Here is a 144,179-nt window from a genome sequence, read left to right on the forward strand (position 1 = left end):
GGCTGCCATGTGGAAGTGGGGTCCACACACCCCCAAGAAGGCAGGTGGGTCAGTTGCCTGCTTCAGCTGCTTGCCACGTGTCACTCCCTCCTTGCTTTCATGTGTCATTTTCTTCCCCTCCTCATGGGTTCATAATCTCGTCCTATCTCAAGAACCTATGTAATCCAGGCTATGTAAGCTTGGTATGTACTTAAGTAGCTTAAGTATGTAAGACTTCTAAATTAATAGCTTACGTAGGTAAGTTGAGTCCTACGACTCATTACTTGGCGTCCAACTTCTTCTGACTTCTCTTGACCCTATTTCCAATCTTCCCTACTATGGGGTATCACGTAGCTTACATGATAACTTATAAGAAACTGAAGGGATATTCTAAGCTTGAGAGTGTGGGGTGTAACAAATATAACCACCCTACATTGGCATGGGGAGACTACTTGCTGGGTAGAACTCCATCAACTTTAATCATTTCTTTAACTTTGACTTTAACGGCTAATTGTGGATCTACTAGGCTAAATAGCCTACAAGGGCTCCTATGTTGGCTCATAGTTAATGCAACATCAGAATTTACTTAAGAAACCCTTAGGTAGACTCCCCATCTATATGCTACATTCAGTGCTAGGTCAATCCCATGGAATAAAATTTAAATATCATAATAATAAAAGTATTCATATACCGTTAGACATCAAATCATCATTAAGAGGAATCATTAAAACCTTGTATTTGATTCAAAGATGTGAGAATTGTACTTATCACATTGAATCAATTCTTTGTCTAAGAATCCTTTTTATCATCATTAAATCATTTCATAAGACTCTCTTAAACATAAACATTTGCTTTCATAAACTTTCAATCGGAGTCAAAGCTTTCATTTCAACTTCATTTCAACATAATGAAACTAGGTGGGTTCACTTTATTCAATCTTCAAATACATTTAAAACAATGCTAGCATGCATGAAAGTGATGGAAATGCATCAATTGAAATATCTTAAAACAACCCACTAAAATGCTTTAAAGCTACTTTCATGTCTTCATATAAGAACTCTGATAAACCATTCATTTCATGAAATTGAGAGTTTATATATATCAATATAGGTAAATAAGCTACAAATAGCCAATAATATTTGCATTTGGAATTATCTTGTAAAAGCCCATAAGATTTCATCATTTAAAATTGAAATATTAGGTTAAGAAAATGTTTGGGCTCCATGGGAGAATAACCCATGGATGATACCCACATACCTTGGAAAATTAATTTCTTAATGTAAAACATGAAAAGAAATTAAGGCTTGATCTTCTTAGAGTGAAACCCTAGAATCTTTCTTGAAAATGGAGGAGATTTGAGAACACTTTGGAGGTTAGGGCTTGAGTTCTTTGATTGTGAGCGAGAGTGAATGAGTGTAGGAAGACTTAGGGTCTTTTAGATAGGTGAATTTTACCTTCAAAATTACCTCATTTTGAGTTAAAATTAAAAAAAAAGATCAAAATATCCCTTTTTAAAAACTGACCAAACTTGCCTCACGGGGATCCTTCACGGTCTGTGGTAATCACCACGGCCTGTGGTGAGGTCCCATGGTGATTGCCTTTGGGAAAATATTTTATAGGTCTGTGGGGTAAGTCTCTGATATTTCTCAATGGAGACCTTAATAGTCCGTGAATGGCATCATGGACCGTGAAGTGTGGCTATAGTACAGGTCCTGCAGAAGGCCTAAAGAGTGCCTACCATGGAAGCACACCACGACCTGTGAAGAGCTTCACAACCCGTATTGGTAGTCCGAGCTCCTTGCCTTGGGAAGTTTCCTGAGCGTTTTGAGGAGGGGTCACCACGAAAGGTTTCAATGTCTGTGGTGCTCACCATAGTCTTCGGTACTCACCATGGTCTATGGTCCCTTCCTTATAGGTCTGAGCCTCTGAATATCCACCACAATTTCTCACCACAGTTAATGGGGATTACCACTGCACATGATCTCCTTCTATGGTTGACACCTTGTGCCTATCTTTTTGCAGTTTCACTCTTTGTTCCTCATTTTCAGACTTTCCAAATTTTTGGGGTCTTAAAGTGATCTCTATTGTGCCTTGTTACTGTTGTTAGTTCTCTATGGTTGTATTAGTAGCTCTCGAGGTTTTGGTTGTTATTTAGAGTTAGAGCAGTGGTGCCCATTGTTGGTTTCAGAGGTAGCCTAAGTTGGACGATGAAAAGTTGTTTAGAAGGTTCATCTATAGAATGGGGTCAAAGTAATTTATGAAATCTGTGATTTTGAATTTATTTAGGATGCGAGGTTTGCTTTTGGCCTATTCAGTGCTTTTGTTCAACTTCTTGAACTTCAGATCAAGCTCCACATTATTAACTATCAAGACCATGATTTTCTCTTCTAAATTAGAGATTTGAGCAGCTAGAATAATCTTTTCATCTTTAAAGATGTCTATAGTATTATTCATCATTTCCTTCTCATTTGTTAACTCTGTGTCTGAATCTTTCAATACAGCTGCTAAGCTTCTCAATTTTTTAGCAGAATATATGTGCAAATTCTGGCAGAGATCAACAAGAGTTACCTCTATTTCATCTTCTACTTCAGGTTCCTTATGATCTGACTGTGCCATGAATGTAAATAGTGAATCAAACATTTCTTCATCATCTTTTACTACTACCATGGAAGCATCTTCGGGATGAGTAGACTCATTAGAGTCGCTTGAGAAGTTTCCCCATACAGCAAGAGCCCTCTTGACAAAATAGTGAGCTTCATCCTTTATTCCCTTCTTAGCAAGAACCAGGTCCCTTCTTTTGTCTCCTCAAGTTTTGACATAGTATTTATACTCTAAATTATGCATTTGGAAATCTCTAATGAAGTGCCATGTCTTGCGACACTTGTGACACAAATTCGTGGCATTTGCAAGTCTACTAGAGTTGCTCTTCTTAGAAAACCCACTATGTTTTCTCACTATCTTATGAAATCTCTTTTGTCAAATAAGTCATATCTTCATCTTCAGGTGAAAGTTCACTTGGGGTCACCTTTAGAGAAAGTTATTTCTCCTTCTTAGTCTTCTTCTTCAGACCATTCTATGTTCGGTTCAGTTCATGGGTTTGAAGACTCTCAATCAAGTCATCCATTATGAGAACCTTCAGGTCCTTAGCTTTAGTTATGGCATCAATTTTGCTAGCCCATGACTTGGGAAGAATCCTTAAGATATTCCTAACTTGTTTGTTGGGACGTATAGGTTCACCTATGCTTTAAAGCTCGTTTATCATGGAAGAAAACTTAGTGTGCATGTCATAGATTGACTCCTTCTTTCATGGTGAAATTTTCATATTGAGTGGTCAGAATGTCCACCTTTGATTCCTTTACTTACTCAGTTCCTTCATGATTAGTCTTCAGACAATTCCAAATTTCTTTTGCAAACTCACAAGCAGAAATTCTATTTTTACTCTTCAGCTCCAATGCCACACACCAGTAATTTTTTAGCCTTGAAGTTCTTCTCAATTTTCTTTGTATCAGCCTCATTATATCGCCTACGAGTTTTAAGAACAATACTGGTGATCTCCCTTTATTTCTCTTTGATGGTGGGTACATAAGGACCATCAAGAATAATGTCCCAAAGTTCACTATCCTCAACCATGAGGAAATCATGCATATGAATCTTCCACCAACTGTATAATTGACCATTGAATCGAGTGGGCCTGGTTGAAGACTAACCTTCTTCTAAATTAAGTAGAGCGGTCATTCTTACAGGAACTTCTGTTGGTGTTAACAAGATAGATGATACCAATTATTAGAATGTACGCGTCCACTAAAGCTTCTGGGACCAGGTCCCTTACTAGAAAACACTGTAGAAAATGAAAAAACAGAATTGTAAAATCAAACACAAGATTTTACGTGTAAACTCCATGCTCAAAAAAGAAAAACCATGACCTATTCCACAGAATTTAACCTCTAATCTTTTGTAAATAACTGAGCCAAAGATTTAGATTACATGCTCTTGCAATCTAGGAATTGCACTCACAATCCTTTCCCTCTATATGTAACAAATATGTTAAACTCAGATCTGAAGGAATAACTCTATTGCTTGCAAAATCACTAGAATCCTAGCTGACTTAGACTTCAAGTACTCTCCATAACTAACTCTAGTTGTTTTGACACGATGAACAAATGAACAAACAATAAACTAATTTAAATTCCTTTATAGATTAGGAATAGATCTTACAAGATTAAGACCAAAAAATCATGACTCTAAAACAAAAATAAAATGATTGATAACTCTATCAAGTCCTTCATCTTCTTCAAGAGTAGATTTTAGATTCTTGAGAGCAGGAGCTTCAATGATTTTTCCTTTTAATAGATTCCAAAAATGCCAAGTGAGACTAGTTGTAAAGAATATATATTTACTTGATATACATTGTGTTGGATAATTTTTATTGGGTAGACAACTCTTCTTCTGCACAGATACTCGGTCGCGCACACAACAGACCTGAAGATTTGGCAAGATCTATTTTGTACTACTGTCTGCTATCATTATCAATCTTAGAGTCCTCAAAGGGATCAGGTCCCTTACCTGTTCCCTTAGTTTGTTAAATCATCAAAACTAATCATCATTTAGCATTATCAGTTTCCTTATTATTGATGATGACAAACCCCTTTACAATATTTTCCCTTTACCACCTACAAAACAGAACCAGAAGCAGTTCTCCCTATAACTAATGTTCCCCCTTTCACCCATTCAGTGAACAAAACTAGAAGCAAATTCCCTCTATCACCAATGTGTTCCCCCTCTCACCAATATTCACCACGACTTCAATCCCAAGACTTTAATCATTAGACACCAATTCTAAAACATTTATCAGCTTACAATATATTCCCCCTTTTTACATCATAAAAAAGAAAAGGTAGTAAACTAGGATCAAAGAATGCATATTCTTAGAAAAGTCTAGCCACTAAAGGCAACACAAATAAAAGTCAATTGGTAATGAATTAACAGGAGAAGCGGAGTCATTCATTCAACATACATGAAGGATAATATTCCATAAATTACAAAATAACTAAAAATACAAACCATTATGATCAGTTTAAGATAGTTAGGGAAATATTAGAAGGTGACACTAGGAGAATGGGGGTTTTGAGTAAGGGACTTGAGTATGAGAGACAGTTGATCAGCATGACTTTCATGATGTTGAAGTAATTTATATTTGAGACTTGTGACCTGTGCAGCAAGGCTAGCATTCTCTTGTTTAAGTGCTTGCAATTCAGAAGAACCTGGTTCCTCCTATTGTGCTGTAGCTAGTTGTGCCTTAAGCCTTGCAATCTCAGCATCTTTAGCACTTAACAGTGTTGTCATACCTTCAAGTTCATGCTTCAACTAGGTTTACAAAATCAATAATTCTGACATCCTACTTACTTACCCAGTTTTCCCTTCCACACACTCACACTCAACTAAAGTGGTCATAGAAAATGACTGTTTAATAGTCCTTCTTAAACATGCACTTAGAGGAACCTTAAAATATTTGAACGCTTTAGTGAGGAAATAACCATACCCTATTCCATGTTTGTCATCCTTAGTAGAGATTATCTTGTACATGTGTTCCAAGATGATGACTGGCAAGTTAATAGCATCAAACTTTGTCATGACCCAACCCCGTAGGCTGCGATTGGGGTCCGACCTGGACCCCCGTATATATATTTGTCAACTGTAGTCAAATTGAACTATGAGCAAAGCAATACTACTCAGAAAAACCCCAATGAGTTAAAAAAATTTCGTGTACGTGTGGCCTCTTTCATTCATATCGTATAATGAAAGAGAATGCAAGCCAACAAGGCTGCCATAACATAAAATGATTTACAACGTGCCATATAGGCACAGTCGAAATAAACTCATGAGCAACCCACACATACATGTCTATAGACCTCTAAGAATAGGAACGGCAACATATGGCGGGACAGGGCCCCCGTTGTACCCCTGTTAACCAAATATATACATCAGTGGTTTGGTACCAAAACTTGGCTCCGAATCAATGGAGTTTGTTATAAATTTGCTGAGTGGAATCTTGAGCTAGTGGACTCCCAAAATTTGTATTGTACCTGCGGGCATGAAACGCAGCCCCCCCAAAAAAGGGGGTCAGTACAATACATGTACTGAGTATATAAGCATAACATAACTGAGATAACAACTAAAACAGGGATGCAGAAAACCAAGTATAGCATTTAATAGGGTACTGTACCTACATCTCATACAATAAAGTCATGTATACCATTATCACGTACCGTATCCGTCTCGCTCGGGGACTTGGTGTTACAAACACATCATCTATCATGATAGGCATATGCATATTATTAGCACTGTGGGACGTACAACCTAATTCATGTATACAGCAAGCACATACCGAGGAACGATGGCCCAATCTATATGTTATATGATAATGCCAAGGTACGACAGCCCGATCCATATATTATATAATAATGCCGAGGTACGACGGCCCGATCCATATATTACATGATGATGCCGAGGTACGACGGCCCGATCCATATAATGCATAATAATGCCGAGGTACAATGGCCCGATCCGTATAATGCATAATCTGTTGTGGAATGTACGACCCGATCCTTACATATCAAAATGTGCCGAGGTACGTTCGGCTCGATACATATATATATTATAATGCATATACGTGCCCGTAAAACTCTGTGACATATCAAATATCCCTTAGATATCACTATTATTATAAATATGCCTAAGAGACCCCAGATTTAGGAACTTACACACCCAATCACTATTCAGCCTATAGAAGGCTCGAGGGTCGTAGTTTAACTACTTCAAGACCCTTAGCATTTAGGAGTAAACTCGAGTCACAAGTTATACTTGGGACTTACAACTGGAACTGCCTTTACACTCATATCATACCTCAATTCACTTATATTTTAAGACATTCCAAAGGGAAGAGGAGACAGGCTTTACACATACCACATTTTGTCATATAGAAGCCCTAAAAGGAAACAACTCAATTACTATAGGAGTTCTAATATCACGAAGTCAATGAAAATCATGGCTCATGCTTGGAATTTATGAATGGAATTACCCCAAGCTCAAATACATATCATTCATTACTAACGTCTAAGACATGCCAAAAAAAGAGAAGAATAGCTTTACATACCTCTGGTCGACTGCTTTTAGCTCGACTTGTCTCGTCATCCTCTGAACCTATTTAACACGAAAGTAAAATGAATATCAACCCCTTTTACTTTCCATCACCCTAGGTTACATCTTAGTATTAATGGAATCTATTTCCTTAGTCGTTTCTCCGACTAGTTCTGTTATTCGCTAAGGCGTCGATGAAAATTGGGCAGCACGTCCCCTATAATGTGCCCTATCTAAATTTCCAATTAGGTACCTAAGATCTACAGCCAACCAACAACAACAACCTGCAGCAATTCACACCAACAATATACAACATAAACTCCAAACGACTTATTCAAAAATACGGTAGCACAATAGGGCATGTAGCCTTTATTTTGTAACGCCTTTCATTATACGCAATGAGGGGTCGTGTGGATTTAACCAGAAGCACCCTAACCTATATTAGAACATATTTAGGCCCTGTAACAACACATCACACCCCTGCAGCAGCACCTCACACGAACAACACTATTCTTCGACGATAATTTAACTATAGCAATTCCAATTTAGTTTATTTCAAACGTCAAGCATTTCTACGACATTATTAAACTTCCAGCAGCATACAAGGGGTGTAATACACCATATAACAACACCATAAACTCTAAATTGAAATAAAAGGCCTTACCTTACGTTAAACTTGTCAAACTCGCCAAAACTATCCAAAACATGAAATCTGGACAGCCCACTGTCTTATATTGTCGCATAGTTTCGTAGGGGTAATTGAGGGAAACAGGATTTGTGGACTCAATGAAAGTTATAGACATATGTATCAAGGTCGCAAAAAAATTTGAATTACCCCTACAGCAATTTTTTACGAAAATATATGACCAAAATACTCACAGCTGTCCGTGTAGGGTTTCTAAAGAAAAGTCTGGGCAGCACCTCCCCTATACTTCATCACCATTGTTCGAGCAGAGAAAAGCAAAACTGGGTTGTAGAGTCTAAATTAAAGTGGTATCCCTATGAAATAGCTTTCCAAAACATCTTGAATCACTCAAAAATAAGCCTTACACAAGGAGTTATACTCGTATTACTAACTTGGTGTTTCTCCAAACCATGGCTGCCTTTGCTTTCTTCTCCACATTTTTCTCTCTATTTTTGTTCAAGTTTTTGGCTAAAAATGACTTAATAATCATCCATACATAGATATATATCTATTTGGAGAGATACACATGTCATCCCCTAAGGGTGACACGTGTCACACCCTTAGGCAGCCACCTCAATTATGCAACCAATCCATGGTTTCCACGTAGTAGGTGGGGGTCCACCCCATGGTGTGTCACCTGCTGCCATGTGTCACTTTCATGTGATGCCATGTGTACCTATCACGTGCTTCCATGTGTCAAGTAGGTGAGTCACCTACTTGCTTCAAGTAGTTGTGTTGTTTCCTTATTTCTCTTCTGTGGGTTCGTAATTTCGTCGTACTTTAAGAGCCTATGTATTCCTTGCTACTTAGTCTCAAAACGCACTCGAGTAGATTAAGTACGTAAGACCTCCAAGTTGGTAGTTTACACGAGTCAATCGAGTGCTACAACTCATTTCTCGGCCTTCAACTCCTTTCGAATTTTTATAACCTTATTTCCAATCTTCCTTATTATGAAGCATTTCGTTCTCCTTTCCTTGGAGTTATTTGATAGAATTATAAACTATCCGACTCACATAACGACTTTTGAGAAACTTAAGAGCCTTCCCAGAAACTTGAGAAGCTTAAGAAGCAGTCTAAGGTACCAAAGTATGGGGTGTAACAAACTTGCACAGGGCTTCCATGATAAACAGATCAGTAGCAGAGGCTATTGTCCTCTTTTCAGACCTAGAAAGCATCACCTTGTTCACAAACTCAAAATACAACTGAAATACTCCCTTTGAAAAATTCCTAGGAATGCCATTTGTATTCAGTTTTTGGAGCTTTCCACTCTCCTGAACAAACTTTTTGAAATAGCCCATTGCTATGACAGATCTGATCCCCTATGGTTTCACTTTCAGAATTTCACCAAGCACATATTCATTAAAACAAATATCTATACCTTCAACTTTGGTATAAAGACACCCATCATCTTTAAACTCAGCATTATAGTAAAAGTCTTGAACCTGTGATTCATGCAACACTGGGACATGGAATATAAATAGTTGTGTCCATTCTTGAATTTCCACTGCATCATATAAATCACACATTCTTGGCTTTTCCATGATGCTAGTGTCAAATTCCCTCCCATTTAAAACATTTTAAGTCTTCAGAATGTCGACTTTTTCCTCTTTGGACAGTTCCTTCTCAACCTTCATCTTTTTGTTGCTTGAACCTGGTCCCTTGTCAGGTTCAAGATCATATGCAGTAAATAACTCATCTGTGTCTAGTTCATCAATATTTGGGGAAGATTCTCTTCTTTCTGGGGATTGTTCAGGGGATGACACTCTATTCTGTTTGGTTTGCTTCTTTTCTTTCTTTTCTTCTTCTTCCTTTTGTTTTTCTCTTCTTGTTTACTGGTTTCTTCACAGAACCCTTTCTAGTCCTTGGTTTGTGACTCTTTTCCCTCTAGAATGAGCCTTCCTTGGTATTCTCTCAGCATTTTCTTCACCTTTCTCTGATTCAGTCTTACTATCATTTTCTCCTTTAGAGACCTCAATGATATCTTCTTCATTTGGTATGACGGTCTCATCAACTCTTGATAGCCTTTGTCTCCTACTCTTAATGGTCTTTGGTTTGCTCATTTCATAGCATCACTCATCAATTTCTTAGATGATCTTCTCGTAGAAGGATGGGATTTTGGCTTCGAGCCTGATATATCAACCACTTTGTCTTTCCCTTTGCTAGATACAAGAACCATTCTTCTTTTAATATCCCAAGACAGGGGCATATTATACTCATCATCTTCATCGTCAAGAGCACTCATGAATGGTAGAGCAATTTCTGAGGTTTTGTCCCTCTTAGAAGGAATTTCTTCAGAGGGAAGAATATTGGAATTACCTAGATCCTCTTCTGAGAATGAAGGTATAACTTTGTCCTTCATGGTTGCAAGGCTCTCCGTAGCCAAATTTTCAACCACCAACTCTTCACTCATTTCCAGAATGTTTGACTCAGTTCCTTTTCTTTTAGGATATCTCCTTTAAAGTATTATTCTGTAACATCATTTGAAGGCATGCTAGGTAGAGACAAGGATAACTCAGGTTTAAAGAGAGAGTTTGGACTGAATAAACTCATCTGGGAACAATTTATGAAGCTCGTTCAAGTCTAGAGTAGAAGAGACAATGGGAATTTCTTGTTCATTGACTTGAATAGAAGCATAATAAATAGGGTTTTTGGACACTTCACCCGCAAGAAGGGTTGAAGGAGGAGTAGAAGAAGATGGAATGTCAGAACTACTAGGAAATGCAGTAGGATCAATATCTTGAAGGGATTTGAGCATGTCCTGAGTATTCGAAATTAGGTTATACATTTTGGGATCTAGAGATAAAGAACAAGAGATAGAAATTTCAAAGGAGAGAGATGAATTATCTTAGAACAAGTTAGGGTTTTGATTTGAAAATTTAAGGAACTTGTGAAGGTTTATAAAAGGAAAGGGAGAAGTGTGTCAAGTCCCTTCAAAAAGGTCACGACGATTGAGTTTTAACTGATGGGACAATGGTCAGAAGAAAGATGACTGATAGGTGGCAAGAACAGTGATTCACATAAGCAATTAACAATGCAATATAAGGAATACTAACCTTGAGACAGGAACGGGTCCCTCTCCATAATTTTTAGGAATTAATTTTCCTGCTTCTCCAGTTTTTCTTTCATTCAGGCTTACTTCATGTAAGTGTATACCTGCATAAGTACAAGACTGACTTTTCAATATAATAAAGCAATGCAAAGATTGAAGATACCTGCATCCTAATCATAGTCAATAAGAGTTGTGAGCTTTAGATTGAATCAGTTCAGCTTTAGCAAAACAAAATTCTGCTTCTTAGTTCCTAAAGAAATGAGAGACGGATTTAGAAAATAAGCCATTCCTGATGTCGTCTTTTTTGTCAGTCTGGTACCCAACATACTTTGCATTCGCATCTAATCAATGAGCCACTCTTTGCCTGAGGCCTTGGATCAGTTCTTTCTTTAGATAGTCATTACAAAATGAGACACCTCCACCTTGAAGTGCCTTGAGTGAGAGAAAGTTTTTAATCTTTCGATTCATGTACTTTGTTCACACACTCAACATAGAACAAGTATTGATTTTAACTTCCCTCACTTCTCTGTACACATATTAGTTGTTAGATTTAGGAACCCATTCAATCTGAGTCCCCAATAATCAGATAACGGCACAATCAGAGAGTTTTTAGTCCAATAAGGCCAGATATCTTTTCTCATACTACTCTTGTGTCCAAAGTTAGGACCAGGTCCCTTGCTCTATTTTGCTTTTTGTTTAAAGTAGATTGAGAAATTTTCTTGAGATCTTTTCCAAGCTGAACAACCATTCTTCAGATAACCATTCCTTCTAGAATAAAGACACAAGAGATTGTCTGATATAGATACATACTTTCTATGAGGATTGTGGGTAGGAATGATGTTTAAGCTTCCTAGTCCTCTTCCACTATTGTGCTCCTGAATGGTCATATTTTCAAGTATTTTTGATGAAGCAGTCTAGTCAGAGACTTCTTTATATCTTCTTTTGCCTGGACAAGATCTTTTTTTAAGTTGAGCATTTCTTTCAAGAGCCATATCTAGCTTCACATCAGCTTCATTCAACTTATCTTCAAGTTACAACTGAAAATTACTAGCCTCACCTTCCCTTTTGAGCTCCTTTTGTTGAATTTATGAAGCTCATGTCTAAGTTTTGCATTATCATCCATTAAAACCATAATCTGCTCCTCCAGATCAGATAGTTTCAGTTTGGACTCATTCAACTTCTCTTAAAGCTCAGCCTCTACATTTTTAGCTTCATTGTTTCAATTTTTACTACTCTTGTTCAATTTCTTGAGTTCAAGATCAAGCTCTACATTATCAGCTACTAAGACCATTATTTATTCTTCCAGATAAAATATTTTCATCTCAGCCTCCTTTAGCTTCTTTTCAAGCTCAGCTTGTACACCTCTAGCTTTATTTTTGCAATTTTCACTGATTTTGTTCAACTTCTTAAGCTTAAGATCAAGCTCCACATTATTAGCTATCAAGACCATTATTTTCTTTTCCAGCTCTGAGATTTGAGCAGTTAGAGCAATCTTTTCATTTTGAAAGATGTTTATAGTAGTATTAATCATTTCCTTCTCAATTTTTAACCTAGTGACTGAATCGATTAACACAGCTGCTAAGATTCTCAATTTTTTAGCAGAGTATATATGCAAATTCTTTTGGAGATCAGCAAGAGTTACCTCTGTTTCATCTTCTATTTCATCTTCCTCGTCATCTGACCATGCATGAATGCAAATAGTGAATCAAACATTTCTTCATCATCTTTTACTACTACCATGGATGCATCTTCGGGATGAGTACACTCTTCAGAGTCGCTTGGGGATTTTCCCCATACAGCAAGAGCCTTTTTGACAGCATAGTCAGCTTCATCCTTTCTTCCCTTTTTATCAAGAATCGGTTCCCTTCTTTTGTCTTCTCTAGTTTTGACATAGTCTTTATACTGTATCTTATGCATTGGGCAATCTTTAATGAAGTTCCCTGGCTTGCCATATTTGTGACACAAATTTGTGGTATTTGCAAGTCTACTAGAGTTGCCCTTCTTAGAAAACCCGCCATGTTTTCTCACTATCGTATGAAATCTATTTGTCAAATAAGTCATATCTCCATCTTCAGGTGAAAGTTCACTTGGAGTCACCTTTAGAGCAAGTTATTTCTCCTTCTTAGTCTCTTTCTTCAGACCATCCTATTCTCGATTCAGTACATGGGTTTGAAGACTCCCAATCAAGGCATCCATTGTCAGAACCTTCAGGTCCTTAGCTTCAGTTATGGCATCAACTTTGATAGACCATGACTTGGCAAGAATCCTTAAGATATTCCTAACTTCTTTGTTGGGATGAATAGGTTCACCCAAGCTTCAAAGCTACTTTGTAATGGAAGAAAACCTGGTGTGCATGTCATTGATTAACTCTACTTCTTTCATGGTAAAATTTTCATATTGAGTGGTTAGAGTGTCCACCTTTGATTCCTTTACTTTCTCAGTTCCTTCATGATCAGTCTTCAGACAAACCAAATTTTTTTGCAGACTCACAAGCAGAAATTTTGTTGTACTCTTCAGCTCCAATGCCACACACCAGCAAATTTTTAGTCTTGTAGTTCTTCTCAATCTTCTTTCTATTAGCCTCATTGTATTGCCGATGAGTTTTAAGAACAATCCTGGTGATGTCCCCTTTTATCTCTTCAATGATGGGAACATAAGGACTATCAAGAACAATGCCCCAAAGTTCACTGTCCTCAGCCATAAGAAAATCATGCATACAAATCTTCCACCAACCGTAGAATTGACCATTGAATCGAGGGGGTCTTGTTGAAGACTAACCTTCTTCCAAATTAAGTGGAGCAGTCATTCTTACAGGAACTTCTCTTGGTGTTAACAAAATAGAGAAAACCCACTTTGATACCAATTGTTAGAATGTACGCATCCACTAAAGCTTCTGGGACTAGCTCCCTTATCAGAAAATAGTGTAAAAAATAAAACAACATAAATGTAAAATCAGACACAAGATTTTACATGGAAACTCCTTGCTCAAGGAAGAAAAATCATGACCTGTGCCATAGGAATTGAACTCACAATCCCGTCCCTCTCTATGTAACAACTCTGTTACACTTAAATCTGAAGCAATAACTCTATTGCTTGCTAAATCACTAAAGTCCTACCTAAATTAGACTTCAAGTGGTCTCCATAACTAACTATAGTTATTTTGACATGATGAACAAATGAACAAATAATGAACTGATCTAAATTCCTTTATAGATTACGAATAGATCTTACAAGTTTAAGACCAAGAAATCACGACTCTAAAATAAGAACATAATGACTGATAACTCTATCAGGTCCTTCATCTTCTTCATGAGCAGATTTCATATTCTTAAGAGCATGAGTTTCAATGGTTTTTCCTTTTCGCTGATTCCAAAAAAGCCAAGTGAGAATGGTTGTAAAGAATGTATTTATATATATATATATATATATATATATATATATATATATATATATATATATTGTGTTGGACAATTTCTATTGGGTAGACAACTGTCCTTCTGCACAGAAACTCAATCGCGCACACAACAGACCTGCAGATTTGGCAGGATCTTTTTTGTACTATTGTCTGCTGTCATCATCAATCTTTGAGTCTTCAAAGGGATCAGGTCTCCTACCTGTTCACTTAGTTTGTTAAATCATCAAAATCAATCATCATTTAGCATTATCAGTTTGGCAGGCTGCAAACCAGCACTCACACCTCTTTAACAAAACCAGAAGCTCACAAGTCTGGAGTATGATCAACAATGTGGTCTGTAGGAAGATCCACCTCTGCAAGATGTATCGAAGATTGATAGAGAAGTTGCTTTACTTGACACTTACTAGGCTTGATATTATCTATAGTGTTCAGAATCTAAGTCAGTTTATGCAAGCTCCCAAGAAATCTTATTTAGAGACAGCACATAGAGTGGTCAGATATGTGAAGAAAAAACCATGACTTGGGTTTTTAATGTATGCGGGAGACAAAGCTTCCTTGACAGCATTTTGTGATGCTAATTCGGCAAGTTGGCCAAACTTAAGGAGGTCAGTAACTGGCTATCATGGAAGTCCAAGAAGTAGAACACAGTAGCCATGAGTTTAGCAGAATTAGAATATAGAAGCATGGCCTTGACTATATCTGAATTAATTTGGTTGTTTGGATTGTTTAAATGCCTAGGAGTGGAAATTCCCATACTAGTTCAGCTATTTACAAATAGTAAATCAGCTATGTAGATAGCAAACAACCTTGTGTTCCGTGAAAGAACAAAATACATAGAGGTTGATTTTCATTTTTATATGGAAAAAGGTGCAACAAGGTTTGATTCATCCGAAATATGTTCCAACAACTTAACAAGAAGCACATTTGTTGACGAAAGGACTTGGAAGTTATCAGCATTATCATCTCTTGTTCAAGCTAGGAGTCCTAAATGTTTTTTCACCACCACCTAGCTTGAAGGGGATGTTGAGATGATCATAGAAGAAGGATAATGAGTTGTGTGCAGCAGGCATTCTGTTTTAACAGAATGACCAGTAGGTGTCTAGTTAGTAAATTAGTTGTCCTATAAATAGTAGCCAGCAGCTTAGATATCAAGCATTTTGTATTCATTCCATCTATCAATACAAAGAAGCAGTTTATTTACTCTCTGCATTAGCTTCGACAATAACCCTTAAAGAATCTCATCCCCATCCGTCAATGGTGGATTTTATCAAAGGCCAGAGATATCTGGAGGATGTTCCTGCACACAAACAATTTGTCATGGGGTTGATCGTACTGCTCAGGCAAAGAATTGTCATTCAAATGGTCAAGGATGTTGGCCCGTCAAATCTACAGGGTTTATTCTAGATTTACTCAAAAATATTGAGGTTAAATGCTTGGATGTTGATTCACTTTTCATGTCTCACATCCAAGTAAATCAAGCACAAAAATAGAGGTGTTGTGCGTAACGAGCACATGGAAGAATAAACTCATATATATATATATATATATATATATATATATATATATATATATATATATGTTTCACCCCTGCCATATTGAGTTGGTATCGTCTTAGAAGGAAGAGTCTGTCAAGAAGGAGCCTTTGGAGACTCACCTGGCTTCTAGAAAGACAAAAGCGTGAGCATTGAATACCGAAAGATAGAATATGTTGAGTTTTCATGTCATTATCTGTTATGAAACAATTTCTACAGTTGTTGGATGTCATTTCTCTTATTTTATATCTTAGAACACTGGAATTTTTTCTCAAAAATATAAAAAGAAATTCATGTCACTTTATGATATGTCTACGGAATCTTGAGAATAATCTGTTAATTAATACAAAAAAAAATGACGTAGATCCATCGGCCAAGAGATCAATTCCATCAAGTCGATAGTCACATGACTCTGCATCATTTGCTTATAAATGGTAAAAATATTTTTTGTGTAAAGAGGTAAAGTGATTCTCCTGACGGCAATATGTCTCCTAAACGTTGAATATGCATGTTGTATTTTGAATATAAACAGAACTCTTTGTTGGTAATTTTACCCTGTTTTGTTTGGTAAGTAGTTGATATGTTATTTTTGGCGAATTGATATGATATTTTCTATTTATGTTACTCTCTCCCTCTTCTTCCTATTTTGATTCCTTTTGAGTATGGACTTTCTTCAAGAAACCTGTTTTTTTTTCAAGTACTATAGAGTTTATGTCTTCTAAATCCTCTATCATGTATTTTTATAGATAGTATAGGCATGTTTTTGTTGCTTATAAGTTGTTTGCTGCTAAGGTTAATTGGATTAGGTTTCTTTCCATTTTTATTGTCTTAATTTTTTTAGAATTCTTGGAGGATAGATATATGACATGAGTTAAAATTGATGTTTGAGATGTTATTAATTAAAGTAGATTCTAATCATGATTTGGATGATAAGTATGTTATATATTAGCTTTCAAATTTTTTAGTAATCCCACAATTATAGTTACAAAATTATTTTATCCATAAATATATTTAAAAGAAATTTTCTCTTCCTACCTTTTCTTTTTTTCTTATGTTGTTCTCCATTTTCGTACACGGACTATTTTTCAACTTTTTTTGAATTAATCTTTTGATTTCATTTTTAGTAATCATTAGGCATTTTTTCTTTAAAATTAATTATAAGTAGGCATGAAGGCACTTCAATATTTTTAGTAACCAAGTTACTTTTAATTATGCTAATTCATTATTTTTTCCTTTTAATTATGCTAATAGATTGTTTTTATAATAATATTAATAATTTACTAGACTCAGAGATTCCTATTCACGAAATAAATAAAAATTCTCTCGTCGTGATTTTTGGTGTTGCCAATTCTTTGTTACAACAAATATTGTTTTGGACGAAGGAGAAAAGAGAGTTGAGAAATTTTTCAAAAGGAGCGATAATAATGTTTTTAAACTGACAAGGGCTTATCTAATAATTAGTTAAATCATGGTTATATTCTTAGTTTGGTTAATTAATTTTTTAACCTATGTCATGTGTCTTCCATTTAAATAAGAACTTGGAGAAAATGAAGAGGAGTTAACTCCAAATTAAATATATATTAATAATAATAAGTGAAGATGTTATTTTAGCATAAGCTTTACATAATAAGTTTACATATTTTCAAGAAAAAGAAATTGGTAAGTGATAAATTTCTCAGTTATCCACAAAAAAGGATTGAAGCTTGACAATTCAGTTGTATTTTGAGTTCTCTCCCCTTTTAACAATGTTGTGTATTGAATTAATAGAAATTTTTCTTAAAATAAATGAGTGATTTGTTTTTTTTCAGATTTTATGATTTTTGTAATATAGCTACGATAATTTTAGGACAGAAAAAATAGCTTTAGAATGGAGTTGTCAATTATATTTAAAGAAGAAGAGAGGAAAAGACAGATATTGTTTTCTTAGAGTGAATGGGCAAGGAAGAAAGAAAGAAGAAAAAAAGGAAAAAGAAAAAATTAAAACAAAAATTAATCAAAAAAAATTCGTTTGCATGTTTTCTCCCCTTCTTATTTTAATTTTTCAATTATAATAGACATTGTTGTTGATGCACTTTTTAAATTAAGATTTTAAGAAAAGAAAACATTAAAATATAGCTCTTAAAAGGTAGAGAAAAGGAGTAGGTAGATACTTACTAAAATTAAATAAATAAAGGAAAATATGTTTAAATTTTCTACCCATATCAACATAAAGAGATTTATTTTTCTTGAAGTTCATCTCTTTCTTTCTGGATTCTTTAAGAGAAAATACAAACTACAGTTTTATATCTATATAGATTATAATTATATAAAATTTAAGTAGTTTATAGATGATGAATAAAACCCCACAAATAATTATAGAAAAATAAATGACAATAATTAAATATCTTAAAATTTAAAATCTAATTTATTTAATTTGAAAACTAAAGATGGTTTTAATATTTTTTACGATAAAAAAATTATTTGATAAATTCAATAAGATTTTTATGATCACGCGAAGCGTGAACTACTTCACTAGTTTAATAGAAAATAGAAGGGGTTTTTTTTTTTGAATTTTGTAATTTTTGTAGTATTAAACTAATAAAGATGTTTGTAATGTATCAAAACGTCTTTGAATCTTATGGTTTTAAATAGTTATATAAGTGTCACGACCCAGATCTATCGTGAGTGACATCCACACTAATCCTCCGGTGGGAGAATCAATATTAACCCAACTACAACACGCGATTAACAGAAATAAATATTTAATAAGTGGAAATAATTTAAATATAGTTAAAAGCTGAGTTCTCATAAACTCAAGTAACGTTATCAAAAACATGCGAAAATTACCTCTCTAAAATCTGAAAGTTATAATACCAAAATTCTATCTAAAAGTCTAGAATAAGGGGATGCAACCCCGAAAGTAGTAAATATAAATAAGTATCTAGAAGTCTGAGTCTGAAATGAAAGAACTAAGAACTGAGAAAAATTTACGGCAGCCGAAAAGAATTGGCTCACACTTGAATTCGAATTAATACGAATCTCCTAACTGAAGCCTCTCAACAGCCGCCAGAATATGACATGTACTCAATAAAAAAGAGCAAGTAGAGTATCAATATATAACCACAATATACTGGTAAGATCAGACGGTCATTTCCAGTAAATGATATATGAAGAAAAAACCACAACTTAGTAAAGCAAACAATACACAATCACATCACAGTTGATACGACAACAGATTCTAGTCCTTACATTTGAATTATTATACAAATTAACATAATCAATCACAATGCAACAGTCAAACAATGGTTTTCTCATGAAATTATCCATACCCAAATTGTTAGTGTACTAGCATGGTACCCATTTCAATAGTCAGTGTATCGGCATAGTACCCATTTCAAATGTACCGGTGTGGTATCCGATCCAATTGTACTGGTGTGGTACCTATTCCAAATATATCGACGTGATACCCGATCAAACATGAAGTCACACTCCACAATCACAATCACAATGAATAGCACACACACTTGTACAATCAAGTAATACATTCGTTGCATGCAATTTGACCATAAAATATCATTTCAATTCATGTTTTTTCCTTTTCCCTATCATATATCATGGATGCAATACTAATGAAGTAATTAACAAGCACATATAAAACAAACCAAAAAACACAACACCACCTACCTTGAAACAAGGTTTGAAAACTCTAAAAAACTGGAGTTTTTCCTTTTTCCAATGCCTTGGCTCGTTCTTGGTCTAAAAAAAATAAAGAATGCAAATAATTAATGCATAATGACCTAAAATACCTAGTTTATATTAAAATCCTAAATCTTGGCCAATTTCATGATCATCTCACCCAACTACGATTTTTTCTACCATTAATTTCAGGTCAAAACCTTCCCGTAAAAGAATTTTCATAGATTCTAAGGTCTAAGAATTGAATTACAAGTTAGAGGAATGATTAACTTACATTTACCCAAGAATTTTGTGGAAAACTGAAAAGAAATAGCCTAAATCGACCCTAGCTCTCCAAAAATGAAGTTGTAGAAAATAATAAAGCTTTTAGGACTTTTTCCTGATATGTCCGCGACTGGCCCATTATGGCGTCTTCTAGCCCGCTATAGCGGCTCCTCCATAGCGTTATTTAGCTCGATATGGCGGCTTGCACGAAAGCAGAACCTTGGAATTCATGTCTGACCATTTCGCAACACAACCTCAAATCTTGACATTATAAAATAAGTGCCCTTCCACGCCAAGATGAATTTCGAAAGTTCTACACGCTCGAATTCGATTTTTTAAAGTCGTAGGGGCTCCTTAATGTCTCAGATACTAGCTCAAATAATCAAAACTCATAAATCATCCCCAATCCATTATTAGATTTCCCTAGATCTTACCTGACCCAAATTCCGTCTAAGTCTTCCCTAGTATCTAAATTTCTAAGTTACTAATCAAAAGTTTTCTAGCTCAAATTTCTTCTTCTTTGGCTTATCCATAAAGACAGGAACGGGTCCTTCGATAAGATATTGGGGTTAAAAAGTTACTCCCTCTAGACCATATTAAGTGAATTGTTGAGATTTGTTTGATAGTCTGAAATAAGTGTTTTGTTCATAGTTCAAGAGAGATGTTAGAATTTGTATTTCATGTTTACCCTTCATTTAATGAGGTTTTAACTAGTTTAATTTATATTTTCTAGGAGACTAGTTTGGAAATAACTAAAAGCATAATAGAGAGAAAGTAGTCTTTAATTTATATCCTTAAGTATAAGGGGTGTGCCATATCCCAATTGTTAAATATAGAAAATGACATTCTTAAGGCTCGATTGGCCATGTGAGATGAAATCATAATTTGAAATCATAATATGAAATCATATGAGATGAAGTTGTAGTTTTGTTTGAACATGCAATTTGAATTTTTAAATTGTATTTTTAGCTCATAAACATAAAAATCCTCATAAGTTGTGAAAACTATCAAAATTGTCTCAATTCTTTATTCAATCTTTACTACATAAGCAAGAGTCCATAACAAACATATAATATATTACCACAAAGCTATTCAAAAATAGTAATATAACATCTATTGATCAAACTTCAATTCAATAAAAAGGTAAAATTGAACATGAGTTGTAATGTACTATTTTTGTTGAAGTAATTATAAATTTGATTAGTGAGAGTAATGTTTATATCCGATATAAATAGTTTAAAGGTTGGTAAGAGTAAGAATATCACCTATAAATTTATTTACATATAAAATAAAGGGAAAAGGACTAAGAATACCCCTAACCTATTGGAAATGGCTCAAAAATATCTCTCTTCCATCTTTTGGTCCAACAATACCCTTAATTTATTGGAAATGACTCAAAAATACCCCCCCCCCCCTCCACCTTTTGGTCTAAAAATACCCACACCTTTGTTTTTTGTCAAAGATACCCCTCATTCCATCTTTGGTTCAAAACTACTCTCAAACCAAATTTAATTGAATTGAATTCTTTTACTAATTAGTTAATTTTTTTATTTGTTCTAAAAGATAATTTTTTACTTATTCAAATTCTTAATATTAGCTCATCCCTGTATATTTCAGTCTAACGTAAAATAAAATAAAAAATTTATTGTGTAAAAATGAAGAATAAAATTCTTCAAATTCTTACTCATATTATTAAAGTAACACAGTAAAATTTTATAAATAAACAAAAGCGAAAAAAAAAAAGACAAGATAAGACACTATTTTCTCATCTTCAAAAAGCAACATTTCATGAAAAAGGGGTTGTACACTTAAAAGACAAACCTTTGGAGCCTCGTGATCAATGTAAAACGATATCTTATTTTTTTTGTTTACCCAACTTTGAATGTAAACATCTTTCGTCCTAAATATCGAAAATTAAACTGTTATCTCTCTTTTCCTCTCTCAAATCAATTCAAATGTTAAACTCAAAACGATTTTGAAAACCACCTAGCTTACCAAATTGGGTTTGGAGAGGGGGCAATCAAATTGTAGGAGAAAAATAAATTGGCTTGGAGAGGGGACAATCAAATTGAAGGAGAAAAATACATTTTTAACAGGTAATAAGTGCTGAAAGATGTGGAGAAGTTTAAGAAAAATCAGTATTGAAGAAAAACTTACAATTTTAAAAGTTAAAATTTAAGAATTTTATTGCGTTGTCTTAGTAATAAGAATAAGAATTTTATTCTTCATGTTTACGCAATAAATTATATATTTTATTTTTTAGACTTAAATATTTTGAGGAGAGCAAATATTAAAAATTTGAATAGATAATTTTTTTTCTTTTAGAACAAATAAAAAAATTAACTAATTTATAAAAGAATTCAATTCAATTAAATTTGGTTTGAGAGTATCTTTAGACCAAAAAATGGAAGGAGGGACATTTTTGAACCAAAAACAAAGATGAAAGGGTATATTTAGACCGAAAGGTGGAAGGATAACATTTTTGAGCAATTTTCAATAGTTTAGACTGTTTAGTGGTATTCTTGGCCCTTTTCCCTAAAACAAATGGTTGGTAGAAATAAAATGATGAGTTTTTTTTTTATATATATAAAATATAATCTTGTGGATAAATTTTTATCTTTGAAAAATGTGAAATCATAATATGAAATTTCCAAATCAAGATTTTTTTTGAGATTTTGAGATTTCATCTCATGATTTGAAATTATGAGATAAAATTACATGTTCAAACATTGATTTTATCTCATAATTTTAAAAAGGAGATAAAATTACATGTCCAAGCTTAAATAGACAAAAAGGAAAGTAAACAAAAAACAAATTGAAATGGATGAAATGTTAATTTTACTTACTGATATCAGTACTATCATGGAAAAGTATATGCTTCAAAGATACAAATTGCTTGACTTTACTAAAATTCTAAGCTATATAAGTCATAGGCACGTCCGGCTATAGTCTAAGGACATGAGATAGTTCACACTAGCTCCTTGTGAACTTTTTATGAATTCTGTCTTTGACTTCAAGAATTGTATCAGTCCTGGCAACCAAATAGCATCACGTACGTGCTTCAGGGTTAGAGTATGCATCAAATTCTGCCCCATACATGAAATCTCAACCTGATAAAAAAGACACGATTATATTATTGCTTCACAAAAGTATATGCACTCGACATTAATCTAGACTTATATCTATAATTCATTTTGGTTTTAATTACCCAATCTTATTTTTTCCATCCTTCTCATATTTCATCATCATGATTTATGGATTTAGTAGCCTTTGTTGATCCTTAGTTAGAAATTTTCATGTAGCATTTTTTAAAAAACTTAAATTTGACCCAGGTGTGGATCAATTTTGATATATGTAGTACATACTGCACCTACTACTTTTCCGTGTTCTTATAAGAGCTAATGTTAGTTCAGTCAAGAAAAATCATGAGCAACTCTTCTTTTTTTTCTTAAAAAAAAAGTGTGGGTGGGTGGGGGATTACAAGGTAAGGAATTATCATTGATCCACATTTTTACTATATCAGAAAAGAAATATGTTTGATGTTTTGACACCGAAAACGAACAGCAATATTGAAAAGAGAAGATATGAAATATTTTATTTCTTTGTAATTAACGATGATATTTTACATGGGAATTGACTATTTTAAGTGTGTTTGGATGTGTCTATACGTATGTGAAAGCATATGATTAATTTTGGGATGAAAAGTGTTCTTCACAACCATCAACCCCCCCCCCCCTACCCACCAAAGTAAATTTTATCACTTAGGGTCATTTAATTTATATTTATACATTATTACACTAATTTTATGTGTGTGTGACAAAATTATCGGACATAGCGGTAGTGTGTGACATGCATTTAAAGTGCATATGTCCTAGGTGATGCCCCCTTTGTTTTTAAATCGCAAATCCACCTCTGCTTATAATTATTGAATTTTCTCTCACTAAAAGACAAAATGCCTTTTAGTTATTGTATATGCTTAATTATTAGATCTCCTCTTCTAATCACTTTTTTTTATAAATAAAACACTTTTAAGGGTCCTTTTTATTATTTAGGCCAAGCACAATAAATTATTTTAATATAAGGGATTTTTATACTATATATTTGTCCAGCAAAATAATAATCAATATATATATATATATATATATATATAAATAGATAGAAAAATAAGTATTATATATAGATAATTAGTGCATGCTTTTTATTTATATTTATTAGCTAGAGAACACAGTTATTTTTGGCTAAGCGGTCAAAACCCCCCCAAATTTTAATCATAGTGCTATAATTGTGATGGAATTATTTTCGATCACCTTATCTACAAATTATATTTAGGTCAGGCACATTAAAAGTTTAATTTATGATGGTGTACTATTGTGATTGAATTATTTGAAATCTTAGCGGGTGTTTGGTAGAGAATTTTTTTCTTATTTTTTCATATTTAATTGATTAAAATATTAGAAAAAACATTCTAAAAACAACATGTTCTATAAATGACATCCACGCCCAAAAAGAACTCATAACAATATGATTCCTAAGTAGACTAAAACGTAAAACTGTACTTCCTATTTCCTAATTTACTTCTTAATAGATAGTACGTGCACTTTTTTTCCTTAATTTTTGTTTTTATGTAATTTTCTTAAAATCTTTTTTAACATTTTTTTTCTTGCCTCACGGGCTTCCTCGGCCCAACCCTAAGTCTAGCGGGCCAAGAGAGACAGGGATATTGAGTCTCACTTAAAACAGGTTTTGAAATGATTGTCCAACCCTATATTCAGTTGTGAGATCAACAAAAGCTCATTTTCAATCTTTGTAATTACACATCATTATTCTTTATAAAAATTATCGTTAGCTCCACGAAAAGAGCTACTTTAATTTCTGCTTGTTAGACTCCCTTGCTCTTGTTCAGATGATAAACAACAACTAATACGAGACAACTTCAAGCTGAATTTGATCACCAAGGAAAGTTAAAACAATATAAGAGACAAGCTGATATATATCAAGGAGGCTAACAAGATTGCGGACTATCTAGCCAAACATGCAATAAACTGATAAAATGAAGCTCTAAATGACTCCTACCAGCAGCTTAATTCCTGAGGGGCTAAAGGTCCATTTCAACTATACAAGAGTCAAAAGCCTTCAATAAAGATCAAATATGACCAGTCAATTTTTCTTGGTCCCTACCTATATAGGCAGTTTTTCCCTTTTTCCGAGGATTGGAATGGCTTAATATATTGTTTAGCTTGACCATTTCACTTTTGGAAGGATAAAAGTTGTTATCCTTCTGTTGTAATTAGAGATAAGGCCAAGTCCACTTCTATTACTCTTCCTTCCTAATTTGTAACACCTAAGACAATTTGGGAAGTCTTGTAATAAAAAAATTCTAAGGTTGAACTAATTATTTGGGATACTTTTTTTTTTGGTAAAAATTATATTCCATCCATCTCAATTTATATGACTTACTTTATTTTTTTAAGTCAGTCTAAAAAAATGATATATTTTTATATTTAGTCATAATTTAATTTTAAAATATTTATTTTATCCTTAATAAAATAATTTATAATTACACAAATATTTATAATTTATTTTAGACCATAAATTTCAATTCTTTTTAATTAAATTTTGTTTCAAGTCAAACTAACTCATATAATGAGATGGAAAAATACTTATTTTTATTTTGAGACAGAGAATGGTTTTTCCTTTTTCCATTTCTAGTTATGTTGATCCTGTAGTTGATACAGTCACATCACAACTAATGCGCTCATTTTGATTATTTAATGCATGCATTTATTGCTGAAATTAGATCAGATGCTCGATTGTGGACCCCTCATCATAGATATTAGGTTAATGTTAAGAAAATAATTAGTCGATGCTAGAAATGGGGTTTTTTGAGTGAAATTTATTATTTCACTTTGAATGCTCTTCAAGTAGTTAGCTTTCAAACATCAAATTATCTATTTGAAATGAACTTGAAACAATGAACCAAATTTTTGACCAAACATTAATATTTTTTCAAAAAAAAAACTGTTGATGTCCAAACGGATTAATTAGAGTCAATAGTTTCACCTACTAAAGATATAACCCAATATATTTTTTTCTTTATCTCTATTAATAAAATCAACCATCGACAATGATGTGATCCAAAGGGTGCAGTACGTAAATAGGCCTTGTTAGAATAAAGGAAATATGAGCCATGTTTATCTGTGTTTTCTAAAGTAACCATGCATGAGATAAAAGAAGTATTCAGTTATGCTCTGCTAAGTGCTGGTTAAGGTTGTTAATTCTTGTACCACCACATATCTCTTTATGAGACAGTAGTTAAAGAGCATCATTAAATACGAAGTGAATAAATGAAGTAAAGGAAACAAAATGACTTAAAATTGCCATTTTGTAAATAGGATACATTTATGTGTTTTAATCTAGAACCAAATTATACTCTGTTTCTGTTAAACTTTTGAACTTACCAGTTAAAGAAGATGAAAAAACATTGCAACAAAAGGAGTGATACTTGTTCTAATAGATAAAGTCACACGGCCCTTCAAGATAGAGCTTTCTGTCATCGTTAGAATCCCGGGTCCAACTTTATTCTACCTCAATTGGTACTAGGTCGTCTATATTGGAAATCTAAAGTTACTGAGAGTTGGAAGAAATGTGTGCATGCATTGTGATTATTTGTTGGTATATTTTACCCAAAATGAAGAAACACAAATCTATGATACGAAGGAAAGTCAGAAATGACCCAACAGAGAATGATTATTACTGATCTATCTACTGCTAATCATTATTCATGTTCATCCATGCAATACTGACCTCAGCTTCGTTGGAGAGACCAAGCTTTGTAACCAGGTAGGTTTTAACCATGAAGACTGTCACCTTCTCGTTTCTTTCACATGAAAAGAAATTAAATGAAAAGTAAGTCACCCTTTCTTTCAACAACACCATCATTAATAAGGTGAAAAAACATTGACGTTTGACAACATCTTCGGTATACATGGACATGGATATGGATCCATCACCAATCTATATAATCACTTCTTTTCAGACAAATTAATTCTTAGTCAAACCAGCTTTTAGATATGTATTATTCGGATCCGTTTAATTTAATTAGGGCCTATTTACATTACAAGGATTGTAACGAAATGATTGTTATGTAGTGGATTATGCTGAGAAAAATAATTACATGAATTGAATATTTATATATATATATTATTGATGATGCCCTAAGTGACCTTACCATGGCTTGTAATCCCACATATTATGTCATACTATCTCAGGATATTATGACACACATAGTTTAGGGGATTAAACAGTACGAATAAATTAAGTGCAAGAAGATAATAAAACTCCTGCATAATTTATGTGTAACTAATAATTTTATTATAGTTCAAGGGTTTTTATGCTTTATCCACATTAATTAAAGATAAGCAGTAAAACCCACCATCGTACGTGTCTGCTTTCCAAAGAAAATAGTAGAAATTAAACTATCACATAAAGTTATTTTAGTACTCTAATACTTTATTGTTGATATATAACCTGTGTGTATATGTAAAGTAAATATAAGAATATGTATTTGCTGTGAGTTCGATTTTTTGTATGTGTTACGAAAAATTATGTAAAATGTGCGGTTGTTAATTAATTATTTATTTGTATACTAAGTGTGTGACAGTTTAATACTTGCTTATGAAGACAAAATTTTATTTTGATAATATCAATGTTATATTATAAAACCATATACCACAAGAATGGGTGTATATATATGTGTGTAATGCAAGTAGTATAATAGATGGAGAACTTACTTCACTCTTATAAAGGCTTTTGGAAGGTGAGGTAGAACTTCCCCTTTCCTGGAAATTGGCATTACCGAACAATATATAATTTGAAAATGTTAAAAGAAGTATTAAGTGGCGAGAGAGATGTAAGATGTAATGGAGTTAATGGAAAACGATGAAGTAAGGAAAAAAAATACTAATATATATAGGGCAAAAATATTGTGCTATGCTTTGATTTTATCATTGTGAAACATGAATATTCATGGCCATTTTTTTTATAATAGAAAATAAATGAAAGATAGGTTGATTGGTTACCGGTTAGCTGAAGGGCGTAAAGAGAACCATAGTCCTGGTGGGGAACGATGTGGAATTGAGGTATTACTGCACAAAACAACTGATGATGAAGACGCCAGCTGCTCCATTTTCATATCATCATCAGTACCCGCTCCTAACCCTAACCTGAGCTCTATTTCCTCTTCACGATGGCCACCTTGTTGCTCTTTTAATACATCAAAAATACATCTTCTTTTAATACCTGCCCCAAATGACTCCATACCTCAAGCTTCCCTTTCTTGCAAGTATTATTAAAACTTATAAAATGACAAGGAAGAAGAATAAACCATTACATTATTGACTTTTATATCTGCCTATCTAAACTTCAATGGAAAGAATAGGAGAAACTTATCTCCTGCACTTCATTCCTAACTCTATGTTAAAAAGGAAAGCTACTTTTCTCTCAATCTATCTTTTCCTTCTCGAAGAACCTATAACAAAAAGTACTACACCTCCCAATTATGTGACATATTTTTTAAAATTAATTATGAAAATTTTTTTATTATCTTTTCACATTTTAAATCTCGTGTTAGTTCTTTTCATGTCCATTAAGACAAAACAATAAATATAAGATATAGTTTACTAAATTATTTCTATAATTCATAAAGGTAAATTATATTTTTTTCTTAAATATTGTGCATACTTCTTTAATGTTAACGGTATAGTAAGAAATAACGATGAACTTTAAACTTGAAAACAATAATTAAAATGGAACAAAGGAGATATATTATTTATATAAAAAGAACGTCTCATTCTAATTTAACATTACTTTAATTTCAAAATTCAACAGGATATGTTTAATTTATTGTTAGTTAACAATTACAAAAATTCCAAAGTTTTGAATATTTTTTTGAAAAGACAAACTTAGTGTCCATTCAAATTAATACAAACAAATTAAAATAATGGGAAGGGAGTATATATTTTTTTCTACCTTTAAGGTTCTTGGGATTATTACAAAAGATACTGAATCTCGCAGAATGGATACCTCTGAATTGGACTGTATAATCTTTTTAGTCCATATTATATTAAATAAATTATTGAGATTTTTTTTATAGTTCAAAATTTAAAAAATTATTGGAATTTCCCCCCCCATATTTATCCTTCTTTATAATAAAATTTTTAACTATTTTATATTATTTAAAAAAATAATTTAGAGATAATCAAAAAAATAATAGTAAAAATAGACTTTTATTTTATGTCCGATATTATTTTGCTCTTTACCGAGGCATAATGGTCCTCCTGTCTATCTCTTTTTCTCAGATTGGGTTTCTTGTTGTCGTCGCATTTGAACAGGAAGAGAGGGTAGGGATTATGATGATGTTGTTTGATATTTAGTTCCAGCATCCACACGCAAACACACTGTGAAACCAACCTACTCTATCATCCACAATGATTTGGGTTCTACTTCACTAGTACGAATTATTCAGGCTTTGCATCGATGTACTCAAAAGTCAATATATAATGAACAACTCTTTTCAAACGAGGGAATGTGTCCTTTTCGTTGTTCTACTACGTTTTTTTCTCTTTTGACAATTGCATATTCAATTTTTAGATTACAACTTGTAATCATTTTTCTCTTTGTGTAATCATTTCTTAGCTAAAACTTAAAACTAATGAAATCAACGCCCAAGTCTAGTGAAGGTCAATTACTCCTTTAAATTCAAAATGATAATTTCAAAAGTGTCCTAATATTCAACATGGTTAAAAATGTAGGAAAATGAATTTTGGACAGAATGGGGACAGTTAAGTCATTTCGTTTGGGCGGTGAGGGCATTATGGACACTTTCTATTTATTTCGTTTCTGTTATACCCTTAACCTTAATAACTAAAATTAGCATTCACTTCAACACTTTCTTTCTCCGTATAATTATTACCGGTCTTCTCAATGCATAGGAAAGGAAAATCTAAAGCACACCTCTCCAATGGTGTAATTACTTGTTCTTATTATCTATATATCTCTCACTCTTTTCCTCTACTGTATATCATATAGGGCTTTCTACCTTATACCGTACAATCCGAATTTTCACCTCCTACCTTTAGATAAACCTCTCACCTCTAAAACTTGCACACTATTCAATTTTTTGTCATTTTTCTTTTCTATCACGCTCCAAATACCTCTTTCTATTGGTAGTTCACTACTAAAAAAAGAGAGTAAATTGAGACCTAAAAAAAGAGACCTAAAAAATAAGTCTCTAAAAAGAGATCTCATGAGGTCACTATTCCACTGAGTATTATTTTTAATATTTTTTTTAAAAGAAAAAGATCTCATGAGGTCGATTAAATACAAAAGATTCACCAAATAATAATAGAGACCTTATGAGTTTCGTATTAAATTTCGGAAAAAGTATAGCGACCTTATGAGGTTTCTAAAGATTATTAAAAAATTAATAATATATTATAAAACCGTCTTCACAAGTCTTTATTTTTAAAATATTCACTGACTACTTTAACTAAAAAAGAGACCTTACGAGGACATTATTATATAAAATATAAAATAAAATAGGTAATATTAGCAACCTAGTGAGGTCTCTTATTTTAGTCAAAACGGTCAAATGATATTTAAAGGGGTCTCTATTATTATATTTATCAAAACAAATATTATAATTATTTTTTAAATAAAAAAGAACATGTTTTTTTCCTCCACGTCCAATACTCAGTTCTATTTTTCAGAATCCCTAAATTTTGCTCGTTCACTCCCGACGAAGCATAGCTCCTCCATCCAGTCGGGACGAAGACGCAACTCCTCCACCAACCCAATTCCTTCTCCTGCAGCCCCTCAGTTTATCTTGTAAATTTTAGAATTTGTGCTATTTTGGGATATTATTTATCTGCTATTTTGATTTTTAAGATTTTAAGTTAGAAACAAATTAGTGGCGTTTGATTGTGAAATTTGGCATTGATTTGTTTCAATTTTTTATAAAATGACAACACATATCTTTGGACAAAACTTAATCTTGGAAGACACTGACTTGCCATCTTATAATAGATGATAATGATAATACATTTGTTTTTGCCTAAATTTTGTAAAGCATGGAATCATCGATCTTCTTTCCGAATTCCAATACCTGTACTTTTTTATTTGCCTAATTTTTATCTATCTCAAACTTGTTCGATGTAATCCTAAATGGTAGAAACATTTCAAATCCCGCTTCTTCTCTCAGATTAAATATCATTTTGGTACATTCTATGTATCTTTAGCATTCAATAGTTTTCACTATGTGTTGGAAAATCAAGCGCATTTGTCATGACCCAGGCTAGGTCCTAGATGTAACACGACGATTAGAATCTTAAAGGAGCCCAACCAAGCCTCTTAGCATAGATAACATTCATAAAGTAAGTCTCAAAAGATAGAATCTCGATAGAAAGAGAATCAAACACATTCTCCAAATAAACAGGAACTACATACTAATAACAATCTAGACATGCCTCTACTACTTTTAGATGGATCTTAGGACAAGTTCCTAGCTCACCAAACATAAAGAAAGATTATAGTCTGAAACAATATAGTAAGAGTATATCGGGCTCGCACTCAAATCACGAGGACTCACCAAAAGCAAAGTATAGATGGATCTTCGAGCTAGCCACATGCGAGGTGAGAGTCAAGTCCTACATTATGAGACAATGTAAGAAAAATTATGCGCTAGTACATGGAATGTACTAAGTATGTGAGAAATATACATGAACATAAATAAAGGGACATAATAAATATGAAAATGTGATGCATGACCAAATACCTTGAAAAACATGAAGTAAAACTTGAAAACACTCGATACCATTTAATAAAGTCAATGCATCATAAAACATCATAAAAAGAGCTTATAGGAATAACATAGTACTTTGTGGGATATTAACTTTAACCGACATTTAAGACCATGTGAGATATAATATGAAATCCAATGTAACTCCCATATGGAGAAGAGAGAGGTTATTTGCCAAGGTATATTCCGTATCATAAACATAGCACGAGCTATATATGGATCCACTAGCTAGGCCAATTAAGGCAACCTACGGGAGCAACGTAGTTTGGGACCAAGGATTTCTACTAGAGACTCTCTTACCAAGTCTCCACCACAAATACCTCTCGATGCTTAGTTATTTACAACAAAATACACAAATCATTAACATTAGAAAAGGAAAATAAGTACCAATCTACATTCATAAAATATAGCATAAGAATAGATCCTTGAAAATCATGATCATAACATATTCATATAGACACTTACCTTTCTAAGCATCTAAATTATGATTTCTTCGTATTATGAGAAAATCTTTCACAATTCATTCATTCCTACTTGAAACATACTTGAAAACATAGTGTATAACTTTACATAAATCCTTCACAAATCATTCGTAAATCCTTGATCATAAATTCATAGTTCATAGTTGGAAATCATATAATTATGCATGGGTCCATGTAAAATCAATGTAAAAATATGTAGTAACATAAAATCATGCATGATCAAGTGAAACCACATCAAATTAATCAATGTAGAAGGGACCCATGAAGAATTTATTGAAACCCTTATAATCGAGTAAATTCAAAAATAGGAGAATTGAGTTTCTTTGGGACCCAATGGATGAATGGAATCCATTGATGAATTCAAACCTTGAATTAATCCCTTCAATGGAAGCTTGAAGACTTGAGCCCTATTTCTTGTCTTGGAGAGAATTGAGAAAAAATTTGAGAGAGTGAAATTGTAATTAGGGAGAATGGGGGTTTTGGAGGGTTGGGAGTTAGTTATAGTTTAGGAGTATAGTACAAAACCGTCCAAGTATAGAATTAAAATAATGAGAAAAGACCCAAACACCTCTATCTTAAAAATTGACGGAGACACTTAACGGCCCACTTATACGGTCCATATAGATTTCTATGGACCGTGTAGAAAATGAAGGAATCAAGGTCGGGGAAATAGGGGACCTTGATGGATGGGTTTACGGGTCATATATCCCTTCATGATTTATGAAGAGGCCTGTGAACCTAGAGGGATAATGGGTTCTGAGGGTTGACTTCTACGGGAGTCTTTATGGACCTTCATAAACTCTATTAGTCCTAGACCCTGTCATGAAGGGGACCTTTACCCAGGATCTTCAAAGTTTATCCTTATGGGATGGTCTACGGTCCATGAATTTCTTCACGGGCTGTGGATCCGTCCGTATTACTTGACCCCAAAAATTTCCTTTTCACTGTCCTTTCCACGACAGGTTTCTATGGATCATATAACCTTATATGGTCCGTACAAGGCTCCATGAAGGATCGCACCAGCAAGTTTATGAGGATTTTTCTTTCGTCCAACTTTTCGACTTCTGGGTCTTACAATATCTCTTTCATCTAACTAGTCCTGAATGTTAATGAAAGTTCCCTTTCATGTGAAAATCATGTATTAGTAGATAAATTTCACCAATATCTTCATTTGGACAGAGATGCAATATTATTGTACATCTAGACGCTACATACTTTGTTAGCGAATTTCTGTAATGGTGAGATGAATTGTTTAGCAGTTCTGGGCATGTCCTCTATATTGTCTGTGATTATAATTATTAAGTAGAGAATATAGTTTCCAAATCTTCTAGTTACTGATATGATAGCAAGAGAACTTAAACAAAAAAACTAAACAATGTGGTTGAAGTGTCTAATTTTTGAACACATGTGCATATTGCACTGACATGCTTACTTTCATGGGACTATGAAATGTGAGATATACCCTTCTCTCTATAGGTCTTGACCTTTTATCTAGTGGTAAGAGTGAAACATGTGATGCATGGATTAGACGCAGATCACTAGTTCAAGATTTTTATTGAGAGAAGTTGGATATTTAACTCGAAAAGGGTAGAGGGGATGAGTCTAGCCCCATTTGTTTTGTTTTATGGTAGATATAATTCTAATCCAGAAAGTTCATTTGACAGTCATTATTTCATCTTTTCCAGGATTTTTTTTGGGTGGGTGGGGGTAGGGTGGGGTGCCCTTATCCTTCTAACTTGAAATTGCTTCAGTCAAGATATTTTAAAGTTGTGTTTTTAGCATCCCAAGATGAAAACAACACTATGGTAGGTGAAAATGAGTCTTTGCTATCTATCACAATGACATGTTGATAGAGACACATGAACATAGAGGATTCATATAGCCAGTCCTAACTAATTTGGAATTGAGGTATAGTTGATTGATTGTAGGCATTTTAGATTTCTTTACATTTTAGGCCTTTATACCAAGTGCTAAATTAGAGATACTTTGAGCAAACTAAACTGCTTCAAAATTTTCAATCGGAATGTGGTCCTTTAAGGTTAACATGTGTTTAGTGGCTTCATTGGAGCTTTGTTATACCATATTCTGAATATTTGAGAGAAGGAAGCAAAGAGAATGAACTTGTGGTGCCTCTTTTAAGTAATTTGCTTGGAAGGTTAAATGTGCTGAGGCTGAGTAAGAATACTAGTCTTTGTGCTAACCTTCACTATATGATTCTTGCATAAAGAAAATACATGGCATGCTATCTTAAATAATTTGTTTGGCCATCAAGTCCTGCTCTTGTGAATCAAAGCTTAACAAGTTACATTTTCATTCTTTTTGATTATTTTGGTAAAGTTTATATGCAATTAGAAGGTCCTGGTTGGTGTTCTATTTTGAAAAGGAAAGTTATATAAGATTTGATTAGAAATTCGCACTACTATTCAATGTTTACAATTCAATATTTTCTGCACTATATTTCCAAGATGTACAATGAGATTGTTCCTGTTGAAATAGGATTAAATCTTGATAATTTAGGATTTAAATTTTAGCATTTTGTGTCTGTAAGCTCATTACATAAGTTTCTATAGATAAAGGTTTGAATAAATAAGCAAAAAAATTCAAGAAAAAGAAACAAAAAGTGACTTTTCCCCTTTGATTAGGAAATAAGTGAATAATTAATTTGTATAACACTCATATTTAGAGTTATGACTCTCCATTGATGCAAAGTATGATGATTCTAGGATTGTATATGCTTAAGTAGAATATTACAATTTGATTTCTAGGATTGTAAATTATTACATTATTTAGTGTTTAACAAATTTATATTTTGTGATCTTTGTGTAGATGAATCGTAGTTAGATGTATAATATGACTAATTTTGGTTGAATGGGGGTTAAGGCCTAAATTTGTAGAAGGTGTCACTGGTTTTGTTGAGAATGCAAAGATGATAACGCTCAAATACACCTCTTATGATTCAAGGTGTAGGCGATTGTTAGTAAGTATAATCCCAATGTATAAGGTCAGGGTCGAATCCAACGATGTATGTTAGGAAAGAGAATTCAAATACAAAGTATGAATGTCATGATCCGATCTAGGGCCTAGTCGTAACACGTCGATTAAAATTTTGGAGGACCCCAACCAAGCCTCTTAGCATAACATTTAAGAGCATACATAAAGTAAATGAAATAAATAAGCAAGGATCAAAGCTATGGAAGCATAATCTCAATATAAAACATAAGCCTCAAAATGCGGAATAAGAGACAACATAGACTCCAATGAACATCTAACATTCCTCTACTAGTCTAGATGGGGGCGTAAGACAATCTCCTAGCTCACCCAATAAATAAGGTAAAAGAATTCATAAACTCATAAGAAATAAATGTCTCATCCTCGGAACATGAGGACTCACCAATAGTACAATAGTGCTAACTCTATCCACGAATGGGAGGAGGATGAACGTGCTCACTGGACCCCCTACATTATGATATAATAAAGGAAAAAAATATGCGTTAGTACATGAAATGCACTAAGTACGTGAGAAGATGCATGAATAATAGACATAGGACATAAGCAATATGAATCATGGATGCAAAATCAATATCATTAAAATATGAATAAAGTCATGAGAACATTAAAACATTTATCTCATTGTTCAATGCATCAAAATATCATAATCATCATAAGAACTTAGATATATTAGAGATAACTATAACCGACATTAAGACCATGTGAGCTATTACATGGAATCTGATGATCCCTACATCGAGAAGGGGGGAGGCTACTTACCAAGGTAGGCTCCGTCCAATTATTATCATTATGTTCTATTTGTTGATCCATTAGCTAAGCCATATTGGCAAAACTACGGTGGCAATGTAGTTTAAGTGACTAGAGGTTTCTACTAGATCTTAAAATCATAGTTACCATAATCATAAGTTTTTCATAATTATAATTCATAGAAATGCGTTCATAGGAATAGCTCATTATCATGTGATTGAAGTAATGTGGGTGTAGGCCTTTCGTCATTACAAATCATTTCCATAAAAATATCATTTGAGTCTTAAGTCACCTTCTTAATCAAGGATCTTAAGTCACTCTTTCATTAGAGTCTTGAGTCACCTTCACGGATCTCAAGTCATCCTTTTTCATAAACTTGCTTGAAACATCATTAAAACATTATTCATAACCTTTGATAAGGCATTCATACACGTTTTTGCATAAAGCATCTTAAAACTCATTCATAAGCTTGCATTGAAATAACTTGAAAATCATGATCATATCTCATAAATCATACTTGAAACTAGCATGGAGCATGGGTCGATAACATTCAACTTGAAATCATGTAGTATGATGTGAATTATGCATAATTAGGCTAATAACATTAAAATATATCATAACTGAGAAGACCTAATACAAATCATAAAATTAGGGCTTTTAATTGAAAAAATCATAAGAGAATTGAGAAGAAATCTTTGGGATTCCATGAGTGAAAGGTGCCCATGGATGAAGTCCCACATACCTTGACCTCTTTGAGCCCTAAATTGAAAAGAATGAAAACTTGATCTTAGACGAATACCTTGAATTACTTGAGAAAAAAGAAGACTATTGAGAAAAATATTGGGAGAGAAGGTTTTGGATTTTGGGAGTTATGTTGAGAATAAGAGGGTTAGAAGACTTAAGGGTAGTTAATAGGTAAGAATCTAGTCAAAAAAATCATCCACATTCATTAATAAAACTTAGGAAAAAGACCAAAATAACCCCAACTTAAAACTGAATCCAGAACTAAAATGGACCATCACCACGGACCGTGAAGGCCAATACAGGCCTTGATCCCTATCTTGGTGATGGAATTAACATTTTCTAAAAAGGGGTTTCGGAGGGCTGCCCACCATGAGACCTACCACGGCCTATTATGAGCACCACGGTCCGTAGTTATCTACCGTGGAGGTAGATTTGGGCTAGAAAACTTGGAGGGGGGGGGGGATATTACAGGGAGAGTTTCAGGAGTTCCTCCATAGAGACCGTCATGATCCGTGGAGGGCAACACGGCCCAGTGGAGAGTTACGTGAGAGGGGCTTGCATAGGTTTCCACTACGGAAGCCATAGCAGTCCATGGTCTGCACCACGACTCATTGTAACCCCTCGTGGTCCTCACCTCTGATACCCAATTGACAGGGCATGGACCAAGATGGCCCTTCACTGCCCTGGTCCTCTTCACGGCCCATAGTGGGTCCCGTGAAGACCACCTGGTGACAAAACTGCACTTTTTTCTAAAATCTCATGTATAAAACCTTGTTTTAGAACTTTCTAACTTCCAAGGTCTTCCAATATCTCCTCTGTGGGAATATTCACCCTTAATAGGACTCAAGCTAGTATGAATAGAATAGGAAAGAAGATAAAATAGCCCAACATGAATGCAAATCATCTCAAAAATGCATAAAACATGAAATCTTTAATCTCAAGCTGAAACATGACTTTAAAACTCATTTCATGGACATGAATGCATATGAAACCATGAGAAAAACTTAAAACATATGATTTGGGCTCATTGGATCATGAAGGAACTAAATACCTCAACTGGGCATGGAAGGAAATGATGAGGATATCGTGACATGATATCTACCTTGGCTTCCCATGTGGCACTCTCAACCTCTTGGTTCCTCCCTTACACTTTAACTGAAGCTATATACTTGTTTCTCAATGTTTTAACTTGCCGGTCCAATATGTTAGCTAGGACCTCCTCATATGAAAGACTCTTTAACTTTAATGTTGTCCAATGGCACAATGGAGATAGGATCACTAATAAACTTCCTCAACAAATACACATAGAACATCAGATGCACCGATCCAAAGTCGGAAGGTAAATCTAACTCATAAGCCACCTTATTAATCTGCCTCAAAATCTGATATGGGTCAACATATTGGGGACTTAGATTCCCTTTCTTACCAAAAAGCATCACACCCTTCATGGGTGAAATTTTCAAGTAAACCCAATCAGTAACTTCAAATTCAAGTTCTCTTCTTCTCACATTCGAATAGGAATTTTGTTGGCTTTGGACTGTGTTCAATCTTTCTCTAATAAACCTAACCTTCTCCATAGACTTAAATACCAACTCGGGTCCTAACAAAGTAACTTTACCTACCTCGAACCAACTGATAGGAGATCGCCCACCGTACAAAGCCTCAAATAAAGCCATCTCAATGCTAGAATGATAACTGTTATTGTAAGAGAACTCTATCAATGTCAAATAATCATCCCAATTTCCTTTAAAATCAATAATGCATGCTCTAAACATATCCTATAATGTTTGAGTGGTGTGCTCGGCCTGACCATCCATCTGTGGGTGAAGAACTGTACTAAGCTTCACTTGAATACCAAGACCATTTTGGAAGAATCTCTAAAACTGAGATTGTCACGACCCAACCCCATAGGCCACGACTGGGGACCGACTTGGACTCCCCGTATACATATATATCAGCTGTGGTCATATCAAATTATAAACATGCAATGTGTATAAATCAAGTGTAGTTAAACCGGACTACAACAACATAATGCATACATGAGAACCCCCATGGGTCATAACATTTCATATATCTGTAGCCTTTTTCATTTGTATCATAACATGAAAGGGTATGCAAGCCAACAAGGCTGCCATAACATAACAACACGTACAATATATCTTATAGATCTAGCTGAACCAAATTGACATATACAACCCATATATTCATGTCTGTAGATCTCTAAAAATATTAACGACAACATATGGCGGGACAAGGCCCTCGCCGTACCCCTGAATAGATAAAATAATTTTATACATCAGTGGACAGTATCAAAAACTAGGCTCTAATACAATAGAGCCTCTTCCAACTGAGCTATGCGGAATCCTAAGCTGATGGACTCCCAAAACCTATATCTGTACCTGCGGGCATAAAACACAGCCCTCCGAGAAAAGGGGGTCAGTACGACATATGTACTTAGTATGTAAAACATAACATAACACAACTGGAAGTACATCCGAAATAAAGAAGTAGGGGAACAAATTATCAAATTAGAAGCCTGTACCTGTACTCTATGAATTACAAAAGCATGCATGCTCATATCATACCATATAGCCGGCCCTTTAAGGGGTCCAATGAATCATATCTGTAAAACCATCATGGCCCCAGTTCCATCACCTCCTTATTATAACATATCATCATATATATACATATGTACCCGACCCTCTAGTGAGGGGCTCGGTAGACAATGCAGTGAATTGTGCATGATAACGTACCCGGCTTGGGACTCGGTGAAAGAAGGGTTACAGTATACATGAGTAGAGTAGTGCGTAACTATATGCAATTTAAATCATTATCAAAGACTCGACAAAATAAGAAAGTTAAGCTTTTGTTTGAGGACTCGAGTAAGGTGTAGTCATCTCGAGTGTCCTCTAAATGCCATTATGGGCTACCTCAAAAGTAATCTCGGAGAACCTAGACATGTATTAACATAGGGCCAAATCATTTATGGAATCAAAAACACTTAGTCTTGTATAGTCTTTAAGACTTGAAGCCTGTACATTTGGTACCTCTTTACCATATAGAAGTTTCCAGGGAAATAGTTCAACTACTATCAGAGTTCGACATTCAGAAGTAAATAGGAGATGTTAAGAATGGAGTTACTCCGGAGCTCACATCATATTTAACTTACAACTAAGACATGCCAGAAAAGAAAGAGAGTAAACTCTATATAGTCTGTACTTTCCTTTTGGTGGTCATTATATACATATCACGTACCCGGCCCATCCTGGGGCTCGGTGAACAACTATGGCATCATAGTCTCATTTTCATACCAAGTACATATCAAGAGAAAGGAAAGATAGTTTCCCATACACTACTCTTTAGCACGTATAAGCCTTAACAGGCAATGCACCATTTTTGTAGGGGTGTTAACACCTAACTGTAGTTAGGGATTATGAGGCGTACCTGGAGTTCTGGGAATGGAATTATCCCCACATTCCACGTACAATTCACTTAAGTCTAAGACTTGCCAAGAGGAAAGAAAGATAGCTGTACGTACTTATACCAAAACATGCCAAGAGAAAGCTTTACATACCTCGTACGAGTTACTATTTGTCAGGTTTGCCTCGTCGTCCTTTGAACTTATTCATAATAGAAGTAATACGAATATCAACCACTCTGGACTTTCCATCACCTTTAGTTGCACCTTAGTATTCATGGAATCTATTTCCTTGTTCATTTCCTCGACTAGTCCTTTAATTAGATAAGACGTTAACAAAAATTAGGCAGCACCTTCCCTATAACGTGCCCTATCCAAATTTCCAATCACACACTAATAACTAAAGACAACCAAAAACAACAACCTGCAACATATATACAAGCAATTCACACCAACATTACACAATACAAACCCCAAACAACTCACTCAAAACTATCAAAATGTGAATTCTGGACAGCTTACTGTCTTGCATTGTCGCTTCGTTTTGAAGGAGTAATTGAGGGAAAAAGGATTCATGTACTCCATGAATGTTATATAAATGTGTCTTAGGGTCACATACAATATTTAATCACTCCTACATAAATTCTGTACAAAATGATATGCCCAAAATACGAACAGCAGTCCGTGTAAAATTTCCAAAACCAAAATCTGGGCAGTACCTCCTCTATACTTCATCACCCTTTTTCGAGAGTATAAAAGCGAAAATGGATTTTAAAGGCTAAATGAAAGTTATATATCTATGAAATACCTTTCCAAAAAATATTGAATCATTCGAAACTAAGCTGTACACAAGAGGTTACACCAATATTACTAAAAACAGTCCTTTCCAAAAACGGGTTTGTTAACCAGTTCTTAACATTTTCTCCTTCAACTTTCTCTTATTTCTTTCCAAGTGTAAACTGAAACCATGGTTCCTTAGGCATCCTAAGACACATGTATACACCCCCACGTGGTTGAAAAATATTATAGATAATTAATTCACGGAGGAAAGTTGAAGAACTCACCTTAAATTTGGCCAAAGTCATAGCTAATCCTTTTCTTGCTTCACCTTTCTTCTCTCTTATCTTTGGTTTCCTTTTTACTGAAAATGAATGACTTCAGAGTCATTAACATACCTTTATATGCTGTTTTGGGAGGTGACATGTGTTATCCTCATAGGGGGACACGTGTCCACACCTTATTGGGCCAACGTAACCATGCAACTAGTTAGGGGCTGCCACGTGTCCTTGGTGGGGCCCACCCTCAAGTAGATGGGTCACTTACTTGACCCCAAGAAGGTGGGTCACCTGCTTGCTTGAGGTGCTGCCACGTGTCGCCTTCCTAGGATGCCACGTGTCATCTTCTCCTCTTCTCCGTGGGTTTGTAATCTCATCTTATTTTAAGAACCTGTGTAATCCATGCTATGTAAGCTTGGTATGTATTTAAGTAACTCAAGTATATAAGACTTCTAAATTAGTAGCTTACATAGGTAAATCGAGTCCTACGACTCATTTCTTGGCCTTCAATTCTTTTTGGATTTCTTATGACTCTATTTCCAACCTTCCCTCTGATGGGGTATCACACTCTTCTTTCCTTGGAGTCATTTGATGGTGTCGTAGATTATCCGGCTCACATGCTCACTTCTAAGAAACTTAAGAACTATTCCGAGCTCAAGAGTATGGGGTGTAACAGAGATGTAAACTGAGTACCTCGATCTAAGATGATAGACAGTGGAACAACATGAAGCTTAAACAATTCTCAGATATAAAATCTAGCGTAGTCCTCTGCTGTATATAGTCTTAATAGGAAGAAAATGAGTTGACTTAGTCATTTGATCAACAATCACCCAAATAGAATCATGTTGCTTATGGGTACAAGGCAAACCAGTAATGAAGTCCATATTCAAGGCTTTCCACTTCCAAGTAGGAATCTCAATGTATTGAGCCAAACTTCCTGGTTTTTGATGCTTAACCTTCACTTGTTGACAATTAGGACACTTAGCCACAAATTTCGAAATATCCTTTTTCATGCCATGCCACCAATACACTTTCCTCAATTTTTGATACATCTTTGTGGAACCAGAATGTATAGAATACCGCAAACTATGAGCTTCAGATAATATAAAATCTCTTAAGACATCAACATTTGGAATACATAACCGGCCTTGATATCTCAACACACCATCTCCCCCTTGGGAGAAAGCCTCAATGGATTTTTTGGCAACTGCTTTCTTCAATTCAGCTAGAGCGGGATCACTATCTTGTTTTGCCTTTACATCCACAACAAGAGATAATTCAAAACCATTTTACACAATAATACCACCATACTCGGAATCAACTAGTCGAACATCCAAACATGCTAATCTATACACATCCCGAAATAGCTCTTTCTTTTCATCCTCAATATGAGCAACATTGTTCATGGATAATATACTAAGAGGATCGGCAACCACATTTGCCTTACCTGGATGGTATAACACACTTTGATAATACTTCAACAATTCAAGCCATCTCCTTTGTCGAATGTTCAAGTTTTTTTGAGTGAACACATATTGCAAACTCTTGTGATCGGTAAAAAACATCCACATGGACACCATACAAGAAGTGTCTCCACAACTTCAAAAAAAATACCATCGCCGCCAACTCGAAGTCATGAGTTGGGTAATTCTTCTCATGTACCTAGAGTTGTCTTGAAGCATAAGCTATCACCTTACCATTTTGCATTAGTACACAACCAAGAACAACTTGTTAAGCATCACAATACATAACAAAACCATTGGAACCTTTTGGTAAAGTCAACACCGGAGCAGAGGTAAGTCTATCCTTCAACTCTTGGAAGCTTTTCTCAGATGCCTTGGACCATTGGAACTTTACCTTTTTTTGAGGGAAATGCAATGGAAGAGAAATCTTCCACAAACCTTCTATAATAACCAGCTAAGCCCAAGAAACTCTGAATATCTAAAGGATTCAACAGTCTAGGCCAATTCTTAACCGCCTCGGTCTTTTTTAGATCTACCATAATTCCTTCACTCGAAATGATGTGACCAAGGAACGCAATTGACCTCAGCCAAAATTTACATTTAATAAAATTTGCATATAACTAATGGTCCTTGAGAATTCGCAAAACAATCCTCAAATGATTGGCATGCTCTTTCTCACTCCGAGAATTGATCAAAATATCATCAATGAAGACAGTCACAAATATATCTAAATATTACTTGAACACCCTGTTCATCAAATCCATAAAAGCTGCAGGGGTATTCGTTAGTCCAAATAACATAACCAAAAGTTCAAAGTGACCATACCATGTTCTAAAGGTCGTCTTCGAAAAGTGACATTCCCTTACTTGGAGTTGATGATAACCCGATTAAAGTTCTTTCTTTAAAAAGTAACTTGGTTCTTGAAGTTGATCGAACAAGTCATCAATCCTTAGAATAGGATATTTAGTTTTAATTATGATATTTTTCAATTGTCGGTATTCAATACACATACGGAGAGAACCATATTTTTTTCTAACAAAGAGAACCAGAGAACCCCATGGAGAGATACTCGACCTAATGAAGCCCTTATCTAACCTTCAATGGATCCTTTAACTCTTTTAATTTTATCGGGGCCATACAATAAGGAGGAATAGAGATAGGTTGAGTATCGCGGAGAAGATCTATACTGAAGTCTATTTTCCTTTTAGAGAGGAATACTAGGGAGATCATCGGAGAAAACTTTTAGAAACTCATTAACAATTGGAACTAACTCGAGAGTAGGAGTTTCAGAGTTATTATCTCTAACCCAAATTAGATGATAGATGCAACCTTTAAAAATCATTTTCTGAGCTTTAAGGCATGAGATGAATTAACCCTGAAACACGGAATTACTACCTTTCCACTCTAGGATAGAGTCATTAGGAAACTGAAACTTAACTACACAAGTTCTACAGTATATAGAGGCATAACATGCATGAATCGAATCATACTATAAATATCAAAATTGGTCATATCAAGTTCTAAAAAAAAATGGAGGTGACTTTATGAAAACATGAAATTGGATAATTTTTATAAACACTTTTAGCCACAACTGAATCACCAACCGGTGTATAGACCGAAAAAGGCTCTAGCAAGATTTCAGGATTAACAATGAATCTCATAGAAAGATAAGGAGCAATGAATGATAAAGTAACACCCTGATCTGATAGTGCATAACATCAAATTCAAAGACTTTCTACATACCCGTGATAACATCGGAAGACTCCTTAACTTCTTGCCTAGCTTGAAGGGCATAGAACCTATTTTGGCTTAGGGTGCTACCTTGTGGTATTAGTCCACCTTGAGTAGTTTGACCTTAAGTACGCCCTTCTTTTTCCTTGTTACAACATTCAGAAATCTTGTGCGCCATCTTACCGCATCTAAATCATGCACCCGTTCCAACTAAAATTTTACCTCCATGATTTCTCCCACATTTGGTACACTTAGAAAAAGTAGATCCACTAACACCCCCTTGTTACTTAGGATTTGAAACCCTATATTTTTCAAACCTTTGACCCGAATCTTGTGAAGAATGTTGTCCTTGTCATAAATGATCATTACCACCATCGATTTTGTTTTCAGAAAACCCACCTTCAAACCGAGCCCTTTTGGACTCCCTTATACTCCTCTCCTTAAGCTTTTTTTCTTTAATTTGTTTGGCATAAGTCATGAGTCTAGAGATGTACATCTCCTTAATGAGCATAGAGGTTCAGCATTCCATCATAACTAAGTTTGACACTCCAAAAATAAACTTGCTCATTTGGGCATGAGAGTCAGCTACTAAGGATGGAGCATACTTGTACAACTTTATGAACTTAAGGGTATACTCCCTCACACTCATGTTTCCTTGATTAAGGTGTATAAATTCCAACACCTTCACCTCCCTTAACTCAAGTGGGAAGAAGTGATCAAGAAATACACTTTGAACTTTTCCAAACCTATGGGACCCTCTTCAACCCTTTCAGCTTTCCATTGGTTGTACCATACTTGAGTGACACCTTTAAGTTGGTAGGTCGCCAATTTTACCTTTTTCTCCGAAGAAACTCTCATAATATCAATGATCTTATACAACTCATCAACAAAGTCTTGATGATCCTCATTAAACTTGGATCTATAAAACTCGAGAGGGTTCATAATTGTGAAGTCTCTAACCCTTAAAGCCGAGGTAGTCATAATGTCAAGCCTCAAGAGGATACCCTAGACGTAGCTGGCACTCGAAGACCATTGATGGTCCTCAATTGAACCACTTAGTCCAATCACATATTTATTCAATCATAATCTCTCAATGGAAAACTACACTAATTAAGAATACTACTCATAAATAAGGCCAAATGCCAACCATCTATCCAATCAACAACTAGTAAGAATAAAATTAGTCAAAATGATATGAATCAACATCATCATCAATCTAGTCTATGAAGCCTCTATCCACAATCTAAGTGGTTCCAATAATAGGTTTATGGCCACCACAAATCAAATAAAAGAAATGTAACTCAGAGCTAGAAAGATAATTGCGGTATCCTCTGAAAAAAGGGAGGACTCACCAACTAGCTAAAAGTGAATAGATCCTCAATGATGCACCTGTTGATGATCTTTAGTACCTATCTCTATATCATGAAATGATGTAGGCCCTAATGGACGTCAGTACATAAAATGTACGAGTATGTAACATAGCAAAATGAAACATGCATCAGGGTAGAATTAAATCAACTCAGACTTTCAAATCGGAAGGGTGAACAACTCAACCACGATGTCATAAGTCTAAATAAGAATAAGATTTAGAAAAAGACCAATCATATACAATCCAATCCAATTTAAATTAGAGTACTATCAAGACCAATATGAGAGTTTTTCTTATCCGACAACCATCACTTATGAGCTAGTAGCAGTACAACAAGTCTATGTTGTTGCCACATCTGTCCATTACCTTTCTAGGGTAAGAACGAATCAACAATCATGGATCCATAACCAATCTCATCCTATTATGTTAGGACAATAATTTAGGAAACATTCGACTTTAATGGTTCAGTCCTATCCTACGTTTGACGATGGAGTTATTGGGTTCAAATTATTACTTACTCTTACCCAATTCAGTACTTGATACTTCTCCTAAGACTCAATACTCATAATAAAATCAATCCTAATCAAAACAATCAATAAGTCCATATAGACTCTTATCAGTTCATCAGTTCTATCCAATCAATCCTTTAGGACAATCAATCTTCCAATCATTCCCAAATCATTTATTTATGAGTAGTTGGGAAAATTATTTATGATAATATTTAGTTGAGACCATTCAATTGAGTTCAATAATAAATATGTAAAGACTATCAAGTTTTATCAATACTATCATCATGCTCGCATCCCAATCACAATCATACATTCACAAGTTCAAGACTCTAGACTAAATCATCAATCATATTCATCCAATATTAGTCAAAATATCATGAGGGTTTATGAAGTAAATGGTCAAAAAACATTTGTTCAAGGACATGTTTATAGAAAACATCAATTACGCAATATTATGTAAAAATATGTTAAGTTTAAGGAAAATTCTCAAGAAAACACAATCATGGGGACTCAATTCACTCACAAATCAACCTATCACAATAATAGGGAACATGGAAGAACAAGGTACATGCTTTAGTTTAGCCCTACACACCTGGAATGAAGACAAGACAATCAATCTTGCAAGATATTGCTTGAATCTTTTGAACCCTAGCCTCTTCTCCACTTCTTAGCCCTAGCTCTTAAGTTAATTTAGCGCAAAAGACTTAAAAATGCATTTAGGAACTCTTTTAAGGTAAAAAACAACCTATATCAGTCGTGAGTTAAGTATAGGAGGGATGGAGAAAAGATCGAAATATCCCTCCTTAAAATTAAAAATGGGGCAGAAAAATTGGCCTGTAGGGGACCAGATCCGCAACGCGGACTGGTTTCCTCATAGTGCATTTTTTTCAAAATTTTTCTGATAAAATTCTAATCCCATAGAAAATAACTAGGATAAAATTAAGTCCAAGTCTGCAGCAGGTCTGCGACGCAGACCATTCGCCCACTTCTCTGTTTTTATCTCTTCACTCCAAAAATTTATCTTTTGATCTGGTTGATCTAAAATTCAACCAAGAAAATTTGTCCTATCAATTTTTCATCCCGATTAATATTCGAGCCTCGGATTTACTGAAGAAGTTAAGAAAGATGTGTTGTTTTAGCGTTCTTTAGTCTAGGGTTATTTTGGTAATTATCGGGTGTAACATTATATCCCACTGGGAATCATTCGTCCTCGAATCAAGAGCCATTTGTAATGGACTCAAGGAATGAATAACAATCGAGACTCAATCAAATTGACCAATCAATCAAAATATACAATCTAGACAATCAACTATTCAAACTCAAAAATAGATAAATCAGTTCAAGTCAAGAGTAGGGATATTACCTTCAACATTCTCATCATTGGGTAGGAATAAGTGCGGGTATTTAGCTTTCATCTCATCGTCATCTTCTTATATGGCTTCCTCAACAAATTGATTTCTCAACAGGACTGTAACTGAGGCAATCTCTTTGGTTCTCAATTTGCGAACTTGACGATCAAGAATTTGAACCAGAGTTTCTTCGTAGGATAGACTATCTTTAACTCCAATACTATCAATAGGGACTACTAATAAAGGGTATCCCAAACACTTCTTCATTATCGAGATGTGAAATATCAGATGAATAGCAGCTAACTCAGAAGGTAACTCTAATTTATAAGCGACACTTTCAATCCTCCTCACAATCTGATAAGGACCAATGTATCGGAGACTAAGCTTTCCCTTTTTCCCAAACCTTACGACACCCTTCATGGGTGACACTTTCAGGTACACCTGATCATTTACCTCAAACTCTAAGTCTCTCATTCTCACATCAATATATGATTTTTGGAGGCTTTGGGCTATCTTCCTCCTCTCTCGAATAACCATTACCTTATCTATAGCTTGGTGAACAAAATCAGGCCCAATCAACTTACTTTCACTAACTTCAAACCATCCAATTGGTGATCTACACCTTCTTCCATACAAATCTTTATAGGTAGCCAGCTGAATACTTGCATGATAGCTATTATTATATTCAAACTCAATGAGAGGTAAGTGGTCATACCAATTACCTTTGAAGTAAAGTACACATGCCCTTAACATATCCTCTAATATCTGAATGGTGCGCTCTTCTTGGCTATCTATTTAGGGATGAAAGACTGTACTAAGATTCATCTTTGAACCTAGTCCTTTCTAAAAGGATCTCCAAAATTAGGAAGTGAATTAAGCTTCTGAGATGATAGACAAGGGAAACCCATGCAATTTGACAATCTCCAAAATATACAATCTTGCGTAGTCCTCTGCAGTGTTAGTAGTCTTAACTACCAATAAGTGGACTGATTTTGTCATCCTATCCATAATCACCTGAATTGAATCATGCTGCTTTTGGGACCTCGGAAAACCTATAATAAAGTCCATATTGATCATATCCCACTTCCACTCAAGAATATCTATATTCTGAGCCAACCGCATAGCCTTTGATGCTCAATTTTAACCTATTGACAATTTGAACATTTGGAAATAAATTCAGCAATATCTCTCTTCGTTCCACTCCACCAATAGACTTCTCTCAAGTCATGGTAAATCCTTGTAGAATCAGGATGAATAGAATATCTAGAATTATGAGCTTCAGCCATAATCCTTTCTCGGACATCATCAACATTCGGGACGCATAATCTATTCTAGTATCTTAACATATTATCTCCCCCTTTGGAGAAAATTATCACCTTCTGTTTATGAATAGCTTCCTTCAACTGAAGAAGGACAAGATCTTGGTCTTGCCTCTCTTTCACCTCTGCCACAATAGATGATGCAGACCCATTCTGAATATTAACCCTACCTTCATTATTCTCCTCAAGCTAAACTCCTAATCGATCCAATCTATGCAATTCTTTAGCCAATTCTTTCTTTCCCTCCTGTATATAGGCTGTGCTACCCATAGACAACCTGTTAAGAGCATCCACGACAACATTAGCTTTACCTGAATGGTAGAGAATGCTCATGTCATAATCCTTGAGCAACTCTAGCCATCTCCTCTGCCTTAGGTTGAGCTCTCTCTAATTGAAAACATATTGTAGGCTCTTGTGATCGGCGAACACATCAACATGTATTCCATACAGATAGTGGTGCCAAATTTTAAGAGAAAATACCACAACTTCCAGTTTAAGGTCATGAGTTGGGTAATTACTCTCATTTTTATTAAGATGTCTAGAAGCATAAGCTATCACTTTTCCCCTTTACATCAACACACAACCCAAACAAACTCTAGATACATCACAATATATTACAAAACCCTCTATTCCATTAGGTAAGGTCAAAACAGGAGCAGTGGTCAGTTTGGTCTTCAACTTCTAAAACTCTCCTCACAAGCATCAGACCATTAGAACTTTGCCTTCTTTTGAGTTAGCTTAGTCAATGGTGATGATATGGATGAAAATCCCTCTACAAACCTTCGATAATAGCCAGCCAAACCCAGAATGCTTTTTATATCAGTTAGGGATATGGGTATGGTCCCATTCTTCACTGCCTCCATTTTTTGGGTATCAACTTGAATACCATCTTCAGATACAACGTGGCCTAGGAAAGCCACTGATGCAAGATAAAATTCACATTTAGAGATTTTTTCATACAACTTCTTGTCTTTCAGAGTTTGGAGGACAACTCTAAGGTGATAGACATGCTCTTCCTCATTCTTGGAGTAGACCAAAATATCATTAATAAAGACAATCACAAATATCTTAAGATATGGCTTGAGAACCCAATTCATGAGATCCATAAAGGCTACAGGTGTATTAGTCAACCCAAAGGACATGAACAAGAAGTCAAAATGGCCATAACAGGTCCGAAAGGCTATTTTTGGAATATCACATTCTCTCACTCTCAGCTAATGGTAACCGATCTAAGGTCTATCTTTGACAAAGAGGAGGGACCCTGAAGTTGGTCAAACAAATCATCTATTCTGGGAAGAGGATACTTGTTCTTTACTATAACCTTATTCAGTTGCCTATAGTCAATGCACATTCTAAGGGATCCATCTTTCTTTCGCACGAATAGGACAAGAGCGCCCCAAGGTGAGACACTCGGCCTAATAAAGCCCTTATCTAAAAAATCTTTTAGTTGCTCTTTCAATTCTTTCAACTTAGCAAGAGCCATTCTATAAGGCCGAATAGAGATAGGCTACATATCAGGAAGGACATCAATCCCAAAGTCAATCTCCCTATCAGGAGGGACTCCGGGCAATGTGATAAATACTTTAGGAAACTCATTTAAAATTGGGACTGACTCAAAATTAAGGGACTTAACACTATCATCTTTGACTCTAACAATGTTATAAATACACCCTTTCGAGATTAACTTTCTGGCCCTACGGTAGGAAATAAATTTATCCTTAGGCACAACATGACTATCCTTCCACTCTAAGACAGGCTCATTTGGAAATTTGAAATTAACAATCCGAGTCCTACAATCAATTGAGGCATAACAACAATAAAGCCAATCCACGTAAGAAATCATATTAAAATCAACAATGTATAACTCAGCTAAGTCAGCCATGGTATCCCTGTGATAGATTGACACAGTACAATCTCTATATACCCTCTCAACTAAGATAGACTCACCAAAAGGAGTAGATATACTGAAAGGTTCAAGAAGATACTTAGGAATTCTATCAAACCTACTAGCAACATAAGGAGATATAAAGGATAAGGTGGAACTCAAATCCATCAAAACATAATCATCAAGAGTAAAGACTCGAATCATACCTATCACAATGTCTTGGGAATTCTCCTGATCCTGGCGACTACCCATGATATATAGATGGCTTGTAACTCCGCCCATACCTGAAGTAGTGCCCCTGTGATTACCTTTTGCTGGGGGTGCTGTAGTTGAGGATTCGGCTCTGTTTCCCTAAGTCGGACACTCTCTTTGAAAGTGACCCACTTGGCTATATTTATAATAATCATTCTTTCCCTTTCTACACTCTCCCAAGTAGAGCTTACCGAACTTGTTACAAAGTAGCTTTCCCTTTGAACCTTGAGCCACACTAGCCTGGGAATTAGAACCCTGGGCTCGAGAATTCTGGCGATTCTGTACCTGCTGATCATACCTATTACACAGTGCTGGTACACTTACCACTGTTGGGGCATAGTTGGAAGATCTCTTATGAAAGAAGGACCTATTGCCCTTACTCTGCCTCTGTTCATTCTCATGCCCAATTAACTTTTCCTTCTTGCTCAAGTGCTCTTCTTTTCTGTCCTCTTATCATCCTCTACTTGCTGAGAATACACCATCAACCTGGAAATATCTATGTCAAAAATCAGCAGTGATGCTTTGCACTCCTTCTTCACATATTTACCCAAGCTGGAGACAAACTTCCTCATCTTTGATCTCATATCGAGGATCATCTATGGAGCATATCGGGAAGTTAGATGAATTTCAGACTATACTCCTTCATTATCAAAGCCTCTTGTTTCAAATTCATGAACTCTTCCACTTTTGCTTCCCTCAATTCTCTGGGAAAGAAGTGATCAAGGAAGGCTCCCTCGAACTCATCACAAATGAAAGGCTTAACATCCTCACCTCTACTTTCTTCCCACTAGTTGTACCAGACATTAAAAACATCTTTGAGCTTATAGGAAACCAACTCAAATCCCCCAACCTCAGTAGCATACATAGCTTTCAGTATCTTTCACATCTCATCAATGAAATTTTAGGGTTCCTCCTCAACCTAGGAACTCATAAAGATAGGTGGGTTCATCCTCAAGAAGTCTCTAATTCTTACCAAAGCTGATAGCTCTTAAGAGCTAGAGTTGGGAGCCGGTGAACTCTAATTACCCTTCTGGCCAGCTATTAATTAGGTGAGCATAGTGATGACACCTCTAAACTCAACTTCTAAAGTAGGAGCTGGCTATGTAGTAGGATCTTGTGGTGACTCAGTAGACCTTGTAAGATGGCTCCTAGTCTTCACTCCAGATGGTGGGGTATCTCAGATTGAGGAACCTTATTATTGGCAGTGTTCCTCTAACTAGCGGTTTGTTTAGGGGGCATTATCTGCAAACATGTAGCGCATGAATTAGGAAGGAATTTTTAGAGTTAAACTCTTTAGCTCAAACTCAGATATGAAAGAAGTGAAATAATTCCTAATGTCCTATAGCCTCCTAATTATAAGTGTGGTGTACAACAACACACCCATAAGCAAGACTCTACTAGACACAGCTTCATAGACTCCCTAGGACTTTTGAACTCTATGCTCTGATACTAAGATGGTCTCACTTCCGCTCCTATCTTGGCCTTACCAGAAGGGTTCGATGGTTTTTTTTATAGATTGTGATTCTTCAAGGGTTGTCCTTGGTTGTGTTTTAATGCAATATAGCAAGTGATAGCCTATGCTTCTAGGGAACTTAAGGCTTATGAATAGAATTATCCAACCCACGGCTTTGAGCTAGCGGCGGTGGTGTTTTCTTTAAAGATTTGGAGACACTATATTTATGGTATCCATGTAGATGTATTCACCAACCATAAGAGTTTACAATATGTGTTTAAGCAAATGGACTTGAACCTTCAGCAAAGGAGATGACTTGAATTATTGAAGGACCATGACATGAGTGTGTTGTACCATCCGAGCAAACATAATATGGTTGCCTATGAACTAAGTAGATTGTCCATGAGTAGTGTTGCACATGTTGAAAAAGATAAGAAAGAATTTATCAAAGATGTTCATAAATTAGCACGCTTATGTGTGCGTTTGGTTTATTCTAGTGATGGAGGTGTTCTTGTGCATAATGGTTCAGAATCGTCTCTTGTGGTGGATTTTAAGGCCAAATAAGACCATGATCCAATGTTAGTTGAGTTAAAGAAGTTGCTTGTTGAAAAAGCTATTGAGGCTTTCTCCCAAGGGGAGATAGTGTTCTTCATTATTAAGGCTATTTGTGTGTACCTAATATGGATGGGTTAAGAGAGTTGACACTGAATGAGTCCCATAGTTCCCATTAATAGATCTATTTGGGTTCCACCAAGATGTATCATGATTTTAGGGAAGTGAATTAGTGGAATGGCATGAAGAAGGACATAGCAAAATTAGTGGCTAAGTGTCCTAATTGCCAACAAGTTAAAGTTGAACATCAAAGACCGGGAGGTTTAGCCCAAAATATTGAAATTCCTACTTGGAAGTGGGAAGATGTGAATGGACTTTGTAACGGGGCTTCCTCATACTAATAAGAAACATAATTTCATTTGGGTTTTTGTATATAGGATGACTAAGTTGGCTCATTTTTTACTGGTTAAGACTTCTTATGGTGCCGAAGACTATGCTAAGTTATATGTTCAGAATTGGTAAGACTTCATAGTGTTCCCTTGTCCATCATATTGGATCGAGGTACACAATTCACTTCACACTTTTGGAAGTCATTTGAAGAGGGTCTTGGTACAAATGTTAAGTAAGTATCGCATTCCATCCTCAAACCAATGGTCAAGATGAAAGAATGATTCAAACTTTAGAGGATATTTTGAGTGTGTATTATTGATTTTAAAAGAAGTTGGTATTAGTATTTGTCAGTGATGTAAGTGTTGAAGAGAATTTAACTTATGAGGAGGTTTCAATGGAAATCTTAGACCAGAAAGTTAAGAAGCTAAGAAACAAAGAAGTTGCATCCATCAAAGTATTGTGGAGGAATCAACAAGTAGAAAGTGCTACTTGGGAAGCGGAGGCGGATATGATGCAACGATACCCGTACCTCTATCTCTATACTCAAGCCTAATGTAGTAAGTTGTTTTTATTCAAGTTAATATAACTCTTACGTATTCAGTTCCACCTATGTTATTCATAGGCATGCATGTTCATGAAAGTTGATTTTTAAAATCCATGTTTTATGTTGAGTTGAAATTTTCATGTTCTATGCATTTAAGGTATAATTATTATCATGTTGGGTTGCTAGTCCTCTTTTCATGTCTCTCTTACTCTAGTTGGATCTCATTTAATGACGAATGTTCACAAGGGGGAGATATTGTAAGACACCTGATGTTGGAAAGTTGGAACTCAGAGGGAAGTCTTTAAATTTTTTAATTGATTTCAGTTTTACGAGTTACTCTATGACTCGTAGCTTTTCCTATGACCCATAGGTACCAGTCTTAGAGTACACCCTGGAAGTTGATCATGACCAAACACAAAGGAAGGTCCTACGACTTAACATTATGACTTATAGCCCATTCAATGAGTTTTAACAAGGACTCATAAACAAACTTTAGAAGCTCCCAATTCTCAAGAAAATAGGACTTACAGGACGTATTAAGTCTATGAATCATAGACAAGTTGATGAGTCATAATAATGACTCGTTTGCAAACTTCAAAGACCTATTTTCAGGTCTTTTCCAAGATCTCTAGGATGAGTTAGTTTGATGACTCGTATGCGTGATGATGAGTAGTAAACTTGACACATAAGGAAACTCTTGAGCCTTGATTTTCAGGTCTTCTCAGGGACCTGCACTATGACCCAAGTCTACGAATCATAGACTTGAGGACGAGTCGTAGAAGTTGATTAAGAATTTCATATTTGAAGTTTTAATGAGGGGTATATATGTAATTTCCCAAGTTCAGTTCAATGATTCTAGACACAATTATGGCTTAGTTGTCACAACCTAATTTTTCAAGTCATGATGACACCTACTATAACCCACCAGTAGGTAAGACGACTCAAAAACCCAGAACGTCAAGTAATGGGTTTGAGGGAAAAAAACTAAACAAAAGTGGAAAATTATAAAAATAAGCAGAATGAATAAGCGAAAACAAATCAAAACAGGATATAAAAAACTAAAGATCCCTCTCAGAACCTGAAAGTCACAAGTATAGAGCTTCTACAAAAGAAAAGATGAGTACAAGTCTCAAAAGTGAACCAAAAATATAAACAAGAAATGGTTAGTAGAAAAAGTCAAAAGATGGTCTATCCAAATATAAAGGAGATAGAAATGATCCAAAACGTTAAGTGCTCACCCTAGTCGCCAAAGCTGACTGTAACAGGGTTGATCTATCCATGGCAGTAGCTGGTGTTCGGTCCTGCATCAAAGTAGATGAAAAGTGTAGTATAAGTACTAAGACAATAGGTACCCAGTAGGCATCATAGGCCGACTGAATAGAAAAGGTAAAAATAATATAAAAAAAGGAATAAGCCTAAATAGGAATCATCATAAGCATCTAAAGTGAAAAGTATACCCAATTGGGTTTCTATAAGCCCAGCCAAGACACTCATTCTCAAGTTAAATAAAAACCTAGACGAACCCCCATAAGCCCATCGAGTACACAAAATAGCTACAACTATAAAGGCTGGGAACCAAGAATCTGCGATGTTAGGAATTGAAGAACTGTATCATTTCCAAATCCAGAATCTCCAAGAGTCAACAAACTAGGGGTTTCTTAGGGGTCGACATCGGGACTGGGACCTAGATGCTTGCCCGAATGTCCAACGTGGCCAAGGTCGGGACTGAGTACGTAGATGCTTACCATAATATATCAGTACGGTCAAGGCCGGGACTTGGTACCTAAATGCTTGTCTAACATATCGATATGATCGAGGCTGGGGTTGGGTACCCAGATGTTCGTCATACTAGTAAGCCGGTAGAGGCTGGGGATGGGTACTCGACTGATCCCTAATAATTTAGAATGGAGGTCAGGACTATATACTCGGATGCTCACAGATAATTCAGAAGGAGGACTGGACTAGGTACCCGAATGCTCGAAGATAATTTTATCCCATGGTGCCAAATATTCTTCTTTCCAACTAGACAACAACAGTACCAAAAATCTCCTCCCCATGTGTCAACTGATATGATGCCAAAAATTGAATAGGAGCTGAAGTCAAATGATCATGAATTCTAGTATTGTCGATGCATCTCAAAATTTTATGACTATATCGAGTTATGGATGAGGGTGTTCTTAAGAGCAAGGCTATCACCTAACTAAGGCTAAACTACCAGGCACTAGCCCACTACACCATTCTACAAGTATCTAAGTCCGCCGGAGTGACATCGGGGCATCTAAAGCAAGTTCTAACAGCCTATACTAATGTCAACATGCTCCACAATGCCAAATATAAGAAATCATCTTCACTTAAAGTACTAACATTCATCAGAGAGATCACATGCCTTCAATTACCTAAAATGCTCGATAAAAGCCTAAAACATGATTTCTAATATCTAAGATATACAGATAAGCTACCCAACCCAAATCCCATCAATCTCAATATGATTTCACACATTCTGGCTCAATCTAAATAAAGGAAAGTAGTAGCCTACCAGTAGGCTGAACACGCGAGCTCAAAATCACAATGCTGGAGCTTTTCCCTTCTGAATGACCTCAACACATTGCCATGCTATCAAAACCAAAATCACAACTTCGTTAAAGGTCATTTAGACACTAATTTCATAATTTTTGAAGACAGACCAATTTCGGGGTCTAACATAGAAAATGTGGACTAGCATCCAGAATTCCAGATTTGACCCCAAAAATAGCTTCTAAACGCCTCCCTATGCTCATAAATAAATATTATAACATAATTCAGGGTGAAAAACTATGTGGGATGAGCATGCAACAATAATTCACAAATTTTGATTAAAAGGTCAAAAATAACAGCTTCTTTATCATCAAATTCTGGAACAAAAAGACTTTTCCAATCCAAACAAATTACACTACGATGATCCTTGTGAAAAACCCTATAGTCTAGCCTCATAAATCACTCAAAACGGACTAAAATTGATCAAGTTACAACCTTTACAACTTTCAAAAATTACAACTCCGAAAATCACAATAGCAGCTACTAAAATTGAATTCTTACCTCACACGAAGCTTCTCATCGTGTTTTTGAGCTCACCACTAGGTTTCTCACAAAATTTCCTTGAAGTTAGCCCTTTGAATAGCTACATTTTCCCTCAAGATGATGGAGCTATCGATGCTTAAAGTTGGAGTGATAAGTTGAATTTCATCTTTGAACTTCATTAAAAGATCAGGCCAAAGGCCTTCTTGAATGCGTCTACAGTGCTCCGCAATTGTGGAGGTCAAGGAAATTAACCTTCGTGAACGTCGTGCTAGGCCCTTTATCATGGAGAAAAAAGGCTCAAGCCTCCACGAATACGATCAGAGCTCTGCGATCACAGAGACCAAAATCATTGGCCTCCGCGAATGTGACTTGGGGCCTGCGATAGCGGAGAGTAAATGACTGTGCACTAGATACCAGCAATAGCTGAGTTTCTCTCCAAGTTCAAATACTCTAATGGGGTACTCAGAATTCATTTGGAATCCCATGTGCGCAAACAAGATATCCCAACCTATAAAATTCCATATTTCGGACCCAAAGGCGTAGTTGAAATTTCCATACGAGGTCTTCATGACTAAAAGTGGGTCCCACACCTAAAGAAGATTTTGAGCCAAATTCTACAACGGGCCTCAGAATTAGACTGGAAGCCTCGAGAAGTGAATGATGGGTCGTTCTAGACCAAATTCAATATTCTGGAACTAGCTGCGCCGTCAAACTTTTAATCCGAGCGCATGTTCCAAGAATGTTGACAAAGTCAACTATAGGCCAAATTCTCCCAAGGATTTCTCTCCAAGCTTTAAGTTAGGGTTTTATATTTCACCAAGGTTTCTTCTTTAATTTTGAGTAATTTCAATTAAGGTGTGTGTGGAATTATCCATGGGCCCCTTTTACCGATGGAGTCCCAATGATCTTCAAAGTTTTTCTTAAATTTTTAATTGATTATGAATCCTAGTTTTGATGAATTGCATTGGGCTATTTAATTTCATTTTTAATTGTTAGAAATGATTATTCTAAGCATGTATCTTTGCGTGATCTTAAGTTTAATATGAATGCCTGGGCATAAATCTATTTCAAGTATGATTATGAAGTTCAAAGATGATTTTCATTAATTGACTATGAGCTCGATGATGTTTAAAGGAAACCTTTTATGAATTAAATTTTAGACTTATGTTTTAATGATGAAAGTTATAACTATGATCAATTATGATCAAAGTAAGTTATTACGATGTGATAGGTACAATTCTCACATAATTATATTTAAAGATGCTGATAAGGACAATTCTCACTGAAGTTATGAATTCCTATGAATCATTATGTTAATGAGCTATTCCTAATATATTTTATAAAGATGGATTGATACGTAGTTACTATCTTCCCCTATTATATTATGATCATGTTTTTACGAGTTTCCGTTGGGATATTGACTAAGCACTAAAAAACTTTCTAGGTGAGGTTTGGTCTGGAAAGTAGTTATTTACCCAAGAGAATCCTAGTAGCAATCTTAAGTCCCATACTACGTTGTCCATGTTGGATTGCCATCATGGCCTAGCTTGTGGATCTACATATAAAATAGTTGAGTTGAATACTATGAAGGAGTATATCCTGGCATGGTAGCCTCCCCCTTCTCGATGAGGGTTACATCGGATTCCATGTTATAGTTCGCATGATCTTAAGATGTCGGTTAAAGGTCTTATCCCGCACAAGTCTAATGTAAAGCTATGAGTTATATTATGAAGTTATATGCTGCATCGACCATAAGTTTTCATGTGTTTTAAAATTCTTTTAAAGCCTTATTCATATTTATTATGATGGTCATGAATCTCATGTCATGTTGTTCATGTCCTTGTTTACTTGCTCATGCATATCTCAAATACTTAGTACCTTCTATGTAGTAACATATATTTCTCCTACATTGTCTCATATTGTAAAGATGGATGACACTCACTATCATCCTAGTCATGGCTAGAGTTGCCTAGATATCAAAGAGTTAACTGTCCTTATTTTTTCCACCAAACTACATGCAAGTGTACGTGGCCTTACAAGTAAGATAGTGTCTCTTTTTAAAATCGGATTGTCAAACCCAAAGGACTTTAATCAGGCGTGAGAAATATTTTCAGTTGACTAAATTGTTCGCGTGTGTTATAAAAAGGTTGATTTCAATTATAATGCCTACTAAATTATTAAAACTACTATTAGGAAACAATTCAGAAATCTAGTGAGTTATGATCAAATAAGTATATAATTCCAGGGTTGTAGCACTTGCAGATTTCAGGTCTAACATATTTCACTTTGACATTGAATGGGTCTTTCAATTACTGATTTATAGGATTGATTTTATAATTATGATCTCTCGACCTCTAATTGCTTAACTATATTGACAACCTAACTACATCACTGAGCAGGGATAGGTATGAACCAACACAGATGCTTTAATCCTATCTTCCTGTCTAACAACCAAGCATGGTGTATAGGTTTGTGTCACGGACATCCTATACACGAATTATCCTAGGCAATTCTAGAATAAACACACTCATTATATCTTAGTGTTCTATCTCCTTTTCCATATCTTGAGTTTCGAGTAGACAACTAATGTATTTTGATATTGATCAGGCATTAAAATAGTATAAATGAAAATATAAGAGCAATTATATGAAATACTCCATTTTCAATCAAAGTGAATTGTTTTAACACCTTCATCTTGTGGAAACAACTCTAGAACAAGGGATTTTAGCCACTCATAATGTTTAACACAATCCAAAACATAATTAATGGAATTAAAATTCACTTACAAATGAAAGAGAAGAAGAAACAAAACCCTAGGAGAGTTCTCCTTTCGTCTTCCTTTGTCAAAACGTGAAATAAAAACTGAATGTTTAAAAATAAAATACAAGTAGACTATTTATAGTCTCGAAAAATGTGAAGTTTCAACCCCTATAGTGAAGTCCACGATGCGGAGATATTTCTGCATAGTATAATTTTTTATTTTCTTTCTCGGCAGATTTTCTTCTAGCCTAAACTAGGTCCGCATCGTGAACCTGGTGCATATTCATCTGTTTAGCCAAATAAATTCTAAGTGTTGGAATTATATAGCTTAAGCAAACTGCACGACGTGGACACACTCCAGCATAGTGTCTTTCTTTCACATTTGTTCCCAACTTCACCTTCGAGCTCCACTTTCAATCCAATCTTCTTTTCGATGTCCATTCTTCTTCATTAAGCCTTGAAAGTTTCTAATCATATTGGTTAGATATATTCACACACAAGTATTATAAAAATGAATTAAACTATAAGAATTTTCTCTTAAACACTACTACGAACATGGGTTATTTTTGCTATTTGATGCATAAATGCACCCAAGATCACCACCCCACACTTATAGTTTTGTTCATCCTCGAACAAACTCTCAATCCTACAAGAACAAAAACACACATCATGCACCTAAAGCAGACCTACCAAATGATGTTGATTTCATAAATAGTTTACTTTCATAGCACGGTGACTTTATTCAAACAACTGACTGGCCAAAAACAACCTAACCTCTAGAGTTGACTCTAACATGCATCAAACTCATATGAATTGCTAAATCAAAACTCATTCAATATGACCATTCTTTTACTAAATAAGTGCCCTCACAAAGAAATAATTTCCCATATACTCTCACAGTTACATCCAGTGCTAATAACAATGTGTATTAAGCAAAATCAAAATTCGCTTACTCTCTCAATCGAAGTCACAAATTACTTGAGATAAACCATAGGCTTGCTCTTAGTGTAATATGCAGCTCAATTAAGGTAGCGAAGATTTAAAAGTCACTTAGGACTTTTTTGGGTTGTAATATAGGCTAGGGACGGGTCGGTATTAATCTTGACATGTTTGGTGACTAGGTTCCCAAGCGCTTTTAATGCACTACATTTATTCATCCCATCCAAGTTCTTCATAACCTCATTCTCACCACTTTATTCTTCCTCAAGCTTACCTCTCTTCTTTTCAACTCAATTGTATGTGTTAGGGAATGTCTTCTTATTCTTATTATATTTTTGTTTTTTCTCAACCTCATTGTAGTTGGCTTTATTTTCACTTTCAAAATGCTTTTGTTCCATAACACAAGATTTCATTTTTTCTTGTACCAATGAATTTACTCTTAGTAACACAAGGTTGTGACCTCCCCCCCGTCCCATTTCTTTTCTTATTCTTTCCTAAAGCTCTTAGGCTTTTGGGTCAAAATTATGGTCTAAGACAAACATGTAAATAAGATTCAAACGAGGATACCAAAGAATAAAGTCAAAGGCTCAAAAGGGCTAACTATGGTTGGATCATGGTGGTTTTTTACAATTAGTAATTTTGAACTAAGGCTACCAAAGAAATTCCTAAATTCTTTTTCTAATTGTAAACTTTCTTTGTTTTCTCTACACAAACACACTAGAAAAGTTCTAGCAATCAAGAGTAACAAAGATTGCACAAAATCAACCTCTCACACGCATGGAACATGCTTAATTTAAGAATGACAACTTTCCTGATATTTCGGCCCAATGAATCACATGAATTTCAAATTAAGCTTATATATTGAAAGTCTAATAACAGAGTTGTAGGTGCCTTGACTCAGTCAATGCTTTCTTTGATTACATGCTTTTAAACTCATTTGCTATATATTTATGCAATCTCGTGGTCTATCAAAAGAATTCACATACACATTACCATAATGACAAAAAGAACATATCATATATAAATAACAATTTTTTTTGTATAGTTCAAAGGGACTATCCACGACCAAAGAATTGAAAATAAATACCGTGAAACCCAAAACAAAACAACTCAACCAAGATAACAATAACGAAAATAGTTTCACAAAATAATACATATATACAAAAGTAAACACTCAATCTCCTACCCCACACTTAAACAAGTGACACTGCCCTCAGTGCCACAAGACATAAACATCCAAAACAAGTGAGGTAGGAGTCTACCCTGTCAACTCATCCATCTCACCTTGCACAACTGGATCATCAATGGCCAATGGTGGAAACTCGGCAACCTTAAAATACAACTAAACATCTGAACCTGCCCTCTTTCTGTCCTCATTAATGGGGATATCATCCTCAGTAGGCTCATAAACATCAGGACCTAATCCCAACATATCTTGAGAATGCTCGTTGTGTGGGTATTGATTTTCCACCTCATGTAGTTCTTCTTTAATCGAAGGGCGGGACCCTGTGCAGTGGCGGAGCATTTTTAGGCCAAACATGTGGGCTGTGATCATATCATCTCACTTGGCTTGCCCCAAGGATGTAAGGACGGGTCTATATGTGGTGTCTGGCCCCTTTATCTTTGTCACATCATAAGCCTCAGAAGTAAGGTAGCCATATAATTATGCGGGTCCTCTGGGACCTCGGCCTTGTGGCATATCTCAGTGATTAGGCCTCCAAAGGTGTAGCCTCAGCCACAATGGACTATGCACTTATGGATTTACAACTTGATCACAATAATTACATTAATCTCTATGCCCTTCATAAATGCATATACCAACCACACCCTCTCCCTTGTCACATCGATGTATTATAGGGCTGGCATAAGGCTATGCATCACAATTTTCATAAATGCTTATGGAAATGCTTGATGGTAGATTTGGTGCCCATGATGGACCCACTTAACTATTGATCAGGGCCACATAAGGTATGAAGAATATCTTGATAGGGTGGTTGAATGTTTACCTCTATCAAGGTGGAACTAGTAAACTATAGAGTTCCCAATATCTCATTGATGACCATAGAAGATATGGGAACATCAACTCCCCACAATGTGATAAAATGAGTGCGAGTATTTGGCTGTTAGTTTTAGTAGAATTCCCTCACTACGTGCAAGTTTCACGGCTTTGGGTTAGTGAATAAAGAGCTCATATTTAGCTCCATTAGCCTGTGCATGATCTGTAGGTACTCTCTGGTCAAGTTATCATCCTCTATTGGCATATCAGTAATATAGCAAGACTCTATGTGCTTTTTGTACCAATTCTTTCCTGCCTAGTTCACCGCCTTCAAACAAAATCTACGAGATTGTCCCTGTGGTATGAAAGGGGCAGGTGGTATGGAGGGCACACCTTTGTTCCTCTTTCTGCGACTAGAAGCTGGTTCTTTACCTTGCCTTTGACCGGATGATATAATTTCCTTCACGTGATCTACAAAATAGAGTATATAAGCACCTACAAGTGTATTCAAAGCCTTCATGCCAATAACATGAACCACCAACCCCACACTTAAAATTTATAAGAGCATGCAAGTTATATGAAGGTATTCAGACTTCACTTTATTCGAACAATATGTGTATACATGTTTTAACACCAATCCATACTTCAATCAATCAATAGGGTAAAACTGATACAATACGAACTTATAGAAGTATCCCAGTATTCTAGTATGCCTCACAAAAATACACATCATTAAACAACAATACATTATCATAAGTTAATTCCCCATACTTCAAGTATACGTTTAACCCATGAAATTTACAATAGAAGCTCACCCTTCACTTAAACTCATAAATTAAACCAAATTTATCATAACATAGCATGAATGCTTACTCGACTTCACCACACATTATTAGTCACAATAAAATTCATCCACTCCCCACAATATCAAAACTAGGGTTGTAGTTCAAGAAATTTATCCCATGAACAATCACCCACAATAATCAAGTTCTTAGCAAACTTTAAATATCCATAAAAATTAAAATCTAAGAACAAAGCAAGAATCAATAATAAGAGGGTAAAACTTAAGGATCATACTCATACCCATATATGAAATTCATCTACCCATACTATAGAAATAGTGCAAGGACACATACCTTGTCATGGAGTTGAAGAAACTCAAAAACATTTGTTTGAATTGCACTAGGGCATCGCAGATTTTGCTTGAGAAGAGAAAACATTGAGAGTTGAATGGGTGTAGTGCGGTGAAGGGATGAAAATATAAAGTTAAAGGTGAATTTTGAGGGTTAAAAGGGGACTGGGTCGGGTTAAAATAAATAAAAATGGGTAAAGCTTGTCTTATTTTACTAATAAAGTTGGAAAATGAAAGGAAAAGTATACAAAAAAGTGCAACAGGTGCAATTCGAGGGGACATACGAGGTAAGTCCATTTTCATACTGCTAATGTGGGTGCCCTATGTGGCTGTGATATGATACGATACAAATATATATATGTGTGCCCTGTGAGGCATTGTTGGTACTTTCTACGTGCAGGTCTTGAGATAGTAAGAAATACAGAGGAAACTCTACCCAAATTTTCTTAGACATAAAAAGAGAATAAAATACAGGGCTGTAGTATGTCTTGAAAGGTTGTGCTCGCAACAATGATGAGATTTGACTAAACGAGTATGGCTAACCTCGAGAAATAAGTTAATTGCTAAGTTAATGGCAATAGAAACTAGGAGGTCAATACTGGTATAGTAGAACGAAGTTGGAAAGGACCTATAAGCCAAAGAAAATGACTTAGAGAAGACTGATAGATCAGGATAAAATGATATAGTAAGGCATTACCTGAATTGATACATAGGGATAAACTATGACGAGTTATAGTTGAAAGAAGTAACAGTGTGATTACAACAAGAGTACAAGGGAAAAAGGATTATGATGGAAGTGAAGTGTTAATAAGACAACTTGTAAAACATTAAGGATAAGCCTAACTAAGAAGGGTAAGTATCCCATAGTAAGAATCGTGAAGAAGGTCAAGTAGTGTTATACTATGGGACTGAATGCGAACAAGGTACCATGTGAATATAAGAAGAACTGTTATGAGAAAAAGTAAATCTTAGTAAGGAATTAACTAGAAGGTATGATGTGGTCCATGCGAATAGAATGTAAAGATAGGTGTGAAACGGAAAAGCAAGCTACAGAACAAATAAAGAAGATTTATCAAGTTCTGTAAGGAAAATTTCGAATAAAGGTTGTGTGATGATGAAAAGGATAACCAGTGCAAGGAAATAAAGAGTAATATGGAATTCCTTGCGCCCAACCAAAAATGGATATGAGCTAGAGGAATAATAGAGAAGTTCCAATATAGGCGTTCAAGATAGATGTGATTAATTAAGTATGAGTACCAAACAAAAAGGGAAATAGATAGTTACGAATTGAAAGTATAAGTACTCCCGAGTGGAGAATTTTAACCAATTATGAGCACGAGCTAATTACTGATTGGGATGAATGGAATGTGGCTTTGAATGCACTACTACATTATGGATATTACTCGAGTATCAACCATTAGATGAGATTTTATATGATACATTATGAATATTAAAGCACCCTATGGTTGTGCTAGGGTTTCCTATAAAGGCAACCTAACATATGGATGATTTAATAGAAAATATAGGTATGGTGCGGCACGTTAAATATATTGGAGTAGAATCATTCGCGTATGAATAGTTGAAACTAAATGGAGGATGACATGGGTACACCCTAAAAGAGGGGAAGTGGATGAGAGAAGTACAAGCATAAGAGAAAATCAACTGACGCTATTATATATAAATGAGAACTCTTAAACTTCAAATGAGACCCCATAAGGGATGGACGCGATCATACCCGCATTAATGCACTAGATTCCATCAAAAATCTGAAGTTAAGCGTGCTTGGGTGAGAGTAGCACTGGCATGGGTGACCCCCTGGAATGTGAAAGAGGAAATGAAACACAAGTATCCGTACCTATTTCCTACATCTACAGGTAATCCTAACCTTTGGAACTCTGATATTGATTGCTCGATAAAAGTATATGTTATGGAAATGGGATAGAGGACCTTTCCATATAATCGGTATAAGGTCCGGAGGAAGGTTTTGGTTTACATTCGAGGATGAATGTTCTAAAGGGGGGAAAGATGTTACACCCCGTACTTTGGTACCTTGGAACGTTTCGTAAGCTTCTTAAGCCTGAGAAGGCTCTTAAGTTTCTTAGAAGTCATCATGTGAGTCAGATAATCTATAATGCTATCAAATAATCCTAAGGAAAGGAGAAGGAGATACTCCATAAGAGAGAAGATTGGAAATAGGGTTACAAGAATCCGAAAGAAGTTGGAGGCTAAGTAGTGAGTCGTAGGACTCGACGTACTTGTGAAAGCTATTACTTGGGACATTTTGCATACTAAGCTACTTGAATACACGTCGAGCTTAAATAGCAAGGAATGCATAGGCTCTTGAAGTAAGACGAGATTACGAACCTATGAGGAAGGGAAAAAGATGACACATGGCAGCCAATGGAGGAGCGACACATGACAGCACCTCAAGCAAGTAGGTGACCCACCTACTTAGGGTCAAGTAGGTGACCCACCTACTTAGGGTCAAGTATGTGACCCACCTACTTGGAAGGTGGGGCCCATAAGGACACATGACAACCTAGGGGTAAGGCATGGATCCGTGGCCCAATAGGGGCTGGACACGTGTCACCCTATGGGGATGACACGTGTCACCCTATGGGGATGACACGTGTCACCCTATGGGGATGACACGTGTCACCCTATGGGGATGACACGTGTCACCCTATGGGGATGACACGTGTCACCCTATGGGGATGACACGTGTCACCCTATGGGGATGACACGTGTCACCCTCCTAGGACCACATATATACATGTATATCATGTCTTAAGTTCAGTTCCTGCACTTAAACTTCAGCAAACAAGAAGAAAAGCAAACCCTAGAATAAGAGAGAAAAACGTGACGGCTTGGAGGAAAGAAATAGGTAAGTCCGAATTTCTCTCTATAAATTAATTAGCTAAGGTAGTATTCTATCAAGTGGAGATGGTTAATAATGTAACTTATCTATTTGGGGCAGAAAAAATGAGTAACAACCATCCACAACATTTCAGCCGCGTCAAGGAGGTTCCGAAGTTAATCTTCAGCAAGTTTGGGAAGCCACATGATAAGCTATGGCTTGATTCTCTTCTCCCACGTTTTTTCAAGGATTTGGACATGTTATGAGGGTGTGAATAATGCGAAGTTATGGTTTGGATAAGCACCAAACGGACAGCAAACAGTCCACACAGTTTCAGCACGACTAGAGAAGTTCCGAGGCAAGTTTTGGCGAGTTTTGGCTAATTTCGGGTAAGGTAAGACTTCTCCTTTAAATTTGGAATTTATGGGATTGTTATGTAGGGTATTATATACCTTGTATACTTATTTAAGTATAAAAAAGGTCGTGGAAATGCTCGACAATATAAACAATCGAAAGTGAAGTCGTCGTAGTTAAATTGTAGTCGAAATGGGGTGTTGTGCGTGTGGGGTGATGCTGCAGGTTTGTGGTGATTTGTTGCAGGGACTAAATTTATTTTAAAAGGGGTGTGGGTGCTGATGGTTTCAGCCACACGACCCCTCATTTCGTATAATTAAAGATTTTGTGAAATAAAGACTAGAAACCCTATTTTGGTATTATAATTTTCAGCAAGTCGGGTGGAGTTTATATTGTGTAATGTTGCCATATTTTACTTGTATATGAGCTGTAGGTTGTTGTTTTTGGTTGGATTTAGTAATTAGGTATGTAATTTGTAATTCGGATAGGGCATATTATAAGGGAGATGCTGCACGATTTCCGTTAACTTTCTAGCTAACTAAAGAACTAGTCGAGGAAGCGAGCGCGGAAAGGAGTTCTATGAATACTCACGTATAACTTAAGATGCTGAAAATTCTAGGGTTGTTGACATTCATATTGCTTTCGTGTTAAATAGGTTCAGAGGACGACGAGGCGAACGCGGTAAATATTAATCCATAAAAGGTATGTAAAGCTATTCCTTCTTTTGGCATGTTTTGGTATAAGTATGTAAAGCCTATCTGTTCTTTCTTTTGGGCATGTCTTAGATCTACGTGAAAAGTGATATGTGTATGAATCTTGGGGTAACTCTATTCATAAGCTCTGAATATGATTCATGATTCATAATTCGTGTTCCTTGTTGAATGTTAAGACTCTTAAAGTAGTTAAGCTTCCATTCCTCAAGTCTTCTATATGCTGAGAAGTAGTGTATGTAAAGTTATTCTTCCTCTCTTTTGGCATAACTTAGATGTAAGTATTGTGTATATGAAGTTTGAATTTATTCCACTCTTAAAACTCTGAGGGTGAGTTAAGACTCTTGTACACTTCCTATTGATTAGAACTCCTGTAACAAGTTGAGTCATTACTTTTCAAGTCTTCTATGTGATAGGAAGTGGTGCATGTAAAGCTTGTCTTTTCCTACTTCTAGAAAGACTAGACTAAAGGTTCTATAGGACATGGATTTGGATATAGCCCCATTTATAGATTCTGGATGTAACTCATGACTTGTACCCATTTTTGAATGACAAGGGCCTTGAAGTAGTTGAACTACGACCCTTGAGCTTCCTATAGGTTGAATAGTGTTGGGATGTGTAAGCTCCTATACCTAGGGGCTCTTGAACATGCTTTATGATGATATCTAAAGGATGTTTGATATGTTACAGAGTTTTGCGTGCACGTATATGCATTATGATATATATATGGATCGGACCGGACGTACCTCGGCACATTTTGCTATGTAAGGATCGGGTCATACATTCCACGATAGATTATGCATTATACGGATCGGGCCGTCGTACCTCAACATTATTATGCATTATACAGATCGGGTCGTCGTACCTCAGCATTATCATGTAATATATGGATCGGGCCATCGTACCTTGGCATTATCATGTGACATATAGATCGGGCCATCGTTCCTCGGCAGGTGCTTGTTGTATATATGAATCGGGTTGTACATCCCACAGTGCTAATAATATGCATATGCCTATCATGATAGATGATGTATTTATAACACCGAGTCCCCAAGCGGGCCGGATATGGTACGTGATAAGGGTATACATGACTTTATTTTATGAGATGCAGGTATAATACCCTATTAAATGCTATACTTGGTTTCTTGCATCCTTGTTTCAATTGTTATCTCAGTTATATATGCTTATATACTCATTACATGTATCGTACTGACCCCCCTTTCTTTGGAGGGATGCTTTTCATGCCCGTAGGTACAGATGTTCATTTCGAAGATCCGCCAGCTTAGGATTTACGCTTAGCTATATTGGAAGTGATCCACTATTTCGGAGCCTAGCTTTTGGGTACTGGTCCTGCGATGTATATATTTGTTTATGCAGGGGTACGACGGGGGCCCTGTCCCGCCATATGTTGTCATTCCTATTCTTAGAGGTCTGTAGACACATGTGTGTGGGTTTTTTAGGAGTTTATTTCGGTTATGCCTATGAGATATGTTGTAAAAGCTATTATGTTGTGGCAGCCTTGTCGGCTGGCTTTCCTTTTCATGACATGATATAAGTGAAAAAGGCTACACGTGTATGAATATTTTATCACCCATTGGGTTCATGTGTTTGGTTCCTATATCTAGGAGGCTATATGAACATGAAAAAGTTTTAACCTATTAAGGTTTTTGTGAGTAGTATCACGTTATACATAGTCCAATTTGACTATAGTGGACAGATAGGTACACGGGGGTCCAGGTCGGACCCCAGTCGCGGCCCACGAGGTTGGGTCGTGACAAAACACACTTCTTATATTCTAGTATTCTATCTCTATTCTGTCTCTCGAGTTCCAGGTAGACAACTAATGTATTTTAATGTTGATCTGGCAATAAAATAATATAAATGAGAAGATAAGAGCAATTACATGAAAGACACCATTTTCAACCAAAGTGAATTATATCAACACCTTCATCTTGTGGCTACAACCCTAGAACAACAGATTTTAGCCACTCATAATGTTTAACACAATCCAAAACATAATTAATGGCATAAAAATTCACTTACAAATGAAAGAGAAGAAGAAACAAAACTCTAAAGAGTGTTTTTCTTTTGTCTTGCTTCATCACAATGTTAAATAAAAACTGAATATTTTAAAATAAAATACAAGAAGACTATTTATAGCCTCGAACAATGCAAATTTTCAACACTTATAGTGAAGTCCGTGACACGGAGGTGTTTCTGTATAGTGTAATTTTTCATTTTTTTCCTCGGCAGATTCTCTTCTATTCTAAACCAGGTTCGCGATGCAGACCTGGCGCGTATATCTCTATTTAGCCAAATAAATTCCAAGTGTTGGAATTATATAGCTTAATCAAACTACACGATGCGGACACACTCCAGCATAATATCTTTCCTTCACATTGTTGCCAACTTCACCTTTGAGCTCCACTTTCAATCTAATCATCTTTTGGATGTGCATTCTTCCTCATTAAGCCCTAAAAGTGTCTAATCATGTTGGTTAGCTATATTCACACACAAGTATTCTAAAAATGAATTAAACTATAAGAATTTTCTCTCAAACTCTACTATGAACATGGGTTATTTTGTCTATTGTATGCATAAATGCACCAAAGATCACTTATCTTATTGAGGGAAAGGACTTTCCTTTCATATTGTTACTATTTTGAATTCTTCATATGCTTCGGATGAGTTAGGAGCTTGTCCTAAGCCCTCTTTAAAGACTAGACTAGAGGCATGTTCAGACAATATTATGATATCGTCTATTCGGACATTGGTTGATTGGTTCTATCCCTTAGTCCCATTCCCTTGAGGTTTATTTCCATCTATCTTTATCATGTTTCTTTACCTTACGGATGTGATGTATGCAAAGCTGGATTGGTTGGGGTCCCTCGCATCTCGATCGCCATGTCACGGCTTGGATGTTACACCCCACACTCTTGAGCTCAGAATGTCCCTTATATTTCTTAGAAGTTATCATGTGATACGCATAAGCTACGACACTATCAAACAACTCTAAGAAAGGGAGAATATGATACCCCATAGTAAGGGAAGGTTGGAAATAGGGTCAAGAGAAGTCGGAAGGGGTTGGATGCCAAGTATTGAGTCGTAGGACTCAACTTATATACGTAAGCTACTAACTTAGAAGTTTTACATACTTAAGCCACTTGAGTACATACCAAGCTTACGTAGCACGAATTACATAGGTTCTTAAAATAAAACAAGATTATGAACTCACAAGGAGGAGGAGAGAATGACACATGGCAGCAAGGAAGGAGTGACATATGGCAGCAGCTGAAGCAAGCAGCTGACTCACCTGCCTGCTTAGGGGGGGGTTGGACCCCACTGCCACGTGGTAGCCCCTAATAGGCTGTATAGGTACAGTGGCCCAATAAGGGCTGGACACATGTCACCTCCAAGACAGCCCATATATACATGTTATATGACTCTTAAGGTTATTTCTTATCCAAAAAACTTCAGCAACAACAAGGAAAAGAAACCCTAAACCTAGAGAGAAAGGGATGACGACCAAGAGAGAAAAAGGTAAGGTTTCCGATTTTATTCGATGAATTAATTATTTAAGGTATCCTACAGTGATATAGTGGTGGTTCATAACATAAAATTCCATTTTGGGGCGGCAAAGAAGAGCTATAAACAACCCGCTCAATTTCAGCACGTTTAGAGAAGTTTTGAGGCGTATTTTGGCAAGTTTTGGCCAATTTCGGGTAAGGTAAGGTTTCTCCTTTCAATTTAGACTTTATAGGGTGGTTATGGGGGGTATTATATGCCTTGTATATGGATGGAAGTATAAAAATTTCATAGAGATGCTTGACTTTCAAAACAAACTAAATTGGAGTCGCTATAGTTAAATTGTAGTCGAAGCAAGGTGTTGTGCTTGTGGTGTGCAGCTGCAGGTGGTGTGGTAGTGTGTTGAAGGGCTGGAACATGGTATAAATAGGGCGTGGGTGCTGCTGGTTGCAGCCACACTATCACGACCCAATTCCGTAGGCCGTGATTGGTGCCCGAGTTGGACACCCATACCTACCCTTATCCCCACTTAGCGTGTTAGTAGAATAAACAAAAGTAGAAATCGAAAAGGGGTTTCTAGAGAGCACATGAGTATAGATGTAGCACACGAGGGCCGTTAAGGCCATCAAGGAACACAAAGCCCAAAACATATATACACAACCCACATCTCAAGTCTACAGACCTCTATAGAATTCTAGCCTAGTCATTTAACAGGATAGGCCCCGTCGTGCCCCTGAATAAACAAATATATATATCAAATAACCAGTATCAAAAGTTAGGCTCTGGAACAGTGGAGTACTTCCAACATCGCTGAGTGGAAACCCTAAGCTGGCGGATCTCCAAAATTAACATCTGTACCTGCGGGCATGAAATGCAGCCCCATGGAGAAATGGGGGTCAGTACGACATATGTACTGAGTATGTAAAGCATGGACTATAACAAGTAAAGCCATCACCAGAACAGAAGGTGCAAAAGTGAGCAAAATATCCAGAATATCAAAATACTTTTCATAACCATAGATAATGTATGCAGAAAAACATATACCATATCCAGCCCCATTATGGGACTCGGTGAACAAATACAAAACGTGGTCGCCGCCCCTTCACTGGCGCCACAGAACATCATAACTCCAGAGTAGGGAATATCTCCATAATAGATCATATCATATCAGATGGTCATATGAGATCATATCATATCATAGGTGTACATGGCATATCATAACTCCACAAATCAAACCCATGTATAGGTCGTACCTGCCCCCTCATGTCAGGGAACGACGAACAATGCAGAGAAGTACGCATGATAACAAAACCTGACCCGGGCTCGATGAAGGAAGCATTGAGGCATCCACGAGTGGAGTAGTGAGAAACTAAATACATTTTAAATCATGTTTGAGACTCGATGGAGTTAACAAAATATGCTATTATTCAAAAATCAAGACAAGAGTCGTATCAAGTACCTTTTAAAAGTTACTATGGGTTATATCAAAATAGAACTTCTGGAATCTTATACTCGAATCAAACCGTAATAAAATATCTTTTGAAAATCAAAAAGTTGGCCATCCTAGCGGCTCTATGAATAATAACTTCCTTGAAATCATATAAAAGTCATATACTTGCTTCATAAAAATAATGCCAAAAAGGAAGATTAGCTTAATACACTTATGCCGAATACATGTCAAAAGAAAGTCTAAGCCTTACATACTTATGCCAAAAACATGCCAAAAGAAGGAAACATTAGCTTTACATACCTCTTACGGATTACTCTTAACACGTTCGCCTCGTCGTCTCTTGATCCTATTTAACATGAAAGTAATTCTAAGGTTAGCGACCTTTGACTTCCCAGCTTGTAATTCTACCACCCCTTACCTATAGGAACCAATCCCTTATCCATTTCCTTAGACTAGTTCATTACTAGTTCCTTAGTTAGTTAAGGAGTTTACGGAAATTGGGCAGCACCTCCCCTATAACATGCCCTATCCGAATTCTAATTTAACCTCCAAATCTTATCAGCCAACCAACAACAACAATCAGAAGTATATATACAAGTAAACCACTTCAACATTACACAACACAAACTCGAAACAACTCGCTTAAAACTACAATACCAAAATAGGGTTTTTAGTCTTTATTTCGCAAAACCTTTAATTATATGAAATGAGGGGTCATGTGGATGAAACCATCAGCCCCCATACCTCTTTTAGAATACTTTTAGGGCCTGAAAAACACAACCACACACCTGTAGCAGCACACCACAAGCACAAAACCTTGCCTCGACTACAATTTAACTATAGTGACTCCAATTTAGTTTGTTTCGAACGTCAAGCATATTTATGGGATTTTCATATTTACATACACTTACACAACATATATAACACTTCATAACAACACAATAAACCCCAAATTGAAAGGAAAACCCTTACCTTACCCGAAATTGGCCAAAGCTTGCCAAAACTCGCCTCGAAAGTTCCTTAATTGCGGCTGAAATGTTGTGGCTGTTTGCTATCCATTTTGTGCTGATAAAAACCATAAAATTAAATTATTAACTCCTTCATATCATTTCCAAACCCTTACCAAAACGTGGTGGAATATAACCAAGCCATACCTTAACAAACGACTTTCCAAACTTGCTGAAAATTAACTTCGGAAACTCCTTAACATGCTGAAATTGCGGACTGTTTGTGTCCCTTCTTTGCTGACCCAAATAGTAATTGTATGCTATTAAAACCCATCAATAGCCATGGGATACCTTAAAAAATTAATTCACAGAACGAAATCAGAGGGCTTACCTTAAATTGGAGCAATCCATGGCTGCCTCTCTCTTGTTCTCACGTTTTTGCTCTCCATTTTTGGCTAAGTTCAAAGCTGAAAATGACTCCTTAGTCTTCCATACATATATATATGCATCATTAGGAGGTGAAATGTGATATCCCCTTAGGGGTGACACGTGGTATCCCCCCTAGGGCGCCACCTCAATCATGCCTCCAATCATTGGCTGCCACATGGAAGCATGGGATCACCCAAGCTACTACATCACCTACTTGACCCTAAGTAGGTGCATCACCTGCTTGTCTAAGGAGGTGCATCACCTACTTACTTCGAGTAGGCAGATTGTTTTCTTATTTCTCTTTCGTGAGCTCATAATCTCATCTTACTTCAAGAGCCTATGTATTCCTTGCTACTTAAGCTCAACATATACTCAAGTAGCTTAGTATGTAAAATGTCCCAATTAATAGCTTTCACAAGTAAGTCGAGTCCTACGACTCACTACTTAACCTCCAACTTCTTTCGGATTCTTATAACCCTATTTCCAATCTTCTCTCTTATGGAGTATCTCATTCTCCTTTCCTTAGGATTATTTGATAGCGTTATAGATTACCCAACTCACATGATGACTTCTAAGAAACTTAAGAGACTTCCCATAAACTTAAGAAGCTTAAGAAGCATTCCAAGGTACCAAAGTACGGGGTGTAACAAACACAACCCCCCATTTCGTATAGTTAAAGGTTTTACGAAATAAAGATTAAAGACCTTATTTTGGTATCATAATTTTAAGCAAGTTATTTGGAGCTTGTATTGTGTAATGTTGCCATGTTTTATGTGTATATAAGCTGTAGGTTATTGTTATTGGTTGGCTATAGTGATTAAGGTTATAATTAGAAATTTGGATAGGGCATGTTATAGGGGAGGTGTTTCCCGATTTCTGGTAATGCCTTAACTAATTAAAGAACTAGTCGAGGAAATGAGCGAGGAAATGAGTTCTCTGAATACTCGTGTGCAACTTAAGATGCTGAAAAGTCAAGGGTTTTTGATAGTCATATTGCTTCCATTTTGAATAGGTTCAAAGTATGACGAGACGAACGTGACAAAGAGTAACCCATAAGAGGTATGTAAAGCTATCTTTCTCTTCTTTTGGCATGTCTTCAAGTTAAGTAGTGAATGATATGAGCTTGAGGGTAAATCTACTTATAAATGCCAAGCGTAATTCACGACCCTTATTTACTTCTTAATGAAACCACTCTTACAGTAATTGAACTAGGGCTTTTCAAGCCTTTCATACGTTGGGAAGTGAGGAGTACATAAAGTTATCTTTCTTTCCTTTTAGCATGTCTTAGTCTTAAGTGGATTGTGTATGTAATGTGGGAATAATTCCATTCATAGAACCCCGAGTATGGTTCGTCAATCTTATTCACTTCTTGATAGTAGAACTCCTGCAATAGTTGAGTTATGTCTTTGTAAGTCATCGACATGATGAATAGTAGTACATGTGAAGCCTATCCCTTCCTTTTCTTGAAATGGATGAATGTAAGTGAAGCGACGTGTGATATGAGCTAGAGATAGTTCCATTTATAAGTTTCGTGTGTGACTCATGACTTGTACTCGCTTTTGAATGATAAAGGCCTTGAAGTAGTTAAACTATGACCCTCGAGCCTTCTGCATACTTAATGATGATTGGATGTGTAATCTCCTATACCTAGAGGCTCTTTGACATATCTTATAATAATATTCGGGAGATGTTTGATATATTACCAGGGTTTACGTACACTTATATCCATTATTATATTATATAGGGATCGGGCCATATGTTCTTCGGCACTAACGTGTTATATGTATAGGGATTGGGCCATACGTTCCTTGGCACTAACGTATTATATGTGTAGGGATCGAGCCATACGTTCCTCGACACTAACGTATTATATATATGGATCGGGCTAAATGCTCCTCGGTACTAACCTGATATATATATGGATCGGGTTGTACGTTCTACAGCGCTAATAGTATGCATATGCTTATGATGATAAAATGATGCATTTGTTACACCGAGTCCCCTAGCGGACTGGATATGGTATATGATAATGGTATACATGACCTTATTTTGTTAGGTGCAGGTATAATACTTTGTTAAATTTTATACTTATCCCCTGCACCCCTGTGGTAATTGTAATTTCCTTATGATGTTTTGTACTTTACATACTCAGTACATATGTGGTACTGACCCCTCTTTCTTCGAGGGGCTGCATTCATGCCCGCAGATACAGACACAAGTTTTGAGAGTCCGTCAGCTTAGGATTCTGCTCAGCCATTTTGGAAGAAGCTCCATTATACCAGAGCTGAGTTTTTGGTACTTAGTATTGGATGCCTATATTTGCTTATTCAGGAGTACGACATGGGCCCTGTCCTGCCATATGATATGGTTGCTATTCATAGAGGTCTGTAGACATATGTATGTGGGTCGTTTGTAAGTTGTTCCAGTTTTGCCTACACGGCGTGTTGTAACATTATTACCCTATGGCAGCTTTGTCGGCTTGCACCCTCTTTTATATTTTGAGTAATGTAACTCCTCAAGAGACAAATGAAAGAGGCTACGTGTAGGTGAAAATATATGACCCATTGGGGTCCCCATGTATGAGTCTTATATTTGTTGTTACAATTGATAGTTATGTACACGGGGGTCCTAGTTGGATCCCAGTCGTAGCCTATGGGGATGGGTCGTGACATTGGACCTAGTTTAGGTCGTTATAATATTGACATTCCTATATGTAAGTAGGAAGCCTTGAATATGGAATTCATTATAGGTTTGCCATATACTCATAGGCAACATGATTCTATTTGGGTGGTTGTTGACCAAATGACTTTGTTGGTTCATTATCTTCCTATTAAGACCTTATATTTAGCCAAGGATTACGCTAAGTTGTATATGCGAGAGTTGGTTAAGATTTATGGGGTCCCATGTCTATCATTTTGAATCGAAGTACTCATTTTATTTGTTAATGTTGGAGATCTTTCCCAAAGGGTCATGGTACTCAAGTGAAGCTTAGTACATCTTTTCACCCTAGATGGATGGATAGGCCAAGCGCACTATTCATACTTTAGAGGATATGTTGAGAGCCAGTGTTATGGATTTTAAAGGTAATTGAGATGATCATTTGCCATTGATAGATTTTTTCTATAATAGAAGTTATCATTCGAGCATTCAGATGTCTCTATTTGAGGCCTTATATGATAGGAGGTGTATGTCTCCTATCGGCTAGTTCGAGGTGGGTGAAGTTTCCTTAATAGGACCAGAGTTGGTGAATGAAGTTGTGAAGAAGGTGAGGTTGATTAGACAAAGATGAATACAACCCAACGATGACAAAAGTCCTATTCAGATGTGAGGAGGAGAGACCTTGAGCTTGAGGCTGATGATTGGGTTTACTTGAAAATTTCACCCATGAAAGGTGTGATGCTTTTTAGTAAGAAAGGGAAGCTAAATCCCCGCTATGTGGCCCATATTATATATTGAGGTGGATTGGCAAGGTGGATTGTGATTTAGATTTGCCTTCGAATTTGGCATTGGTGTATTTGGTGTTTCAAGTATTTTTATTGAGGAAGCTTATTGGTGATCCTAACTTTATCATCCCATTAGATAGCATTGGTGTGAAAGAGAGTCTATCATATGAGGAAGTTCTAGTTGAAATCCTAGACCAGCCAGTTAGGAAGTTGATAAACAAAGAAGTAGCTTCAATTAAAGTTTTATAGAGGAACCAAGAGGTTGAGGGTGGTACATGGGAAGCAGAAGCCCATATGATGCGATATCCTCATCTCTTTCCTTTTGTGCCTAGTTGAGATATTAAGTTCTTTCATGATCCATCCAACCCAAATCATGTGTTTCAGTCATTCTCATATTTTCATATGCATTCATGTTCATGAAAAGAGTTTAAAGTCATATTTTAGCTTGAGATTGAACGTTCCATGTTTTAGGCACTTTAGATATGTTTTGCATTCATATTGGGATGTTACGTTCCTTTTATATTCCTTTCATGCTAATTTTAGTCCCATTTGAGGATGAATGTTTCCAAGGAGAGATATTGTAAGACCTCGTAAGTTAGAAAGTCAGAAATAGAGGATTAAAAAAAGTTTCTTGGAAAATCTAAGCTTTTTGGCAACATGTGGCCTTCATAGAGCCCTTCACAGCCTGTGCAAGGGACCAAGAGCTATGAAGCTCCCATGTGGTCCATCCTGGTGCAACCATGGAACTTGAGAAAGGACCACGTGAGGAACCACGCGTTATGGTAGGCACTACAAGTCGTGGTGGGAACCCCACTCAGACCCTAGTCACTCTCCACTCCACGACCATAACCAGAGGATGTGGAGCACTTCATAGGACATTATTTAGATCATGGAGGGTGAGCCCCTCAGACCTAATTCCAATTCAATCACCACGACCACCACCACGGGCCGTGGTAAGCTTCATGGACCATGGTGGGTCCCTTATCCAAGCATAGTTCCTATTTTAGTTGGGGGTATTTTGGTCATTCTATATGTTTTCATTAATGAATGTGGATGGTTTTTGAAATTTATCCTAACATATTAACAACACTAAGCTCTCCCAGCCCTCTCATTCTCACCCTAACTCTCTATTCAAAAATCTTCTCTCAAAAAGTGTGCTCTTCAAGTCTCCTTTTTCCTCAAGTTAATTCTAGGGATTTATTCAAGGTCAAACTTCAATTATCTGCAAGTTAGGGCTTCAAAAGGTCAAGGTATATGGGAATTCATCTTTGGGCCCTTCCACTCATTGAATTCCATTGATTTCTTCTCAAATCTCTTATGATTTCTTCTTCTAAAAGTCCTAATTCATGATTTGCATTGGGTATTATTAATTATGATATATTTCAATACTATTAGCCTAATTATGCATAATTCAAATGACATTGCATAATTTCAAGATGAATTTCAAAGACCTATTCTATATGTTAGTTTCAAGCATGATTTATGAATTATGATCATAATTTTTAAGTTATTTCAATGAAAGGTATATGAATTATATTTCAAAGATGCTTTTAAGAAAGAATATATGAATGATATTTCAATTATGCTAAAAGAAAAGAAGTTATGGTGAAATAAGGACAATGCATGCACAATCATGTTAAAGAAATTAAAGGTTCTGGTGGAATTTCCATACGCATTCACAATGAAGTTAATAGATAAGCTATTCTTATGTTATGTTTATAAATATGGATTGACATTTATTATTATCTTTACTAATAGTTTTAATGATTATGATTTCATGAAAGTTTCATTGGGATAATGACTGAGTCCCGAGAGGACTTTAAGGTGGGGTTAGGTCTGGTAACCACTATAGCTACCTAAGGGAATTCTAGTAGTAACCTTTAGTCTCTAACTACAATGCCCACTAAGGTTTAAAGATGCCAATATAGACAAGCTATTGGATCCACATATAGGCCAGTGAAAGAGAGTATCATGACGGAGTATACCCTGGCAAGGTAGCCTCCCCCTTCTCGATGTGGGGATCATCAGATTTCATATAATAGCTTACATGGTCTTAGGTGTCGGTTAAGGTCCTATCCTACATAAGTTAAATAAAAGTTATTAAGTTCTTATGATGATGATGTTTTGATGGATTGACTAATGAGTTAAATTTTTTCATGGTTTTATTCATGTTTCAAGATATTGGTCTTGCATCCCATGTTTCATATTGATTGCATCCTTTGTTTATTTTTCATGCATACTTCTCATATATTTAGTTCATTCCATGTACTAAAACATACTTTTGCCTACATTATATCATAACCTAGGGTTCGGCGATTACACTCATCCTCCTATTCGTGGCTAGATCTTATTACACTTGTACTTGTGGTGAGTCCTCATATTTTGAGTATGTGAAACTTTACCTTCTTATGAGTTTATAAATTTCTTTCATTTCTTATATTGGGTGAGCTAGGATCTTGTCTTATGCCCCATCTAGTTAGTAGAGGCATATTGGATGTTTAGAATCTATGTTTTCTTTGATTCCGTATTTTGAGAATTATGCTCTACTTTGAGACTATGCTTCTGTGTCTATGATTTAGCTTATTTTGCCTGCTTACCGTATGTATGCTCATGAATGATATGCTAAGAGGCTTGGTTGGGGTCCTCCGGGATTCTAATCGCCGTGTCGGGCCTATGGCCTAGCTTGGGTCATGACAGTAATGAAGAAAAGTGAGAGACTTAATGAAAATTAAGTAAGAGTGTGAAAATAGCGAGGAAGAAAAGAAGAGAATTTAAAAAGGTAAGAATTTAAATGGGCGAAATTCCCTTTTCCTGTTCAAGGTTGGGCCCTTTTTGTGACGGGGACTAATGTCGCTGGCCATTCATTGAGTCCCCAACTTAGGATAATCCTCATCAAATGTGATAGGCAGGCCTGACATGGTGTGAACTCAGTTGGCGAGCCCTTTAGAGCTCACCAAGACAAGAATGCTAGTCACCCATAGGGTCCGATCTCACCAAAAACTTTAGTAAATTCTGAGCAATCTGAACTCACAAAATGCGAGTTGAGACGAGATCTCCTAACAGGGTTAGCGATTCGCCAAATATGAAAACCACTTGCCAAATACCTCTACAGTTTCTGAAAAATTTGAGCACCTAGAACACGATCTGAGATGAGCTCCCTGAATGTGATGAGCGACTCTCCAAGTGTGACACAACTAGCAAAGATAACCTACGTCTTTTGATCTTTTTGAGTTCCACAAAAGGCAAGCCAAGATGGGCTCACCAAGCCTATTAGGCATATTGATGTTTGGGCAACCTTCTCGCCAATCATAAATTTTCAGTAAACTTAACTTTGACCTACACATTCAACACATGTTATTGAAATATAACTAAAAAACTTGGATTGCCTCCCAAGAAGTGCCGCAGTTTACATCATGGCATGACATGAACATGTAATCAAGAATCATACAAATACACCATATCGTTCATCCTATCACAGGGGCCATCCCCGAAATATAACTTCAACATTCGCCCGTTGACTTTAAATTTTTAGCCATCACTGTGGTCAACTTCAACAACCCCATTTTCCAACACATGAACCATCTTGAAAGGGCCTGACCATTTTGATTTGAGATAACCAGAAAGAGTTTCAATCTAGAATTATAAGGCAACACTTGATCACCTACTCTAAATTCATGTTGTAAGATTTTGGCATAATGCCACTTCTTCATTTACTCCTTCTCAAGGGATGAGCTCTCATAAGATGGAAGTCAAAACTCTTCCAAAGTATGAAGTTGGTAACCTAGATCTTTTGACTGAACCTCTCAATTCAAGTTGATAGCCTTCAAGGCTCACAAAGCTTTATGCTCAAGATCAACCGGTACATGACAAGATTTACCAAACACTAATTGATATGGGGACATACCAATTGGGGTCTTGAATGTGGTTCTATACATCCATAGAGTGTTATCTAAATTTCGAGATCAATCAGTTCGATTTGTATTAATAGTCTTGGCCAAAATCCCTTTGGTTTCCCTATTCAAAACCTCAATTGCCCATTTGTTTACGGGTGATAGGGTGCAACAACTTTCTGCTTTACTCCATATTAACCAAGCAGCGATGCAAATATGTTGTTGAAAAAGTATGAACCACCATCACTAATAATTGCACGTGGAGTGCCAAACCTTGTGAATATATACCATTTTAAGAATCGGACCACACTTCGCCTTTCATTGTTAGGTAAGTTCACAACCTCTACCAACTTAGAAACGTAATCCACCGCAACAAATATGTATTATTTCCCATAAGAATTCATAAAGGGCCCCATGAAATCAAATTCTCATATATCAAATAGCTCGACATCTTGAATATGAGTGAGAGGAAATTAATGACGTCTCAACACGGCTCCTTGATTTTAACATTGCACATATTTCTTAATAAGAGAATTAGCAGCTTGATACAACCTTGGCCAAAAATAGCCACTTTGGATACCATAGCAGCTGTAGGCACTCTAATATTGTGCCCACTAACTGGTGACATATGTCAAGTGTCAAGAATATCATCTACCTCAACTTCCAAGAAACATCTCCTAATTATATGATCAAAAAATTCTCAGAATATATAACATTCCTCCCAAAAATACTTTTTAGCATAAAAAGCAACCTTTTCCGTTGATAGAATTTCAGCCCCTCGAGAAGAATCCCACATGCCACATAATTAGCACAATTAGCATACCATGGTGAAGTATAATACGGCCAAACTTACACTTCAATTAAGAACTCAACTAGTTTGGGGTCGAACCCATAGGGAATGCGGAGGAAATAAGTCTACTAACACTTAAACTCAGTTGTAGTCAATATTTCCAAATAATAAACATTGATAAAGTAAATAGGGGAATTTATTATTTCAAAAAGTAAAAGTTTAGAGAAATAGAATAAAAACTTAAGATTGTTAACAATATGAGATTGTAACTAGGATTGTGTTCCCCATGACATAACTGAGTAGTCGTTAGGGAATGGTGATATTGTATTAGTGTGTCGCATGCAAAATCTAGCAAGTTATGTCTATTTAAATGCCTCCCAGTCTTATTAAATGTATTTCACTCATCTCTTCCTGTTCAGAGTATATTACCAACTAACCCTTGCTTTGAATCTTAGAAAACTACCTCCTCTCGAGCTCAAGTTTTTAAATGAAGGTTATGCTTTGAATCTCTGTCATAGTTATCTTTTCCCAATAACTGTCACTCTTCCTAGCAAGTAATGAATACAAGCGAGGTTTAATGTGTGCACTCATTAAAAAGAACACAAGATAAAGATAACAACATTGCAAAGCTAAAAACTTACCGACAATCACCTATATATTTGCCTAGTTCATCACTGTGTCATGGTTCCCATGACCCTAGTTATGGGGTTTAGCTACTTATAATTGCAAGGAATAAATCAAGAAATATTGTTGAATTCATAAAATAACACTTATGTTTATATAAAATTAAACCTCAAATCACAAGATAAAAACTGATTCAAGAATGAACAACGACTTAGATTGCACGTTTGATTCTTGAAAAGTAATCAAAGTATGCTCTCACAATGTTCAGAATATGTCAAAACTAAGAATAAAACATGTAACCCTCAAAATAAAACAAATTGGCGTATTTATAGAGGTATAAAACCTACTCCTAAACCAACTAAGAAAACATAAGTTGGCAGAGTTCACACCACTGCATCACGGTCCGTAATAGCCTTCATGCCACGTCATCCTGCTCTGTGGTATTTAACTTAGCTCCACAACTATATGGGCCTTTTCTTCTTCATGGGCAAGTACCACACTTTGTGGTCTGGACTACGCCTCGTATTGGGGTTCGAAGTACTTCCCTTAGCCAATTCGAGTGTTCAATCAACAACCTTTCACGAGCCATGATCACATCCCATAGTGGACTTCATGGCCTGTGAAAGGTCTCGTGGATTTCCACTTGGCTAAAATTGCAGCACTTGAAACTTTACTTGTATCAATATCACGCCAGCTAGCATGACTTGTACAAGGCACCACGGTTTGCGGTAGCACTCGTAGTCCCTGGTTTTTCTATAGTGTCACGACCCGACCTAGGGCCTAGTCAGAACACGGTGATTGAAATCCCGAAGGGCACTCCAACCAAGCCTCTTGTTCATATCATAAGCATAAATAAGGAAAAGTAAAAGCAGAAACATCAAAAGATAGTCTAAACCATGGATAGTAAATGAAGAAGTCACATGAAAACATAGACTCAAATCATTTGTCCAACTAGATGCCTCTACTCATGACTATGGGCAAGGGTTAAGATATGTCCCTAGATCACCCTCAAAATGAAGCATAACAAAAATCTTTGGAAACAATAACCAACTCGATAACTAGTCCAGGATAAATGAGGACACACCACGACTTTGCTGTATAGAAAAGCTTAACTAGCCACGTGGATGGATATGATCCTCAATTTGAACCCCTACATTATGAGGCAATGTAGGCGACAATATGCATTAGTATGTTTGAATGAACTAAGTATGAGGGCGTGACATGCAACGTAAATAATGGAATGCAATGGTCAAGTAAAGTACATGATAATATGAGATATGTAAAACATGAGAAAATAATAACGACCAAAGCATTTGAAAAACATAATTTAGATCATGAAATACATAAAAGATCATACATATGTGGGATAGAAACCATAAAAGACAATAAGACTATTCGAGTTATAACATGGAATCTCGATGTTACCCCTACACCGGAAAAAGGGGAATCTATTTGCCAAGGTAGACTCTACCCAACTAGGTGAGTCATAATGTACGCTATATCTGGATACCCTACCTAGGGAAAAAAGGAAATCCTATAGTGGTAGGTAGTTATGGGACAAAAGACTTTATATAAAGACCCCATATTTCGAGCCCCCACCTCTAGTCCACTTTTGATGCTAAGTCAAATCCCATAAAATACATACATAGCATAGAAATCGTAATGAACATATATCATAGTCATGATCGTAGGTTTGAAAGCATAGAGCAACTCATTTTCATAACATAAGTGCATTGCGAGTATTGTCCTTCCACATTTCAAATCATACATACAAAATCATAGTTCACACTTGAAAATTAGGGTAAAATATGGATGCATGATCAATTAATTTGAAAATCATGAAATTGACTTGAAAACATGCATGATTATATACTTTCTATCAGTCCATATATAATTTATAAAGATAATACCATTGGAAGTATAATTGAAAATAACCATAATTCATAACATGAATCCTAAGATCAATATAGGAAAATTCATGTAAAAAATCTTCAATTAAATACAATAACTATCAATTTATATTCAAATAGACTCATAATCATAATTTGAATCATAATTCATGAAATTGGAATAGGGATTATAAAACCCATAAAATTCCATACTTGAATTTAATAGAAAGCTTGAGAAATTGATTTGGCTTCATGGATGAAAGAATCCATGAATCAATACCCACATACCTTGAATGAGAAAACCAAAGAATTTGGGAGAATTTGAGAGTTTTGATGGAGAGATTGAGTGAATTTCTTGGAATTCTTCAATGGAGTCCTTGAGAGCTCTTGTAGAGAGAGAATTATTTGAGTAGGTGAATTGTAGAAGAATGAATGGAATTAAGGGTTTAGGGTAGTTTATATAGTAGAATTAGACCCTAAAAATTCCATATTCATTAACTAATAATTAGGATAGTGTCTAAAGTGCCCTTACTTAAAAAAAATTGAATTCGGACGAAAAACATCTCCCAGGTCCGCGATGCGGAGCTGCTCTTGGATAGGCTAATTTTTTAGCGAATGAGATTTTGGCCAGATTTTGACTAGTGGAAAAATTACACTGAACGGGAACAAGTGGGTGACACGGAGCTTCCATGCACCTCACTATTTTGTGCAATGTTTGACCAAATTCATCTTTCCATACACGAGTCCTAAAAATCAACTGAGATCATTTTTCCATAGATTTTGACCCCCTGATCGATATTCTGGACCCAAATTTTTCAAAAAGAATAAGAATAATGTGTTACGCGAGCGACCTATTCCCAAGGCATTCTTAAGGCACTTATGAGCATTTTGAGGAATGTTATAAGCATAAATGACTGAACTCCTCAAAAATCATCCTAACTCGTGAGCGACTTAGTTTTTCTACAACATGAACAAAACACACATCATACCTACAAAAATATGCTTGCAACACACTAATTCACTATTTTGAGCATCAAAAGTATCGTAAATATGTGACACATGAACACCGTTAACTTAGAACTATTTTTTATCCTCAAGCAATGACACAAAATAAAACATCATGATGAGCAAACACAAACGACTATAAGAAGACGTATATAAATCCAACATATCAACTATGACCCTTTTATTCAATCGACTCAACTATGCAATGTTGTGACTGACCAACTAACAAAACAAGGTTTGATTTACAACATGAAACTACTCATAGTCAACCAATAAAATACAAACAATAATGTACCAATCAAGATAGCAATTGAACACTGTGATCATAGTGACCTCGCCATAAAGAAGTCTCTCACGCAGTATATATAGATAGAACAAAGACTGAAACAAACTCACTCACACTCACAAATGAAATTAAATCAAAATAATATGACACATAAATACAAATGCCTATAAGAAGGCGTGCCCTTATTTTCTACATTGCACTTTTGAATAGCTCTTTTTGGATCACATTGGGATTTTTTTTCTTGTAATATAAGTTCAGGATTGGGCTCAAGTAGGATACATTTAGGATTCAATTGACTATTTTTCCCCTCCTTGATGATACTTTGACTTAGATGCTTCTTTTTCAAACCCCCAAACTAGTTCATCCTCTTATTCCTTTCTCTATTCATGTCTGTGTGTGGTTTCAACATTTGTTCTTCTCTTTTTCTTTCTAAGTGTGTTTCTTATTGCAATTTTGAATTTCATGATATATTACACTTGTTCTTTTTTTTTGTATGTACCCCAATGCTATTCTTTTTCTTCTTATCACACAACTCTTTTCATACCCCAATTTTTTCTTTTTCTCTTTATAGTAACCACCCTCAACTTAGGCATTTAGCCTGAGTTGAGGAGCATATTCTCCAAGTAGGGATCAGGGCCAAAGTAAAGGTCTACAACCAAACAAGGAAGGTGATTTGACTTATTTCAAAGAAGGTCATTTCAGGCTCAAAAACTTTTGGTTCAAAGGGTATATACTTTATTTGGTTTATTATTTTTAGGCTACGAGGCTTATTTTCAAAGTCCTATGATCCTGTCCTAATCGAGCTATCCAATTATTTCAGTGAAAATAACCAAGCTAGTTCTAATTTACAGATGCATTGTTCGAACTTGGTAATTAAGCTCACACACACATAGCACACATGTTATACTATTCAGCACCAATCAATTTAGTTATGTTCTAGCTAGCATTTGATCAACATGTCAATATGTACAATGTCCTATAAATACCCTAGCAAGTCAATTTTCACAGTACCGACACAATCACATAGCATTTCATAATTGTTTTAGTTGGGAGTCATTCTTCTTTAGTTCATTCAAAGCATTCATTCACAGGCTACTATATTCTTCTATAGACTCTTGTATTCACACAAAACCCAAATATTCTAGTTCTGCTAAATATTATGCTTGAGATAAAAGAAATGTGAAAATAGAAACTCTAAGCATCAGGATGCCCCACACCATTAGAAACACTGTGCGTTGTCCTTAATTGTACGTTAAAAGACTCAAAAGTAAATACAAGGGAGGCGATCATACTTGTTTAGTCCTAGGCATCAGTCGGTGGTGGTGTAGTGGTACTAGTGGCAGACGGTGCACTAAATGATGTGGTCTCACCTAAATGGTCATCGCTAGAGATGTCAAAATAGGTTGGCCTAACCCAACCCAACCCAACTCTAAAGGGCTAGCGAGTTAAATGGATTAGGATGGGCTAACCCTTTTAACTAAAGAACCTATAAAATAGTATCCCAACCCATCTTTAAGTGGGCTACAGGTTGGGATGGGTTAGCCCCTCAATCAATAGATATACAACATTGGCCTATTAGAAAGACTATCAAACATTGATCAATACAACACCAATACGACAAAATTCAAATATCCATGAGTTCCACACACTTTAGTGGAATACATATAAAATAATGGAACATGTAAGATATAACAGTCAATAATTATAAGATTCATCATAACAACATACATTACATGATCATTTTTTTCATAAACTAGACAACAAAGGAGAAAAAAGAAATTAGGCATAAACACAAAAATAAAAGAGGCAAAGATTCATAGTTATAATAACTTTAATTGCCTAGTTTCTCAAGATTCGGCAAAATAAAACACAACTAAAAATATATATAATAAATATTTTTAAAATTCATGACCACGAGCTAGCCTCTAAGGCTTGCAAGTTAAGCCAATGTGGCTGGATGGACAAATAAGGTTGGGCTAAAAAGCCTCGTTCCTAATTAGGCATAATGTTTTTAGCCCAACCCCACTTAATTCAAGGGTTGGGTTGGGCTGGCGTCACTGTCCAAGCCTATTTTGACAGCTCTAGTCCTCACCCGTAGTAGTAGTAAGTGTGCTGGGAGGCATCTCACTCATAGTCATAACTAGAGTTGGGATATCAGCAGTCTGAGAAAGTGTGACTCCACTAGCCGACACTTAAACCTTAGCAGCCTCAAGCTACTACCTCTGTAGCTCCTCCTTCTCCTGATCTTCCCTTTGGTAAGCACACACCATTCTTTTTTCTCTTTTCTTCATAGCTCTCCTTTCTTTTTCGGTGTCATTGGGGGAGATGTCTCTCTGTCCCTGCTTCTTGACCATGCCATTCCATACCCCATCTAACTAATTGGGCACGGGAGATGAAGACAACAACTTTATCAAAGTATCTATAGCACCAGCATAAACAATAGTAGATGATTTTTCTTCTAATTTATCTACGGCCTCTCGCAAGTAAGTCAACTCTGCCCATATGGATGTAGTCTTGTCATCACCTAACCAATCACTCTGATCAGTATTCTGGGCCTCAAGTCCATCTATGTGACCTTGCAATAGTGAAATCATTTATCGCCTTCTACTATATCTGTGTCTGGACCACCCTAGGAAGCTGCTCTATCAAGGGATCTACAGATGCCCGTGTCTACATATAATCGTGCACCAAATTCTTAAGGAGTGCGTAAGGGACACTGATCATCATACCTGAAGTTATGGACATGAAAGGGGTAGGCCTGGTATTGCCCTTGGGTTATTTTGCGGCCTCCTCTATCGAAGGGACTAAAGTCTCTCCCTCCAAAGATAGAGTAGGAGGGGTGGACATATAGTCATAGGGACTGACATAATAGGTTGACCTGCCTGGGCCTTTTACTGAGGGTCATGTAAATCCTTTATCAATGTTGCATTTATGGACTTCATTGCTGTGTTGTTCTTGTCAAAATATTTGCACACCGAGGCACTCATAGATTCACATAAATCCTGGATTAGACATGGGAATGGAATCCCAGTGCGCTCATTAAATGCTCTGTTATGAATCTTGGCTGTAATTAAATGACCACAGTGTATCCCAAAGCAAGCCATAATATATGCTACTAGTGATTCTTGTCATGGGTGGAGCATGTTGTCATTTCCTATTGGTCACTGAAGATGGCCCACCAAAACATTTTTGGGAATGTGAAGGATGCCTTAGTAATCAACTGCTTTGGATTAGTGACCCAAGGCACATTTATACCCTCAATAGCAATCAACCCGGCTATCTACCAAATAATCTATTGTCACTCATCTGGGTTGCCCATCTACTCCTAATTAATAACTAGATGGTGCTGGTGATCATAGAGACCTGTTTAAACTTCCATGTGGAAGGATGGACCATATAATAACCTATATATTATGGTCTCTAAGATATTAAATACCTTTCCCCGAACCATAACTTCATTCAATAGTGGTGACCTTAATGTCATGGGTCTTTTATTCTTTTTTGAGGACTCATCGAGAGTCGTTTGTATCATCATAGTGGCATAGGCAGAATCGAAATCTCGAGTGATATTATCGCTATAGTAGCCGAGGTCCTTTGTCATCCACTCAAAATGGTGCTTGTAAGATAATTCTTAAAGCTTAGGTAGAACTGACAGGTTATCAGTGATCACTCAAACTTCTAGTGCAATGGGTTATTTATTCAAGCCCTTAAAATATTTTGTCAGACTATTGGCGAAGATTTTGTACTGACCCAGAACAAGATAGTTATTTCTCAGAAAGGAAATAACTATGCGGTGTGCGGTTGAATCACTTTCTCTTTCATGAGAAAATTGCTCAATATCATCCCATCTGTCTCTATCACTACCAGCTTCACCTACCGCACCCTAGGACTACTCATTTTCTTAACTGTCCTTCTTATCAAATTGTGCCTCGTCTCTGGTTGCTTCATTATCTGTAACGGACCTAACGTCCCTAGTCCCAAAGTGTAATGACCTCGAGGGTCATTTTTTAAAATTTATGTAAAATTATCATTTTACCCCTATTTTTTAGTGCCCGAGTGTTATTTGATTAATTTGCACTGTCGGTTCATACTTATACAGTTCTGAATGAGTTTTGAGGGTCAAAAATATATTTTGAAGGGTGGTGGTGTAAGTTGACCATGGTTAACACGCGTGAATAGTAACACGCGTGAATAGTAACATGCGTGAATAGTAACTTTTTGGGCAAAAAGTGCCCTTTTCTTCCCATTTTAATATTTTGTTCACCATTTGTTTGAGTTCTTGAACTCTTTGAGACAATTTGAAAAGAGATTTTCAAGGAAAAGTGTTGGGTATGTGATTTTTGACCTAAAAACTTCCTTTTTCATTAAGTATTTGATGATTTTAACTCTTAAATTTTAGTTTTAAACCCCAAAAAATCTTTGTTTCTTCCCTAATTCAAATTTAAGGAAAATGGTAATTTCTAACTCGTTTTGAGCTCTATTTTTATGGATTTTTCAACCATGAGTTCCTTATTAAAAGTAGAATATGATTTTTTAATAAATTTCCAGATATGACCTTTTTTAGAAATAATTAATTTTTGGACCATTTTACCCCCGGTTCTAAAATCTATAAATATGGGTGTTATTGGACTCCTTGTAATGTGTATGTTTTATTGTTGATAGTGGGTTGTCAGTCCGGACATTGAATTTGAGAGTTGCTTGTTCGGTGGAGGTGTTCGAGTGCGGTTTCAACAATTGAGGTAGGTTTGGCTATCCTTCTTTGAAATTGAGATGGGGTAATTAGTCATTTATATGTTATAGACTTTGAGATGAGGTCGTAGTATGAGTTGAGAATATTATATATATTGTGATGCCCGTGTGGGGGCTTATTTATCAATATATTGCCATGTGGGGGTTTATTTATATTACATAGCCTGTGTGGAGGCCTATTTGTTATCTTATTGGCTTTGAGAGCATGTGATTTGCCTAAGAGAGAGGCTTGAGTATATTGATGCTCGCCTGAGAGGTTGAATTGGGGGGTTTGAGAATGATTGAGTATTGAAATATTATTGAGAAAGGGATAAATATTCCTATTTCTATTTATTGAGGGTGAATATCATGTGTAGGTTAAGTTTTGAGAACTTTGAACCTTCTACCACATGTGAGTTGAATATTACTTCTATGTCATCTGTGTTTTGATGCATTCATCCTCATTTATCATAGAAGTTGAGAAATATGGAAATTCTTTTTGAGAAAGAAAATGAAATACCTTTAAACCTTTGTATCTTGAGTCCTTGTGCGAGGCAGTATTATGGTAGGGTAGTGGATGCATTGTGATCCCTTGACCACGAGGAGGTGGCAAGGATAATGAGATATTATAATTGAGGTATATAGTCTGCGATACCCCCATGTGTCCTGGTTGGTAGCACAGCTGAGCAGGTGTATATGATAGGCTGTGCGACATTCGTGATTCCACCGTACCACTACATCAGTGCATTATCATATTGCATTGCATTGATATCTATTCTGCTTAAATTATCTAATTACTTGTGATTATGAGCGGTTATTACGGGTTTACTTTACTCGCGCCAATATATATATGTAAACTGGCGGCACTGGGACTTTTCTGTATGTAGATAGGTTTGATTAATTCTTTATACTCAATCAGCTGAAACCTACTGAGTACATGTGAATTGTACTCATCCCTACTTCTATATCCCTTTTTGATGTAGATACTAGTCGAGGTACCTCACGTGGCAGTTGATAGTTTAGCAGATTGTGTATTCTCAGATTAGTGGTGAGGTCTCAGAATTCGGATCGTCACTAGTCTATCTTTATTTTTCAATCTTTTATAGCTTTCAGAGACTTATGTTGTATTTTTAGATTCGAATCTTGTATTAAATGCTCGTTATACTTATGACACTAGGTTTTAGGATAATTGTTTTTATTGTTTTTCTTTTTATTTAAATTGTGGCATCACTTTCTCCTTTGGGAGTCTTGTATGAGTTTTATTTTTAGGGTTACACATCACATTGGGTTTTGAGATGTGTGCCATCATAACCTTGATTTTTGGGTCTTGACAAATTGGTATCAGAGCACTAGATTCACCGGTCTCATAAGTTAAAGAGCAGGGTGTATAGTAGAGTCTTATGGATCGGTATGTAGATGTCCGTACTTATCTTTGAGAGGCTATAAGATACTTAATAGGAAGACTTCCTTCATTTTATTCCCTTCATGCGATTTATTCATATCAAATGTTGTATACCTCTAATCTATTCCTTCTGTGTAGATGGTGAGGACTAGTGCCACAATTATTGAGGGTAAGGCTACACCTGCTGCCCGAGCCCTAGTACGCGGGTGAGGTAGAGGACGTAGTGGAGTTAGGGGATAAAGTCGAGCGAGGAGAGCAGCACCTACTCATGGATGAGCTAGAGAGCCATCACCTGAGCCCATGTATGAGTATGAGGATGACTTAGAGCAGAAGACTGAGGAACAGAGGCCATCCCATCCTCCTGTGGTTCCCGATAGTACTCCGATGTTTCAGGAGCTACTGGTTCGATTATTGGCTAGAATGGATGGTGCTCCTACCTCTGGTATTCTTCCAGGTAGCGTAGGTTCTCCTATCATAGTTGGTACTACACCGCCATTTCAGGGGTCTAGTATAGGATTTCATACTCCTGGTTCTTCTTTAGTGCCTTCTATTACACCTCCGAGATTTGCAGCTTTGCCAATTTTTGCTAGTGCATCCATGTTGATAGCTGAGCAGAAGAGCTTCGAGAGGTTTGTTTGATTGGCGCCTCCAAGGTTTGATGGTACAGCCGGAGAGAAAGCCTATGACTTTTTGACTGAGTGCCCAGATAGGTTGTTCAACCTAGGCATTTTAGAGGCACATGGGGTAGCTTACACTTCATATCAATTTGCAGGAGTAGCCAAGGAGTGGTGGAGATCGGTTCTTACTCGTAGACCTATTGGTTCTCCTATGATGAGTTGGGAATAGTTTACTAAGATGTTCCTCGAGAGATTTGTGCCTTATAGCCTCCGTGATCAGCATAAGGATGAGTTTGACAAACTGGATCAAATCTCCCTATCTATATCTAAATACGAGACTCGCTTTCATGAGTTATCTCATTATGCTATATCGAGTATTCCCACTGAGTTCGAGCGGATTCGCAAGCTGGTGAAGGGATTCGCCGGTTATCTCTAGGAGGCTATAATCACTCTTGTACTGTTTGGGGGTATATTTTAGAGTATTATTGATCATGCCAGGATGATAGAGAGCATCTGACATGCTAGACAAGGCGGGGCCAAGAGATTCCATCAGCAGGGTTAGTTCAGTTGTCATTTCTCCAAGGACAGAGAATATTTGGGTTTAGGAACCCATGGTTTTCAGGGCAGACCAGTCCAAGCAACTATTCAGGGTTCTTCGGGCTCCAGAGGCCATTTTGACACTTCTTGTTATCCCCCATGGGGTTCAGGTCCTCGAGATTGTTATGTGTGTGATGAGTTTGGGCATAAGGCTCAAGATTGCCCCAAACGTGCTCCTTTTATTGGGCAGCTCGGGGCACCAGTTGTTCATTACAGATGCTCCAGCTATTTGGGGTTCTTTGCAGAATACTAGAGGTGGCACCCATAGTGCTAAGGGTAGAGCATGAAATGGTACTCATGGTGGTTCGTAGGCTAAGGGTGACCGTCAGTTATTCTATGCTATACTGGGTAGATATGAGGCAGAAGCCTCTAATGCAATTATTATAGGTATTGTTCCAGTTTGCCATCATTCTACTTCAGTATTATTTGACCCAGGCTCTACCTATTCTTATGTGTCAACTTATTTTGATATGGGTATTGATTATATGAGTGAGTCCCTTGATGTACCTATTACTATTTCTACCTCGGTAGGTGAATCTTTAGTGGTGGATCAGGTATACAAGGGATGTTTGGTGATATTTTCGGGTAGAGAGACCCGTGCAAACTTAATTTTATTAGAAATGCTTGATTTTGATGTGATACTGGGTATGGACTGGTTATCTCCTTATCATGCTATATTAGATTATTATGCAAAGAACATGACCTTAGCTTATCCTAGGTTACCTAGCTTGGTATGGAAGGGTAATCAGAGTTCATATCCTTAGGGAGTGATATCTTATATTTGTGCTCATTGCTTGATGAATAAGGGTTATTTTTCTTATTTGGCTCATGTACATGATCTCATTATAGAGTCATCGCCTATAGAGACTACGAGGGTGGTGAGAGAGTTTATGGATGTATTTCCTACAGACTTGCTGGGAGTTCCTCCTGACTGTGATATCGATTTTGTGATTGATTTGGAGCCTTACACTAAACCCATCTCTATTTCTCCTTATCGGATGGCTCTAGAAGAATTGAAGGAGTTGAAAGAACAATTGGAAGATTTATTGAAGAAGGGGTTTGTTAGACCTAGTATATCACCATGGGGTGCACCGATTTTATTTGTAAAGAAGAAAGATGGTATTATGAGTATGTGTATTGACTATCGACAGTTGAACAAAGTCACTATCAAGAACAAGTATCCTCTCCCCCGCATTGATAATTTATTTAACCAGCTTCAAGGTGCATCGGTGTTCTCAAAGATTGATTTGAGATCGGGTTACCATCAGTTGAGAGTTCGGGAATCTGACATCCCAAAGACTGCATTCAGGACTCGTTATGGGCATTATGAGTTTGTGGTTATGTCTTTCGGGTTGACTAATGCCCCAGCTGCTTTTATGGAGTTGATAAACCGGGTATTTTAACTTTATTTGGACTCATTTGTGATCGTGTTTATTGATGACATCTTGGTTTATTCCAAGAATGAGGTGGATCATGTTAGGAACCTGAGGACAGTCCTTTAGAGAATGAGAGAGGAGAAATTGTATGCAAAATTCTCCAAATGTGAGTTTTGGCTAGATTCTGTGACATTCTTGGGTCATATAATGACCAAGGATGGTATTATGGTTGATCCAGCCAAAGTTGCAGTGGTTCGTGATTGGGTTAGGCCTACTTCAGTTACCGAGATTCGGAGTTTTATTAGGTTGGCAGGCTATTATCATTGGTTTATTCAAGGATTCTCTTTTATTGCAGCCCCATTGACTAGGCTAACTCAAAAGACCGTGGCATTTCAGTGGACTGATGAGTGTGAGGAAAACTTTCAAAAGCTCAAGGAACTATTGACTTCAGCACCTATTCTAGCCTTACCCAAGAAGGGAATGGCCTATATTGTGTTTGGTGATGCTTTGGGAGTCGGCTTGGGTGGTGTATTGATGCAAAAAGGTAGAGTTATAGCGTACGCTTCTCGATAGTTGAAGCTACATGAGAAGAACTATCCTACCCATAACTTAGAATTAGCAGCGTTGGTGTTTGTTCTGAAGTTGTAGAGGCATCATCTCTATGGAGTGCATTGTGAGGTCTATACTGGCCACCTTAGCCTTAAGTATATCTTTTCTCAGCCAAATCTGAACATGCGGTAGCGTAGGTGGTTAGAGTTATTGAAAGACTATGATATCACCATACTTTATCATCCAGGCAAAGCTAATGTGGTAGCGGATGCCCTGAGTTGCAAAGCATCTAGCATGGGTAGTTTGGCCTTCCTTAAGGCTATTGAGAGGGCTTTGGTGTTGGAGGTTCAGTCATTGACTAGACAGTTGGTCCAACGTGATATTTTTACACATCAGGGTATTTTGGCCTTTGTGGAGGCTAGGTCTACTTTGATAGACCAGATTCATACACACTAGTTTGAAAATGATAAGTTGAGGGACATTCGAGACAAAGTGTTGAGTGGTGAAGCAAAATCAGCCTATCTTGATCCAAAAGGAGTTTTGAGGATTAATGGTCTCATTTGTGTGCCCAAGGTGAGTGAATGGGTATGTATGATATTGAAGGAGGCTCATTGTTCCAAATATTCGATTCACCCGGGAGTGGCAAAGATATTTCATAACTTGAAACAACACTATTGGTGGTGTGGCAAGAAGAGAGACATTATTGATTTTGTGGCTAAGTGTCTAAATTGCGAATAAGTGAAGTATGAGCATCAGAAACCGGGTGGTCCTATGTAAAGGATGCCCATTTCCGAGTAGAAATAGGAGCGTATCACTATAGACTTTGTGTCTGGATTACCCATGGCATTGGGTAAGTATGACTCTATTTGGGTGATTGTGGATCGATTGACAAAATCAGCCCATTTCTATTTGGTAAAGACTAGCTACAATGCGGATCAGTTAGCTAGGATCTAACTTCGTGAGATTGTTAGGTTGTATGGGGTGCCTATCTCTATTGATTCGGATCGGGGTTCAGTGTTCACCTCTCACTTTTGGGAGGCATTACAGCATGGTTTGGGTATGTGGCTAGAGACGAGTTCAGTATTTCATCCCCAAACCGATGGTCAGTTCGAGCGGACTATTCAGGTCTTGGAGGATATGCTTAGGGTCTGTGTGATTGATTTTGGTGCCTAATGGGACCAACACTTGCCCTTAGCAGAGTTTGCCTATAATAACAATTATCACTCCAGCATTCAGATGGCACTATTTGAGGCATTGTATGGTCGTAGGTGTCGATCACCCATTGGATGGTTTCATTATGTTGTAGTTGATGCATTGGATACTAACTTACTTAGGGATGTTGTGGAGCAGGTACATTTGATTCAGGGTTGATTATTGACAGCTCAGAGTTATTAGAAGATTTATGCTGACAAGAGGGTTCGTCCCTTAGAGTTCATGGTGGGTGATTGTGTGTGGCTTAAAATATCACCCATGAAGGGTGTGATGAGGTTCGGAAAGAAAGGCAAGCTTAGCCCAAGGTTTGTTGGCCCGTTTGAAATCCTGAGGAGAGTAGGTGGAGTGGCATATGAGTTGGCCTTACCCCATAAATTGTCAGCTGTCTATCCGGTGTTTCATGTTTCCATGCTTTGCAAGTACATACCGGATGAGTCTCATGTGATTTCTTATAATGCGGTAGAGTTGAGTCTGAATTTGACTTATTAGGAGGAGCTGAAAGTTATTCTAGATAGGTGACTTCATAGACTCAGGACCAAGGAGGTTGCTTCGGTCAAGGTGCAGTGGCAGCATCGGCCTGCTGAGGAGGTGACTTGGGAGTTAGAGTCTGATATGCAGGCTCGGTACCCTCAACTTTTTGAGATCCCAGGTACCTTCTTTTATCTTATGTTGGAGGACGAACATCCTTTTTAGTGGTGGATGTTGTAATGACCTTGAGGGTCATTTTTAAAAATTTATGTGAAATTATCATTTTACCCCTATTTTTTAGTGCCCCCGAGTGTTATTTGATTAATTTGCACTATCAGTTCATACTTATACAGTTCCGAATGAGTTTTGAGGGTCAAAAACATGTCTTGAACTCTTTGAGATGATTTGAGAAGAGATTTCCAAGGCAAAGTGTTGGGTAAGTGATTTTTGACCTAAAAACTTTCTTTTTCATTAAGTATTTGATGATTTTAACTCTTAAATTTTAATTTTAAACCCCAAAAAATCTTTGTTTCTTCCGTAATTCGAATTTAAGGAAAATGGTGATTTCTAACTTGTTTTGAGCTCTATTTTATGGGGTTTTCAACCATGAATTCCTTATTACAAGTAGAATGTGATTGTCCAAAAAAATTCCAGATTTGACCTTTTTTGGAAATAATTACTTTTTGAACCATTTTACCCTCGGTTCCGAAACCTATCAATATGGGTGTCATTTGTTACGACCCAACCCCATAGGCCACGACTGGGGTCCAACCTGGACCCCCCTTATGCGTATCTATCAGCTACACCTAAGTTGAACCGTGTGTGATGTGACACTATACCCAAAAACCTCAATAGTTAAAAACTTTTTCATGTACATGTAGCCTCTTTCATTCGTATCATATCATGAAAGGGCACGTGAGCCGACGAGGCTGCCACAATATAAAAACATTTACAACCTGCCATACAGGCATAGTCGAAACAAAATTATAAACAACCCAGATATACATATGTCTACAGACCTCTAAGAATAGTAACAACAACATATGGTGGAACAAGGCCCCCACCATACCCCTAGACAATTAAATACATACATATTACATGGCTAGTAGAAAAAATTAGGCTCTGAAACAATGGAGCGCTCCCAATATCGTTGAGTTGAAACCCTAAGCTGGCGGATCTCCGAACTGAACATCTGTACCTTCGGGCATGAAACGCAGCCCCTCCCCCAAAGAAATGGGGGTCAGTACGATATATACACTGAGTATATAAAGCATAACAACACATAACTGAGATGACAACTGAAGTAGCGATGCAGGAAACAAATATAACAGTTAACGAATTTCTCTACCTGCATCTTATGATATGAGGGCATGTATACCTTCCTTACATACCATACCTGGCCCGCTATGGGACTTGGTGCTACAAGTGTGTCACTATATTTCCACATGAATGCCTATAGACTGTATCTGACCCTTCAGTGAGGGACTCAGTGAAGACGTCATTTAATTGTGTATCATGCTCGACCCTCCATAGGATGCGGTAAATAATCATTTCATCATATATCATGCTCGACCCTTCATGGGATGCGGTGAATCATCATTTTATCGTTTATCATGCCCGGCCCTTCATGGGACGCGGTGAATTTATCATGCCCGACCCTTTATGAGATGGGCTGACTTTATCATGCCCGGACCTTCATGGGATACGGTGAATTTATCATGCCTGGCCCTTCATGGGATGCAGTGAGTTTATCATGCCCGACCCTTCATGGGAAGCAGTGAGTTTATCCTATCCGGCCCTTTATGGGACATATTGAATTTATCCTGCCCGGCCCTTCATGAGATGTGGTGAGTGATGTATTAACAGCCTGCACGAGTTGCAATTAGTTCATCATCTGAGACTCGGTGTAACAATCGTCATGGACTATCATTTGAGTATCAAAATGATTATCATCTCAAGTATCCTCTACATGCCATTAGGGCCATATTGACGGAGTCTCAAGAGTCCTAGACTTTTATTAAGGTAATACCGAATGACTTATGCAATCAGAGACACTTGTCATTATAGAGTTGTTAGGCATGGGAGCTCATACATTCAATTAGTATTCATTATATAGCGACTCGAGGGTAGCAGTTCAACTACTTCAAGATATTTGATATTAAGAAATAAATAGGAGTTATAGTTCATGCTTCTCATGCATCCGATTACTATTTCATGTACAGAAGGCTCGGGGGTGATAGCTCAACTACGTTAAACACCTTAGCCTTTAGAAATGAACACAAGTCAAGAGGCTCTACATATATTACCTTTTATCCTATAGAAGCCTTAAAAAGGCAATAGCTCAACTATTACAGGAGTTCTACCATCACGAAGTGGATAAGAATTATGAACTGTACTCGGAGCTTTACTAATGGAATTATTCCCATGTTTCATATACCAATCATTCATAACATATTTCTAAGACATGCCCAAAGGAAAAGAGAGACAGGCTGTACATACTTATGCCAAGAACATGCCAAGAGAAAGCTTCACATACCTCTTACGGCTCTTTATCTCATTCCTCTCATCCTCCTCTGAACCTAAGTAGTATAAAAGAAATATGAATATTAATAACCCATGGCTTTCCATCATCTCAGGTTACATATGAGTAGTTATAGAACTCAACTCTTCGCTTGCCTCTTCAATTAGTTCTTTAATTAGTTAAGGCGTTAATAAAAATTGGGCAACACCTCCCCTATAATATGCCCTATCCGAATTTCCAATCACACCCCTAATAACTACATCCAACCAAAACTAATAAATTTCAACATATATACAAGCAATTCACACCAACATTACACAATACAAACCCCAAAAAGCTCACTCCAAACTATCAAAACGTGAATTTTGGATAGCTTACTGTCTTGTATTGTTGCTTCATTTCGAAGGGGTAATTAAGCAAAACAGGCTTTATGTCCTCCATGAAAGTTATATACATGTGTCTTAGGGTCTCATATAATTTCAAATCACCCTTACATCAATTCGGTACAAAATGATATGCCCAAAATACCAACAGTAGTCCATGTAAGATGTTTAATTCCAAAATCTGGGCAGTACCTCCTCTATACTTCATCACCTTTTTTTGAGTAGATAAAAGCAAAACTGGATTTTAAAGTCTAAATGAAAGTTATATACCTATGAAGTACATTTCCATAACATATTTAATCATTCAAAACGAAGCTGTATACAAGAAGTTATACTAATATTACTAACAACAGTCCCTTCCAAAAACGAGTTTGTTAACTAGTTCTTAACATTTTCTCTCTTTGTTCTTTCAACTTTCTCTCAAGTTCCAAGCTGAAGAATTAATTCCATAGAAATCGTAAGATATATATATATATACATATCCACGTGGTTTAGGAACACCGTAGATAATTAATTCATAGAAGAAAATTGGAAAACTTACCTTGAATCCTTCAAAATGTCGATGCCTTTCTCTTCTTCCTTTTTCACGATTTTCTCTCTATATTCTTGGCTGATTTTTGGCTAAGAAATGTTGTACTTAGTCATTAACATATATATCCACCTTTTTAGAAGGTTCCACATGTTAGCCCCTCAGGGGTGACATGTGGCAGCCCCTAGGATGCCACCTAGCCTCATGCGGCATCTCATATGCCACCACATGGCTGTGGGGTCCACCCGCCAAGTAGGTAGGTGAGTCACCTACTTGCTTGGCATCTGCCTGCTTATCACCTGCTTGCTTTGCTTTCGTAAGTTCTAAAACTAGTTTTATTTTTGCTTCCTCTCATAGGTTCATCATCTCGTCTTATTTTAAGAGCCTATGTAATCCGTGCTACGTAAGCTTGGTATGTCCTTAAGTAACTCAAGTGTGTAAGACTGCTAAATTAGTTGTTTACGTAGATAAGTTGAGTCCCACGACCCATCACTTGACCTCCAACTCCTTCCGGATTCTCATAAGTCTATTTCCAACCTTCTCTACTATGAGGTGTCACATTCTCCCTTCCTTGGACTCGTTTGATAGTGTGGTAGATTATCCGAATCACTTGATAACTTTGAAGAACTTAATGGATATTCCGAGCTCAACAGTGTGGGGTGTAACATCTTTCCCTCCTTTAGAACATTCGTCCTCGAATGTTAATTAATCTTATAAGCTCTTACCAAGATTTTGGGAATTCTCTATACCAGTTGTCATCCATAGGTTTCTTACTAATAATTCTCTGCACCATTTCAGGTATCATGCCTTCTATCCATTCATTCCTGGCTTTTAGATCTTGTTAACTTGTGCCAGTATAGGATCTCACTTGAAGCCACTTGCCCCTTTAGGGTGTACCCATGTCACTATCTATTTGTGTTCCACCTTACACCCTTATTTCAAATGTTCAAATACATATTATTCTTTTCCAACACATTTGGTATACTGCACCATATCTTTATATTCCAGTCATATGGACTACGTCATTCCTTTTCGTTACTTTTTTATAAGCTTTCCTTATTCTCGTAACGATTTTTGTTATGTTCAAATGGTACCTTATGTGCATTCAGTCCCATTGTATAACACCGCTTGACCTTCTTCACGATTCTTACTATGGACTACTTACCCTTCTTAGTTAGTCTTATCCTTAATGTCTCATAAGCTATCTTATTACTACTTTATATCCGTCATAATGTTTTTCTCCCTTGCACTCTTATCATAATCATACTGTTACTTCTTTCCACTATAAATCGTCATAGTTTATCCCTATGTATCAATTCAGGCGATAACTTAATATATCATCTTATCCATATCTATTAGTCTTCTCTAAATTATCTTCGTTGGATCAGAAGTCTTTTCCAACTTCGTTTTTCCATACCAATATCGACCTCCAACTATCTATTAACACCAATTTAGCAATTAACTCATTTCTCGAGGTCATCTGTACTCATAGTTTAATCAAACCTCATCATTGTTATGGGCACGACTTTCCAAGACATACTATAGCCCTATATCTCATTCTCTTCTTATTTCTGAGAAAATTTGGGCAGAATTTCCTTTGTATTTCTTATTATCTCAATACCTGCACACAAAAAATGCTAACAATGCCTCATAGGGATAATATATACATTCACATCATATCATATCGTACCCACACAGGGATCCTAATATTAATGCACATATATTCCAAAAATAAATTAATAATATACCTGTGACCACATTTGGTGATGCCTCCTGATCCCGTCTGCTGGTTAAGGCATAACCACGATTCAAAGGACCGCTAGAACTAGAAGTTCTACCACGGCCTCTACAATGGCTGCTGGTGTCTGAATACTCTATCCCGCATGGTGCATAGCTACGAATAAAGATAAACCAAGAACTAGCCTAGTAGGCTGAACTGTATTTCCTAGGCTGCCCTTGTATGGACAATCCCTCATAACATGGACCTAACGACCGCAAGTAAAACAAGCATTTGTCCCAAAATTACATTTCCCAGAATGAGCCTTATCACAACGAGGACAATGAGGCAAGGGTGGCCTCGACTGATGTGAACCCCTGTTCATCTTTGAGTTTGAATCCCTGCAGCTCTGACCAGCTCTTAAATATCGTGTGCTATCAAACCTCCTACCTATGACCTGTGAGGGTGCACTCTAGGCTGGCTGGGAAGGGTATCCGCCATACTGTTGAGGCTCCCCGCCTCGAAAGTCACTATAATAACTAGCTGATTTATTCCTCTTATGTTGGCCTCTGTTAAAATCTCTCTCGGGCTGATATCCCCTGTGCCGATCCTCCACTCCTTGTGCATACACTTATACCCGAGCAATATCCATGCCTGGCTAAGAAGCCATGGCCATACAACTATCAAACAACTGACGATCTAGCCCCATCACATACCGATGCACCCTATCAGCCATATCGGCCATAATAGTAGGCGCATGTCTCGCTAATGAGTCAAACTAGAGGATATAGTCTTTAACACTCCTACCATTCTGCCTCAGCTGCAAGAATTTATCAACTCTGGCTCATTTAATTTCCGAAGGTAGAAAATGGCCAAGGAAGGCTTCCATAAACTCACCCAGACTTTTGGAGGAGCACCCTCGCCCCTTAATAATTCCCAGGACTCATACCAGTTAATGGCTACGTCATGCAGCCGATATGAAGCCAACTCAACAAATTCAGCCTCAAAAGCCCTGAGTACTCTCAATGTGCGCTGCATCTATCGAATAAACTCCTGCGGGTCGTTTGTAGGCCTCGACCCATAAAACTCTGGAGGGTTACAAGTCAAGAATTCTCGAACCCTCAAACTAGTATGTCTATCAACATCATTCGCTCCTAACCCACGCCTTGATCCTGCCCTACCATTATTCTGGTCAGCAACTGCATGACATCTCTCATAGCCTTATCTTTCAAACCAGGCAGTGGGGCTGGAGGCTCAGGTACTAGAGCTTCAAGACGTGCAGTTGCTGCTGTTCTAGGCTCCTCCAAAGGTGGCGGCGTAGTATAGCTCGATGATTGCTGCATAATCCCTGACATAGACAGGGTATGAGCCCTAGTAACTCTCGGGGTCTGACTAGTTTCCCCTGCTACTGACTTGACCTTTGAGGCAGTTGTCTCTTTTCTTAGAGGCATCACTATAACATGAGGATATGTTAGTGAGAGACCATCCTAATAACATATCTCTATCGCATGATGTGAGATACAGAAGAACGACAATATCCTAAATGTCCTGTATCCTTCTGTTTATAGATGTGGTGTACAACACATCGATAAATAATCCTCTACTAGACACAGTCTGTAGATACTCTGAGGAGGAACCGCTCTGATACCACTTCTGTCACGACCCAACCCCGTAAGCCGCAACTGGGAATCCAACCTGGACCCCCATTATGCGTATCTATCAGCTATACCTAAGTTCAACTGTGTGTGATGTGACACTATACCCAAAAACCTCAATAGTTGAAAACTTTTTCATGTACATATAGCCTCTTTTATTCGTATCATATCATGAAAGGGCACGCGAGCCGATGAGGCTGCCATAACATAAAAACATTTACAGCCTGCCGTATAGGCACATTTGAAATAAAGTTATAAACAACCCACATATACATATGTATACATACCTCTAAGAATAGTAACAACAATATATAGTGGGACAAGGCCCCCATCATACCCCTATACAATTAAATACATACATATTACATAGCTAGTATCAAACGTTAGTCTCCAGAATAGTGGAGCGCTCCCAATATCGTTGAGTTGAAACCCTAAGCTGGAGGATCTCCAAACTGAACATCTATACCTGTGGGCATGAAACGCAGCCCTCCCGAAGAAAAAGGGGTCAATATGATATATGCACTGAGTATATAAAGCATAACAACATATAACTGAGCTGACAACTGAAGTAGGGATGCAAGAAACAAATATAACAGTTAACGAATTTCGCTACCTGCATCTTATGACATGAGGGCATGTATACCTTTCTTACATACCATACCTGGACCGCTATGGGACTTGATGCTATAAGTGTGTTATTATATTTCCACATGCATACCTACAGACTGTATCCGGCCCTTTAGTGAGGGACTCAATGAAGACATCATTTAATTGTGTATCATGCTCGGCCCTTCATGGGACGTGGTTGTTACCCCCCACACTTTTGAACCTTGAAACATGTCCCTAATCTTCTTGAAAGTAACCATGAGACCCGTAGTATCCACACACATTAAACAACTCGAAGGAAAGAAGAATGTGATACCCCATAGTAGAGAAGGTTGGAAATAGAGTCATAAGAATCCGGAAGGAATTGGGGGGCAAGTAATGAGTCGTAGGACTCGATTTACCTACGTAAGCTACTAACTTAGAGGTCTTAAATACTTAATCTATTGGATTACATATGAATCTTGTATAGCATGGGTTATATAGGCTCTTAAAATAACACGAGATTACGAACCTACGAGAGGGAGCAAAAACTAGATTCTGAACTTACGAAAGTGAAGCAAGCAGGTGACAAGCAAGCACCTCAAGCAAGCAGGTGACAATAAAGCACCTCAAGCAAGTAGGTGACTCACCTACCTGCTTGGGGGGGTGGACCCCGCTGCCACATGGCAGCATATGATTGGCCGCATGGGCTACCACATGTCACCCTAGGGGGGTTGCCACGTGGCACCCTAGGGGGATGCCATGTGGCACCTTCTAAATGGGTATACATGTATATATTATGATGATTATTAAATCATTCCTCATCCAAAATTTCAGCAACATAAGAGAGGAAAAATGTGAGGAGAAGAAGGGAGCAGCCATGAGCTTACTTGGAGAAAATTAAGGTAAGTTTCCAAGTTTTTCTTCATAAATTAATTATCTAAAATGTTACTCGATCACGTGGAGGTAAATATATGTATATTATGATGAATAATAAGTCATTTAATCATCTGTACACTTAGAAAAGTTGGGCAGAAATGTGAGAGAAAGAAGAGAGGAGGGCTACGGCCTACGGGCTGCCAAGGTACGCCTCCGAGCTTTGCTCCGTATATTAATTATCTAAGGTATCATAAGATGAATTTAGGGTATTAATAACATAAATTTACTGGTTGGGGAAGCAAGGAAGTGAAGCAAACAGCCCCACCAATTTTCAGCACATCAAGAGATGTTCCGAGTTGCAATTTGGCAATTTTGGCCAATTTCGGATAACGTAAGGCTTCTCCTTTAAATTTGGAATTTATGGTATTTTTATGGAGTGTATTATACACCTTTTGTGTGGCTGTAAACGTGAAAATAGTATAGAACTGCTTGGCGTTGAAGACAATCCAAATTGTAGTCGTTATAGTCGAATTGTCGTCGATGTAAGGCGTTGCTCTTGTGAGTTGCTGCTGCAGGGGTGTGATGTGTTGTTGAAGGGCCTAAATATGTTCTAATTTGGGTTAGGGTGCTTCTTTGGGAATCCATATGACCCCCCGTATTGCGTATAATTAAAGGCATTACAAAATAAAGGCTAGACGCCCTATTGTGATATCGTATTTTTGAATAAGTCATTTGGAGTTTATGTTGTATATTGTTGGTGTGAATTGCTGCAGGTTGTTGTTGTTGGTTGGATGTATATCTTAGGGACCTAATTGTAAATTTAGATAGGGCACATTATAGGGGAGGTGCTGCCCAATTTTTGGGGAGATGAATTTAGGGTATTAATAACAGAACTAATCGGGAAAATGACTAAGGAAATAGATTCCATTAATATTAAGGTGTAACCTAGGGTGCTGGAAAGTTAAGAGGGGTTTATATTCATATTACTTTCATGTTTAATAGGTTCAAAGGACGGCGAGGCAAATAGAATAAGGAATAATTCAGACAAGGTATGTAAAGCTTCTCTTTGTATGTTTTGGGTGTAGGTATGTAAAGCCTATCTTTTCTCTTTTGGAATGTCTTAGATGTAAGCAGGATATGATATGAGCTTTGGGATTAATTCCATTCCCAGGTTCTGAATATGACTTCAGGACCCTCACTCACTTTTGAATGATTAAACTTTAAAGTAGTAAGCTGCTATCTTCGAGTCTTCTATATGACTGTATAACAATTGATTCGACTAAGCTCTTGGTTGTAAAAAAAAAGAAAGGCACTGAGATAACCAATGCTCGGACTGCTATAAGATATTTCACATTGGTATACATCTAAGATTTCCAAAAACTCCTTTTTACATAGTCCTTAGTAACAGTTAGAGAGTATACATCAGATACCTTCTGCCCTGATCCCCAGATGATGGTTCACTTGATGACTTTATTGAGTCTCAGATAATGATTTAAACTGTGTTTTATTTCTCACTACTCTAGTCGTGTATATTGTAACACTTCTCCTCCGAGTCCCAGGCCGGTTATCAGATTCGTGCAATTCACTGCTTTGTTTGCCGAGTCCCTCGCTAGAGGGCCGTCATCCGTATGTATATATATGATATGTTGTAATAAGGTGATGATGGCCTGGGGCCTAATACTGATACTATGATGATATGTTGTAATAAGGTGGCGATGGCATAGGTCCTGATATTGATACTACATATATGATTCACCGGACCCCTAACGAGGCCGGCTATATTGAAAATTTGAGCATGCATGTTTTTGTGATTCACAGAGTACTGGTACATGTTTCTGATTTGATAATTGGTTCCCCTGCTTCTCTATTTTGGATATACCTCCAGTTGTACTATGTTACATTTTACATACTCAGTACATATGTCGTACTGACCCCCTTTCTCGGGGGACTGCGTTCATGCCCGTAGGTATAGATACAAGTTTTGGGAGTCCGTCAGCTTAGGATTCCATGCAGCTCAGTTGGAAGAGGCTCCATTATATCGGAGCCTAGTTTTTGATACTGTCCACTGATGTATAATATTGTTTTGTCCATTCGGGGGTACGATGGGGGCTTTGTCCCACCATATGTTGTCATTTATATTTTTAGAGGTCTGCAGACATGTATATGTGGGTTGTGTATGTCAGTTTGATTCAGCTGGGTCTACTTGATATACGATATATGTGATTATGTTATGACAACCTTATTGGCTTGCATGCCCATTCATATTGTGATACAAACAAAAAGAGCTACCAATTCATGAAAATATTATCGCCTAGTGAGGCTCTGTTACATGATATTGTCTTATTTACAGTTCAATATGACCACAGCTGATAGATATGTGTACGGGGGTCCAGGTTAGACCCCAGGCGTGGCCTATGGGGTTGGGTCATGACAAGGGTGAATAATCATTTCATCATATATCATGCCCGACCCTTCATGGGAAGCGGTGAATTATCATTTTATCATTTATCATGCCCGACCTTTCATGGGACATTGTGAATTTATCATGCCCGGCCCTTTATGGGACGTGGTGAATTTATCATGTCCAGCCCTTCATGGGACACGGTGAATTTATCATGCCCGGCCCTTCATGGGACGCGGTGAGTTTATCATGCCCGACCCTTCATGGGACGCAGTGAGTTTATCATGCCCGACCCTTTATGGGATGCGATGAGTTTATCCTGCCCGACCCTTCATGGAATCCTGTGAATTTATCCTACCTGGCCCTTCATGGGATGCGGTGAGTGATGTATTAACAACCTGCACGAGTTGTAATTAGTTCATCATCTGAGACTCAATATAACAATCGTCATGGACTATCATTTGAGGATCAAAGTGTTTATCATCTCAAGTATCCTCTACATGCCATTAGGGGCCATATCGACGGAGTCTCAAGAGTCCTAGACTTTTATTACGGTAATACCAAACGACTTATGCAATCAGAGACACTTGTCATTATAGAGTTATTAGGCATGGGAGCTCATACATTCAATTAGTATTCATTATATAGGGACTCGAGGGTAGCAGTTTAACTACTTCAAGAACTTTGATATTAAGAAATGAATAAGAGTTATAGTTCATGCTTCTCATGCATCCGATTACTATTTCATGTACAGAAGGCTCGGGGGTGATAGCTCAGCTACATTAAGCGCCTTAGCCTTTAGAAATGAACACGAGTCAAGAGGCTCTACATATATTACCTTTTATCCTATAGAAGCCTTAAAAAGGCAATAGCGCAACTATTACATGAGTTTTACCATCACGAAGTGGATAAGAATTATGAACTGTACTCGGAGCTTTACTAATGGAATTATTCCCATGTTTTATATACTAATCATTCATAACATATTTCTAAGACATGCCCAAAGGAAAAGAGAGACAGGTTGTACATACTTATGCCAAGAACATGCCAAGAGAAAGCTTCACATACCTCTTACAGCTCTTTATCTCATTCCTCTCATCCTCCTCTGAACCTAAATAGTATAAAAGAAATATTAATATTAATAACCCTTGGCTTTCCAGCATCTTAGGTTACATATGAGTAATTATAGAACTCAACTCTTCGCTTGCCTCTTTAATTAGTTCTTTAATTAGTTAAGGCGTTAACAAAAATTGGGCAGCACCTCCCCTATAATATGCCCTATCCGAATTTCCAATCACACCCCTAATAACTACATCCAACCAAAAACAACAAATTTCAACATATATACAAGCAATTCACACCAACATTACACAATACAAACCCCAAAAAGCTCACTCCAAACTATCAAAACGTGAATTTTGGATAGCTTACTGTCTTGTATTGTTGCTTCATTTCGAAGGGGTAATTAAGCAAAACAGGCTTTATGTCCTCCATGAAAGTTATATACATGTGTCTTAGGGTCTCATATAATTTCAAATCACCCTTACATCAATTCGGTACAAAATGATATGCCCAAAATACCAACAGTAGTCCATGTAAGATGTTCAAATCCAAAATCTGGGCAGTACCTCCTCTATACTTCATCACCTTTTTTTGAGCAGATAAAAGCAAAACTGGATTTTAAAGTCTAAATGAAAGTTATATACCTATGAAGTACATTTCCATAACATATTTAATCATTCAAAACGAAGCTGTATACAAGAAGTTATACTAATATTACTAACAACAGTCCCTTCCAAAAACGAGTTTGTTAACTAGTTCTTAACATTTTCTCTCTTTGTTCTTTCAACTTTCTCTCAAGTTCCAAGCTAAAGAATTAATTCCATAGAAATCGTAAGATATATATATATATACATATCCACGTGGTTTAGGAACACCGTAGATAATTAATTCATGGAAGAAAATTGGAAAACTTACCTTGAATCCTTGAAAACATGACTACCTTTCTCTCTATATTCTTGGCTGATTTTTGGCTAAGAAATGTTTTACTTAGTCATTAACATATATATCCACATTTTTAGAAGGTGCCACATAGAAGACCCTTAGGGGTGACATGTGGCAGCCCCTAGGACGCCACCTAGGCTCATGCGGCTTTTTTTCTTTCTCTCATAGGTTCGTCATCTCGTCTTATTTTAAGAGCCTATGTAACCCGTGCTACGTAAGCTTGGTATGTCCTTAAGTAATTCAAGTGTGTAAGACTTCTAAATTAGTGGTTTACATAGATAAGTCGAGTCCCACGACCCATCACTTGACCTCCAACTCCTTTCGGATTCTTATAAGTATATTTCCAACCTTCTCTACTATGAGGTGTCACATTCTCCCTTCCTTGGAGTCATTTGATAGTGTGGTAGATTATCCAACTCACTTGATAACTTCTAAGAACTTAAGGGACATTTCGAGCTCAAAAGTATGGGGTGTAACATCATTGGACTCCTTGCGATATGTATGTTTTATTATTGATAGTGGGTTGTCAGTCCGGACATTGAATTTGAGAGTTGCTTGTTCGGTGGAGGTGTTCGAGTGCGGTTTCAACAATTGAGGTAGGTTTGGCTATCCTTCTTTGAAATTGAGATGGGGTAATTAGTCATTCATATGTTATAGACTTTGAGATGAGGTCGTAGTATGAGTTGAGAATATTATATATATTGTGATACCCGTGTGGGGGCTTATTTATCAATATATTGCCATGTGGGGGTTTATTCTTATTACATAGCCCGTGTGGAGGCCTTATTTGTTATCTTATTTACTTTGAGAGCATGTGATTCATGATTTGCCTAAGAGAGAAGCTTGAGTATATTATTTGACTTATGATGCTCACCTAAGAGGTTGAGTTGGGGGTTTTGAGAATGCTTGAGTATTGAAATATTATTGAGAAAAGAATGAATATTCCTATTTCTATTTATTGAGGGTGAATATCATGTGTAGGTTAAGTTTTGAGAACTTTGAACCTTCTACACATGTGAGTTGAATATTACTTCCATGTCATATGTGTTTTGATGCATTCATCCTCATTCATCATAGAAGTTGAGAAATATGGAAATTCTTTTTGAGAAAGAAAATGAAACACCTTTAAACCTTTGTGTCTTGAGTCCCTGTCTGAGGCAGTATTACGGTAGGGTAGTGGATGCATTATGATCCCTTGACCCTGAGGAGGTGGCAAGGACAATGAGATATTGTGATTGAGGTATATGGTCTGTGAGACCCCCATGGTTCTTGCTTGGTAGCACAGCTCGGCAAGTCTATACGACAGGCTGTGCGACAGTCTTGATTCGACCATACCACCACATTATTTCATCATCATATTGCATTGCATTGCATTGATATCTGTACTTCTTGAATTATCTGATTACTTATTATTATGAGCTGTTATTATGGGTTTACTTTACTCGCGCTAATATATATATATATATATATAAACTGGCGGCACCGATGCCGAAGTGGGACTTTTTTGTATGCAGGTGGAAACGTTCCTTAGTTTATTTCATAGGTTTGATTAAATCCTTATACTCAGTCAGCTGAAACCTACTGAGTACATGTGAATTATAGTCACCTCTACTTCTGTATCCCTTTTTAATGCAGATACTAGTCGGGTACCTCACGTGGCAGTTGATATTCTAGCGGATTGTGTATTTTCAGATTAGTGGTGAGGTCCCAGAATTTGGATTGTCACTAGTCTATCTTTATTTTTCAGTCTTTTGTATCATTCAGAGACTTATGTTGTATCTTCAGATTTGAGCCTTGTATTAGATGCTCTTTATACTTATGATACAAGGTTTTGAGATAATTTTTTTTATTATTTTTCTTTTTATTTAAATTGTGGCATCACTTTCCCCTTTGAGAGTCTTGTATGAGTTTTATTTTTAGGATTACACATCAGATTGGGTTTTGAGATGTGTGACATCATGACCTCAATTTTTGGGTCATGACACAAAGACTAGCCACGAGACCCTTCATGGGTCATATAGCCCTTTAAAATCAGTGAATAGTGCCCGTCAAGAGGCTTGGAATTTTAGAGATAGATAAAGGAAGGTACAATAGATAGCTCTACATCCTATGGTGCTTATCATGGTTCGTGAATTCATCTATGAACCTGACCCCCCACGACCCTGGAGGCATGCGAGGGCCACTAGAGATCAAAAAGATCTGTGGTGACCACCACGAATCATGGTAGTCTCCGTGGTGGACACCTTTCCCCAATCCAACCTGAGTCTATGAACACTACACCTACCATAGACCTTGAAGAGCATCACAGATCATGGTGGCCTTTGTGAAGGTTATCCACTCCTAATAAAGCCCAAGTTAAGATCCATGCCACTTACCTCGGATCATGGTGGACATCGTAATAGTGCATGAATCAGTTTTAATGAATGACATTCTGGTCTTTTCCCACCTTTTCCCAACTGAACCTTGCACATTTCTATACCAAATATTAGTTCTTTAACTTACCCATAGGTTTTTTCCTCTCATTCTCACTTAGAAAGTTTGAGAGAAATGAGTGGAGAGAATAAAGAAAGCTAGGGTTCAAAGTCTTCAAGCCATACCATTGAGTTTCGATCTGCCCCATCTATTTCCAGGTATTTAAGGATAATCACAATGTTGGATTGAGTTCATCCGCGTGCCTAAACTATTTATTTTGTCATGATTGAGAATGAGATTGAGGTCTAATTCCATTTGATCTAGTTCTTGAGTTATTTATGTAATTTCTTACCAAATTTTTATTTATATATATATGAATATGTCATGTTCACCCTTATGATCTGAGTTCTTAATTGGCTGTTCATGCTTTATTTTCCATGATACCCAGATAAGTTATTGATCGTTACATCATATACATTTATTTTGAGATGAGGAAAATGACTTCTATACATTTAATGAAATTCCCAATTTGTTTTTTAAAAAAGTAAGTCTATGCATATCTAATTAAGTTTTTTTGAAGAGCACGAGTATCTAGTCTGAATGAGCTAAGTTAATGAGATAGTCTGATAAGGCTAAATGAGTTGATTTGATTATATTGATTAAATGAGTATATGAACATAATTGAGTCTTGGAGTAGTATTGAGCACCTATTTGGGTAAGAGTAATAAGCAACTCGAACTCTGTAAACTACGTAGCCAGCATGGGATAGGGTCTATGCCTCTCAAGTCCCAAAATGATGGACTTTGATTGATTTTGGATCTATTGAGTTGAGCGTCCTTCACCCTGAAAAGGTAATTGATGGCTCCGACAACGATAATTTTTAAGCATTGTATCATCACTAGCCTATAAGTAATGGTTATCGGTTAGACAAACTCTCCAAGAAGTAAAGTATTTTATTTCTATATACTGACTTACATTTACTTATTCATATATTTTTAATGCATTCTTCTGTACTTATTGCATTCTTTATTGAGTTGAGTCATTTAAGAGTAAGTCCCTCGAGTTGAGTTGCACGAGATTGAGGATTGTTCATTGTTCCTTTCCAGCTATTTTACATACTCATACTGTAAGACCCCATTAGATGAAAAGTCAAATGAAAGGAAAATTTCAAAAGAATTAGACTGACCCATGACTAAGAGTCAGTCTACGACTCATTTTGGTTATTATGAGTCATAAACTCGACTCGTAGAGGTGAAGTTAAGATTTTGAAATTGGCTAAGGCAAAATGAGAGTATACGAGTCGTATGATGACTCATGAAAGAGTCTACCAGTTGTAGAAAGGAATTATCGTGCAGGCCTTATATCCTAAAACTACTATTCTTTAGGACTTCATCTACGAATCAACAAGATGAGTCTTATAGAAACTTTAGAGACCCTCTAAACTTGTAGGTTTTCAGACCTACAAGATGATTCAATTTGATGACCCGTAACTCTAACAATGAGTCATAATCATGACTCGTATAATTAACTTCAGAGGCTTGAATTTCAGGATTTTCTAACACCTGTAGGATGAGTCATAATGATGACTCATCACAACTTTTATGACTCATAGGAGTCCATCCATAGATTAATTTTTTTTGTTTTCATGAAGGGTAGCTTGGTATTTTCCCTATATTTCATTTATATATGTGGATGTTTTTAAGGACTAGATTAATTGAGTATTATGTCCTAAATACTTTTATTCCCCCATTATTTCCCAAATAAATTCTAGACTTCTCTCCCAAGGTTTCTCAAGAGTTCATCAAGCATTGATTAGGTTTTCTTCAACATCAAGACTCCTTTCTCAAATTCAATTCCAATTCCAACCAAGGTATGTGTAGATTGAGTCATGAGTCTGTTCCACTCATGGAGTCCAAGGTTTATTTCAGAAATCTCATGAAATCTCGTTACTTTTAAACTTTGATTTTGATGAATTGTGTTAGGCTGTTTCAATTATGTTTTTAATTATTAATAATAATTATTATAAGTATGTTTCTACATAAATTATATAATTTTAAGTTGAATTATAAATACCAATGCATTACGCTATTTTCTCTGATGAATTATATGAAGTATGAGTATGAAGTTTAATGATTTCAAAGTATTTTATAGTTTTCAATCAAATTGATTATGTATTCAAGTTTTTCTTCTAAATTCAAGTATAAATCATGACTATGGATTTCAATTATGGTCAAATTATGATATTCATGTAAGTTATGAATAAAGGTGACTTAGGGCCCTATGTGGTGACCTAGGAAACTCATGATATGAATTATGCAAGTATGATTTGTAATGATGAAAGACCAACACTCATATTGCAATTATGTTATGAAATGAGTTACTCTATGAACTTCTAACCTATGATCATGTCTATGATATACGTTCATTATGATTTCTTTGTTATGTATGTATTCTATGGGATTTGACTTAGCACCAAGCGGACTTGAGGTGGGAGCCATACCAAAACATCTAGTAGCAACCTCATGTTCCTTAAGTTATATTCCACCATAGGTTTTTCTTCATGGCTTAGCTAGTGGATCCACATATAGTCTACCTAGGCAAGTAGATTCCATTTTTTCTTTATTATATAAGGAGATAACGGGATTTCATATTATAGATCACATGATTTTATTGTCGGTTACAATTTCTATCCTACATATGTATATGCCCATCATGTTATTTTATGATTTTCAACTAAGTGCTTTAAATGCTTTGATCATCATGCTGTCCTTATGACTTTACCGATCTTCTTTATTATGTACATTCTAGATCATTGCATCTTATGATTTATATTGCATGACATGCCCACATACTTAGTACATTCAAATATACTAACGCATACTGTTGCCTACATTGTCTCATAATGTAGGGATTGAGGTTGAGGATAAGACTCGTACACGTGGCTAGTGAGCTTCTATTTTGGCAAACTTTTTGGTGAGTCCTCATCTATCAAGGACTATCTATTAAGTTGGTTATTTATTTCAAATACTTTTTTTTATGTCTCATTTTGAGGGTGAGCTAGGAGCATGTCTTAGCCCCCACCTTTTATTCATTAGTAGAGGCATGTGTTGGACAAAACATGTAGAGTCTTATGTAGTTAGATTATATCTCCCTTTATGTTTTATGTTAGAATCTTTCTTATGTATGTTCCTCTTTATTCTACCTTATGTATGCTTTATAATATGTCAAGAGTCTTTGTTAGAGCCCTTCGGGGTTTTTATTATCATATTACGACTAGTATATAGGTTGGATCATCACAAACTTTATATCAAAGCACAAGGTTTAAGATGTCCTAAGGTGTCCAACATGCCGTATTACATAGAGTCTTATTCATGGATGTGGAGCAAGCCATATCTATGAGTAAGAGGCTATATGATGTTTTAGGAATCCTCGCTTCTTTCATGATCTATGTCATGTGATTGAGTCTTAGATATCCTTTTCCTAACATTTGTACTTTACAATTTTCAGAAAAATGCCTCCAAGAAGACCACCTTTGCCAAGGGGGAAAGATGCTAACGAAGCCCTATATCCTCCGGCCTCTCAAGGCAATGGTCTCCTGCTTGATCAATTGACATATATGGAGTTATGGATTTATTTTACCATGCTATCCCACGTAGTGGCCAACCACGGTGTTGGAGGTCCTCCAAGAGTTCATTGATGAGTGAGGGATTTTTCATGAATAAACCCTCTTGAGTTCCATGGGTTGAAATTCAATGAGGACCCCCAAGAGTTCATTGATGAAGTCTATAAAATAGTGAGTATCATGGGGGTGAATTCAAAGGAGAAAATAAAGTTGGAGGCTTACCAACTCAAGCGTCTTGCTCAAGTTTGGTACACTCAATGGAAGTTAGAGAGAGTAGACGAAGGTCCTATTAAATGGGAAGCTTTTAAACTTGTTTTCCTTGATCAATTTTTCCATCTTAAACTAAGGAAAGACAAAGTGTTAAAGTTCATTAATCTTCAACAAGGCAACATGGGAATGAGGGACTAAGCCCTCAAGTTTCCTAAGATATCCAAGTATGCTCCTTCATTGTTGTTGGTCCATGTGACCGAATGAGTCAATTCATATTGAGAGTGTCTAACTTGGTTGCTAAGAAATGCTGTACCACCAAGCTTGTTAAAGAGATGTACATATCTCGGCTCATGACCTTTTTCTAATAAATTGAAGGAGAAAACTTCAAGGAGATAGGAATGAGGGATTCTAAGAGGGCCCTAATGGGGAAGCCGCCCTGCCACAAGTGTGGCACACTCCATTTGGGAGAGTGCAGAGACGCATTAAGGGTTCCTATAAATGTGGCAAGGAGGATAATTTCTAGAGAGATTGCCTGTTATTTGGAGATAGAGCTCAATCTTGTTTTGCGGCAGCACTAGGCCAATATAATCAGAGGGGTACTACTGCAGGTGTAGGCGAAGGTTCAAACTACCTATATGCTATGATTAATCGCCAGGATCAGGATAACTCTCCATATATTGTCACTGGTATGATGTGAGTCTTTTCTCACGATTGTTATGCCTTTTTGGATCTGGGTGCCACTTTTTCATTTGTGACCCCTTATGTGGCTAATAATTTTGATAAAATCCATGAGTTTCTTATTTAGCCTTTTAGTGTATCTATTCTTATTGGTGAGTCTATATTAGCTAAGAGTGTTTATAGAGATTGTACGGTGTCAATCTGTCATAGGGATACTATGTCTGACTTAGTTGAGTTGGACATTGTAAGACCTCATAAGATGACTGACCCCATGTCCACGAGTGGGTCTATGACTAGTAGGGATCTTTACGGGATGTAGAGGCAAGTCATAGATAAGGGTTAAGGGTTGGAAAATTTGATAAGGCACAAACTAGGATGACTAGTTCTTTGGATGGCTCATAGGGAAAATAATGACTCGTAGAATCGAGTCGTAGAGCCTCCCTCAAAACCTGCAAACTATTGACCCTCAGAACCTACTCTACAACTCAACATGATGAACCGTAGAGGAAAAGATGACCCATTAACAGGATTCATAGCACAATATCAAAGACTACCATCTTATAGGTTTTTCAGACCTGCAAGATGAATTATTTTGACAATCCATAGAAAGGAAGATGAGCCGTAAACCTGACTGGTAGCAAAAGTATTAAGGTTTGACTTTCAATACTTTCTCAGGACCTGTAGGATGAGTCGTAACAATGAACCGTCATCATGTATACGACCCATAGACTCAAGTCATATGGTTGCCTACTTTGGATTTTAATGAGTAGTTTGGCATTTTCCCTACATCCTAATACTATAAGTGGTCATTTTTAAGGGCTAGATTCATTACAAATTGGATCCTAAATACTCCTAAAAGCTCTTTTATTCCCTCATTATTCCTAAACAAATTTTAGACTTCTCTCCCAAGGTTGCTCAATAGTTCTTCAAGTATTGACTAGGATTTCTTCAAGATCAAGTATCCTTTCTTAAATTCAAGTCCAATTTCAATCAAGGTATGTGTGTATTGATTTATGAGTCCCTTCCACTCATGGAGTCTAAAGTTTAATTCAAAAATCACATAAAATCTCATTGTTCCCAAACTTCAATTTTTATGAATTATGTTGGGATGATTTAATTTCATATTTAATCATTATTTATGATCACTGTATGTATGTTTTTATCTAAATTACATGATTTTAATATAAATTATGAAAGCTCATGCATGAAGACTTTTTCTATGATGAATTTTATGAATTATGATAATGGATTCCTACGTTTTTAAGGTATTCTTATGATTTTCAATCAAATTTATTATGTATATGCATTTTACTCTAAATTCAAGTATGAATTATGATCATAAATTATATGTATATTTTAAATTATGATTTTCAAGCAAATTATGGAAAAAGTGACTTAGGGCCCTATGTGGTGACTTAGGGCCTAATGATATGAATTATGTATGTAAGAATTACAATATGGAAGGAAAATACTCACATTGCACTTATATTATGAAATAAGCGATTATATGAATTTCAAATCTATGATAATGATTATGATATATTAATTGTGATTAATGGGCTATGCATGTATTTTGTGGGGTTTAACTTAGCACCAAGTGGACTTGAGATGGGGGCCCTACCAAAGGCCTTAGTAATAGCCTCATGTTCCATAAAATATGTGCCACCATAGGTTGCCTTATCATTTAGCTAGTGGATCCACATTAAGAGTATGTACATGACCCTTCTAGCGGGGTAGAGTCTACCTTGGAAAGTAGATTCCCCTTTTCTTTATTGTATGGGGAGACAACAGATTTCATGTTAGAGCATGCATGGTCTTATTTTCGGTTATGGTTCCTATCCCACATATGTAAATGATTACAATGTTACTTTATGATATTTAACTATGTCCTCTAAATTCTTTGATCATCACGGTATTTCTCATGACTTTACTTAACCTTTTTATCATGTATACTCTTGATCATTTCATCTTATGATTTATATTGCATATCATGCCTACATACTTAGTAAATTCAAATGTACTAATGAATATTGTTGCCTACATTATCTCATAATGTAGGGGTTGAGGTTGAGGGTCATATCAATCCACATGGCTAGTTGAGCTTTCGTATTGGTGAAATCTTGGTGAGTCTGCATCTATCGAGAAAAAGTTATGACTTGTTGTTTCTTAATTTCAAAGAATTTTGTTATGTTTTCATTATGAAGGTGAGCTAGGGACATGTCTTAGCCGTCCATGTTCATGAGTAGAGGCATCTAGTTGAAAATGCTTTGAGTCTATGTTGTCAAATGAAATTCTTCATTATGTTTCATATTCTAGACTCTCTTTTAAAGTTTTCATATTTACTTTACCCTATATATGCTTTATGATACGACAAGAGGCTTGGTTGGAGCCCTTCAGGATTTCAATCTTCATGTTACAACTAGGCCATAGGTCAGGTTATGACAAACTTAGTACCAGAGCACAAGGTTTTAGATGTCCTAGTGTGTCAAATATATCGCTTCAAGTAGATTATTATTCATGGTTGTGAAGCGCACCACATCTATGAATACGAGGCTACAAGATGTTATAGAAATTCTCACTTCTTTCATTATCTATGTCGTGTGGTAGAGTGTGTTCTAAGACTTCTTTTCCCTAAAAATCTTCCTTTGCTATTTTCAGAAACAAGCCTCCAAGAAGACCACCATTTCCTAAGGAAAATAATATAAATGAGGCCCAAACTCCCTCGGCTCCTCAAGACAATGGTTCCCTACCCGACCAAGTTACTAATGTAGTATTCTGTACCTCAATTACTAAGCTAGCCCAAGTGGTACCTAACCAAAGGGTTGCAGCTCTTCCTAATGTCCCTACTCCAGCTTAAAGAGTAAGGGACTTTTCACGAATGAAACCTCCAGAGTTTCATGACTCAAAGGTTGATGAGGATCCTCAATAATTCATAGATGAGGTTTACAAGATATTGAGAATTATGGGGGTGTCATCTGAAAAGAAGGCAGAGTTAGCACCCTATCAACTTAAGAGTGTTGCACAAGTGTGGTATACCCAATGGCAAATAAAGAATCTAGATGAAGGTCCTATTGAATAGGAAGCCTTCAAACTTGCTTTCCTTGATCACTTTTTCCCTCTTGAACTATGGGAAGCTAAGATATTGGAGTTCATTAATATTCGACGAGGCAATATGGGAATGAGGGAATATGCCCTCAAGTTAACTGAGCTCTCCAAGTATGCTCCTTTATTGGTTGCTGATCCACATGTCCGAATGAGTTAATTTAAATTGGGGGTTTCCGACATGGTTGTTAAGGAATATCGTACCTGTATGCTTGTTAAGGAGATGGACATATATCGGCTCATGACTTTTTCTTAACAAATTGAAGGAGAAAAGCTCAAGGAGATGATAATGAGGGATTCTAAGAGGGCCCGGTATGGAGGTGGGTTCTCCAATGCTAGGACTAGTGGTGGTAGCAGTGGCCGCTCCTAACAAGGCCAAGGTTAGGGGAAGAATTTTGCTAAGGATAGAGTGTCATACCGTAAGGCTCAAGGAGAAGGAGGTGTGAATTCTAGTAGCCTTCCTTTCCTAAATGTGCAAAGTATGGAAAGAATCAATGAGGGAAATGCTTGATGGGAATGGGTGCTTGCTATGGATGTGGAAAGATGGGACATAGTCAATCTGATTGCCCTCATGTTTCCAACAAAGGTGGAGAAGATTGTCCTCAAGGAGGCCAAGTTCAACAAGGCTCCCAAGCTCAACCTAAGGATGGCCAATGCAATAATTGATTCTATGCTCTTCATGCTATGCAAGATGTGGATAAGACTCCCGATGTGGTTACGGGTATGTTACACGTCTTTAACATTGATGTTTATGCATTTCTTGATACGGGTGCCAACTAGTCATTTGTTATTCCTTACCTTGCTATGATATTTGATATGTGCCCCGAAGTGTTGTTAGAACCTTTTTTGGTTTATACTCCCATTGGTGATCGGTATTAGCCAAGAGAGCTTATAGAAATTTTTCCGTGTCGGTCTTGCACAAAGTTATTTTATGTGATATTGTTGAACTTGACATGACCAATTTTAAAATCATTCTTGGTATGGATTATTTCAATGCTGCTTATGCATCTATATCTTGTTGGACCCGTAGGGTTAAATTTCACTTTCCTGATAAGCCTATTCTTGAATGGAGGGGTAACAATTCGATTGTTAAGTGTCGATTCATCTCATGTATTAAGTCCCAGAAAATAATTTCCAAAGGGTGCATTTATCATATTGTTTGAGTTAGGTATGTTGATTCTAAAAATCCTACTCCTGAGTCGATCCCTACAGTTAATGAGTTTCTCGATATCTTTCCTAGTGTTTCTCCCAAAAGGAAAATTGATTTTAGCATAGATATCCTTCCCGATACCCAACCTATTTCTATTCATCCTTACCATATGGCTCTAGCGGAACTTAAGGAGGTGAAAGAGAAATTGAAGGATTTGTTGGATAAGGGTTTTATAAGGCCAAGTATTTTACCATGGGGTGATCCCGAGTTATTTGTTATAAAGAAGGATGGGTCACTCTGAATGTGTATATATTACCAGAAATTGAATAAGGTCACCGTAAAGAACAATTATCCAATTCCAAGGATAAATGACTTATTTGACCAATTACAAGGAGTAAGTTACTTTTCTAAGATTGATCTCCGATCCGGTTATCATCAACTTAGGGTAAGGGAGTGTGATATTCCCAAAATGGTGTTTCAAACAAGGTATGGTCATTTTGAATTTGTAGTTATGTTGTTTGGTTTGATTAATGCTCCTTCTATTTTCATAGATTTGATGAATTATATTTTCAAGCCATACTTGGACATGTTTGCAGTGGTGTTCATTGATGACCTCTTGATTTATTTCAAAATGAGGAAGATCATATGGGTCACTTGAGAATTGTGTTGCAAACATTAAGAGAGAAGCAATTATTTTCCATGTTTAGTAAGTGCGAATTTTGGCTAAGGAAAGTTGTATTTCTTGGCCATGTATTGTCCGGTGAAGGGATTAAAGTAGATCCAAAGAAAATAGAAGCGGTAAAGAATTGGCCTAGATGATTATCCCTTTCGGATTTTAGAAGTGTCTTGGACTTAGCCGGATACTATAGAAGGTTTGTTGTAGGTTTTTCATCTATTGCCTAGCCTTTGACTAAATTGACCCAAAAGAAGGTGAAATTTCAATGGTCGGACGAATGTGAAAAGAGTTTTCAAATATTAAAAGATTGTCTTATGTTGGCTCCTATTTTGACATTTCCCGAAGGTTTTAATGGGTTTGTTGTTTATTGTGATGCCTCCGTGTTGGTTTAGGTTGTGTCTTAATGCAATATGGTAAGGTGATATACTATGCTTCTAGTCAACTTAAGGTACATGAAAGGAACTATCCAACCCATGATCTTGAACTTATGTGTGTTGATATGTTCACTGACCATAGAGTTTGCAATATGTGTTTAGCCAAAGGGACTTGAACCTTAGATAAAAAAGGTGTCTTAAACTCCTAAAAGACTATGACATAAGTGTATTATACCATTTGGGTAACGCAAACATTGTAGCCGATGCTCTTAGTCAGTTTTCTATGGGTAGTGTTGCATATGTTGAGGAAGGTAAGAAGGAGTTGGTTAAAGATGTCCATAGATTGGCACATTTCAGTGTACATTTGGTTGACACCAAAGATGGAGGTGTTCTTGTACATAATGGCTCAGAATCATCTCTTGTGGCGATGTTAAGGCCAAACATGACAATGATCCGGTATTGGTTGAATTGAAGAAGTCGGTTGCTAAAAAATCCATTAAGGCTTTCTCCCATGGGGGAGATGGGGTACTACGTTACCAAGGATGTTTGTGTATTCGTAATGTTGATGGATTAAGAGAGCTAATATTGAATGAGGCCCATAGTTCTCGGTATTCAATTTATCTGGGATCCACCAAGATATATCATGATTTGAGAGAAGTGTATTGGTGGAGTGGCATGAAGAAGTACATAGCGGAGTTGGTGGATAAGTGTCCAAATAGGCAAAAAATTAAAGTTGAGTATCCAAAACTAAGAGGTTTAGCTCAAGATATAAAGATTCCTACTTCTAAGTGGAAAGATGTGAATATAGAATTTGTAATGGGTTTGCCTCGTACTTGAAGACATTATGATTCTATTTTGGTCATTGTGGACCGATTGACTACCATTTAATACTTTTTATGGTGCCGAAGACTATGTATGTTGTATATTCGTGAACTTGTGAAACTTCATGGTGTTCCTTTGTCGATCATATCAAATAGAGATACTCAATTCACTTTACATTTTTGGAAGTCATTTCAAAAGGGTCTTGGTAATAGAGTTAAGCTAAGTACCACTTTCTAGCCTCAAACCAATGGACAAGCCAAAAGTATGATCCAAATATTGGAGGATATGTTAAGAGCGTGTGTGATTGATCTTAAAGAAGTTGGTATGAGAATTTTCCATTGATCGAGTTTTTCCACAATAATAGCTATCACTCTAGCATCCCAATTGCTCATTTTGAGTCCTTATATGGAAGAAGATGTAGATCTCTGGTGGGATGGTTTAAAGTGGGTGAAATGACATTGATTGGTTCAGATTTGGTGGTTGATGCTATGGAGAAAGTAAGGCTCAAAAGAGAAAAATTGAAGATGGCTCAAAGTCGTCAAAAGTCCTATTTAGACACTAGGAGAAGAGAGATTGAAATTTGATGTGGATGATTGGGTATATTTGAACATTTCACCTATTAAAGGTGTCATACGATTTGGAAAGAAAGGTAAGTTGAGTTCTAGAAATATAGGACCTTATAGAATATTAAAGAGTGTTGGTAAATTGGCATATGAGTTAGATTTGCCATTTAAGTTGGCTAAGGTTCATCTGGTATTTCATGTATCAATGTTGAGAAAATTTGTGGGTGATCCAAACTCTATTGTGCCATTGGAAATTATGAATGTTGAAGAGAATTTGACTTATGATGAAGTCCTGCTGGAAATCTTAGACCAGCAAGTAAAAAGACTCAAGAATAAAGATGTTACATCTGTCAAAGTATTGTGGACAAATCAACAAGTAGAGAGTGCTACGTGGAAAGCGAAAGACGACATGATGAAGTGTTATCCGTATCTCTTTCCTTCAATTCAAAACTAAAGTACTAAGTTAATTCATGATAAATATCGATTAAACTCCTACGTATTCAGTTCCATATGTCATTCATATGCATGCATGATTCATGAAAGTGATTTTCAAAACCCATGTTTTATGTAAAGTATGAAGTTTACATGTTGTATGTATTTTAAAACATTCCCATATTCATTCTAGGTTGCTAGTCCTCTTTCCACGTCTTTCGTATGAAATATGAATCTCATTCGAGGATCAATCTTCCCAAGAGGGAGATATTTTAAGACCCCATAAGATGAAAAGTCGAACAACAGAAATTTTTGTTCAAAAAAATTGAAAATGCCCAAGTCTACGAGTCAGTCTACGACTCATAGAAGTTGTTTCGGGTCATAAACTTGACTCATAGAGGTGAAGTAAAGATTTGGAAATTTGGCTAAGGCAAGAGTTGGGTTGATGAGTACTTTGATGACCCGTAGAGGAATAGAGGACTCGTTGAAACAAGTCGCCATGGTAAGGTAATATGACCCATAGATGTCACCCTTAGGTCTTCGTCTACACTCAGACCTGCAAGATGGATCACTTTGATGACCCATAAACTCAACAACGAGTCATAAGGACGACTCATAACAAAAGTACAGATACTTGATTTTCAGGTCTTTATGAAGACCTGTGAGATGAGTCATAATGATGACTCGTTACTATGTCTATGACCCATAGACTCTTGACATAGAAGTGGTTGACTTGGAATTTTCATGAGGGATAGTTTGGTATTTTCTCTATATTCTAATAATATATTTTGACGTTTTATGGACTAGATTCATTACGAATTGTATCCTAAATACCCCTAAAGCTCTTTTATTCCCTCATTAATTCCTAGACAAATTTTAAACTTCTCTACCAAGGTTCCTCAAGAGTTCTTGAAGCATTGATTAGGGTCTCTTCACGATCAAGGCTCCTATCTCAAATTCAAGTCCAATTTCAATCAAGATATGTGTGGATTGATTCGTGCGTCCCTTCTACTCATGGAATCCAAGGTTTAATTCAAAATTTTCATGAAACGTCATTGTTCTCAAACTTCAATTTTGATCAATTATGTTGGGTTTATTTAATTTCGTATTTAATTATTATTTATGATCATTGTAAGTATTTTTTATACATAAATTACATGATTTCAAGATGAATTATGAAAGTCCATGAATGAAGTCGTTTTCTATGATGAATTTTATGAATTATGATCATGGAGTCCTATGTTTTGAGGTATTCTTATGGTTTTCAATCAAATTGATTATGTATATGAGTTTTACTCTAAATTTGAGTATGAATTATGATCATAAATTATATGTATGTTTCAAATTATGATTTTCTCGCAAATTATAGAAAAGTTGACTTAGGGCCATATGTGGTGACTTAAGGCCTAATGATATGAATTATGTATGTATGAATTATAATGTGGAAGTACAACACTCACATTGCACTTATGTTATGAAATGAGCTACTATATGAATTTCAAACATATGATCATGCCTATGATATATTAACATTAATTACTATGCTATGTATGTATTCCGTGGGATTTGACTTAGCACCGAGTGGACTTAAGGTAGGGACCCTACCAAAAGCCTTTGTAGCAGCCTCATGTCGCATAAACTACATGCCACCATAGTTTTCCTTATGGCTTATCTAGTGGATCCACATATAGAGTATGTACATGACCCACCTAGTGGGGTAGAGTCTACCTTGGCAAGTAGATTCTCCTTTTATTCGTTGTCTAGGGAGACAACGGGACTCCAATTATAGCTCGTATAGTCTTATTGTCGATTATGGTTCCGATCCCATACATGTATATGATTCCTATGTTACTTTATGATCTTCAACTATATCTTTTAAATGCTTTGATCATCACGGTATTTCTCATGACTTTACTTAACCTTTTCATCATGTATATTCTTAAGCACTGCATCTTACGATTTATATTATATGTCATGCCCACATACTTAGTACATTCAAACATACTAATGCATATTGTTTCCTATATTGTCTCATAATGTAGGGGTTGAGGTTGAGGGTCATATCTATTCGTATGGCAAGTTGAGCTTTCATATCAGTGAAGTCATTGTGAGTCCTCATCTATCGAGGATAAGTTATGAGTTGTTTCTTAATTTCAAAGACTTTTATAATGTTTTTATTTTGAGGGTGATCTAGGGACATGTCATAGCCCCCACCCATCTTCATGATTAGAGGCATCTAGTTGGATGAATGTTTTGATTCTATGTTGTCAAATGACATTCTTAGTTATGTTTCATATTCTAGACTCTCTTATAATGTTTCCAAATTTACTTTACCTTATGTATGCTTTATTATATGGTAAGAGGCTTGGTTAGAGACCTTCGAATTTTCGATCTCTAGGTTACGACTAGGCCCTAGGTCAAGTCATGACATGAATGATTTAGAATAAGGGAAATTTTGAAGAATCAGGTATATTTTTACTTTGAACTTGGCCATAAAAGTGTGTAGATACATTAAACCAAACTTTAGAAAAAAACACAATTACCCTTTATTAAAACCCAAATTTGATGCCTACAAATTGAATCTATGAGTTTTAGGAAAGGTGATGAGTTGTCAAGACAACTCGTCCTGTAGATTAGAGAAAACGTCCTGAATTTGAGTCTATGAAATTTTTTTATGAGTCATGTCTACGACTCATTTTTGAGTTTACGACTCAGGATCTCCTTTCGTCCTACATGTCCTTAGAACTTGTATATTTGAGCCTCTAAATTTATGCAATGAGTCATCCTTACGACTCGTCAACAAAAAGATGACTCTTCATGCTGAGTCATAGGCCTACTCTTGAACATGGTCCTAAACAGGCTCTGAGGCTCACTCTATGACTTACTCTTACGAGTCATAGACTCTAAGAGTTGTAGAGTGACCCGTAAATATGAGGTCAGACTAAAATTGAGAATTTCTCGTTGGTTCCAAGTTTCTAACTTTTGGGTCTTACAAGGTCTGTCTGGAAGAGGCTCGTATTCAGGTTCTTTAGGTTGTGCTAGTCGTTATTTTTCTAGGCCTTTATTCTCAAGGTTGTTATGATTATGGCGATCCAAACAAGTGCTCTAGAAAGTGTCACCAATGAGGCATGATTGAGCCTACTCCAAAGGAAGCTCAGCTAGTTTTTGAAGTAGCATCTCTGGTTACACTACTAGAGTTTAGGCTTTTAGCTACCCCTGTAAAGTATGGCCTAAAATAGCAAAAATCTGGCATTTGAATAGGTAGATGAAATATTATTTCAAAAAACGTAAGAGGAAAAATGTGCTCCAACTGATTGATTGTTTCTCTAATTCTACTTCTAAGCAATCTAGTTCCTCCAATGTGATAACCTTTTTGCATAAACAATATTGGAAGAAGGGACTAAGACGAATCAAAGCAAAAGCAACATGAATAGGAATGATGTTTTTAATTAGTATTGGAAGCAAGTAATGTAACATGAAATGAGCATCATGGGTCTTATAACCAGACAATTTTCATTCATTAAGTTGCACACACTTATATATATTGGACGCACTACCATGAGGTAGCTTGATTGTCTTTAAAGCATCACAAAAAACTGATTTCTCGCTATTTGTCATTGACAAGCATGCTTGTGCAAACTTTGTTCTCTTACTATCCCCTGTATCTTTTGGATGAATGTTCTTTCTAAGTACCATCTATTTCAAATCATAATGATCTTTTGCATGATCCTTTGTTTTGCCAGAAATATGAAAAAGTGTTCCAAGTATACTATCAACTATGTTCTTCTCTATGTGCATTACATCAAAGTTGTGGCGTAAAAAATTGTTCTACAACTAAGGTAATTCAAAAAAGATTGACCTTTTTTTCGATGGGCCATCATTTGATCTCTTTCTCTTCTTTCTGAGAACATTTTCAAAATTTTGTAAGCTATTAAGCACATCAATTCCCTTCAATAAAGGAGGAGGAGGGCTAAATTTAGTTTTTCTAGTGAAAGATCTTTTGTTATATGAACATGGATTATCCATGGGTACAAAAACACGATGATCCATATAACACATCTTTCGACTATGTTTAAGATAGCGAGAATTACTGACATAATTACAATAAAGGCAAGCCAACTTTCTTTTTGTACTCCAACCAAATAACATAGCATATGTAGGAGAGTAACTGATAGTCCACATAAGAGCTGCTCGCATTTGGAAAGTTTGATTTCTTGAAGCATCATATGTTTTAACCCCAGAATCCTACAACAATTTTAACTCATCTATCAATAGTTGTAAATACATATCAATGTCATTTCCAGGTAATTGCGGCCCAAGAATGAGTAAAGAAAACATAAAATATTTAGGTTTCGGGGACATCCAAGGTGGCATATTATTCACTATCAATATAACTAGCCATGTTATATGAGATATACTCCTGGTCTAAAATGGATTGAACCTATCACTTGCCAAGCCAAGTCTCACATTGCGAGAATCTAGGGCAAAATCTGGTTACAAGCTATCAAAGTCTTTCAATTCTTGGCTATCAGTGTGATGCCTTAACTTTTCATCCTTATAACACACCTCGTCATGCCACTTCAATGAATCTATTGTCTTTGAGCACATAAATTGGTTTTTGAGTCTAGGAATGAATGGAAAGTGTCTCAAAGTCTTCGCTGGAACTCCATGAGGTTTTTTTGATGGCTCAAGCTCACTATCTTCTTCAGGATATTTAATATATTGTAAAGATCCACAAATATGAATAAATTCATCATCCTTATAATTATTCCTAAATAATCATTGGGACATCCATCAATTTTCTCATAATTAAAACCGAGATTCTTAACCAAAGACTTGGCTTTATTTATAACGAAGGAATGTTCAACTCGGGTATCACCTCTTTTAATAGCCCTAAAAGAGAAGTGATTAGTTCATTTTTCCATCCGTGTAGGCACTTCAACAAATATAAATGGATTTTGAATGATAATCTGGAGAATCCTTTACAACTAGGATATAATTCTTGGCTTGCCTCTTCAACTAAGTTATAGAATTTCTTGGCATCTTCATTTGGACCTTCATAAACTCCTTCAGGCTGTGCAGTTATAGAATTTCTTGGAATCTTCATTTGGAATTTCATAAACTCCTTCAAGCTGTGCAACATCTCTAAATTGATCATTCAATCACGCTTCTCATCTGGCTCGCGGTTAATATTGGATTCTATCTACATTGCATTGTTTGGTGAGTCCTCATGGTTGAGGGTATGACCACATATAATGTCTTTTATTTCATGTAGTTAAGTTCTAGATTATTTCATAAGGTAGGGCTTTTCCTATGACACAGTAATGTTAGTAGATTTTTGTTGTTAGACTTAATATGTTTTTTCCCATATTATCAGATGTCACACTCATATTTCTTCCTTATTTTGAGTTTGTTATTTTGTGAATTATCTTTTGCTTTCAGCTTACTATGATTTCTCTTGTTATCTTTAGTCATGCTTTTCTTAAGAAGATCATTTAGGGTCTTTCAGGATCCTATTCACCTTGTTACGTCTAGGGTGTAGCTTGGATTATAACCAATTTGGTATCAAAGCATCGAGTTTAAGTGTTCTATGGTATCTAACAAGCCGTATTAAGTAGAGTCATGTTCTTCAGTATGAAGCTGTAATGACCCCCCAAGTTATTTTTTAATTTAAGCATTCATTTCGCCATTTAGAGAGTTCCTCTAGCAACCCCAAGTCATTTATGACTTATGGCACTAACGATTTATTTGAGTTTTAGGCCCGTTTTCTTTATTTTAGAGCTTTTATAACTTAAGAAGTTAACTTCGGTCATAATTTCATAAAAAACAACCATAGAACTGAATTCAAACTGTTCCATCAACTCCGAAGTGGCTAAATTAGGCTAGTAGCATGGTCGGCATGAGTATTAAGGCAATTGATGCGAGTTTAAGACCATTAGACACTTTTGCCTTTCAAATTTGGCCTATAGTTGACTTTGTTCAATATTCGTGGAAAATGTGCTAAGATGAAAATTCTAATAGCACAGAGTTTGCTCTTAAACGACCCTTTATTTGCTTCACGAGGCTTCCAATCTAATCTCGAGGCTCATTGTGGAATTTAGGTCAAAATGTCCCTTTAGTGTAGGACCTACTTTTAGTTTTAATGACCTAATATAAAGAATTAGACTGCACCATTGAGTCCAAAATATCGAATTTTGTAGGGTAGCATGTCTCGTTTGCTAGCACGGGATTTTGAACGAAGTCCAAGCACCCCGTCAGAGTATTTGAACTTGGTGAAAAACTCAACTTTTATTTGATATATGGTGCAGCAAGAATTTCTCTACACAATTATGGGCCCATGGCGGCATTCATGGAGGTCCATGAGTTTATTCTCCGCAATCGCAGAGACAGCGCCGCATTTGCGGAGGACCATGAAGTTGGTCTCCGCATTCGCGAAGCCTTAGCCATGTTCACAAAGCCTTATCCACGTTCGTGGAGGCATGAGTCTTTGGCCTTTATGATCGCGGGCCTCTGGTCGTGTTCGCGAAGGTCAAGTTTCTTGGACTCTGTATTTGCTGAACACTGTAGCCGTGTTTGAGAAGGCCAATAACCTGGTATTTTAATAAAGACCAAGGATGAAATTCAGTTCCATTTCCAAACTTTAGACATAGATATCTCCTGCATCTTAAGTCAAATTAGGTGATTCCAAGGTCTAATTTCTAGAGAATTTCGTAGGGAATCTAGTGGTGAGCTAAAAAACGCAAGGGGAAGCTTTGAGTGAGGTAAGAACTTGAATTTAGCTACTGGTTTAGTGAATTTCGGATTGGTATTTTATTGAAATTGTGGAGATTGTATCTTGATCACATAAACTCCATTTTTAGTGATTTTTGAGACTAGATTGTGGGGTTTTTCGCAAGGAATATTGTAGTATAATTTGGTTGGTTTGGGAGGGTATCATTTTTGCAGAATTTGCTGATCAAGAAGCTGCCTTTTCCATCTTTTAGCTCGAATTTATGAATTTTAGTTGCATGCTCATTTCACATAGTTTTCCACCCCAAATTGTATAATAATTTTTATTTTTGAGCTTGGGGTGATGTATAGAACCTATTTTTTAGGTCATTTCTAGAATTTCAAATGTCGGTCCCACATTTCCCATTTTAGACCCCAAATTGTTTGGTTGCACATGGTTAAATTCTTGATTCCCTAACGAATCTTTGGTTAAGTCTTCATCTACTCTCAGTTGTGGGTTGCGGTGTTAGAGTTTGGAAATGGTTCAGTTCAAGTCTGGAAAATGGTGATACCATTGCGATCCTTTGGGTTATGTTCATTTTATTTTAACTATTCTTGCACCTGTTGGGCTTACGGGAGTTCGTGTAGGTAGTTACTCTTTATTTGTTCACGGGCATACCTGTCGAGTTTATGGGAGCCAAGTGGAGTTAGTTATTTTCTTTCTCTTTGTTGCTAGTACGCTTGTGTACATACCTTCTTTTACTTCTTGCCTTGTCTTTAGTTATGATTACTTGCCCGTATTTTAGTTTACTTTTTCTTATCTAGCTCAGTCGGCCTATGATGCCTACTGGGTACCTATTGTTTTGGTACTCATACTACACTTTGCATTTGTTTTTGTGATGCGGTTCTGAGTACTAGCTACCGGAGCAGATTCGAGCCAACTGCGGTCGTGATCGGAGATGAGGGTGAGAAAATAGCATACTGGATTTTTCCCGTCTCCTTCTGTATATACACTTTGTCTATCCTTTGTTTTTTAAGACAACTTTATTTCCGTGGTCCACTTTTTGGACTTGTACTCTTTTACGAGCAAGTCTATACATGTGACTTCTAGGTTTTAGGAGGGCCCTTTTTTATTTTTATATATCTAGTTGTTTCTGCCCGTTCATGTATGCTCCTATTATTTTATTATTTTTCTTAGATAGAGTTGTTGGTTATCTACCCTGATATCCCATTACTTATAATTCTGGGATATGGGTTGGCTTGCTTAGTGGTGGGTTATAGTAGGCATCATCATGTCCTGAGGATTTGGGTCATAACAAGTTGGTTTCAGAGCCCTAACTTCATCGGTCTCACTTATATAGAGCTAACATCTAGTAGAGTCCTGCGGATTGGCAAGGAGGCATCCGTGACTTATCCTTGGGAGGCTACAGGATATCTTTAGTAATGTGTCTCTTTTGTATCGTTGTTGTGAAGTGTGTGTGTGTCTTGTTGGATTCTAGAAATCTCACTTGTTCTATTCTTTTACAGGATATCTTGCATGCACGTTGGAGGTAGAGGTTTACCACGGGGTCGTGCCAGGGCTGCAGCACCAGCCCGGGACCAAGAGTAGACTCCGGAGCTGGAGGTGCATCCACCAATAGCTCTAGTACATCAGAATCCGGTGGGCTCAGGACCAGCCCGTGCCAGCCGTAACTCCAGACCTACATGTAATTCTTGCCCATATTTGGCCTGTAACTCCAGACCTACATGCGATGCTTTCCCATATTTGACTGCCATTGGAGTTATGCGGCAGGCCCCAACTCTAGCCGCCCCAGTACTGCTAGACCAGCCTGTACCATTGGCATTGGTTGTTCAGTATCCACCATTTTTGGCCAGTCAGCCTGATGATTTAGAGGGCGTCATGCCACTCTAGGAGAAGAAGATGTTCGGGGTGTTCCTTGGACTATCACCGTCTAGATTTTCTGGGGCTGTGTTTGAGGATGCCCATGAGTTTCTACTTATATGCCATGAGCAGCTACAGACCTTGGGTTTAGTAGAGTCAATAGGGGATAAATTCACTATTTATGAGTAGACGGTCCCGTCAGGCAGTGGTGGCATACCTACTTAGAGACCAGGACAACTAATTCTTCGCCGGTCATATGGGCTGAGTTTTCACAGACCTTCTTGGCCCAGTTTATCCCAGGAGTGTCAGGGATCAGCTTTGAGATCAATTTTCACAGTTGGAACAAGGCTCCATGATAGTATCCAAGTACGAGGACTGATTACACAAGCTCTCCAAGCATGCCGTTATGATATTACCTATTGAGGAGGAGAGAGTTTGGTGCTTTATCTAGAAATTGAGGCTCCAACTAAGGATCGATACTCAGTCTTTAGTCCCAGTGAGCTGCTGATTTCTATAGGTGGTAGACCATGCTCGCACACTCGAGCAGCTTTTTTGCGAGGACTAAAGAGGCAGCAGTAAGAGAGGTATACAGGAGGATACCCATGATAGGCGCCGCTTTAGAAACCGAGAGTCCTATGATAGATCTCGCTAGAGATTTCAGTTGGGTCAGTCCAGCTTCCCCTTCCAGGAATCTCTTTAGTCATTAAAGGGTAATCAACACCGTTAGATTGGTGCTAGTGCCGGTCCGAGTCAAGGCCTAGGTGGTTCGCAGATGGGTTCTTCAAACTGGGGTGGCTGACCTTCAGCTTTTAACTGATATTCCTAAGGGTGATATGGGTGAGGGAAGCTATATCATTGGTTTGGTGAGTGCCCCCACTGCATGCTAGCCTTACCAACTCCACAGGCAAATAGACCTCCGCCAGCACTAGCACATCAGGTTAGAGGTGGAGGCCAGGGTCAAGACCGTAAGGGTGGTCATTAGGGTGCACAAGGTGGTCCCCGTGATCTCGGAAATGCGAGGGGAAGCTAAGGCTGAGGTAAGAATTTGAATTTAGCTACTAGTTTAGTGAATTTTGGAGTGGTATTTTATTAAAATTGTGGAGATTGTATCTTGATCATATAAACTCCAATTTTAGTGATTTGTTAGGCTATATTGTGGGGTTTTCACAAGGAACTTCGTAGTATAATTTTTTTGGTTCTAGTAGGGTCTCATTGTTTTCAAAATTTGTGATCAAGAAGCTGCCTTTTTTGTCCTTTAGCTTGAATTTTATGAATTTTTATTGCATGTTTATCTCACGTAGTTTTTCACCCCTAATTGTGTTATAATTTTGATTTATGAGCTTGGAGTGATGTTTAGAAACTATTTTTAGGGGTAATTCCAGAATTCTAGAGGAGAGTCCCATATTTCTCATTTTAGAACCCAAAATTAGCCCGTTAGTGTCATGACGATTGTATTAGCATTGTGATTCTATTATTGATAGTGTGGTAGTCTTAGGAGACTGCTCGAAAGGAAAAAGATCCAATTTCATAAGTTGGAGCATGCAAGGTCGGCTTACTGGTAGGCTATGATTTTACCCTCATAAGATAAAGCATGTTTAGGAAATTATACATTAATTTGTATGAGTTTAAAGGGGTTTGGGTGTCGAGCATGCTAAACTCCTAGAATCCATGTCCTAGGCCTTATTTCAGGTAATTATTGGACTGTGTAAGCATGACTCCTGTGTTGGTTATTTTTATCCTACGATGACTATAGTCCCTATGGTTGTGTGATTGGAAGCATGTTTGGACTTAGTCTAGGCAGACTTGCATTATTTTGGTGTCGTTGGGACTTTGAGCTTTTTTGACATTGTTTCAGACGGTTATCTCCCTATAGACTGATATAGCATACTTGAGTTTGATAGTCTGAGCCTTATCTAGGAAGAAACTCATCTTGTAACCTTACCTCCATAATGTTTTTTTCTCCTATCATCCTTGTATCATTTGGTTCTTGATTTATGGAAGTTTCTCAGTGATTCTAGTTATATTTGGTTTGGGATAGAGAGGTGCATTGATGAAACTTCGTTTGGGGGTACTCCTTATGATGCATGATTGGTCGCTGATTCTAATTCGATCCAATTCCCTAGCTACAGATATTTGATTGAAGTATGTAGTCCAGCTTACTTGTGTTCGGCTCCTTAGCTATCATTACCTAATTAAAGTCCGTAGTCTAGCTTACCTTTGCTTGACCTTTGGATACAACTACCTGGTTAAGGTCTGTGGTCTAGCCTACTCAAGTCAACTCATTATCTACAGTGACCTGGTTGCATTCCGTGGTCTATCTTGCACTTGGTTAAATTCCTAATTCCCTGACGAATCTTCGGTTAATTCTTCATCTACTTTCAGTTGTGGGTTGAGGTGTTAGAGATTGGAAATGGTTTGGTTCAAGTCCGAGAAATAGTGATACTAGTTTGATCCTTTGGGTTTCATTTATTTTCTTTCAGCTATTCTTGCACCTGTCTGGTTTACGGGAGTTCGTACAGGTGGTTACTGTTTATTTGTGCATGGGCATACCCATTGGGTTTATGGGAGCCTAGCGGAGTTAGTTAGATTCTTTCTCTTTGTTTCTAGTATGCTCGTGTATATACCCGCCTTTCCTTCTTTCCTTGTCTTTGGTTTTGATTACTTACCCGCATTTAAGTTTACTTTTGCTTATCTTGCTCAGTCGGCTTATGATTCCTACTGGGTACCTGTTGTTTTGGTACTCATACTAAACTCTGCATCTATTTTCATGATGCAGTTCTGAGTACTACCTACCAGCATTTATTCGAGCCAACTACGGTCGTGATCGGAGGCGAGGGTGTGTACATAGTGTCCTGGCTTTACCTGTCTCCTTTTGTATATACATTTTTTCTGTCTTCTACTTTTTGAGACAACTTCATTTCCGTAGTCTACTTTTGGGACTTGTACTCTTTTACTAGCATCTTTTTACATGTGACTTCCAAGTTTTAGAAGGGATCTTTTTGAGTTGTATATATTTAGTTACTTCCGCCTGTTCATGTATGCTTCTAATATTTTGTTACTATTCTTAGATAGAATTTTTTGTCTTCTACACTGATATCCTATTACTTACAATTCCGAGAGATGGGTCAGCTTGCCTACTGGTGGATTATAGTGGGCACCATCATGACTTGAGGAACTGGGTTGTGACAGAAGCATACCACATCTATGAATAGGAGACTTTGAGACATTTAAGCAACTTCACTTCTTTCATCACTATTAAGTCGTGTGATAGATTTGAACTCTATAAGGTTTCCTTCTCACTCATGTCCTACGCATTTTAGGGTATATCTTCGGAATAAGATAGCAATCAAAAGAATGTTCAAGATGGTAACCCCCCAGCACCTATCAACCTTCTAGAGCTAATACTTCTAGTGTAGAGTTTTTTTATGCCCTCCATATATTGGCTCGAGCTATGACCACTTAATTGAGTCAAAAAATGGTAGCTCCTGCAAACCCGAGTGACAAGAAGAGGAAAAGGGTGTACAAAAGGATCACTCTTGGGACACAATCTTTTAGGGATCAAGGATTAGTAGGGTCAAGGTCATCATCTGCTAGAACTTTGTCTTTAACTTCTAAGCCTCATTTTGTTTAGAAAAGGAAAGTATTTAGCTCTTATTTTTCGAATAGTGTTGTAAGGGGAGAGTCCCATACCATGTGAAACTGATGTGGAAGAAACCATCCAGGGAGATGCTTAGCTGCTACAGATGGTTGGTTTGGATGTGGTAAGATTGGACATAAGGTTAGGGATTGGCCTTCGGTTGCTAGTAAGGATAGAGATATCCATTCGTAGACTCAGTCTACTTCTATATTTTCCTTGGCTCAATAGGGTAATTCATCTAGTTTTAGTGGTGGTCAGTGTTAGAAAAAAATTTATGCTCTTTAGAAGAGTTAGGAGGATTCCCCTAATATGTTTAATTGTATATTTTGTGTCTTTTAGTTTGATTTTTATGGTTTGTTAAATCTTGGAGAAACTCTTTCTTCCATGAGTCCTTATGTTACTATGAGATTTGATGTCTGTCCCAAAATCTTGTTAGAACCTTTCTCAGCCTCTACTCTTGTTGGTGATTCAGTTTTAATAAATGGATTTATAGAAATTGCTTGGTCTTAATTTTTTAGAAAATTACCTCAACTGATCTTGTAGAGTTATATATGACTTACTTTGATGTTATTCTTGATATGAATTGGCTTCATGCTTGTTATGGCTCTATTGAATGTAGAATTTGAGTGGCTAGATTTCAGTTTTTGAATGAACCAGTCATAGTGTGAAAGTATAGTAATTCAGCATTTAAAGGTCAATTTATCTCGTTCCTTAAAGCTCTACACATGATTTTAAAGGTTGCATGTATCATCTAATAGGGGTTAGGGATACAAATTCTAAAACTCCTACTTTTGAGTTTGTTCGTACTGTAAATGAGTTTCTGCAAGTGTTTTCCAATGATATTTTAGGTATTCCTCTCGAAAGGGAAATCTACTTTGGAATTGACCTTCTTTCAAATATCCAGCCTATATTTATTCTTCCTTATACAATGACTATGATGGAACTTAAATAGTTAAAAGAACAGTTTAAGTACCCTGTGGATAAAGGTTTCATTACACTTTCTTTAAACTAAAGATGGTTCTATTTACATGTGTATTGACTATCGTTAGTAGAATAAGGTCACAATCAAGAATAAGTATCCTATCCCAAGGATTGATGACTTATTCAATCAGCTTCAAGGTGCTACTTACTTTTCAAAGGTTGATCTTCAATCAGGTTATCATCAGCTTAGAGTGGGGGAATGTGACATTTCAAAGACCGCCTTTAAAACTCGGTATGTTCACTATGAATTTTTCGTTATGTTTTTTGGACTAATGAATTCTCCTGTAGTTTTTATGGATTTGATAAACAGGGTTTTCAAACATTACTTTGATATGTTCAGCATTTTGTATATTGATGACATTTTGTTTTGTTCTCAAAGTAAGAATAAGCATGCCGAGCATTTGAGGATTTTCTTAAAAGTTCTCAAGGATCATGAATTCTCTGCTAAGCTTATCAAATGTGAGTTTTGGTTGAGGTCGGTTGCATTCATTGGCCATATTATTTTTGATGATGGTATTAGATTTGATCCTAAGAAGATTGAGGCGGTTAAAAATTGGCCTAGACCTCTTTCTTCCCTCAGATATTCGGAGTTTGTTAGGTTTAATCGGTTACTATAAATGATTTATGGAAGGATTTTTCCCTAATGCTTAGAATTTGACTGCTTTGACTCAAAAAAAGGTGAAATTTTAATGGTCAGAAGCCTGTGAAAAGTGTTTCTAAGAGTTGAAAGATTGATGTACTTCTGCATCAGTTTTAACTTTACCAGAAAGATCCAATTGTTTATGATGCCTCGAGGATTGGTCTTAATTTGAAAAATGGTAAGGTGATAGCTTATGCTACTAGATAACTTACGGTTCATGAAAAGAATCACCCGACTCATGATTTGGATTTAGAGGTGGTGGTGTTTGCTTTAAAGATATGGAGACACTATCTATATGGTGTTCATGTGGTTATGTTCACCGATCACAAGAGTTTGCAATATGTATTTAAGCAAAAGAATTTGAATCTTTGCCAAAGAATTAGCTTAATTGTTTAAGGATTATGAAATGAGTATTTTTTAACATTCGAAAAAGGCAAATGTGGTTGCTGATGCTCTTAGTAGGTTGTCAATGAATAGTGTTGCCCATGTTGAGGATAAGAAAAAGGAGTTGATTCATGATCTGCATAGATAGCGTGTTTGTGAGTTTGTTTGGTTGACTCTGAGGATGGTGGTGTTATTATACAAAATGGCTCAAAATAATCTCTTGGGTTGGATGTGAAGGAAAAACCAGATAGTGATCTGACTTTTTATGAATTGAAGAAAGTGGTTCAGAAAAATCCATTAAGGCTTTATCCCAAGGGGGAGATGGTGTGCGTCGCTACCAAGGTCTCTTAGGTGTTCCAGATGTTGATGGTTTGAAGAAATAGATATTGCCGGAAGCTCATAGTTCTCGGTACTCTATTCATCTGGGATTCACTAAGATGTATCGTGATTTGAGTGAAGTCCATTGGTGGAAAGACATGAAGAAGGATATTTCAGAATTAGTGGCTAAGTGTTCGAATTGGCAACAAGTGAAGGTTGAGCATCAAAAATTAGGAGGTTTGGCACAAGACATTAGCATTCCTACTTGGAAGTGGGAAGACTTGAATATGGACTTTATTATGAGATTCACTTCATATGCATCGTCAACATGATTCGATTTGGATTATTGTTGATAGAATGACTAAGTCGATGCATTTTATTCCCGTTAAGACTTCTTATTCAAGCAAGGGCTGGATGAATATTGTACTACAAAGTTACACAAACTGCATTTCAAATTGTACTATAACATTAATTCTAACTCATTGGTAAGTAAACATGTGTAGTAGATGTTTCTTTCTACAAATACAACAATAGCCTGTGTGTACCTCCCTCTTCCAATTTCAATCGATTCCCCTTTCTTAGGTTATCTTTTTATTTTTCTACTTTTCATTCTTTCCCTTTTCACTCTTTTGTTTCTTTTTTGTTACTTGCCTACATTTGTGAAGTATAATTTATAGTTAATTTTTTTCTTTATCTTCCATTTAGACCTTGATTTTCAGGTTGGGTTTCTGAGAATTTAATCGATCTCACATTTTGCAGATTGATTAAGGGATTAAAAGTTCTCCAAATGCATTTAAAAAATTGTGGAGTTCAAGGGGAAGAACAAAAAAGAACTGCAATGAAGTTGCTTGATAATGTTATGCGAAACACATTTTGCGAGGTAAAGAATGAACTTTTCACTTCCTAAAATTTTATGATTACTTTTGCATTTCATGTATGGTCATGATATGTCATCAAATAGGGTTTCAATGTTGTTGTTAATTCTCCTCTTCTCTCTAATATTATGGAATAATGGCTTTGGATAAGTTTATCATTGCTTCTATTTAATTATGAGACCTGTTTGATGGAATTCCCCAATGAAAGGTGCAGTTCATCTAGAGTGACTTATTAGTTATGTAAAAAAACGTTCATGTCATATAGAGAGATCCGTTTTGAAAATACTACTACTATTCTTGTTACACCCCACTCTTTTGAGCTCGGAATGTCCCTTAAGTTCTTAGAAGTTATCAAGTGAGTCGGATAATCTACCACACTATCAAACGACTCCAAGGAAAGGAGAATGTGACACCTCATAGTAGAGAAGGTTGGAAATAGACTTATAAGAATCCAGAAGGAGTTGGAGGTCAAGTGATGGGTCGTGGTACTTGACTTATCTACGTAAACCACTAATTTATATATTAGGGGCTTCCACGTGGCACCTTCTAAAAAGGTGTATATATATGTTAATGATTAAGTACAACAATTCTTAGCCAAAAATCAGCCAAGAATATAGAGAGAAAAACGTGAAAAAGGAAGAAGAGAAAGGCAGCCACATTTTGAAGGATTCAAGGTAAGTTCTCCAATTTTCCTCCATGAATTAATTATCTACTGTGTTACTCAACCACATGGATATGTATATATGTATCTTATGATGTCTACGGAATTAATTCATTACCTTGGAACTTGAGAGACAGTTGAAAGAACAAAGAGAGAAAATGTTAAGAACTAGTTAACAAACCCGTTTTTGGAAGGGACTGTTGTTAGTAATATTAGTATAACTTCTTTTGTACAGCTTCGTTTCGAATGATTAAATATGTTTTGGAAAGGTACTTCATAGATATATAACTTTCATTTAGAATTTAAAATCCAGTTTTGCTTTTATCTGCTCGAAAAAGGGTGATGAAGTATAGAGGAGGTACTGCCCAGATTTTGGTTTTGAACATCTTACACGGACTGCTGTTGGTATTTTGGGCATATATTTTTGTACCTAATTGATGTAGGGGTGATTCTAAATTATAAGCGACCCTAAGACACATGTCTATAACTTTCATGCAGGATATAAAGCCTGTTTCCCACAATTACCCCTTCGAAATAAAGCGACAATGAAAGACAGTAAGCTGTCCAGAATTCACATTTTGATAGTTTGGAGTGAGTTGTTTGGGGTTTGTATTGTGTAATGTTGGTGTGGATTGCTTGTATATATGTTGCTGGTTTTTGTTTTGGTTGGCTGTAGTTATTGGAAATTCAGATAGGGCATATTATAGGGGAGGTGCTGCCCAATTTTTGTTAACGCCTTAACTAATTAAAGAACTAATCGAGGAAGCAAGTGATGAGTTGAGTTCTATGAATACTCATATGTAACCTAAGATGACAGAAAGCCAAGGGTTATTAATATTCATGTTTCTTTTATACTACTTAGGTTCAGAGGACGATGAGACGATCGAGATAAAGAGCCGTAAGAGGTATGTGAAGCTTTCTCTTGGCATGTTCTAGGCATAAGTATGTATAACATGTCTCTCTTTTCTTCTTGACATATCTTAGAAATACGTTATGAATGATTGGTATATGAAACATGGGAATAATTCCATTGGAAAAGCTCTGAGTACAGTTCATAATTCGTATCCACTTCGTACTGGTAGAACTCCTGTAATAGTTGAGCTATTGCCTTTTTAAGGCTTCTATAGGATAAAAGGTAATATATGTAGAGCCTCTTGACTCATGTTCATTTCTAAATGCTAAGGCGCTTAAGGTAGTTGAGCTATTACCCCCGAGCCTTCTGTACATGAAATAATAACTGGATGCATGAGAAGCATTAACTATAACTCCTATTCATTTCTTAATATCAAAGTTCTTAAAGTAGTTGAACTGCTACCCTAGAGTCCCTATATGATGAATACTAATTGAATGTATGAGCTCCCATGCCTAAGAACTCTATAATGACAAGTGTCTCTGATTGCATAAGTCGTTTGGTATTACCTTAATAAAAGTCTAGGACTCTTGAGACTCCATCGATATGGCCCCTAATGGCATGTAGAGGATACTTGAGGTGATAATCATTTTGATCCTCAAATGATAGTCCATGACGATTGTTATACCGAGTCTCAGATGATGAACTAATTAAAACTCGTGCAGGCTTTTAATACATCACTCACCGCATCGCATGAAAGACCGAGCAGGATAAATTCACCGCATCCCATGAAGGGCCAGGCAGGATAAACTCACCGCATCCCATGAAGGGCCGGGCATGATAAACTCACCGCGCCTCATGAAGGGCCGGGCATGATAAATTCACCGCGCCCCATAAAGGGACGGGCATGATAAATTAACCACGTCCCATAAAGGTTCGAGCATGATAAATTCACCGCATCCCATGAAGGGCCGGGCATGATAAACAATAAAATAATTATTCACCATATCCCATTAAGGGTCGGGCATGATATATGATAAAACGATTATTCACTGAATCCCATGAAGGGCGGGGCATGATACACAATTAAATGAAGTATTCACTGAGTCCCTCACTGAAGGGCTGGATACAGTTTGTAGGCATGCATGTGGAAATATAGTGACACACTTGTAGAACCAAGTCCCATAGTGGGCCAGGTATGGTATATAAGGAAGGTATACATGCCCTCATGTCATAAGATGCAGGTAGAGAAATTCGTTAACTGCTATATTTATTTCCTGCATCCCTACTTCAGTTGTCAGCTCAGTTATGTGTTGTTATTCTTTATATACTCAAAGCATATATCGTACTAACCCCTCTTTCTTTGGGGGGCTGCATTTAATGCCCGCAGGTACAGATGTTCAGTTTGGAGATCCGCCAGCTTAGGGTTTCCACTCAGCGATAGTGGGAGCGCTCCACTATTCTAGAGCCTAACTTTTGATACTAGCCATGTAATATGTATGTATTTAATTGTCTAGGGGTACAGCGGGGGACTTGTCCTACCATATGTTGTTGTTACTATTCTTAGAGGTCTTTAGACATATGTATATGTGGGTTGTTTATAAGTTTGTTTCAACTGTGCCTATACGACAGGTTGTAAATATTTTATTGTTATGTCAGCCTCGTCGGCTCGCATGCCCTTTCATCATATGATACATATAAAAGAGGCTACATGTACATGAAAACGTTTTCAACTATTGAGGTTTTTGGGTATAGTGTCACATCACACACGGTTCAACTTAGGTGTAGCTGATAGATACACTTAAAAGAGGTCCAGGTTGGACCCAATCGCGGCCTACGGAGTTAGGTCATGACAGAAGTGGTATCAGAGCGGTTTGTCCTTAGAGTATCTACAGACCGTGTCTAGTAGAGCCTTGTTTATTGGTGTATTGTGCACCACATCTATAAATAGGAGGCTACAGGACATTTAGGATATTGGCGTTCTTCTGTATCTCACATCGTGCGATAGAGCTATGTTATTAGGATGGTCTCTCACTAACATATCCTCATGGTTATAGTGATGCCTCCAAGAAAAGCGATAACTGCCCTGAAGGGCAAGTCGGTAGCAAGGGAAACTAGTTAGACCCCGAGAGTTACTAGGGCTTATGCCCAGTCTATGCTAGGGATTGTGCGATAATCAGGGAGCTCTACTATGCCGCCACCTTCGGAGGAGCCTAGAACAGCAGCAACTGTAGGTCTTGAAGCTCCAGTACCTGAGCCTCTAGCCCCACCGCCTAGATCAGAAGATAAGGCTATAAGAGATGCAGTGCAGTTGCTGACCAGAATAATGGCAGGGTAGGCTCGAAGGCACGGGTTAGGAGCGGATGATGTTGATAGACACACTAGTTTGAGGGTTCATGACTTCTTGACTTGCAACCCTCCAGAGTTTTATGGGTCGAGGCTTGCAGACGACCCGCAGGAGTTTATTCGATATATGCAGCGCACATTGAGAGTAATTAGGGATTTTGAGGCTAAATCTATTGAGTTGGCTTCATATCAATTGTGTGACATAGTTGTTAACTGGTATGAGTTCTGGGAATTATCTAGGGGTGAGGGTGCTCCTCCAGCAGTCTGGGATGAGTTTGTGGAAGCCTTCCTTGCCATTTTCTACCTCTGAAAATTAAATGAGCTAGAGTTGATAAATTCCTGTAGGTGAGGCAGAATGGTAGGAGCGTTAAAGACTATAGCCTCGATTTTGACTCATTAGCGAGATATACGCCCACTATTGTGGTCGATATGGCTGATAGGGTATATCGGTATGTGATGGTGCTAGATCATCAATTGGTTGATAGCTCTATGACCATGGCTTCTCAGCCAAGCATAGATATTGCTCGGGTATAAGCGTATGCACAAAAAGTAGAGGATCAGCACAGGGGACATCAACCCGAGAGAGATTTTGATAGAGGCCAACATAAGAGGACTAAATCAGCTGGTTATTATGGTGACTTTCGAGGCGGGCAGCCTAATAGTATGGTAGATACCCTTCCCAGCTAGCCTAGAGTGCATCTTCACAGGTCATAGGTAGGATGTTTTATAGTACACGGTATTAAGGAGCTGGTTAGAGCTGTAGGGCTTCAGACTCACAGATGAACAGGGGTTCGCATCAGTAGAGGCCAGCCTTGCCTCATTGTCCTCACTGTGATAAGGCTCATTTTAGGAAATGTCGTTTTGCGACAAATGCTTGTTTTACTTGCGGCCATCAGGGCCACGTTATGAGGGATTTTCTATACAGGGTAGCCTAGGAAGTATAGTTCAGCCTACTAGGCTAGTTGCTAGTTTATCTTCATCCGTGGCTATGCGCCCTGCGGGATAGAGTATTCAGATGCCAACAGGCCATGGTAGAGGCTGTGGTAGAACTTCTAGTTCTAGCGTTCCTTCGAATCATGTTTACGCCTTAACCAGCAGATGGGATTAAGAGGCATCACCAAATGTGGTCACAGGTATATTATCAATTTATTTTTGAAATATATGTGCATTGATATTGGGAGCCATGTATGGCTATGATATGATATGATGTGAATATATATGTTGTCCCTAGAGGCATTGTTGGCATTTTCTATGTGCATGTGTTGAGATAATAAGAAATACAGAGGAAA

The 144,179-nt window shown here is 36.8% G+C and overlaps 1 protein-coding gene and 1 long non-coding RNA gene across 3 annotated transcripts; one reads left to right on the forward strand and one right to left on the reverse strand.

The window, feature by feature from the left end:
* Positions 1-22,663: 22,663 nt before the first annotated feature.
* Positions 22,664-28,141, reverse strand: LOC129887882 (E3 ubiquitin protein ligase DRIP1-like). The gene is made up of 4 exons (XM_055963117.1): positions 27,815-28,141; positions 27,527-27,574; positions 26,541-26,613; positions 22,664-22,846 (listed from the first exon to the last, which is right to left on the reverse strand). Exons 1-4 carry the CDS (start codon positions 28,051-28,053, stop codon positions 22,664-22,666), a joined length of 543 nt encoding a protein of 180 aa, XP_055819092.1. The 5' UTR covers positions 28,054-28,141.
* Positions 28,142-30,456: 2,315 nt separating this feature from the next.
* On the forward strand, positions 30,457-114,932 carry LOC129887891 (uncharacterized). Of its 2 annotated transcripts, none has more exons than XR_008766507.1 (3): positions 30,457-30,620; positions 67,612-67,658; positions 114,888-114,932. It is a non-coding gene; the product is annotated as an uncharacterized LOC129887891 (long non-coding RNA). The 2 variants fall into 2 exon arrangements; XR_008766510.1 differs by lacking the exon at positions 114,888-114,932 and adding an exon at positions 68,357-68,440.
* Positions 114,933-144,179: the final 29,247 nt, after the last annotated feature.

This window comes from Solanum dulcamara, chromosome 1, assembly GCF_947179165.1.
Source record: "Solanum dulcamara chromosome 1, daSolDulc1.2, whole genome shotgun sequence".
In the NCBI taxonomy this organism is placed as follows: Eukaryota; Viridiplantae; Streptophyta; class Magnoliopsida; order Solanales; family Solanaceae; genus Solanum; species Solanum dulcamara.

Coding starts and splice junctions, on each gene's coding strand:
- LOC129887882 (XM_055963117.1), bottom strand. CDS start 28,053: ATGGAGTCATTTGGGGCAGGTATTAAAAGAAGATGTATTTTTGATGTA. Junction 27,575..27,814: donor TTACGCCCTTCAGCTAACCG/GTAACCAATCAA, acceptor GCCAATTTCCAG/GAAAGGGGAAGTTCTACCTC. Junction 26,614..27,526: donor AAAGCCTTTATAAGAGTGAA/GTAAGTTCTCCA, acceptor TTCATGTGAAAG/AAACGAGAAGGTGACAGTCT.